Below are 143,053 nucleotides of genomic sequence, written 5' to 3'. Positions count from 1 at the left end.
CCACCCTTATTTCTCCGCTGCTGCTGATGCCGGTGCTGTCTTCAGATCTGGGCAACCAGCCAGCAGCCACTACTCTCTGGCCTCCCAGCTCTGAGGGCAGCGCAGAAGTAAGGGCGGCAATACCACGACCCCCCTTTGCAATCCTCTTTTGGAGACCCCCAGTTTGCAAAACGCTGGATTAGAGTATTATCCTTGGGCTATGTGGGTTCATTTTTCTGCTCCTGGGTGACCTTGGGTAAGTCACTTAAGCCCAGATCCTCCAAGGTATCTAGGTGCCCAACTCTCATGGGTTTCAGGATCTGGGACTTGGCTTCTCTGTGCTTCGTAGGGGGCTGCCGGCACTCCCCAGGCTCACGGGATGTGGCACTGAGGCCATGTTCGTTCCCTACACAGACTGGAGCCTATGTGGTGCTTTTTGCACTTTGGGCATCATTTTAAAACAGCCATAGAGCAAAACCAATCCCCAGCAGAACTCGTTCGGGGGGACTTCCACCACCCATCTCTGTCAATAACTGCCCTGTCGGGCCCCTCCCTCTTCCATCACCTGTGCAGAAAATGGCCCTGCAGCAGGTGGGGAAAGTCAGCAGTCCTGGACTATGCTGAGCCAAGCACAGAGGCTTGATCGACAGCTGAGGGCACCTCACAAAGAATGCTCTGCGGCACAGGTGCCGACATTCAGTGCAAATGCTTGATGATCAGTTTGACCCTAAGCATGTGAGCTAGACTCATTAGCCTGGTATGTAAAGCAAAGGATTCTCTGACCCACTTCAGAGCACTGGTCCATAGGTAAGTATGGTGTTACCAGCAGGGTACCAGTATGCAGAATTGATTAAGAGACCTGGACGGTTTTGACAAAAGGGAAGGAGCCGGGATTTCCATTGGTGGACACCTCTTACCTGACCTCAGATACGCCAATGAGAATGATGTTCTTTGCTGCAACCACCAATGAAATGCAACGAATGTTGGAGACTCTAAAAAATGGTGAGTGAGGAAATGGACTATCCCTGACGGTGGCAAAAATGAAACGCATGCATGTTGACACAAATAACAAAGACAGGATGCAAGCAGACTTCATGATTAACGGGCAAGTTCCGCCCCACCTCTTCCTGCCTCCACTCCGCCCCCAAGCATGCCTGGCCCTCACTCCACCTCTTCCTGCTCCTCCCTGTCCCCCCCAGTGCCTCCTGCCCGCTGCCAAACAGCTGATCGGTAGCAGGTGGCAGGCACTGGGGGGGAAGAGCGAGAGGAGCTGATCGGTAGGGTCCGCTGATCAGCTGTTTGGCGGGTGCCTGCTGGTGGGTGCAGAGCACCCACTATTTATTTCTGTGGGTGCTTCAGCCCCGGAGCACCCACAGAGTCGGCGCCTAGACCTGCAGTACATCCCTCTCTGTTAACTCCAGCACCTCTGCAGTGCAATGAATGTTTGGGTAACCCAGGCTAACAGTTTGTTTCCCTCCGGTGACTAGACCACACAGAGAGATTTCCAAACTCCTGGGCCTGGTCCTTTAGCTCAAGCAGCGTTCATGCTCGTAGGTCCCATGTTCAATCCCAGCAGCTGATCCGTCCAGGAGTGTCATGATGTAACCCACTGCTTAGTGTGCGCTATGCATCCCTCTGTGGCCTACAGAGAGTCTGTAGAGAGAGAGCCTCTCAGCTCAGGAGGTCGTTGGATTAATATCCCTTGGATTGCCCAAGATGGGAGCTGCTGTAATTACATATGGGAAGTGCTTTGAGATTGTTGTTATTTGCACAGTGTCGTAAGTGTGGGTGGTGTCTATAGGCCAAAAAAAAATGTACAGGTCACTCCAGGGGATTTCTATGCTAGATCAGACAAGTGAGGGCAAATAAGGAAAGGGGGCTATGGGAGGAGAAGGATTACAAGGGTGTAAGATCATGAGATGTGTTTAATGTACAAATGCATCAAGTTAACTCCTCTCCGGATATTTTTATGATGATCAATATAACATTGGTTACCTTTGTTTAACATCCTAGGGTTGGAATCCAGAATGAGTGGGTGAAGGTGACAAGGATAAGCTTGCAAAGCCAAATGTAAGTATTAGAATGGTCCACAGTTACAATTAAATATTGTGCTCTTTGGAGCCCCGTGGTTAAAGGAGCTGTGAGGTGTGGGGTCTGTTCCTGGCCTGGCCATTAACTCACTGTGTGGTTTGCACGGTGGTTGACTCAGTTTGTGCATCTGCAAGAATACTGCAGTTCCTCTATACAAAGTCAGGCCGTGGTGGCACCTGTATCTCTGGGATTTCTGCTGCCCTGACTTTGCTGCCAGTAAACGTTTGTTTTTAACGTGCCTTAAGCTAGAGATAATGGCAAACAATTGAGCAAAAGTTCTAGCACCAGTCAATGAGCTCTAATCTGTCAACCTGTGGGCGGACTAGACAATTTAATGGTGGCTGCTAATGCACCACTACGCAGCAGTGAAGGTTGTTTCATCAGATCCGTGGTAGGCTCCCTGATTTTTAAGGAGCTGAGACCCAGAACGTTGCTCGGAGCTGAAACCAATGCGGCTCACGTCGTGGTCTCCTTTACGGGACACGTTTGTGTTCGTGGGCTCTCTGCTGGTGGCTGACATGGACAGCGTTTAGACGAGCGTCCTTCACCCAGGAGCACAAGGCACTTGGCAAACTCTCTTTTTGTTCAAACAGTAGCAGCGGGTGTTATTTGTACAGCACCCAAAAGCGTGCGACGTGTAGCCCACGCGGGGGTCTGGCTCCCACTTTAGTGGCTAGCCTGCATAAAAGGGCTGAGTCTGTTAACTGCTCCCCCTTAACAGCTCAAAGGATAAAGGCTTGTGCTTTCATTGCTAAAGGGCTCAGGTTCCGGCCCTGTTGTTGGCCCACAAGGGCTAGTTACGTAGGCATTTTACTGAAAGAAATAGAAATACCTGGGCCCCGCTTCCCAGAGCTGCCAATCTCCCCCGAGATGTGATGAGTGAGGGTAATAAACGGGAGGGGAGGTTTTGATGATGAGGCAGGTTTGCCCCCTCTTTTGGGCACTTCCCAGGAGCAGTGGCCAAGCTTTGGGCATGGCAGAAGGCCTTGGAGCAACATTCTGGTCACCCCCAGCCTCACACCAGGGCTTTACCCCCACACTGTTGGGCCACCTTTTCCCTCATTCTGAAAGACGTTAGATCAGATATGGAGAGATCCAGTCAAAATCGCCACCTGTCTCTCCCCGCTGGGGTAACCCCTGAAACCAAAACCTGTGGTAGCTGCTGTTGCCTTCCTGCAATCTCAATTGCCTTCCTCACCTTACTCCTCCTCCCCCTTTCCTCTAAGGCCAGGTCTACAGACCTAGATCAGTATAACTACACTGGCTCAGGGGTGTGAAAAATCCACACCCCTGGGAGATGTCGTTATATCGACCTAGCCCCCGGTGCAGACAGTGCTATGTCGACAGGAGAAGCTCTCCCGCCAACACAGCTACCGCCTCTCAGGGAGGTGGGTTAACTACACCGCTGGGAGAAGCTCTCGTGTAGTAGTGCCTTCACTCTAAGCACTACAGCGGGGCAGCGCTGTACCTGAAGACAACAAGCCTTAAAAGTCCAGCTTAACCAGCCAGGACAGATCTAACCTTGAAGCACTTTGCGCTCTCCAGCATGGCAAATTAAAAACAAGTTCCAACAAGCCAGCTCTCGGTTGCAAAACAAGAACTTATCCCTCCCAGACGGGCCCGACAGAAGTCAGAATATTTAAGCCTGGCATTTCCCAGAGAGGGGGTGGGTTAAGTCCAGGGTGGCTAACAAGGTGGCATGTGCTTTTCCAACAACTGCAAGACTCAGACAGAAGCTGTATTTTCTCTTCTCTCTGGATGGAGTGACTTGATTGACATACTGGGGATTGAACCAGGGACTTTGAAGCTTGAACTGCTATAGATTGAGCTAAAGAGCCAACACTCTTTAGCCGGGGTTGGAAATACCTCATACCTCACACCGGTGAGTTACATGTGCATTTGTCTTGAGGAAAAACAGGATCTAACTTTGGCAGCAAAATCTATGACCTAGCACCTGAAACTGACTTTTTCCCCCTGAACAGGGACCTTTAACCCCATTTCAGAGACTGTCAGGCCAGGGGGTGCATGTTCCTTTAAGAGATTATACAGACAGGAATTGTCAGGGTCCGACCTGTGAGCCATCTAGTCCAGTATCCTGTCTCTGACAGTGACTAAGTGCTTGTCTACACTACACAGCTTTTAGCGACAAGGCTGTGTCGATACAGCCTTGTCGCTAAAGTCAGCGTGTGTAAATGCTCTCTAGCGGACAACGCCGCGTTCACGCTGCCACTTGCGTCGGCAAAACTTTTGTCTTTGCAGGGGGGCTTTTTTAAGTACCTGTGAAAGACAAAATTTTGTCGACAACGTCGCATTGTAGACACCAGCTGCTTGGAGGAAGCTGTGGGACACCCTGCAGGGGACAATTACGAGATAACCAGCCCCCAGCAGAAAGCTTTTCCTATAGCTAGAGACGGCGGGAACAAAGGAGTTTGTTTAAACTGAGAGTTTACTTGATTGTGCGAGTCTGAAATGTTTTTCTCTTCAGTTGCCTCCTTGACTTTTTAGGTACATTTCATCAAAGTTTGAAAGCAATCTCCTATTGGCTGCTGAACAATAAACAAAATCAGGAACCCAGATGCAAATTACAGTTAGTGCGGCATTAAAAGTAAGAAACAGAGTAACTTTAACCCTTGCTCCATACTAAAAACCCTGCCAGCTCTTTGCCTCAGGGTAACTCCTAATTCAACAGCCTCATTTCCAGTTTCAGATGCTAGAAGGGTTTAGGCAGAATTACTTTATTCCTTTCATTAACTCCTTTCTAAATTATAACAGTGTGGGTAGCTTTGTGGTTGAGGCACTGGCCTCAGGGAAATGCAGGTTCAATTTCCGGCTCTGCCACTGACTTCCTGGGTGACTTAGGCAAATCACTCAATCTTTCTGTGCCTTAATTATTCATCTGTAAATTGAGAATTAAGGCCCAGATTCCCAAAGGTATTTAGGCACCTGCTTCCCTAGTTAGGCACCTAAATACCTTTGAATATCTGGATCTTATACTTATACCTTTGAATATCTGGGTCTTATACTTATTCTTATACTTACTTTGTCAGTCTAGTCTATGCAGAGCTTCTAGACAAGGGATTGTCTCTTACTACGGATACCTACAACGCCTGGCACAGGCCCCTGATGTCAGTCGGCGCCTGTAGGTGCTACTGGACTACAAATAATAATTACTACACCCTGTCACAAACATACAGCTAAGGGTAGCATAAAATCCCTCTTTACCCTGTAAAGGGTTAATTCCTCTTTTACCTGTAAAGGGCTAAGAAGCTCAGATAACCTGGGTGACACCTGACCAAAAGGACCAATAAGGGGAGAAGATACTTTCAAATCGGTGGGGGAAGGTTTTGGTCTGTCTCTCTCAGAGCCAGCTAAGAAACCAGGCAGGGAAATTCCATCTTCTTAAGTATATCTAGTCTTGCAGAAATAGTAAGTAATAGCAGAAAGAAATGCATTAGATTACCTTTTGTTTTAGCTTGTGAATTTTCCCTGTGCTAAGAGGGAGGTTTATCCCTGTTTTTATACTTTAAGGTTTTGCCTAGAGGGGAAATCCTCTGTGTTCTTGAGTCTTTTGTTATTCTGTAAAGTACTTACCATCCTGATTTTACAGAGGCAATTCTTTTACCTCTTCTTTAATTAAAATTCTTCTTTTAAGAACCTGATTGATTTTTCATTGTTCTTAAGATCTGTGTTCACCTGTACCAATTGGTGAGGATATTATTCTCAAGCCTTCCCCAGGAAAGGGGGTATAGGGGCTTGGGGGGATATTTGGGGAAGGTAGGGCTCCAAGTGGCCCTCCCTAAATGTTTGTTTAAATCACTTGGTGATGGCAGCGATACTAAAGCTAGAAAGGAATTTGTGCCTTGGGGAAGTTTTTAACCTAAGCTGGTAAAAATAAGCTTAGGGAGTCTTTCATGCAGGTCCTCACATCTGTACCCCAGAGTTCAGAGTGGGGAAGGAACCCTGACACACCCCCTCCCCCAACAAGCTTCAATCTCAAAAATTGAAGGACGCTACAACTGTATCCACCTCTCCAAGGGAGCCAGACCTCTGCCAAGCTTCTGATTTAGAATTTGCATTTTACAAGGGCAAATTTCCCTGCCCTGTGCAAATGCCAGGCCTAAATAACATTGAACCCTGTTCTCCACTTGCTTTCAGACCTGTGGCTGTTCAAATCACTTCACTTCAGCAGCAGCTTCTTGTCAGGATGCTCAGGTTCCCTGCTCTTCCTTCTCCCATGGCCAATCTTCTGATCAGGAAAGCTCTTGGGAGAGAAATCAAAGAAGGCCGATGAATTCTGTCTTATTGAAGTGTGGAATGATTTGGATTCGCGTCAGACCGCGTTCTCCATCACACACCCAGCCCCAGAGGGAAAGCTGGGATGACTTGTGTTCCGAATAGGGGCCAGAGACAGCTTGGAAAATGACAACTTATTTTATTTAGAGGGAGAGATTAGTTTGACTGGGACTAATCAAAACTGCAGGAGCAAACTGGAGAAGCAAGAATCCAGTTTTTGTCTGTTGTTTGCATCATGGAAGTGCCTAGACGCTCTAATCAAGGTCAGGGCACCACTCAGATATATTGCTGTAAAATAGTGCTCAGCTTCTCCTTGACTGGGCTGTTAAAGTGACCTCATTGAATGGGAAACTGAGGCAGGCCACAGCAGAGCCACACTCAGCTGCAAGCAGGGTGCTCAGGAGTTGAGAGGCCTTTTAAAGGCTGGTGTAATTTAGGTTCAGGCCAGGCAGCTCCAATTAGGCTGAAAGTTTGGAACTTTGTTAATCTGGCAGGTTGAGTTGCTTGCAATGATTTTGCAGAGACAAAGGATTGTTAAATTGTATCCCAGGTTGAAACTGGCAATGGGCGAATCAGAGATTTGGTCCGGATTATCACCCAAAAGTTTGCATGTTGACTCGACCCATATGAACCTCTGGGGTCTGCAGATCTCTCTCAAACAACATTTTGTGCAGCATTTCTGCTTGCAGTCCCAGCCAGAAACAAGCAGCACAGAAAAGTATACGGTCACATTCAATCCCTGCAGAAGGCCCATCCAGAGATGTGCTTGCTTTTGTCATTGGCAAACTCCATAATTCTGTGCGCCTCTCAGGTAAGGCTTTAAAGTACTGGCATTTTGTAAGTGATGTTGCCATCTAGTGGCCAGCCTACAGAAAGGCTGGGGCATCTATAGTTTTCCTTTTGTGCAATAGCAATCAGCCATTGACCTCAATGTGCTTTAGCTACAGACACTGGGTACGTCTACACTACCTGCCAGATCAGCGGGTAGTGATGGATCTATCAGGGATCGATTTATCGCGTCTAGTGTAAACGCGATAAATCGATCCCTGATCGCTCTGCCGTCAACTCTGGAACTCCACCACGGTGAGAGGCGGAAGCGGAGTCGACGGGGGAGCGGCAGCCACTGATCCTGCGCCGCGAGGACGCGAAGTAAGGGATTCTAAGTTGATCTAAGATACGTCAACTTCAGCTACGCTATTCTCATAGCTGAAGTTGCGTATCTTAGATTGATCTCCCCCCTTGAGGAGCTGACCCTGTGTCCTTAGAGCTGAAGGATTCAGGTTCCAAGCCTAGCTCTGTGTGTGAGACTTTTTTTTCCCTGTTGGTTGCAGCGCAAACGCTTGAGGATCAATTTGACCCTAAGCATGTGAGCTAGACTCATTAGCCCGGTATGTAAGGCAAAGGATTCTCTGACCCACTTCAGAGCACTGGTCCATAGGTAAGTATGGTGTTACCAGCAGGGTACCAGTATGCAGAATTAACTAAGAGACCTGGAAGGTTTTGACAAAAGGGAAGGAGCTGAGATTTCCATTGGTGGACACCTCTTACCTGACCTCAGATACGCTGATGACAACGATGTTCTTTGCTACAACCACCAATGAAATGTAACGAACGTTGGAGACTGTAAAAAATGGTGAGTGAGGAAATGGACTATCCCTGGATGTGGCAAAAATGAAACGCATGCATGTTGACACAGATAACAAAGACAGGATGCAGGCAAACTTCATGATTAACAGGCAAGTTGTAGATGCAGTTGATGAATTCAGTTATCTGAGATCAGACATATCCACCCAAGGAGGCTCTTCCACAGAAACTGGAAGAAGACTAGGAATGGCTCAGTCAGCCACAGACTCCCTTAGGAAAGTCTGGGGAACCTGTGTCATCTCAAAACGTACAAAGGTTTGACTGGTACAAGGGTCATTATTTTTCCACAGTGAGTTATGGATGCGAACTGTGGGAAATCAATGCTGCTGGGGGGGAAATGGAAGCCTTTGAGATGTGGTGCTGGTGGAGACACTTGCATATCTCCTGACAGAAAAGAAGATGTGTGATGGGGTGAGCGCCCCACAAGAGCTGAGTTGGGCCAGATGGGCCCAATCAGCTAATTAGACTAAAAACTGGGGAGCTTTAAGCTGGAGGCAGCTGGTTGGAGAGAGGCTCACCTGTGCAGGAACAGACTGGGCCTATAAAGCCAGGTAGCGGGCTACAGACTGGAGTGTTGCTGAGAAAGGGCAGTCACTCCCTGGGAGGAGTGTTTTGGGCCTGCTTGAAAAGGCTGCAGGAAGGCATGCAGCAGTTACTCCTTGGGAAGAGGGTTCTTGGAGCTGGTGCGAACCAGAGAATAGGAAGCAGTCCAGGGAAGGAGCAGTGAGGGTAGGGAGAGGAAGCCCAGAACTGCTGAGCTGAGGGTCCGTGGACTGGAACCCAGAGTAGAGCGCAGGCCCGGGTTCCCCTACCAGACACTGAGGGAGTGGCACCGGGGCAGCGAATGGGCAGACTGCCTAGGACAGTTGATGGACTGAACCCCGGAAGGGGGAACACTGACTGACCTAGCCAGAGGCTAAGTCACTGTAGCGGGGCAGTTACCACGCTCCTGAGAGAAAAGGCTAGGCTGATTGGGGAAGCAGCCTCTTGGGGCCACGCCCCAATCAGGCCACACCTGGCCCTATTATAAGGACTCAGGGAGGAGCTGGGTCAGTCTCTCTCTAGCTGTGGAGAGAGAGAAGGACTTGGCTGCCTGGAAGAAAAGGGTACCTGGAGCGGAGCAGTGCTGGGGAGGGCCAGAGGAGCTGGGGAGCTCCAGCCTGGCAACTCCCCAGGCTGAGGCCTTGGTAAAGGCCTATGCAGGTACTGGGGCTGGGAGGTGCAACCCAGAGATAGGCAGAGGCAGCTGGTCCGACCCCCTTGCCAACGATGAGTGGTTTACAGACTGCTGTCTGCCCCAGGGAGCAGGGCCTAGATGACGACTGGCAGTAGCCACTGAGGCAAGGTGGGTGAGAGGGTTGGGGTTCCCCTGGGAGGGGAGACCCAGAGCGTAGTGGGGTACTGCGGGGGAAGAACCCTGAGGTGAAGGGCACCGGGGAGAGGGAGGGACATGGGGGCCAGCGGCAGGCAAGTCACCAGCCACCAGGAGGCGCTCTGAGTGCTGGAGAGCTAATTCCCAAGACAACCAGCAGGCGGCACCACGCCAGTGAGTCTCACTTCGCTACAAAGAGGATGCTGTGGGTCCTGGAGCAAGAGGAGCTATGGACCCGAGTCAGAGCGATGGCATGCAAACCATGGACGGGGGCGTTAGCCTGGAAAACTTATCCCAAAGTGACCAGGAGGAGGCGCCAGCGCAGTGGATAGTGGAGCACCCCACAACACTACGTTAGAAATATTTTTGGAGAACCAGACCCTGCTGTCGGAAATCAACAGGCACAAACTTATGTACTTTGGTCACATCAGGCGTGGAGATGGAAATATCCTTGAGAAAGTGAACATGGCAGAAATGGTGTTGGGTCATTGTAGCAGGGGACAAGCAGCAAGGAGACGGATAGATTGTGCAGCAGATCACTGGGAGGTCAGCTGAGGAATGCTTGAAGCTAGCAATGGATCGAGAAGGGTTATGAAAACTATGCTCTGATGTCACCAAAATTCAGACATGAGTAAATGGACTTTACTTACTTACTTGGCCTAAAGGCCAAGGATGGAAATGCTGCAGTGGGAAAGTTGCAGTGAAATGATCTGCCCTTAATAGTTTCTGTGCCCTACAGTGTGACCTTGTCTTGCGTTGGCCATTTGACATTATGAACAGCGCCGTCCCTAGCTATTTTCGTGCCCTACGCAGCCCGCCCACGGGAGGGCTGTGTGGGGCCCCAGGCCTCCACAGGGGGAGGGGGAGACGGAGGGGGCTGGCCCCAGGCCTCCACGGGGGGGAGAGGGAGGGGACTGGCCCCAGGCTTCCATGGGGGACGGGGGGGAGGAGGGGATGGCCACTTCCTGCGGGAAGTGGAGTGACCCGGCACCAGGAAATGTGGTATCCCAAATCTCCTGGTGCCCTACGCAGCTGCGTACTTTGCGTATGCGTAAAGACTATTATGAAACATTTTGATTTATTTTCTAAAATTCTGAGATTTTGGCTTCTAGTCCTGATTTGAGACAAAAACCAAATTTAAGAAATCTCGGAATGTCCCACAGAACAGAATTCTGTTTTTCAGTGAGCTGAAACCTTAAAGTCAATATATCGCTGGTGTCAGGTGCCAGACAGGACAAGTGCAACTCAGACAACGACAGGGCAAACTCTGGCCACATCCCAGCCTGCCTTATCCTAACCTGGATGGATAACCCACTGAGGGCAGTTCGGTCCCCTGGGCTCCCTCCATCCTTGGACTCTCTACTGAGATTGCCAGCAAAGGGGACTAATGAGTATCGGCTGTCCTGAGCCTCTCCCTTCTTCCTAAGTGAAGGCTGGAAGGTGCCCTGTCGTCTTGTAACTAAACAATTCTGAAAGTGCACAGCACTGATTGACTGTATCCATCTCGTTTGTAGTGGGGGACAGGAGAGGATCCATTTTAAAAGCCCATTTTCAGAGGGGCTGGCACAGTCACTGTCCACTAAAATTGACATCTGAGGTATGTCTACATTGCAATTTAAACCCAGGGTTAATAGTACACAAGTAAGCAGATCCTGGGTTTGTTAACCTAGGCTTGAGCATCTACACTTATTTGTAACCCCAGGTTAAGAATTGTTGAACTCTAGGTGCCAGTTTGAGGCTCCAGTGTCTACACTGAGTTATGTAGGCCTGAGTCCAACCGCCTGTATCCCAGACTTCCTAATGCCCTTCCAAAATGTGGCCGCTCTGGCCCTTTATTTCTGGTGCCATGTGGGGAAACTTGGCTGTCCACCAAACCTGACTGTCCAGAGGACAAAAAAGACAGCCCGTGGGATTGTGGAATACTTTTGGCAGACTCCCAGGGCACGAGTCTAGTGGTGCTGGGTCTACACTGCAAAGCAACAGGGCTCACTTTCAGACCCTCCCTTCCCATGAGGTCCTGGGACCCAGCCCTGGGTTAACGTGATTTGTGTGTAGATGAAAGGAGAAGCCACAAACTAACTAATTCCCACAGCATCCTAATTAGGCAGGTGTTATCACTTCTGTAAAATGGAGAAACTGAAGTGCACAGTCCACTAGATTCAATTTGCAGGGCATTTTTTAAGACGTTCACGGGTGCTGGATGTTTACAGGTGCTGGAAGGGAAAACTGGCAGGCAGAAGAACAAGAGGCAGAAAAAGATCTTGGATGTGGTATCCTGGGTGTATCAAAAACTATTCATCCCCAACGAGATTAGCAGACAGCTGTAGAATAGGCTACCATGGTTGCAAATTTCCAGTAATGGAGATACCATGTAGGAAGAAATCTCTGAGTCCTACAATCAGTCCACTAGATGTCATAGAATCATAGATTATTAGGGTTGGAAGGGACCTCAGGAGGTCATCTAGTCCAACCCCACTGCTCAAAGCAGGACCAATCCCCAAATGGCCCCCTCAAGGACTGAACTCATAACCCTGCGTTTAGCAGGCCAATGCTCAAACCACTGAGCTATCCTCCCCTGGACTCCTCAGGCTGGATTTTTAAAGGTATGTAGGTGCCTAAAGATGCAGACAGGCACCTAGGGGGATTTTGGAAAGCATCTCTGTTTCCATCTGTAAAATGGGGTAATAACCCTTTCTTTCCTTCACTCTGTCTTGTCTATTACAACCCTAAGCTCCGTGTTTGTATGTGTGATGTTTGTACAGCACCTAGTGCATTTGGGGGCCCTGATCATAATTGAGGTTTATAGGTACTACTACAATAAATAAAGTAATAGTTATCCTAAGACTATTGCAACTTTAATGACTGGAAATGGCCATAAGATGGCAGCAGAATCAAAGCTTGGGAATTGGGGGGCCTCCACACTGTACAAATTGAGGAAGAGCTTGTCCACCTGTCTCTGGGGTGAGTTGCCGCACGCACTCCGGTGTTGCACTGTAACTGCCCCTTACGGGCCCTGCTAGCTCAAACTAACACGTGCCTAGTTTAAGTTAACATAGTTGCGTTAATGCAAACAAAGTACCTTTTTCGTTTGTGCTAGCAGGGTCTGCGGAGGCCAGTTCCAACCCAACACGTTGGAGCACGCTGCAATTCACCCCGTCATCTGCGCTGTGGGGCCATGTAGACAAGCCCCAAACGGCATGTGGCTGCTGAGAGTCCTTAAGAACTGAGGTCCTCATTGACTTCAGCGGGGGTTGTAGGTGCTCAGCATTTCTGAATATCAGGCCCCAAGCCCGTTTCCACCCTCTTTCTACTGCCCTAACCTGTACAGCTACTTTTCTGTTCTCAGAATCACAGTGTAAAAATCAAGTGTGACTCTGAAAAGTGATTGCATAAAAATGGGACCTTCGTAGCTCTAGTGATCCGCTCCGGTTGTGCAGTTATAGTCCGAGCTGCTGCTGTTTATACAGGCGGCAGCTATGGGACGATCATAGAATAGCCACACATAGGAAGGCAGAGAATAGAGTCGCAATTGTGGTTTAGGTTTAGGGCCCAATCCTGGAAAGTGCTGAGCGCTTCAGAGAGGTGCTGAGTTTCCCCCACTTAGGAATTGAGATTGCTCTGCCTTTTGCGAGAGTGAGCAGTAGAGAGGTAGTGTGGCCTAGTGAATAGCACTCTGGACTGGGACTCAGGCTATATGGGGTTCCGGTTCCAGCTCTGCCACTAGCCTTCTTGAGTAAGTGGTGATGCTGCTCCGTGCCTCAGTTTCCCCATCTGTAAAATGGGGATTATGATACTAAATTTCTTTGTAGAGTGCTTTGACATCTGCTGAGGAAAAGCACTGTGTAAGAGGTAGATATTATGAATCCTTTTTATTAGCATGGCTCCAATGACCTGCCCTCCACTAGACCATGTCATGCCTGAGTCTAACCTCCAGTAGGACTGGGGAGAACTGGTCGAGAAAAATAAATTTCATGGCACATTTCAGAGTAAGAGATTGTCTCTCCCCCTCCCGCCCCCCCATTTTAGTCTAAATAGTCAAGACGACAAAAGCTAGGAGGGGAAAGGAGAGGGCTAGAGAGATGAATCGACTTGTCCAGGTTCATACAGCAGGGGCAGGCGAATAGAATCCAGGTGTCCTGCATTCCAATTCAATAACCTGTCCACTGGACCAGACTTCTTCCTGTGACTTCATCATGCTGTCGGATTAGCCCTATCTCCCTTTATTACAACAGATTTTGGCTGCACCTACAATGCACCTTTTCAAAGTAATTCTCCCACCATTGGTCTTGCACTGGGGGATGGGGTGTGTGAACCCGCACGGGGTAGCAAGGGCGTAAGGAGCAGCTGTGGTCACAGGAGGCCACCCAGAGATGGAGATTCAAAGGGCCTGGCACAGATCACTCAGTGCAAGAGAATAGACTAGCACTGGTAGCTCCTGCAAGAATCCAGTGGGAGTCCCGCTCCGCCTTCAAGCAGGCCCCAACTCAGAGCCACAAGCCACCGCAGATGACTCATGAGCAGGGAAGGGAATCTCCTGAGCCCTTCCAGGGGGATTCATTGCAGCTTATCACACAGTCACTCAGTGCATGGTTATCTGCTGGCTGGGAGCATCCAGGTAGGGAGCTACAGCAGCAGAGCATCTTAAGTGCATCACCCTGCCCCAGAATAGAGCAGCGAGAAGTCCTCCAGGCAGCCTAGAGTGGCTGCCGAGGAGTGGCCAATCAAGAGGGGCTGCTGGAACAACCAATAAGGGGCCAGAAGGGCCAGATAAAAAGCAAGCAGCAGAGCATAGTCTTCAGTTGCTGTGTGGAGCTTAACAAGGCGGATCGGGTGGCTAGATGAGCAGCAGGACTGCGGACGGCTCACTGTAGAGAGCTCATCAGACAGAACCAAAGAAGGCTGCCAAAGACCAGGTGGCTGGCTGGGTAGAATAGCAGCAGGACCATGAAAAGGTCGGTGCGGGTATGCTGAGCCCAGGGGACTGAGCACAGAATCTGGCCAGACTAGACAAGGATGGTGAGATGGGCCCTGCTGGTCTGTTTGCAGACTGAGCTCAGGGAGGGCTGCTCACCTGTGGGTACTGAGATGGGCCCCGGCTGCGTGGTTGAAAAAGGCAGTGCCTCTGGGAAGAAACCTAAGAGCTATAGCCCTATACCAGGACCGTGATACACACTCAAGACTGTATACCCCCGACGCGGGGGCAGTGTGTGCGGCTCGGCTGGATAGCTGAGTCACTGAAGACCTGCCGAGAGAACCATTGGCTGGGGGGCGCTCATGAGAGGCAGGTGCCACCCCATTGAAAGAACTAAAACCAAAAGTAGGCTCACACCCACCCAACCAGGGGGGCCGCCTGCGAGAGATGGGTGCCACCCCATGAAAAAGACACTAATTGCAGGCATATTGGCCAAAGAAAGATGGCTCTCACAAGAGGCAAGTGCCAACCCCCTTACACAAGCAAATAAAAGTGAAAACACCCATCTAAAACTTAATCTGTTAGGGCACAGTCTTTAAGATGTTTTTCCTCACCAATTACTCTTAGTCCAGCATGGCTGACTGTCTCTCAATCAGAACCTCCCACAGAATTATTAGAGACCCGTTTCCCTTATCTTCTTAGGTGAAAGATAATTTTGGGGGTCATTGCCCCTCTCTGGATAGTCCAGTACACCTTTGAAAAGCATCTCTCAAAGTTTGACTGTTTCAAGAAGCAGGAAGGCTTCCTGCAGATGCAGCCTCCCTCCAACATTGATAGTTGAGTCATTACCTCTGCCCATAGTTAGCTTGATGGCTTTGTTTATCTTTTATGTAAACGTACCTTCACTGGCTATGCCTGATGACTGCGCTGATTAGCCAAGTTGTCTGCATGGGTCACAACTGAGAATACCAAATTCAAGACAAACTGCTGCGAAATAGGGCAGACACACCCCAAAACTGGTAGCTATTCTCCCATAGATATACCAGACCAGCAGCAAAAGTAAACTTCTGTTTCACCACACTGGCTAACAAGAAGTCAGAAAAGCAGTCTCCTTAGGTATTCCAGTCCTTGGATCACACCAAAAACAGTAGACTTAATGATGAGTGGTTATTTAAAACCAATTTCATCAAACAAAAGGTTCTTCTGATCCCAAAGGAGCAGCAACGTACCCAGGTCAATATATAACTGAGATCTTACCCAATAATCATGCTGTTGCCAATCCTTTAGTATCTAATATCTAAAGGTTTGTTTACAAAAAGAAAGAAAGGTGAGAGTTAAAATTGGTTAAAGGAATTAAATACAAACAATAAATGCAAGGTTCTTGGATCAGGGTTGTAGCAGTGATGGAATAAACTGCTGGCTTGTTAAGTCTCTGGTTGCTCCCAAATCATTGCAAGGTCCTCAGTCCCTTGGTTAGAATGCTTCCATTAGTACAAGTTCATAGTCCAGAGGTTTGAGCAGGAAAGAAGCCAAATGGAGATGTTTCCAGGGACTTTTATAGCTTCTTCCAGGTGAAGGGAAACCCATTGTTCTAGTTTGTGGAAAATTACAGGTAACAAAGATGGTGTTTGGAGTCACATGGGCAAGTCACATGTCCATGTATGCTTTGCTTAGTCATAGTAGAGGCCATTACCCATACTCTAGTTAGAACATTCACATGAAAGTCCATCAGGTGTGGATAGGCATCTTCCATGGTCCATTGTGAGTTAAGTGTACCCTGATGGGCCATTCAGCTTGAATAGCTGCTTCATGATGAGATGGCTAAATACCCTGTCAGTGTTACCACATGAGCAAACTCATTTGAAATACAGGTACATGGATAATATTCATAATTTCGGATGCCAAAATGATACATGCATACAAACGGGATAATCATATTAAGCAAATCATAACTTTTCCATTGACACCTTACTTGACATACTTTGTACAAGATTTGTTGCGATTATATAACAGTGGTAGCAACAATGATCTACATGGTCATATTTTAACCCGATACCATCACACAAGCAAATACACAGTTCTTTATGATCCACACATGCTAACTCTCCAACCACCTTGTGAGCTTTGAAATATTGTGAGGCTAATGATAAAGTTGTGTGAGAATTGGCTACAATGGGATTGGGCCCTTTGGACGTTCCCCAGTCCACGTACTGACCATGTTTACGAGGGGCGTGGATGCACTGTTGACGCTAAAGCCAGGCAGACTGGTTTAAAGCACTGAGAACCACAGTGGTCTCTCTTTTTAAAAATAAAGTCTGCCTTATTTTTAGAAGTTGATTTTTATCAACATCATCCACAGGATTCCCACCTGAAGTTACTAGATATTTTTAATGGGCCAATAGAAACTTTCTCCCTTTAAACAATTTTTCAATTAAAAATAATTTTTCAAACAAAACAAAACATTGAACTGCACATTTTCAATTTGGTTGAAATTTTGGATGAAAAACAACCAACATTGGGCGCTTTCTGTCTTTTCCCTCCCCTGCATTATATTTCCCCACCACCTCCACCCCTTTTTCAGAGGAAAGAAAGGTTTGTGGGAAAGGGAGGGGGGAAAAACAAAAAAAAATGTTTTAATTTGAATGCAAAGCCAAAAAAATCACCAAAATACCTTGAACAAAATGAAAATGTTCAGATTTTATTTTTTGGCAGAATATATATATAAAATAGCATTTTTTCAATGAGCTCCATTTATTTATCATTTCTGAGCACCAAGTTCTGTGCTAGTCATCTGACAGAAAAGGAAGGACACAGTCCCCACCTTGAAGCAATCACAATCTTGGAATTTATTAATCTAGGCCAGAAGGGACCATAAGAACGGCCATACTGGGTCAGACCAAAGGTCCATCTAGCCCAGTATCCTGTCTTCCGACAGTGGCCAATGCCAGGTGCCCCAGAGGGAATGAACAGAACAAGTGATCATCAAGTGATCCAATCCCCTGTCGCCCATTCCCAGCTTCTGGCAAACAGAGGCTAGGGACACCATCCCTGCCCATCCAGGCCAATAGCCATTGATGGACCTGTCCTCCATGAACTTATCTAGTTCTTTTTTGAACTTTGTTATAGTCTTGGCCTTCACAACATCCTCTGGCAAAGAGTTCTCCAGGCTGACTGTGCGTTGTGTGAAAAAATACTTCCTTTTGTTTCTTTTAAACCTGCTGCCTATTAATTTCATTTGGTGACCCCTAGTTCTTGTGTTATGAGAAGAAGTAACACTTCCTTATTTACATTTTCTACACCAGTCATGGTTTTATAGACCTTTATCATATTCCCCCCTTAGTCATCTCTTTTCCAAGATGAAGAATCCCAGTTTTATTAATCTCTCCTCATATGGCAGATGCTCCATACCCCTAATCATTTTTCTTTCCCTTTTCTGAACCTTTTCCAAGTCCAATATATCTTTTTTGAGATGGCCGACCACATCTGCACACAGTATTCAAGATGTGGGCGTACCATGTATTTATATAGAGGAAATATGATATTTTGTGTCTTATCTATCCCTTTCTTAATGCTTCACAATATTTTGTTTGGTTTTTTGACTGCTGCTGCACATTGAGTGTATTTTTTCAGAGAACTCTCCACATTGACTCCAAGATCTCCTTCTTGAGTGGTAACAGCTAATTTAGACCCCATTATTTTATATGTATAGTTGGATTATATTTTCCAATGTGCATTACTTTGCATTTATAAACACTGAATTTCATCTGCCATTTTGTTGCCCAGTCCCCCAGTTTTGTAAGATCCTTTTGTAGCTCTTCGCAGTCTGCTTGAGACTTAACTATCTTGAGTACTTTTGTATCATCTTCAAATTTTGCCACCTCACTGTTTATCCCTTTTTCCAGATCATTTATGAATATGTTGAATAGGACTGGTCCCAGAACAGACCCCTGGAGGACTATTTACCTCTCTCCATTCTGAAAACTGATCATTTATTCTACCCTTTGTTTCCTATCCTTTAACCAGTTATCAGGCCATGAGAGAACTTTCCCTCATATCCCGTGACTGCTTACTTTGTTTAAGAGCCTTTGGTGAGGGATCTTGTCAAAGGCTTTCTGAAAATCTAAGTACATTATATCCACTGGATCCCCCTTGTCCACATGCTTGTTGACCCCTTCAAAGAATTGTAGTAGATTTCCCGTTACAAAAACCATGTTATGTTAATTTGTGTGTCTGACAATTCTATTCTATACTATAGTTTCAACCAGTTTGCCCAGTACTGAAGTCAGGCTTACTGGCCTGTAAGTGTCAGGATCACGTCTGGAGCCCTTTTTAAAAATTGGCGTCACATTAGCTATCCTCCAGTCATTTGGTACAGAAGCTGATTTAAATGTAAGTTACAAACTACAGATAGTAGTTCTGCAATTTCACATTTGAATTCCTTCAGAACTCTTGGGTGAATACCATCTGGTCCTGGTGACTTATTGCTGTTTAGTTTATCAATTTGTTCCAAAACCTCCTCTAATTACACCTCAAACTGGGACAGTTCCTCAGATTTGTCACCTAAAAAGGATGGCTCAGGTTTGTGAATTTCCTTCGCATCCTCAGCCGTGAAGACCGATGCAAAGAATTCATTTAGCTTCTCCGCAATGGCCTTATCGTCCTTGAGTGCTCCTTTAGCATCTCGATTGTCCAGTGGCCCTACTGCTTATTTAGCAGGCTTCCTGCTTCTGATGTACTTAAAAAAAATTGCTATTACTTTTTGAGTCTTTGGCTAGCTGTTCTTCACATTCTTTTTTGGCCTTCCTAATTATATTATTACACTTCATTTGCTGGAGTTTATGCTCCTTTCTATTTTCCTCAGTAGGATTTAACTTCCACTTTTTAAAGGATGCCTTTTTGCCTCTCACTGCTTCTTTTACTTGGTTGTTTAGCCACGGTGGCTCTTTTTTGGTTCTCTTTGGGATATACATTTACGTTGAGCTTCTGTTATGGTGTCTTTAAAAAGTTTCCACGCAGCTTGCAGGGATTTCACTTTTGGCGCTGTACCTTTTAATTTCTGTTTAAGTAACCTCCTCATTTTTGTGTAGTTCCCCTTTCTGAAATTAAATGCTACAGTGTTGGGCCATTGTGGTGTTTTCCCCACCACAGGGATGTTAAATTTAATTATATTATGGTCTCTATTACCAAGCGGTCCAGCTATATTCACCTCTTGGATCAGATTCTGAGCTCCACTTAGGACTAAATCAAGAATTGTCTCTCCTCTTGTGGGTTCCAGGACTAGCTGCTCCAAGAAGCAGTCATTTAAGGTGTCAAGAAACATTTTCTCTGCATCTCATCCTGAGGTGACATGTACCCAGTCAATATGGGGTTAGTTGAAATCCCCCATTATTATTGAATTTTTTATTTTTATATCCTCTCTAATCTCCCTGAGCATTTCACAGGCCATAAGACTGTTGAATGAACTGGTGTTTGAACTTGAGCAGATCGTTTAGAAAATCATCCACTCTTGATTCAAAGATTTCCAGTAATGGAGAATCCACCACCATCCTTGGTAAGATATTCCCATGGTTAATTACTTTCTCTATTAAAAACGTGCACCTTATTGCTAGTCTGAATTTATCTAGCTTCAGTTTCTGGCCATTGGATCTTGTTTTACCTTTGTCTGCTAGACTGAAGACCCCGCTATTAATACATTTCTCTTCACCATGTAGGTACCTAGACTGTGGTCAAGTCACCGCTTTAACCTTCTCTTTGTTAAACTAAACAGCTTGAACTCCTTGAGCATTTCACTATAATGCAGCGTTTCCAATCCTTTAATCATTCCTGTGGCTCTTCTCTGAACCCCCTCCTATTTATCAACATACTTCTTGAATTGGGGACACCAGAACTAGGCACAGTATTGCCGCAGCGGTTGCACCAGTGTCAAATCCAGAGGTAAAATAACTTCCCTACACCTACTCAAGATTCCCCTTTTTATACACCACAGGATCACATCAGCCATTTTGGGCACAACAGAGGATTATCCACCATAACCCCCAAGTCTTTTTTCAGAGTTGCTTTTTCCCAGGATAGAATCCCCCATCCTATAAATATGGCCTGCATTCTTTATTCCTAGATACATCACTTTACATTTGGCTGTATGAAAGATGCATATTGTTTACTTGTGCCCAGTTTATCAAGCGATCCAAATTGCTTTGTATCGGTGACCTGTCCCCTTCGTTATTTACCTCTCCTCCAATCTCTGTGTCCTCTCCAAACTTTATCAGCGATGATTTTATGTTTTCTTCTAGACATTGGTAAAACTGTGAAATAGCGTAGGGTCAGGCCAGGATCCTGCTAGAAACACACCTGTTCAGGGATGATTCCCCATTTCCAATTACATTTTGAGATCTGTCAGTTAGCCAGTTTTTAATCCGTTTAATATGTGCCATGTTAATTTTATGTCATTCTAGTTTTTTAATCAAAATGTCCAGAGTTACTACTCAGATGATACACAAGAGTCATAAGCAGACAAGGGCACAGGACAGAGGGAGGGCAAGGTGCCCAGGAGATGGTCATAAAGTTACTTAGGAAGGCAGGTGCATAGATCAGTGTTTCTGATAATATTTTCCCCACTGTCTCTGTATGTCATTTTTCAACAGTGTCTGCAGCACCTTTGATGCATTCTACACATGATGCAATATGTTCCAACCATATATTTGCTGTCACATGTCTGCATTATTAATATATCCAGGGAGGCAAGTAGAATATAATTATGCACTGCAATAAGCATTTTCAGTTAAATAGCCAATGACTGGGATTTCAGGGCTATTCTTAGCCTTGGGGTTTAGATAGCTGTGACATAGTACCTCTTCCTTTGCCACTTGCTCTGAATAAGAACAAATTCCTCCTCCTCCTCTAATACATAAGTTATTTAGCCTCTTGTATTCCTGGATGCAAAAGCCATTAATGCATTAAGCCTCACAAATGCTCTATGATGTAAGGAACTGTGGTTATATCCTCCAGATGCTACCTGGGAGAGAGAGTGATCAGTTTCTAGGACCGTGACAGAAGTGCGGACAGGAACTGGTTGAAGGTTTGTCGAAATTTTGCATGAAATTCAGACGATCAAAATTTGTTTCCATTCCAGTTTGGAATGAAAACAGATATTTCTGAAAAGTCCTGGGAAACAAAAATGCCAAGAACTTTTCTTTGTTGTTTCAGAGCTTAGAGCTTGTTTGTATTAGCTGTTATATAACCTCTGCAGGCTGTCACCCTCCAGCTATCCTGCCCCCTCCCACCCCACATACACACACCTCACCCAGTATTTGTTCCTATATAAGTAGAAGGACAGACACATGTTGAACTGCTTTGCTGAATTGGGACCTAAATGAAGTGTAATCAGTGAATCCAAGGGCAAGTTACAACTATCCCCTCCACAGGGATGTAATGATGTGAAAAAGGCTGGGCCAATGTCCTCGAGTGGCTGCAGGATTTATATAAACCCAGATGTCTGGAAGTGAAGTTTGCGTGCAGTGGTATGACACCTAGATGGGTGCCTGCTTGGTGTATTACTCTGACGCTTAGTGACACAGGCATGGGAATAATCAGGGGACATGATGCAGCTGACTAAATACATTTGAATGACCAAAATGAAAATTGTTTTCTAAATGAACCTTTAGACAGTCCTAATGTATTAATGGAGTTTGGTTTGAGCTCCCTTCAGGGCAAAGAATACACACCGAGGCATGCTTTCTGTAACAGGCCAGTCTGTCCCCTTTCAGGGAGTAGTAGAGTTTGGGGCCAGCTGACCCTGTTCCATGTCATGGCCCCTTTAAGGAAATAGGTGTGTAAGAGAGCAGCAGACAAGCTGGGAAAGAGGGGCAGGTGCTAATCAGGGAGCTCTCTCCTGAATAGGATGAACCCCAGCTATTTGCTGACTCCTGGGGAGAGGAGAGAAGTTCCATGGAGTGGGCCTGGAACCTGCATAGTGGTAGGTCAGGAAACCAGCTCGAGTCAGTGCACAGCCCCATGAAGGAGGGTGTGGAATCCCTGCACAAGGGGGAAGAAGTTGTGGGACCAGGGCAGGAGAAGACCTAAGAAAAAGATTCTCCCGAGAGGTCTGGGGCTGTAATGGGACTGGCAGAGCTTCCTGGCTCAGTGAAGGGGAAAACCAGGAACCCAAAGCCCCGTATGGGAAATTGGAAACCCCAAGAGGGAAGGGTTTGGGCCTGAAGGGCCAGCAGAGACTGTATTTTACAGAGACTCAATATATTGAACCCCAGGAAGGGCACTTTACTTAAAGTGCTCTAGGTTTCCAACAAGCTGTTGGGGAAATTAAGAGGGCACTGTGGGTGAGGAGCCATGAGGGGAGTATGCCATGGGATGGGACCCTGCCACTCTCCTTTCCCATCAGTGTCTCCCTCAGGGATTGTTTGTACCCGGTTGCCTTATGGAAGGTGTCATGTTTCAAAACAATCCTAAATCAATACCATTGAAAAGAGCTGTTTCACGGTGCTGCGTTGGTTGAACAGGGACTGTGTGGACTGGATTCCTAGTTTTCCAATTATTAAAAGGGATATTTAGGGCTGACATCAAACATGATAAAAGGTAAAAGAATGAAATAAAAATTGCAGCTGTTTGGATCTGAATTCAGTTTTTCCTCTCACTTTGATTAAAATAGCTGACTTTCTTATCCATAGGCCCAAATCCTGTATTATTTATGCAGGTAGAATGCCCATTAACTTCATCTGACTTCTTTGTCTCTAAGCAGGGTCTGAATGAACTCTCCCCGACAGCTAGTTGGGGAGGGGGAGAGACTTAAGGAGCAAACTGTATTTACATGAACACACCTACTCTGCCTAGCTGTCTAGCAGATAGAGCTGTGTTGCTCAAAGTGATCAACTTTGGCAGGTGTTGGTTACAAATCACGTTAGTACTGAATGCCAGGATAGTGAAATGTTGTTATCAATGTTGGTGTCTTTATTGTCTGAGTAAGGGGGAGCAGAGCTGTGCTTAATTAACCTGTCCCAAATGAGGGGGTCACACTCAGCTGAAAGGACCTCATTAAGCCAGGGGCTCAAATGCCAGACCCCTGTGAAAGTAGAGAAAGGTGGGGACCGGTGTCCCAGCCAAGAGGTGTGGACTCTCCCTACAGGTCCCAGTCTGGTTTAATCTGTTTCTCTCCACTGTTCAAAGATAGAGCTACATAGGTTTCATTAGGAGCCTTTTGTTATTTTAAGGTCTCAGTGAGAGCTGAAATCATTTGTGGTGGAGCAGTATTTCTGCCCAGCATGCTGAGAGCTAAAAATCACTAAGAGACTGACCTACAGAGGTCACAGCAGAAGGTGACTGATGGGTGGAAGAAAGTGGCAAGCAGTTGCCAGCGGGAGCGGCCGGCGAAAGTGATGAGCAGCCGCTGGCGGGGCAGGCCCGGCGGCGAGGAACCGCGGCTGGCGGGGCAGGCCCGGCGGCGAGGAACCGCGGCTGGTGGGGCAGGCCCGGCGGCGAGGAACTGTGGCTGGCGGGGCAAGCAAGGTGCCTTCTTCCCCAGGTGGGAGGTGAATTCACACAGCTACACCTATGACCCCTGGGTCCTCACTGACCAAGGACAACCACTGTGAGTGGGGCATGGTGAGGGAGCAGAGTGGGCACAGAAAAGGAACTTTTGATTGTAGAACTCAAGAACATAAAGCAGAAGACTCTGCCCCTCACACTCTGGGATGGGTGTCCTGCTCACAGTTTTATTTTTATGAATCCTGCTTGTGGCATGTTCCCTAATTAATGTTGGGTGATTTCTCCCCTTTCATTAAAAGTTTCTTTTCTACACTCAGACTCTAAGCTTGCAAGTGGAGAAGTATTGCCTCTCAGAGGTGCCCAGGGGTGGTGTGTAATTGTCCCAGGTTGTTGGGTGGAGGCATGAGCCAGTTCGGTGGTATATTGTTGGAAAGGAACCCCTAGATATTGAATCCGGCCCTGGTTGCTGCTGGCTCCACCTGGCAGAAGAGTTACATGTCTTATTAAGTGAGGACTATAAGTCAATACGATCATCAGGGTGCATAATATAGCTTACCTAGCACATGGTAGCTCTTATATCAATTACATTATTTCCAAAAATATATCATTAAGTTGTAGTCATCTTTACTGTCATATGGGTGTTCCTGGGGATATTCTTCTGTCTCACTGAAGAATTTTGACCTCCTTTATTTGTTAAATAGTAATTTTTCCATAACTGGTGATCAACTTATCCAATAACTTCTGCCGAAACCCATCAAATGTTGATAAATTAGACAGATCTTTGTTAAACAGTGTTTTAATAAAGTGGAAGTCACTGGGATTAGTACATCCACTGCTTTGCATTCGGTACGCAGCCAGGGTGAAATCCTGGCCCAATGGACGTCAATGACAAAACTCCCACTGATGTCCCTGGAGCCAGGATTTCACTCCAATTGGTTTTTTTGAGCATCTCTGATTCTAGAATCAATCTTTTCTAGAGGAACAAGTTGCTCTTTCAGGTGCTGCTTTGCTCTTGGTCCAGTGACGCATGATACACTTTCTGACCACCTACAAGATGACTCCGGCCTTTTTCTTTCGATCCGTCCACTCTTGCATTATTGCCTTGCCACACTCATGGCAGCTGCAAACCTCCATCACTGACTCTTGCTGTCCTGTCACCTGACCACAGAAGTTCTAGGTCAATTTCTATGCCTAGAATTCATGACAGAAGGTTCCTATTTCAGATACTCTTAGTAGTTGTTTCTATTGATTATATCATCTGTTGCTAATCTAAGATCCCATGTTTTAAAAATACATGGTCCTTTTGATATGGCTTAACTCCCATTAAGTCTGAGGTGCTATTACACATATGCCGAGAAAAGATTATCCCCCCTCATGTTATTCTATGTGAAATATTCTTGATAATTTTTAGTATCAGAGAGTTCTCCAAGGATTGACCGGCTCCAAAGATCCTCTCCTTTAAAATATTTAGTCTCTGCTATGGTGGTTCGTGTTCTTCTGGCTGGTCCCATATGCTTTTATTAAGCACATTTTGTTAATTATAATCATTTTTAAAAATTCAGCACAACACGCTAATTAATTTCACATTTCCCTGGCAGATCTTGACAAGATGGGAAGCACCTGCAGAGGTGGAGTGTGAATGTGTGTGTGTATTAAGTGGTGACTGGAGAACCAGGGAATTGGGGTTCTTGTGGCTGTCTCAGGAATCTAATTAAAACAAATCCCAAAGCATTGAATTTTGAGGAGATACAAAAACTAAACATCTAGAAACAGAGGCAGGAAAAAGCCACCATCCATAATTTATTCAAACCCTTCCTAAAATATCCTTGGCCACAATTATGTATTAATTCTATGTTAGTGGCTGTAGTAGTTCCAGGGTGGGGCTCGTCCCTTCCTGGGGTGCCTGGGAGCCAGGCCGCCCCGCTACAAAGCTAATAACAGTTCAGGGCTCAGGCCCTTAGGCAGGGGCTGAGCACACAATTAACAGTTCAGGGCTCGGGCCCTTAGGCAGGGGCTGAGCACACAATTAACAGCCCCGGCCCTGGGTCAGGGAGGGGCAGCAAACCAATAGTCAATCAGCGGCCCAGGCCTTGTAGCAGGGGCTGGGTCAGTTTGGGTTAGCCCAGGCCCTAGGTCCGGGCGGGGCAGCAAACAAATAGTCGGTCAGAGGCCCAGGCCCCTTGGACAAGAAGGAGGAGAGACTGCCACCCGGCGCGGGGTGGCAGGGGGGAACACAGGCCCACCCACTCCACTGTGTTCCAGCCCGGGGCCCTATCCGCAGCAGTCCGTCTGCCGTGCAGTCAGTGGGGCTCCTGACCGCAACACACTGACATGGGTTCGTGGTCTGCTATCCCCGGGCCACTTCCCATCTCCTCCTCCATGGGTACCTGTTCCTCCTGAGTTCCGTCTGCTGTGTCCCAGATCATGGGCTCCTCCAGGCCCCGAGCACCAGGTAGGTTTGTCGCTCCCTCTGGGCCCTCGGCGGGGGGAAGCTCAGACCGCTCCTCTGGATACCGGGCTCTCAGCAGGCTCGGCCAGTCCTCCCTAGGATACCGGGCTCTCGGCAGGCTCGGCCAGTCCTCCTCAGGATACCGGGCTCTCGGTAGGCTCAGGCCCGCGGGAGCTCGGGCACCAGCATCTGTCCTCTCCCGCTGCCGGCCAGATACTGAGCACTGTGGCTTGACCTTTATACTTCCTGTCCCGCCCCTTGACTTCCAGGGGCGGGGACAGGCGGCGGTGGCTCCGCCCACTCTGGCGGCTGTTCTGGCTCGTCCCTTCCTGGGGCGCCTGGGAGCCAGGCCGCCCCGCTACAGTGGCACATAGGCACCCCAATCAAAGATTAGGCCCTCATTGTTGTAGGTGCTGTACAAGCATGTAACAAAGACAACAGCTCCTGCCCCAGAAAGCTCACAATCTGAGTGACAGACAAGATGCAGCAGGAAGCCAAAACAGTCAAATATAGAGGGAAAGAGTGGGCGGATGAGGCAAATGAACAGAGCTAAGCAGAGAGTTGTGTTCATAATAATTCTTTAAAAAAAAAAAAAAAACTCTGAGAAGGGAGTTACTGGATTCCCCAATGCACGCTGGATTCTGTGTGTCTCCTCTAGTTCACAGCTTCTCAAGCCAGGAGAAATGAACAGGTATCCGGAGTTATAATTCCCCTCTCTTTCTTTATGGGCTATAGGGAAAGGAATCTCCTATGGGAGGGGGGTCTTGAACCTTTTCTCGGTTGTAATATGGGGTCGTGGGGAGGGGAACATTGAAACCCACTGCTCGAGATAAGCTCTTGAGAGCAGGGATTGTCTTGACCTTTGTGTCTTGAACAAGAGCAAGGCAGTGTCAGCGCTAAAGAAATAATAAGTGTCTGGCATTTTAGCCACACAACTGCTGTTAAAGTGAGGGAGAAATGCAGACTTGAACCTGGGCATTGCTCTGGAAATGGATGGAAAGCAGCCAGAACCCTGGGGCTGATTGTCTACTGTAGCAAAAAGAACAGGAGTACTTGTGGTACCTTAGAGACTAACAAATTTATTTGACCATAAGCTTTCGTGGGCTACAGCCCACTTCTTCGGATGCATAGTGATAGCTGTAGCAATAGCTCTGTAATGGGGCAGATTCTGAGCTGTTAACTTCCTCAGCACAGAAAGTGCAGCCCCCGGGGCGTTAAGGGCAAAGATGGCTCTAAGCCAACTGGATTATGTGCTGCTGCAAGGGCTGAAACACCCCTGGGAGTCAGAGCGGCCTCTGGGGCCTTAATTTATGGCAGCCTCTTGGAATCCCCATAGTGTGTTCAGCACCATGGACATGGCCACTGCTGCCCTGATCCATCCAACCTCAACACTAGGCTTGCCACAGGGCAGTATTAGGTTGATCAGAGGAATGGAAAACCTGTCGTATGAAAGGAGACTAGAGAAGCTCGGGTTGTTTAGTCTGACAAAGCGAAGGCTGAGGGGGGATATGATTGCTCTCTTTAAATATATCAGAGGGATAAATACAAGGGAGGGAGAGGAATTATTCCAGCTTAGTACTAATGTGGACACGAGAATGAATGGATATAAACTGGCCGTGGGGAAGTTCAGGCTTGAAATTAGACGAAGGTTTCTGACCGTCAGAGGGGTGAAATATTGGAACGGCCTTCCGAGGGAAACGGTGGGGACGAGGGACCTGTCTGGTTTTAAGATTAAGTTAGATAAGTTTATGGAGGGAATGGTTTAATGGTAAAACATATTAGCCAAGGAATACCGAGCAATGGCAGGTAAATAGTATAATGGCTAACAAGGGTCAGGCTGGAGACTCTTGCCTACATGCTCGGGGTCTTACTGATCGCCATATTTGGGGTCGGGAAGGAATTTTCCTCCAGGGTAGATTGGCTGAGGCCCTGGAGGTTTTTCGCCTTCGTCCGCAGCATGGGGCAGGGATCGCTAGCAGGAGGGTTCTCTGCCAATTGAAGTCACTAAAACACAGGATTTGGGGACTTCAACAGCAGAGTCAAGGGAAGGAGTAGGGACGGTTTTGTGGCCTGCAGCATGCAGGGGGTCAGACCAGATGATCATAATGGTCCCTTCTGACCTTAAAATCTATGAGTCTATGAGGTTGTTCACATCAGCCCTATGTTGGGGGAATTCTCTCCCAGGGCCTTGTGGCTCCATTGCAGTGTGGCCTCATCAGCCGGGCCCTATTAGGGCTGGGAGAAGTGGGTGGGAAATTGTTCACAGCATTTTGTTTTTAGTGGTTTGCCACATTGTTTCGGGCAGGGTTTTTTTTTTTTTTTTTTTTTTGTTTGTTTTTTTTTTTGCACCCTTGGAAAAAAAAAGTCACATAAAAATTCATACTTTTCCGCAGCGTAGCTGGCAAAATCCACTTTCAATTGGAAATGTCGGGTGTTGTCTACTTCCTGCCCTGGCCTATACCGAGAAGTCCTGGAAGGCTAAATCAACACACACATCTGTCGTATAGTATCTAGCCAGACGCACGCAGCAAAGGGAGACAGTGATAGAAGCAGCCAGGGACATGCTCCTCACTTCCAGAGCTGGCACAGGGCTCTGTACTGGGTCTCACACCGTCAAGGCCCACCCCACTCTGTGGTCCAGCCAGGCCAGAGGGCAAGTCATGTCCAGCAACGTGTCAGCTAACAAGAATTAAACCTTATTGGGAGTAGGATGGATTTACCCTTGATACCTGACATGCAGCCAAACTTCTCCCATGAGTAAGACTGACTTGCGTGAGTCAGGGTAGGTTGAGTGGGTCCTCAGTCCTTCCCTATCTAATGTAGGTCACTGCAGTAAGTGACATCATGGGGGAACAAAGCCGAGAGGAACAAAGCTATTGTGCTTTTTTTGTATAATTTTATTTCCCTACAACTACCAGTGCACAAGTGATTCCAGTCGTGCTGGAAGGGGTACTCTGGGCACTCTGCAATGACTAACACAGTGGCCACATCGGTGCCAGTGTTGACAAGAACCGTACCATGCACTTCCTATCCAAATGCAATGACCGCCTGACTGCAGAAGACAGGCCAGTAACCGACAAACAAAACTCTCTCTGCCAGGGAAAACCTTTCCCCTTCACTTAGAATGGAGGAAGAGTGAGTGCAGTGAGGGAGGGAAACAATGTGAGGAGCAGAGATGGTTGAAACATTTCCCTCAAAATGTTTGTTTGGTGGCGGGGGGGGAGATTTTGATAAATGACTTTTTGATAAAATGGAACATTTCACATACAAAAACTTGCTGCAAGCTAAGCCTGAAAGTGTCTCAGTTTTTGGCAACTGAAAATGTTGGGGGTTCAGTTTTTTTCCAATAAAAACTTGAAACGTTTGGAAGAAGCTTCTCAATTAAAATGGGAAGGGGGTGGATGGCTTCATTGAAATATTTCATGGTGGAAACGATATTCTCCTGGCCAGCTGAACTTGAGGTTCTGTCTTGCAAATGGTCACAATGGCCTGAAATCAGCTTACATTAAGCCCTGACTCAGGCAAAGCGTCCACTAAGTACAATAGGAGCTTGCTTTAGTAAAGGCTACAGCTGTGTGAAAAAACAATTTTCCAGGTCAGTGGCTGAATCGAAGAAGTCCAAAAAATTTCATTTCAGGTCAAACGCAATGTTTAATTTGCCCCCAAACCTTGTTTAATTGTTGAGGGTTTTTTAATCTTTTTTTTTAAATGAATAAATTGAAGTAACATTCAAAATGAAAAGCCAAATGTTTTGTGTCAAAAAAAAAAAGTAGACTATTTTTTCCCAATTGAAACAATTTGGCAAATTCATCACACATTATTGAACTGTCTCGGTCAACCCACATCTGTATGTTTGTCCAAAAAAAAAAAGCTTTGTTAGCAAAATTTTGCCTGGTTGTATGATGTCTAGTCGCTCTTTAAAAAAAGGATTTAGGAGCAACCTAAATACTCCCACCATTGTTATCTGAATGTCAGATACAAAAGTGAGACTTGCCTCACCTCCTTTCTGCTCTTCACTGCCATGGCAGCTGGTTAGTATGGGAAGGCTTGTGTCAACCGGTGGGGTCTTGCACTAGGTCAAGGTTCCTCAAATGGATGGTGGTTCCTCTGCAGTGCTAGCTAGGGTTCTGCCTCTCTCTCCGTACTTACCCATCTACTTACCTATGGTATCCATCACTGCATTATCTTGGTGCTTGTAGCAAAGAGCCATGGCCACCCTTGGAGATTGACAGTGGGGGACGGACAGACACCGCCTGGTGGACGGAAGGCCACGCTCACCATGCTGGAAGCTGAGGGGCGGGACAGGAACAGGAAGTATAAAAGGCGGGCCTTGTAGCTCAGTTGAGCAGCAGCTGCCAAAGGAGAAGGATGTGTTCTCCCCACTGCTGATGGAGGAGCCCATATAAGACTTCACCCGACCTACCAGAGCAGCCAGACCCGACCAATGCTGAGGAGCTGCTGGGGTTGCCACTGGCGGTGTACTCTGAGGAGACACCAGACGCTCACCGCACCGAGGTACCAAACCTGGGGAGAGTAGGAAGTAGCCCAGGGAAACTAGACAACAGTCTGGTAGAGTGCTGGCCTGATACAAGCTCAGCGTGTTGTGGGCAGATCCCCGCTGACCCAGAGGTGGACCACTCCGCCACTGTTAGGGCCCTGGGCTCGGACACAGTAGAGTCGGGTGGGCCTGTGTCTCCTTACCCTCTGCCACCCCAAATTCGGCCAGGAGGCCGGTGTGAGTCTACCATCCACTGAGCTAGACTATGCTGGACACCCCCACCCCTGCCTGAAGGCCAGGCTCCTAAACTCTTACTTGCTCTACCCTGCTTGAGGGCTGGAGCTCTAGACTGCTGGGTACCCCGCCCTGCCTAAGGGCCTGGCCCCTGAACTGTTCACTGCTCTCCCCCACTTGCAGGTTTGAGCCCTAGAAACAGCTACTATCCCCCTTGCACAGACTGCTGTTCCAGGTGCGTGACAGCAAAGAAGCATGGCCACCCTCAGAGACTGACAGTGAGGGGTGGCCACACACACCTATCTGCCTACAGTACTAATCGGGCAAATTCCTCCGGCATCAAAGTTCATGCTACTTTGATGCTTGAGCTAACTATAATGCAGGTGGAGCTGGTTACTAAGATCCACCCCAAAAGGGACCAGCAGGAGGTGGGACTGTGGCCTATGTCACCTCCAGGGACTTCCCCAACAGGTCACCACACAGCGTAATTCCACCTTGTATCTGGAAGCTCCGGGGCCCATTGTGCTTTCCCACCCCACCCCCCTGCCAGCCAGTGCAGCTGTTACTATTTATTGTATTGCAGGAGGACCTAAAGTCTCCAACCAAGATTGGGGCCCCTTTCTGCTAGGTGCTGTACACAATGAGAGAGTCCTTTCCCCAAGGAGCTCACAATCTAAATAGAGAAGGGAGGCAAAGGGGATCTCTGTGCCACAGAGAGGGGAAGTGACTTGTAAAGGATCACACAGTAGGCCAGTGGCCAAGTAGGGACTAGAACCCACATCTCCTGGCTTCTAGTCCTGTGCCCAAACCACTGGACCATACCACCTCACTTCCACTGCAGCCACATGGTCAGGACTTCCCAAGCGAGGGGTGGCCTTTGGAGTCCCTCTATAAGTGGAGTTTGTAAGTGCAGAGGGGGCTCATACTGGATCCTGAGTGCCTGTTCTGCAGGGCTGGGAATGGGAGTGAGGCGTTTTCCCCATCTGCTCTGACACCTCTGGATCTCCGGGGAGTATCCCTTTTGCCCTCTATACCCCTCATAAAGAACAGGCAAGCATAATATAGCCCTTAATTAACATTGGACTGCATCCTAAAGTCAAGCCCTCCTCCTCTCTCACACACAAACACCCATCCCTATGCAGCTTCCAGTATAATTCTGCTTCAACTTTCGTTCATGATCGCCTCCCCTAGGTAACCAGTCACAGCCGGTCTCTTAGCTGGGCACATAATGCAGGTTTCGCTCCGACACAATGTGAGCAATTTGGCTGTTCGTATCCCATCACTCCTTGAAGTAGCCTTTTCATCTGGAAGCCTCTCTAATTATATAGGCAGCACTCTTTATCACAGCGTATTTTCTATTAGTCATTGCTTAATCTCTATTGCACCTACCCTTTCTTAGCAGACTAAGATAACGGTGGTTACACAAACAGCAGGGTAATCACGCCCCTGAGCCTTTCATGAGAGGGACTATAAAACCGCTCGTCCATCGCCTGGGATGGGCGGGGAGGGGGGAAATAGGCCTGCTGAAAAAATAGAGGCTTGGTAGCATTGCTGTCTTGTGAACACACTGCAGAGGGCCAGAGGCAGAGGTGATATGTTAAAGCAGCCTCGACAAAAAGGAGAAAGGGAACAGGAGGACGTTAAGAAACAAGCTGGGAAACTCAAAGCGAACTCTTCTCTCTATTGGTATTGTTAGGATGTGTAATCCTACGTACGCGGCGTCCATCCTCATTTATCTAGCGGCATTTGTCGGCATGATTGGCAACCTCACTGTTGTCTTTGCTTTTGTCAGTAATGCCGTCCGGCACAGAGCCCTTCTACCCTTGGACAGAATCATCGTCAACATGGCCCTGGTGAACCTCTTACTCTGCTGCTACCAGGTGATCCCTGGGCTCATCTTCTTTGTCAGCGCCAAGGCTTTCGGAAGGCTGAGTTGCAGGATCCTTCTCTACACTTACCACACGCTGAGGCTGATCAGCATCTGGTCCGTGGAGAATTTAAGCTTCCTTCACCTGATCAAGATCCGAAGACCTAACCACCGCTGGTCAAAATTCGTCTACAGGCACCAGGGGCAGTATGTAAATAGCGTCCTTGTGGGATGTTGGATCTTTACCATCGTTTTCCATATCCCTTACCTTCAACACGGCGGAACAGCGGAGAAGAAGACTAACAAGACCATAGAGTATCTGGCAATTACAACCTGCTTAAGCTACACGGGGACTTTCATCATGAAGTTCACCACCTACGCATCGGTCAGTCTGGACCTCATCTTCATTGTCCTTGTGATTGCCTTAAATGGCTTCACCATCGACCTGCTCTGCAAGCACCGGAGAAAAGTCAGGGCCACGTGGACCACCGACAGCAGCTGGAACAAGCACACAGCCCAAGCCACAAAAATCTTGCTCTCGTTGCTGTCCATATATGTGGTTTGCTGGATCGCCAATGACATGGTCTGGATTGCCATCATTTCTGGGTTGATCGAAAGCGATTTTGAAAACAGCGTCCTCAATGGTGTCTATGGAATTCTGTCCTCCATATATTACTCCGCTAGCTCCTACGTTGTGGTGTTTGGCTACAGAAAGGTCAGAGAATACCTGGCTGAAGCCTGCTGGTGCCTGAAATGTGAGAAGCCCACAGTCATTCAGAGCATGGAGCTGTAGCCTGGATGTGGTATGAACCAGCTGCTGGCTCCTGCATCCTCCAGAACATAAACATCATCCTGCAACCATGGCTGTCTTTGGACCTTTACAATAGCCCTCGGACCAGCCTTCTGAAATCTTGCCTTGGATATTGCTTGAAATTCAGAAGGTTCCCATTTGCTTTCCCCGCCCCCCACCTTTATAGCAATCTTCATACTGAAGCAGTGTCAAGCAGGGTAGGGAACTATTCAGATAGCAGGCCTAATAGACACTACACAATGGATACAGCAAGGAGATCTGCCGCAGAAAACACCCAGCAGAAAGCATATTTCAAAAGGCAAGCGGCAGGTAAACATTTGCCTTCAGTCAGCTGAAAGCAAATGGAAATACTCCAATCTTTACCAACCCACAGTGGCATTGATTTTAAACAAAAGACTGAGCACACACATGACCCTGAGCGTTCAGGTGTTTGATGTTCATTATCTTTTACAGCTGCAAAGGCGGCAGGGGGAGAAAGTATTGTTTTTTTAATATTGTCACTGTCACCGAAGCAGTCTCTTTTCTGCAATAGACCATTGAAACAACAAATGCTCGCTAATGTTCCAAGCAGTCTCCGTGTACATGTTTAGCAAATGAAATAATTAAGGAAACTGGGAAAATTAACTGAAGAATTCTCTTCTAAACAGGTTTATACTGTGCATATCAATGTAGTATCTTGAGCGCCTTCTAGTATCGCATTAAGCAACATGACTAACATCTGTTATGCTTGTTCTCTCATCCTCTCCCCAGGTGGAGAAATGTGTGCAGTCGAGTGTCTTGTTTTGGTAGGGGTTTCTTTTTGAACGGGTGGAGAGTTTTGGGGGGTAGATTTTAAGTGGGAGTTGTTTTTATAAAGATACCTGTTGCTCTGTATTTATGTTAGAGAAGGCAGGTGAAAGCAACGCGCCTTGCACTTGGTGGTGAAGTCTATGATGGTCCTTAGTTTCTGGGGGAGTTTGTTCCATGGTCCCAGATTGGCCCCCGGGAAAGCTGTGTCTCCTGCACAGACGAACTTGACTTTTATTGTACTGAGCTTCATTGTGTCAGAGTAGTGGAGCTGTCAACCACGGTCTTCATCCCGGAGCTTTCGGGTATGTCTACACTACAATTACACACCCATGGCTGGCCCATGTCAGCCGACTCGCGCTTGTACGGTCTAGACATTCAGACTCAGCCTGGAGCCCAGGCTCTGTGAACATCCTCCCTCATGGGGTCCCAGAGCCCAGATTCCACTCCGAGCCCAAACATCTACGCTGCAGTTTTACAGTGCCGCAGCACAAGTCCCATTAGCCCAAGTCAGTGACACGGGCCAGTGCAGATGTTTAATTCTAGTGTAGATATACCCTAAGTGCAGGCCATGGAGCACCTTGAAAATAAGTGAACCTGGTATCAGATGATGCTTTACACTTGAGAAAGCTAGTGTGCAAACTAGTACAATTTTTTTATTTCCCCAAAGAGTATAAAATGTGAAATTGAATCAAGTGTATTTTTTGCTTTTCTTCATTTCATGCTCACTACATATGGACTAGAACCTTAAATCCAAACCCTCACTCCCTTTCGTGCTCCAGATCTCATCCTGGCCCTGACGTTTTATATCTGAGATGGATCCCAAACTGGAAGGGGCCTGTTTTCTGTATGTGTTTAGTCATGGTCCAAAATGGCTCAAATCTCCTGAGAAGAGGGGAATGTGTGGGGTTTCCTTCATTCAAATCCTTTCTAAAGACACCCTTCTCCCACGGTGTACCCAAGAAGAGAGTCAATATACAATCACAAAATAAAAATCCACAGCTGAGTGATATTCTCACCTCTGAGATTTGTGGTGCATCCTGTCTGCTCAGGGTCTGTCTAGATTATGTGAGTCTGTGCGATTTTTGTATTTTTGTCTGAACAATTCTCGTCTCTTCATAAATCAAATCATAATGATAATCAGCTGATCTCTCAAGATTTCTACCCATTTGAGGCCAAACTCGAACAGCTCACGAGTTCAGCACCATCAAATCCAAACCTGACTTGTAACCTCGCTTGGTTCTCACACCCAAAACTTGCCCTACACCTCAATCTGGATAAAGTTCTGGATTCAAATTCTGCTGCCCCAAGACCTCTCTCCCATTCTAACCCAGTGGGACAAAATGCCCAAAATTAAGCTCATTGGTGGTTAACAATCTGTTTGTGCCCATGTAAACATACGCTCACAGTTGTCATTAGTCGCGTACAGTCACAGTCTCGCCTTTGAACAGATAAGGTTCTGTCTACATGCCAGTGGGCTTATTTATGTAGCTGACAGTGACTTGTCCTGGGTGAACTACATGCACAATCTAAATTCACCTCTGTGCAGAAGGCTAGCATGAGCCCACGTAAGCCCTCATGCCACTCAAGGAATCTTTTACAAAAGGTCAGGGGGAGGATCCTCTTTTGGAGAGTTAAACCATCTTTAGGACATCTTTCTGCAGTGGGAGTTGTGCCCTAACCCAACCCAGGGTCCAGCCCCATATGTTGATTTCTCTCAGACTTCTTGATTCTGGCCTGTAGATTCAAGATCGTATCAGCATTCACTCCTCCTGCTATATAATTTCTTCTCCACCAATCTTCTCATCTAAGTCAGCCACTGCTCTCTTTAAGGACCAGCATCTTGGAGTGAATAGAAGTTCTGAGTGCCCTGATCACTGCTAGATGCTCTTTTAGATCAGCGTTTGCAGATGGAAGGATTTTTTCCCTTGTTTTGGAGGCCTGGGCTCCATGTTTTCTCCAGTAGGGAGTGGAGACAGAACTTCCTGACCTGTCAGACTGATGTAACAGCTCTTGACTTGGATGGTTTGGTCACTGGATTCTTGTGGGATGATTTTTGAGGATCACATGTTGACATTGGCGGCCCAAGTAGAGGCGAATTCTGCAGCTGCCCACTCAGTGATGGAGGGTCAAACTGCCACTCCCAGCAGTGCCCCCTAGTGGCCTTGTGTGACGTGCTGCCCGTGGGAGCCAGCTGAGGTCACTCAATTAGGATGAACGGCAAACAGAACGGGGCAGACAAACCCCAAAAGCTGGTGGATATTCCAATACTTAGATTTATAAAGCCAGCACAAAAAAGCTTCTATAGTACCTCACTGGTTACTCAGAAATCCAAATAATGCAGTTCCCTTAAAGTATCCAGCCTCCATCCAGACACACATGTCAAACATATGATAAATTCTGAAAATCTTATTTCATCATATAGTAGAAAAGGTTGGCCTGAACCTAAAGGACCAAGCCCCAGACCCAGGTCAAATGATAACTTAGATCTTACCCAAAATACACGCTTATAGTCAATTCTTGTTAACTAAACTAAATTTTATTTAAAAAGAAGAGAGAGAGAGTGTTGGTTAAAAGATCAAGATACATACAGACTTGAATTCAATTCTTGAAGTTTAGATACATAGCAGAGATGAGTTTGTAGTTGCCAAAAGTCCTTTTAGAAATAGTCCATAGGTTATAGTCCAATGTCTATGTTCAGGGTGACTCCAGTCAATGACTGCGGATCTCCATTCTTATGGCTTAGGGTTTCCCCTTCTTGAAACCCAAAGCAAATCTGAGATGAAGAAGGACTGTGGCCCGGGTTGTTATACATTTCCAGCAGCATTTTGGCATGAGAAAACAATAGGCTTAACTTTCCTTCTCCCAAACATCATGGCAATTAGCACAGGGTACTTTATCCATTAAACAGTTCAGATACAGGTTATCACAACCTTCAAAGAGACATATAGACAATAATACTATTTCACTCAAGTGTCTTCCTAAATGTTAATACTCCTTTTTTTGATCTGTGAATCAAAGCTATAGCAATAGACAAGACTTGATTGCTTACATCACAAGACCTGAGCAAACATCAACCCTTTTATCTCTAACAGTGCAGGCTGCATTTCAAAGCTCTATTCATTTACATACCTTCCTAACCAATCTTTAAAGTTGGCCATGGATCAGGTCAGTCTGTGAGTTAATTAACACTTTCTGGCCCTGTGTCCCTTTCAATGAGATATTATATTACACTCATAACGTCACACCTTGTTCTTACTTTTTAATGACTTGATCCACCACTGAAAATGTACAATAAATGTCAGTCACCTGGTTTCAATATTCCACATGCTGTATGAATCTCTCCTAGAAGATGGCTTGAGAAGATTCCCTGTTGCTTGTGAAAGATACCAGATTGACAGCGTTGGAAATGGAAGCAAGACTGTTATGCTGGGGGACGGAATACCCCACATCTCCCTCTTGCAGGGTGCTAACGCTGTCCTTAGAAGCATCAGGTGCTGGCCTCTGTTAGAAAGGATATTGGGCTAGATCAGGGGTTGTCAAACTTCATTGTACCGCGACCCCCTTCTGACAACAAAAATTACTACACGACTCCAGGAGGGGGACTGAAGCCTGAGCCTTCCCCCAAACCCCACTGTCCCAGGTCGGGGGGCCAAAGCCGAATCCTCAAGGCTTCAGCCCCAGGCAGGGGGCCTATAACCTGAAGCCCTCAGGCTTCGGCCCTGAGCAGTGGGCCTTGGGTTGGTCCTCAGCCCTAGTCCCCAGCAAGGCTAACGCCAGCCCTAGCAACCCCACTAAAACAGGGTCATGACCCACAGTTTGAGAACCGTGGGGCTAGATGGATCTTGGGTCTGAGCCAGTTTCGCAACTCCTATGTTCCTCTAGTTTTCCACAGATCAGGTAACACACAGGCAGCTGCTGTGTAAACTTCCGCACAGCGCCGGGTTCCTGTGCCTCACTTTAGGAGTGAGGAGGCGATTCCACCTCACTGGCCAATTCAGTGCTGGCCTTCTCTGCTGAGACATCTAACAAAGGCGCTGGGTAAAGCGTTGGCAACACCGTGTTCTAATTCTAGGGCCTGCTAGAGGTCAGCCCCCTCCAGCTTTTCATTATTTTTTACCGTCTTTTAATCAAAAGAACCCCAAGAGCAAAGCTTCCCCCCACGCCCCTCTTAAAACCAAAATAATGGGTTTGGCTCACATGCAGCCCAATGAAAGCAGCCTTCCTGCTCTCAGATCTATCTGCAAGCCCCGTGCCGTTCAAGCTGAAATGCAAACACACCTCGTGGGTAATGCAGTTTGCTTAGCTGTTGGTAAGTTTAGCCTTCTCAGTGGCAACTATGCACGCAGCAGGCAATGAGGAGGCGCTCTCTAGAAACAGACTGATCGTTTTCTAAAGCCAGTCTTATGGGTGGATCAGCTCGGAGTCCAGCTTGATCTGTCCATAAGATTTTTTTCAGGCTCTTTGCTGACAGTAGTGTAGAGTCCATCTTGTTAACAGGAAAATACCTGGAAGTTGCCCCGACGTTCAGATCAGAGGCTGGATAAGCATATGCAAACCTAGGTGGCTTTTCCATTCATGATGAGGAATCACTTTCTTTCTCCCAGACTCTGACATCTGAGCTGAGGTTGTGCCACAGTCCAAATCTCCACCTCACCCCTAACTTCTGGAGGTCAGAGAAAGTGGGGCCCAGATACAAAGCACACCTGGCTTTGATTCTACAAAGATCATACTTGTGCTTACCTTTTACACAGATTGCAGCTCAGGTTGGCATACCCGCTGTGATGGTTTTCTGGGGACCCATCCAGGACGGAGTCACCTTGTTACTCCCTGCCTTCAGTGTGAGGGAGTCCTTGTGGTAGTGGATGTCCATTCCCTGACGCTGCCAGCCTTTCAGGCACTCAAGCACTCTCCTCAGGGCTATGCCAGCCCTAACTTTGCCTTGCAGGTTAGCAATAGATGCACCCTGTGTCCCTCTGAATTGTTCCCCTTTGATATCGAATCCCTGACACTGGCTAATCTCAGAAATTCCAGATCCTCTACCCCCAAAGGTGCAGTGTGCCCCAGTTTACGAGTTTCACTTTCAACCACCGCTCCTGTCACCCACACAGCACTTGTGAGCACTGATAATAAAACAAAAGAAGGTTTATTTAAGCATAAGGATTTAACTAGCAATTAGGGAGTGGCAGTAACAAATGGTTACAACACAAAACAAAATCATAAAATACGAACCTGAGTCTACACTCACTAACAGTTACCTCCTATCTAATACAGCAGCTTCTCACCCACGAAAGTTCTGTCTGTTGCAGAGCTTGCTGGTTTCCCAAGAACCAAGGTCCAGAGGTTCATGGAAAGCTCCCCACTCTGCCAGGGGTTTTCCCGAGGCCAGGTCTACACTACAGACCTATATCGGTATAACTAGGTTACTCAGGGATGTGAAAAATCCGCACCCCTGACCGACGTAGTTATACCACCTAACCCCCCATGTGGATAGCACTGTGTCGACAGGAGAGCTTCTCCCACCAACATAGCTACTGCCTCTCGGGGAGGTGGATTAACGATGTCGATGGGAGAAGCTCTCCTGATGGTGTAGTTGTCTCTTCACTGAAGTATCACTGGTGCACCTGCACCACTGTAGCGCTGCAGGTGAAGACAAGCCCTCCGTGAATGGATCCAGAGCGCTTTCCCATACATTCTGTTATACGAAAAACAGTCTTTTGTCTCTATTCAGAGCCAGGGCGATCTCCCACCTGCTATCATGTTCCTTATACCAAGTGGTTTTGATCACTGATGGTTTTCCATTGACTGTTCTGGGATATGGCACAGGCAGACAATAGAACCTTGCACTACCTTGCCATTTGACTAGGGAGGCAGCTCAAACAGGACATCACCAAGATGCATTATCCCCGGTGAGGGATTTTGACTACAAGTCCATGAAGCATACTTTCACTATCCATACATTGTTCCTTAAATATTATCCATACCTATATCTTTCAATGATTATGAGTCTTGACAAGTTACAAGCTTTCTGTAGATACCACACACGTTACTGTTTATGGATCAATACCCTTCAAGTCGTGGGTATAGTGTAGTGAGTTTGTCAGGTCTGGGGTGAGATGTTTGCAAAGAACAGGGACCCTTTGCCAGGTGGACTCTGGCACGCCCACACTAGCTTTAATTGAACGAGTGCAGCTAAAAATAGCAGTAAAGATGGGGTGGCCCAGCTTAGCAATGCTAGTACGTACCCACAGTCCCAGGGGGCTTGTACACCCAGTGCCACTGCATCTTCACTATTATTTTTAGCTGCCCTCGCTAGATTAAAGCTAGTGTGGGTATGCCAACCCAGGCAGTAACAATCTCTCTAGTTGCAGTGTAGACATAGCCTCTGAGAGACTGTGCAGCAGCGCATCCAAACCAATACATTCTATTGTGGGAAGGATAGCTCAGTGGTTTGAGCATTGGCCTGCTAAACCCAGGGTTGTGAGTTCAATCCTTGAGGGGGCCACTTAGGGATCTAGGGCAAAATCAGTACTTGGTCCTACTAGTGAAGGCAGGGGACTGGACTTGATGACCTTTCAGGGTCCCTTCCAGTTCTATGAGATAGGTGTATATCTCCATATATTATAAGGATCTGATTCTCTGTCCACTTTCAGTAGGGTAACACAACCAGCTACAAGGGAATTATTCCTGATTTCCATTTGTGTGAATGGAAAATCAGGCCCATCTGTGTCTTAGTTGCTTCTTGCGTGTGTTGTCTGACTCAGACAGCACTGCCCTGATTTATTTCAAATGTAGATGATTGTGCCAAGAACGAGATAACAGCTTTAATTAAGAAGGTTTTAATGGAAGCGAGTGGGTGGGCAGGTGAAATTAAAAGGGGGTTGAAAGTGACAAGGCTCTTGACTAATGCTTTCTAAAATGGGTACAACTCACATTTTGAAAAGATAAAGGAAGCTCATTACCATGCTGTATAAACAGCTCGGAAGGCCTTATTGCTATCAAAGCATGATAATGATAATCATTAATGATACCTCGCTCTTACATAATGCTTTTGATCCTAGAGCTCCAAGCACATTGCAAAGGAGGGTAGTGTCATTATCCCCATTTTACAGATGGGGACACCGAGGCACAAAGAAATGAAGTGATTTGCCCAAGGCTGGTGGCAGCATCTGGAATAGAAACGGGTCTCCTGAGAGACTGATAACTAAGCACTGTGTGGCTGAGCCATTACTGAAGGGCAAACCCCATCTATGGACAAAGGGGATGAAAGCCCCAGAATTTCCAGCTTAGAGATTTCACTTCTGGGCCATTTCTCCTTCACCCCCCACTAGGATAGCCCCATACAGCCCAAAAAATCCCCAAGTAATTCTTAAATTGTGCTCACTGGCAATACAAACTATATGCTTCGTCTCTGTGTCATGGAAAGCTGGCATCAATGTGTTGATACCAGTAGGCCTAGTGAACCAAAGTTCTTCCATGTTTAAACTTTAATCGGCCTCAAAAGCCAAGGGCAGAAATTGGAATATGTAAACAGCCAGTTATCAGTTACAAACCCCTCTCCCCTCATGCCAGGTACCAAGCGATAATAATGAGGTTTGCATGTTTCTAGCTGGAGAAGGGGCAATAAATTAAGGGTAAACAAGACCAGATAACAGTTTAGAAGAGTGTTACTAACAAGCTAGATTTATAGCCCTAGAATGATTTAACGGCTTAAATGTATAAACATGCCTTCGGTAGAGAGGGGAGGGGGAGTAGAGGGAGGGGGTAGTTGTAAAATGTATAAAGAGAGGAAAACTGTTTTTGCTGGTGTGCTTGATCTGAGACTTGCCTGTCTCCTTGCACCACTTTGAGATCTCAGCGCCACCGCCCAGGCACGATCCTACAACACCCCAGCGACCGCTACAGCAAACGCTCAGGTGGAAAAGTCATTTATGGAAATCTGTATACTGAATTGTGCTTTGTCTTTTGTGCAACAGGTTAAGAACAATGGGTTTGATTCTTCGTTGCTGTCGATCACATCGGTGCTACGGGGGTGGGTGAAGCGCCACCAGATCGCAATGGTTGGATTTTATCCCCACTTAGCACTGGGGAGAAGGATTGCACAAGGTACAAGGCAATAGGGAATTAGGCCCAGTGTGTCTTTTTGCTGTTTGTCACAGTTCAGGGTAGCTGCACCTGTATTCCTTCTCGTGGTCCAGCCAGAGCACCCACTCTAGGCTCTCGTCTCCTCAGCCGTCACCTGTCTTGGGCAGAGACCCGCATCTCTCTCCCTCCTGACCGGGGTAGTTGCAGACTGCATGGCTCCCTGCCTACATTATCACCTCCCCAGCAAAGTCAGGCTGCACAAGCCGGCCTGCTTTGCTTTTCTTCTCTCAGACAGCAAACAGTGTAATGCCATAGTTAAGCTACCCCACAGCTCTGTCTAAGTGTAAGCGGGGGAATGGTCCCGCTATTGTGGGGAACTTTCCTGGCTTCTGCCCTACTCTGGTGAAATGGGCTAGCAGAAGGATCTGAGTCCTCGCTCCCACTTCCTTTACCCAGAGACCTCCCTGCTGTCGAGGACTCCCCTTGCACTCTCCTGTCTGGCAGAGTCCACGTAACCCCAACAAGGCTGAGCCCAGGATTCTTGGGGGGCTCGACCCCCAACCTTGCTGTGGTCACCTAGGACAGGGGCTAGGGTGTCCCCACTCCGGGGTACTCTCTCTGCACTGCGCACTTCCCTGACCCACTGATCATTACATACAATTTAAAGCAAATACAATTTAATCAGCAATTAATTTAAAAAAGAATAAGGAAAAATGGGAAAGGTTAAAGGAAAACACATCACCCCACTCTGTGGCCGGGAACATTACAAACAGCGTCTCTGGAACGTCAGAGCAGTTCACAGTCTGTTCCTTGTAGGTCCCCGGCCTCCTTCTCAGGCCCTGGCTGTGCTGCAGGGAGGCTGCGGGTTGAACACTTGCTCTGGAGGTGGGACCCTTCTTCCCAGCGCCAGCCCCCCCATCGGGTTAAGATCTCCCTCCCAGTCTGGCCTGCAAGGATCCTTGGCTGGGGGTGTCTTTCTGTGCTGTGCCCTTTGCCCAGGGTCCCCCCTTGGCTGGCCCCAGTTGCTCACCGCACCCGGCTCCAGACTGCTCCGGCTCCACTCGGCCTCAGCACTGACGCTGCTGCTCTGGCTCCAGCCCCCTGGGCTGCTTGTCTGGCCCCTCTGGCTCTGTGGCTGCGGCCCTGCTCCCAGCACAGGTCTGCTCTCCCTGGGCTGTGTCTCTGGCTCTGTGGCTGCAGCTCTGCTCCCTAGCTCAGCTTGGGCCCCTGCTCTCTCCTTAGCTCGGCCCCACTCTGTCTGACCCAGGCAATTCCAGCTCACACTGAGGATGGGACCCCCCGGCCGCCAGACTCCTTGATTAGCTGCCCGCCCTGTCAATCAGGCTGACCTGGCGCATTGGCCTCTCTCCATTGCCCCTGGGGACTGTCAGTCTCAGGGTCCTGATTTCTCATCGATCCTTCCCCTTTTGGTACTGGGAGCAAGCCAACCAAAACACCCCCACTGAATGTTAGTAAGGGGACAACAGTCCCCTTACATAAGCAAGCGTATGTATTCTTAAGGTAAAAGCACTACAGAGAAAACATATTAAAACAATAAAAGAACCTAGAGCCTGCTAATAAGCTTACCAGAGCTCAACCCCCGACTCCAGCAAGGTCTTTGGCCACTCTCCCAGAGGTTTTCCTGTCATCACAAGTTCATCACAGCTTCAGCTCAGAATAAGCAGCCTCAGTAGGCCTAAGGGTCCGGGACCCCTCTGACCAGAGGTCCTCCTTTTGCTGGATCAGGAAGATAGGATTTAAACCATCTCAGGGCTTTCTTTCTTTGTTGGTCCCTGGAGGATCCAGTCTGAACCAGTACATGCAAGTCTCTCTCTCCAGGAGATGGTACGTCTGGGAGTGTTACAACCTGAGTGAATTTGCCTAACATCCCCCCACTGTTCTTACATGTAATCCCTGGCCCACAATGATACACAAACTCAATTCAGTCAGGTTTGTCCAGGATATTGCAGGAAATTGCCGTCTCTGTCACACTCTTCACTCCCCGATCCTAGCTGTTCTGTTCCCCTCCTCTTGCAGGTGCTTCCTTGGTGCTTGGTCTGTTTATCAATCCCTACAGCTTGGTTCCCTTCTCCTGTGCTTCCTTTGACATACTGCCCAGATATTTGATCCTCATCTCCCATTGTTCCCTTAGTCCCTTCTCCCAAGCATTCCTCTTGGCCTAGTTCCTGGCAGCTCTTACTGCTATTATTCGTCTTCTCATTTATAGATTTAAAGGAATCATCAAGTCTGACGTGCTGCATATCAGGCCATAGAACCTCACCCAGGAATTCCTGCATCAAGACCATAACTTGTGGTAGAACTAGAACATATATTTTATCTGGCTATCATCAATAGCTGTCAAAGAACTTTACAAAGGAAGACAGTATAATTTTACAGATGGGGAAACTGAGGCACGGTGCTGAAGTGACTTACACAAGGTTGCCAGCACGTACAAAGCCAGGAATAGAACCCAGGTCTCTACTCCAGTGCCATATCCCTAGGCCATACTACCTCCTCAGGTCACATTGTCTTGATTTAAAGACATCAAGTGATGGAGAATCTACCACGTCCTTTGCTAATCTGTTCAAAGAATTAGTTGTCCTCACCTTTTGCACCTTATTTCCAGTCTGAAGTTGTCTAGCTTCAGCTTCCAGCAACGGGAGCTTGTTCTGCCATTGTGAGACCTTCTTTCTCCCCGATTGGTGGGAGTAATGGAACTTCAAACAGTGGCATTTTAAAAGGGTTTCTGGTTCGATACAAATATTTCACACGTCTCTTTGGAATTGTCTTAGCAGGGTAAGAATTAATGCCTCTATTCAGAGACAAGTGGTGTGAGATGTGCAGTGATAAATTTGTTAGTCTCTAAGGTGCCACAAGTACTCCTGTTCTTTTTGCGGATACAGACTAACACGGCTGCTACTCTGAAACCAATGACTAGTTAGAACCTCAGTTTTATGTCTCCAACAAAAAACGGCATCTCCAGCTGACCTGTGTGCCTACCCCACTAGGATATTGGCAAAAGGGCCACCTGTCAAATCACTAAAACCTCCTCCTGTAGCCCCTGGGATTTTTCTCGGACATATCCCATCCAAGTATTGCCCCTTACTGATCTTGTTTAACGGGAAGTACCATAGAATGGGGGGAAATCAGGATGATCAAGGGCTTCAGGGTTATGAGTGAGCAGAGGCTAGGAAGATTTGGCTTGCGTTTGTTAGAAGGTAGCGGCGGCTAAGAAATGAGGCAATTGCAGTGTGGTGACCATTCAGTGGAGTTTAAAGAAAGTGGATGCCAAAAACGTGCTGTGAAGGTACCAGACACAAAATCTAGAGAGTATGCATGAAAGCCAAGAAAACACAGGTTGTTGCGGGAGGTCAGGAGAACTTGCTCTACAAAAAGAGTAATTAATGTAGGGAGAATAAGAGCATTCTGGGCTAGCTATTCAAAGGGATTTAGGCACCTAAAGATGCAGATAGGTGCCTCGCAGGATTTGCTAAAATGCCTGAGCAGATTAGGCACCTAACTCCAATGGAGTCTGAAAATCCCACAGGCATCTATCAGCATCCTTAGGCACTTAAATAACTTTGTGTAAATGTGACACTGCGCGCTTATACAGCACCTTCTGCCTGTGGATCTCCTCCTCAGAGGCCCAGTCCCAAGCATTTCCTGGAAGGTGCTGAAGGCCGTAAACTTCTATTGACTCTAATTATGTGGAGGGAACTCCGCTCTTCTAGGACAAGGTCCAAGTGCATCTCTGGACGACAACAGAGTTTTTTAGAAAGACAAACACTTGGAGGGAAGAAACCTGACCAGGTACAAGAGGCAGGTGGACAGCACCGGAGAGGCTGCATGTCCTCCTTTCATCCTGAAATACCACTTCGTTACATTCAGCAACATTGACTAGACTCTGATTGCTGTGTACAGTGTGATCAGTGAGCTATGGTGTTTGTTTTGCAGTTAGAAGGAGGTGCGCTAAGGTGCAAATTGTCAGAGATGGAGTATTGTACATTTACAACATTGATGGCGGGGGGAGTCATTCTCCAACAGAGCCACACGGGGACTGCAGGTAACTATGGCATTAAGCATCAGGGGGTAGCCGTGTTAGTCTGTATCTACAAAAACACCAAGGAGTCTGGTGGCACCTTAAAGACTAACCGATTTATTTGGGCATAAGCTTTCGTGGGTAAAAACCTCACTTCTTCGGATGCATAGAGTGCAAGTTACAGATGCAGGCATTATATACTGACACATGGAGAGCAGGGAGTTACTTCGCAAGTGGAGAACCAGTGTTGACAGGGCCAATTCAATCAGGGTGGATGTAGTCCACTCCCAATAATAGATGAGGAGATGTCAATTCCAGGAGAGGAAAAGCTGCTTCTGTAATGAGCCAGCCAGTATATAATGCCTGCATCTGTAACTTTCACTCTATGCATCTGAAGAAGTGAGGTTTTTACCCATGAAAGCTTATACCCAAATAAATCTGTTAGTCTTTAAGGTGCCACCAGACTCCTTGTTATGGCATTAAGAGGATTATGAGAGTGAATCCTCCCCTACCACCCCAAAAATCCATCAGCACCCTTCATCCCCCATTAAAATCCTCACAAAGGTCCACCAGCAGCCACAAAACACATCTGGTTCCTTGCTGTGAGCTCAACCCCCACCTTCTTTGAAATGTAGTTAGTTAGAAACTACAGACACTTTGGGGGGGTCCAAAGTGGGAAGAGGTTGAGCACCACTGGAATACAGTCCAACAGATCTTAAAATAGCAGGAGACTTGCATCGTGTTTCCAGACAGGAAGAGACGTGCTAGCCAAACTGAACTGGTGCATCCAATGCACCTTTATTTATCTTGTGTAAATTTTATCTTCTCTTTTCCAGTTGTGTTAATGTGGAAGAAGAGTGACACCTAGTGGTACGACTAGACGTTCAAGAGTATACAACCTAGACAGGGTCTGATCCTAGGAATGAATACACACCTGTGTAGTCCCTCCCTGTGCACATGAGTAATCTTATTAACGTCACTGCAGGCTGCGGGGACTGTTCCGGTGGATGCAAATTGCTCATGTGGGTACAGCTTGCAGGGTCAGGCCCAGAATCTGGGCTATCCAAGCGTATTTGTTCTGTTTCCTAAGGGTAATAGTGAATTTGACAGTGGTTCTGCTACCGTACTGTGCCTTCATTGCATAGTAGTCTAAATGGCAAGAGGAAAGTAGAAATGATAAATAATAGGCAACTACAGGATCATAAAAATAATACAAAGTTCTACAAATCTCCTGCCAAACTAAAATTTCTACTTTGATAAAATAATGAGGTAGATTAAAAAAATGTGTGGAGTCCCTTGTATATCTCTCCTATTTAATGTTTAGTATCTTATATCCAGAGCAAACATAATTGACTAAAACTATTTGATGGATGTAGACACCAGGAAAGGAGGGCATTCGTGAGGGGGGAATTCTAGCAGTTACAGGATGACGTTCAGGAAAGGAATTGTTACGCTGAATAAAACGGAAAACATTCTGACAGGGAGATATCTTACTCATGAAATATTCTCCTAAGGAAAGTGGCAGAAGCCGCATTGCATTTGATTCCTTCACATGCCGCACAGTCAACCTGTGGAACTTATTGCCAGGGGATGTTGTGAAGGCCAAAAGTATACCTGGGTTCAAAAAAGAATTAGAGAAGTTCATGGAGGATTGGTCCATTAATGGTTATTAAGCAAGATGATCTGGGATCCAACCCCATGCTCTGAGTGTCCTTAGCCCCTGACTGCCAGATGCTGGGAGTGGACGACGAGATGGATCACTCGACAATTGCCCTGTTCTGTTCGTTCCCGCTGAAGCATGTGGCATTGGCCACGGTCAGAAGACAAGATACTGAACTAGATTGACCATTAGTCTGACCCAGTATGGCTGTCCTAATTTAATTTAAACCTAATTTAAAATTAGGTTGGTTAAGCATTAGCAAATATAGTGCAGGGAAGCAACCTGCATGGGTAAGGCCTTCCAAGGACACACCTCACAAACTCTTCCATAAGGTGGGCATGTAGAAGTCAGACATGCCGTCCACTTCCAGGAGCTGCCTGAGGTAAGCACCGCCTGGCTGGAGCCCGCACCCCATACTCCCTCCCGCACCCCAGCCCTCTGCCCCAGCTCTGAGCCCTCTCCTGCACCTCAAACTCCTCATCCCCAGCCCCCACCCCGTGGCCCACACACCCAGCCAGAGCCCTCATCCCCTCCCGCACCCCAACCCCCTGCCCTAGCCCGGTGAAAGTGAGTGAGGGTGGGGGAGAGTGAGCGATGGAGGGAGGGGGAATGGAGTGAGCAGGGGTGGGGCTTCGGAGAAGGGGCAGGGCAGAGGCGGGACCTCAGGGCAGGGTTGTTCAGTTTTGTGTAATTAGAAAGTTGGCAACCCTAGTTTAGTGTTTGGACTGTATGAAATACTTGGTAGGTTGCTGCATGCATTAATCTCATTTATTATATCTGTATCCTACATTATAAGGTAATAGTATTTGCTCTGTAACTATAGAAGTGTTTGCTATGAAACTGGAAAAGCTCAGAGTCAGGAGAGAGACATTACCAAGTTACTTCTTTATCACAAGAGGTGGTGTCTCCTGCCAAACAAAAGAAGGCCTATAAACATCAGACAAGCCATTGTGGGACATCATAGAACAAAAGACTTTGCTGATGGCTCCCCCCACACCCATGAGGAGGAGACATGCATGAACATTCATCCCAGCAGTTTGAACTCTAGGAGAAGGGACTAAAAATGCCTGACCAGAAGGAACTTTATCTCTATGCTGCTTGAATTCTGTGGGGCAAAGACATCTAAGCATAAGCAAGAGATTCCCCAGCAGGTTAGCCTGGGTTAGCCCTAAAGGAGACATAGGGCTTGCTAACTATAGAAACTTTGAACTATAGAATGTAAGACTGTAACTCATTTGTGTGTGCGTTTACCTGCTTTAACCTTATAAATCTCTCTCACTTCTTTCTTAGCCAATACATTTTTAGCTAGTTTAATATAGGAGTGGCTAGAAGCATTGTCTTTGGTTTGAGATCTACAGTGCAAAGGGGGTAAGTGACTGGTCCTTTGGGACTGGGAGTAACCTGAATATTATTACGATGTTTGGTGTTAGGGACCATCCACCACAAAGGCAAGATAGGTCGGAGTACCCCAGGGGACGGTCTGTGACTGCATGCTGAGGCTGTCAGCATGCCGAAGGAGTTCACACTTGATGCGGGGTTGGTGAAATCAAAGTAGAACTTGGCACAACCAATTTGGGGTTTGTGCCCTGCTGTTTCATGGTCTGCCCTGAGTTTGGGACTCACGCGCGTGAGCCACCCTGGACTGGCGGACAGGAGCCAAGCCCAGAACAGCTAAAGGTTCCCACTAGTGACAAAGGATGAAGGGACTGTCCCCGCTAAGGAGGGGTTTGCCACCCGGAGCGGGACTTTGGGGAAAGTCAAGGAAAGCCGTTGCTGAAGGCGGGTAGGGAACCAGCCTAGGAGACACCCAGGGCAGAGGGAGAACCACCAGAACCCCATTACAGCTGGTATCCAGGCCACCCTCTGCCAGGACCCCACCCAGTCCCACACCCGGCCTGGGGCAGGCGTGGGGCCCTCCAGGCTGTGGTGCCCCTGATGCTGCCTAGGCCCATTGCTGCCCTGGACAGCTGCCCCCCACCCGTTGTCACTGAGGTGGGCACCATTGCAGGCAGCACCTTAGCCACTCCCTGCCCTGCCCTGCCCGCCACGCTATTGGAACAGGCACCGAACGGGCCACCCCTGATTTGGGGCCCTCACTCACAGCCCCCCCCCCTCCACACACACACTTCCGGGATCGGAGGCGGACCGTACCAAGCCTCACTCGCCCGCCCCCGTGAGCTGAGTCGCTGTGGAACCGGCCGCGGCGTTCGGGAAGGAGGCGCGTGGCCTGAGGGGGCGTGGCCGCGCCGGGGGGGGGGGGCAGTCACGTGGGAAGATGGACCCGGTGCTGTACGTGTTGGCCGCGGCGCTGTTGGCCGCCCTCATCGTCTTTGCCACCCGGTTCCGGGGCCAGGCGCAGGCAGGTAAGGGGGGGGGAGAGTTCTCCCCCCGGTCCGCCCCTCATGGGGGCCTGTCCAGACCTCGGTCTGGCTCTCAGTCCGGGGGCTGGGGCAAGCTTGTTACCGGGGGAGCTGGGAGCCCCCCACCCCGGCTGCGTCCTCCGAGGGCCCCGCCACATGCCTGGGGGGAACAGGGACCCGGGGGGGGGGGCAGCCCCCCTGCAGGCAGACGGGAGGGGGTAGCCGGGCCCCTGGGGGGGGGGCAGCCCAGCCCCCTGAGAGGAATAGGTGCCTGTGGGGTGAGGATGGGGGGCCCAGTCCCCGTGCGGGCAGACAGGAGGGGGCAGCCAGGCCCCGGCTCACTGACGGGGGGGGGGGGAACCTGGAGGCACAGGGGGGCAGTTGGGGTGAGCCAGTAGTCAGGTCCCCATGAGGAAGATGTAATGTGGCGTTTCCACAGCCTGCTGCGCCGTGACACTGTTGTGGAGGTGCATTGCCTGGCACCTGGTTTATATCAACCATGGTGATCGGTGAAACGTGACTTTTTTTCTTTTTTATTTTGGGGGGACAGCATTAGTGCTTCACTTCTTCACTCTCCATTTTATTAGTGTCAGTGGTATTGCAGTAGCAGCTGCAGGCCGTGCTCGGGAATAAGGCCCTGTTGCGCCAGGTGCTGTACACACACACAGAACGAAGCAGGTTCCTGCCTCGAAGAGGTTATAGTCAGAGTAACTGCTGACTGTTTTGTGCAAGAATATGCAAAGAAAGAAAAATCCTGGCTGGTCTTCTGCTATCAGGCTGGATGTATTGATTGAAATTGACTCTTGAGGGCATTTCTGCTGCCCCCTCTGTTAGGAACATAGCATTTCCCATGGCAGACACGTTTACTGATCCGTTTCCTCAAATACCCTGCTTTAGCTGTTGATCCGACTGGATGCTCCAGATCCTGAAGAAGGCAGAATCTGTTTTCCCCCAGTGAAGCACTTGGGTCCCAATGGTGAAATGCTCTTTGTGGGTGTTCCTCATGCCCTGGACTGTGAGATTTGGTTATATGTGGAGGGGGGCGATTCCTCAGACTTTGAGAAAGCAATTCCCACCCCAGGTCCTCTCCTAGGAGATCTTGAACACAACCTAGAAAGTCTATAAAGAGAACAGAGTTCAAAGCCTTAAGTCTGGTCTACATTAGAAAATTAGGTTGACCAAGCTGACTCAATCAGGGATGTGAAAAATCCTCCTCTGAGTGGTGTAGTAAAGCCAACCAGTGTAGAGAGCATTAGGTTGACAGAATTCTTCCATCGTTCTAGCTACCGTCTCTCAGGGATGGGGTTTACCTACTCTGATGGGAGAAACGCTTCCATCAGCATAGGTAGTGTCTACACTGAAGCGCTGTAATGGCACAGCTGTGCCACTGTAGCATTTCAAGTGTAGACAGGCCCTTAAGGTTTAACTTCACACACTCCCACACCCAGACTGGCCCCTGCTTTTGACCTTGTCTGTAGCAGGAAGTTTTAACAAAAATTTTCTGCTGTTGCTACCACCAGGTCAGCTTGATTGGTGGTAGCATTAGGGAAGATGAGATGCTGGTAGCTAGCAGTGTTTTAGGCACCATGTTATGCAGCCCTGCTCTGAGAAGGGTTTGGTGACACACCGCCTTACAATGTCATTAGCGAAAGCCAAATGGAGCCATAAACTGTCCAGATCAGTGCATTTTAAAAGTGAAGGGAGAGGCTTCTTAATTATGAAGACCCAAGTTGAGGTCTATACTAGAGACTTTTGCCGGGATAGTAATGTTAGTTCGGGTGTGTAAGTGTCATTTTTCTGTCCGCAAAAGCACTAGTGTAGAGGCAGTTATACCAGCATAAAAGTGCTCTGGCCGGTATAGCTTATGTCACTTCCCAAACTAGTATAAGCTATTCCAGCAAAAGCATTTTTTTGATGGCATAAACTGCATCTACAACAGAAGGGTTTGCTGGTATGGCCGTACCTTTTCTAGTGTAGACCTGGCCTTAGCGTTTCTTCCACAGCAGCTCAGGACCTTGCTGATACCTAAGGCAGAGCAGGCAATTGCCTTGTCCCTACCTTAGATATTGACACATCAGTAACTCTTGCAGGAGAAATACCACTTCCTGAACTCAAGCCTTGCAAGCCAGGGTGAAGCAAGAACTGTATTTTGTCTTGGGTTTTTTTGGGGGGGAAGGAGAGAGGAAGGGGGAACAACTTACTTACGTTGAAGCCCATGCATCTATTTATTAATGATCTGGGATCCCAAATAGCCTTTCTTTAAAAGGCGTTTTGTTTCGAATCAGTTTATATTCAGAATGTTTTAATTGTGTTGAAGCTTTTTTCAATGGCATTTTGTGACACCACCTGACTTGTCTTTGTCCTCAGAAATGTTTTATTATTTAATTATTTTTATTGACTTCTGTAGCCTCAAAGCACTTTACAGAATTGCAAACCTTGGGCTTGATCCTGGCCTCCTTGCGCACCAAAAGGTTGTTTTCAAAACCACTGGGACTCCTGTGCATTTGATGGCAGGATGCAATCTGGCACAGAGGTCATTTCACTGCACTGTCTTCTTGGGTGGAAGGCAGCAGCTGTTACAATTATGTTAGTAATTCTACATCCTGCTGTGAAAGGTGCTTTAGGCCAGGCGTCTTCAGCATGGGGGCTTGCAGATAACCTCACAAAGGGAGTTCTGTATCTCTGAATAGAGGTTCCACAACTTCTCTGATGTGATGAGAGGTCACAGTAAGGAAAAGGTTGAGAAGGTTTAGACCGAGCTGGATGAGCGACCGACTCAAAGGGGCGATTAGGAAAAAACAGAAAGCGTACAAAGAGTGGAAGAGGGGAGGGATCAGTAAGGAAATGTACCAAAGTGAAGTCAGAGAATGTAGAGATAGAGTGAGAAAGGCCAAAGGCCGTGTAGAATTGGACCTAGCGAGGGGAATTAAAAGCAATAGTAAGAGGTTTTACAGCCACATAAACAGGAAGAAAGCAAAGAAAGAAGAAGTGGGACCGCTGAAGACTATTGCCGGAGAGGAGATTAAAGACAATCTAGGCATGGCGCAATATCTCAATGAATATTTTGCGTCGGTGTTTAATGAGGCCAATGAAGGGATTAGGGATACTAGCACCATTACAGAGGGGCGTTCGGGATGGGGGATTACCGTATCAGAGGTAGAAACAAAACTTGAACGCCTTAATGGGGCTAAGTCGGGAGGACCGGACGATCTTCATCCGAGAATATTGAAGGAATTGGCGCGGGAAATAGCGGGCCCGTTAGCGATAATATTTAATGAATCTGTAAACTCGGGGGTGGTCCCGTTAGACTGGAGAATAGCTAATGTGGTTCCTATTTTCAAAAAAGGGAAAAAAAGTGATCCGGGTAACTACAGGCCTGTTAGTTTAACATCTGTAGTGTGCAAGGTGTTAGAGAAAATTTTGAAGGAGAAATTAGTTGAGGACCTGGAGGGTAGTGGCAATTGCGATAATTTACAACATGGTTTTACGAAGGGCAGATCGTGCCAAACGAATCTGATCTCCTTCTTTGAGAAGGTAACGGATTTATTAGATAAGGGAAATGCGGTGGACCTAATATACCTGGATTTCAGTAAAGCGTTTGATACTGTACCCCATGAGGAATTATTGGTTAAACTAAAAAACATGGGGATCGATCTGAAAATCCAGAGATGGATAAGGAATTGGTTAATGGGGAGAATGCAGCGGGTCGTATTGAAGGGTGAACTGTCAGGTTGGAGGGAGGTTACCAGTGGAGTTCCCCAAGGTTCGGTTTTGGGACCCATTTTATTTAATCTATTTATAACTGACCTCGGAACCGATTGCAGGAGTAGGCTGGTAAAGTTTGCGGATGATACGAAGGTGGGAGGCGTTGTAAATTCGGAAGAGGATAGGGATATCCTGCAGGGAGACTTGAATGAGCTTGTGAATTGGAGTGTCAGAAATAGGATGAAATTTAATAGTGAAAAGTGTAAGGTGATGCATTTGGGGATGACCAATAACAATTTTAGTTACAAGATGGGGACGCATTGGTTAGAAGTAACGGAAGAGGAGAAGGACCTAGGGGTCCTTGTAGACCGCAGGATGACTATGAGTCGACAGTGTGACGTGGCGGTGAAAAAAGCCAATGCTGTCTTGGGATGCATTAGGCGAGGTATATCTAGTAGGGATAAGGAGGTCCTGCTTCCGTTGTACAAGGCGCTGGTGAGACCTCATTTGGAGTACTGTGTGCAGTTCTGGTCTCCCATGTTTAAAAAAGATGAACTCAAACTGGAACGGGTGCAGAGAAGGGCCACTAGGATGATCAGAGGAATGGAAAACCTGTCGTATGAAAGGAGACTAGAGGAGCTTGGGTTGTTTAGTCTGACCAAGCGAAGGCTGAGGGGTGATATGATTGCTATCTTTAAATATATTAGAGGGATTAATACAAGGGAGGGAGATGAATTATTCCAGCTTAGTACTAACGTGGATACGAGAACGAATGGATATAAACTGGCCGTGGGGAAGTTCAGGCTTGAAATTAGACGAAGGTTTCTGACCGTTAGAGGGGTGAAATATTGGAACGGCCTTCCGAGGGAAACGGTGGGGGCGAGGGACTTGTCTGGCTTTAAGATTAAGTTAGATAAGTTTATGGAGGGAATGGTTTAATGGTAAAACATAGTTGTCAAGAAAAACCAAGCAATGGTAGGTAAATAGCATAATGGCTAAAAGGGGTCAGGATGGAGACTCTTGCCTATATGCTCGGGGTCTTACTGATCGCCATATTTGGGGTCGGGAAGGAATTTTCCTCCAGGGCAGATTGGCTGAGCCTCTGGAGGTTTTTCGCCTTCCTCCGCAGCATGGGGCAGGGATCTCTAGCAGGAGGGTCTCTGCCGATTGAAGTCACTAATAACAGGATTGGGGACTTCAGCAGCAGAGTCCAGGGAAGGGGCGGGGATGGTTTTATGGCCTGCAGCGTGCAGGGGGTCAGACCAGATGATCATAATGGTCCCTTCTGACCTTAAAGTCTATGAGTCTATGAGTCTATGAGAACTGCTGTTTTAGACAAGTGTGTAGCAAGAACAGGTGCTCAGTGTCACAGTTTCAGGGTAACTGCATCTATATTTCTTACTCTGTGGGTGCCCTTCATGTACTTAAAGGTTCCCAGCACCCAGCCATCACCTCTCATGGAGGGAGACCTGTGTCTCACTTCTTGTGAGTAGGGGTTTTAACGCTGCACAGCTCCCTGATCTACACTGTACTAACCCCAGCAAGCCAATCTGCCATCATCTCTGCTTTGCTTTCTCTCCGAGATCTTGCCAGCAGTCACAAGTTACCACACTGCTCTTTCTAAGCAAGCATGTTTATTCATAAGTAAGGCTAAGGTTTAGTCATGGGCATTTTTAGTAAAAGACATGGACAGGTCACGGGCAATAAACAAAAATTCACGGCCCTGTGACCTGTCAATGACTTGTACTATATACCCCTGACTAAATCTTTGGTGTTCTCGGGGGCTCTAGGGGCGCAGCTGCTGCTCTGGAGGAGGTGCTCTGAGGCACCCAATGGTGGGGGGGGCTGGCTCTGGGGTGCCCACTGATGCTTGGGGTGGGGACTCTGGGGTGCCCACTAGTGCTGGGGGGACGCTCTGGGGTGTCCACTGCTGCTCAGGGGAGGGAGGGTGGCACGGGGCCACCACTGCTGGCGAGGGGACGGCCCCGCCAGCCCAGGACTGCCGCGCTGCTGCTGGTGGGAGGCAGCTCAGGACTGTCGCTGTTACGGAGGTGGGGGGCGGTGCGGCTGGCCTTGGGGCTGCCTGAGATGCTCAAGTGACTCTGGGGTCAACCGCACCTGCCAGCTGCAGAAGTCACGGAATCCCAGAAAGTCATGGAATCAGTGACAGACTCTCAGCCTTATTCATAAGGGAAAAATGTGACAGCGAATGTGTATAAAAACTGTCAAAGAACCTACATACATGCTGAAAAGGTCACTCCCACCCCACACCCCCGCTCCACATAGGTGTCAGTCCTTCAAATCCCACAAGTGGGTTTTCCCTGTGGTTACAAGTTCTCATCAGTCTTTAGATCAGGCACCAGATTGAAGGCCCTGAGTCAGTTTAAGATCAGGCTGTTTATCTAGATGTTCGGTTTTTTAATTTATTTTATTTTTTTTCAATGTTGGTCTCTGACGAATCCAGTCTAAAGCAGACTATGCACTTTCCCAGGAGGTGGTACCTCTCTGGAGGTGTTATAACTTGAATGATTTGCCTACTCATCCCTTTCCGTTTGCACTTCCCGCAAGAGCTGCGATAACCCTCCTGCCATGGACTGCGTACAGTCCTTAGCCCACAATGATCCATGCCCTTAATGCAATATGGTCTCCCAAAGATATTGCAGAAACTTGCCCATCTGTCACAGTCAGGACCTTGACTTGGTGTCTCCTTGGAAGAGCAGTGCCTCCAGCAGCACAGTTTTATCCTGCTGGGACACTAGCGCAGTCCTACTGAGAGTAAAGAATGCTGCCTATTTATGAAAACCAGAAATCGCCCTATATCACTTGCTAGCGTTTGGAAAATTGAAGCTTGGGAATAGGGGACCAAAGATCCCTTCTGGGCTATATCATTCTATCCATCAGAGATGGCGGACAGCGAGAAGCGTCCTGCGGGTTTGCAGGATTTTTTTTTTAAAGGGCATGAAAATTATGGGATATGGATGGCGTTATAGGATGAGGACAGTTGCATGATCGGAACTTGTCTCCTAGCTCCCAGAATTCCCTGCGTGACTCATTTCTACCCCACAACGCATTGGGCAAGCCTCCTAAGAGGCTTTGCACTGGAGAATGGCTTATGGCACACTGGGATACCTGTCTATCCCTGGTGCCCCACACCTGTCATTGACACAGACACTCCTGGTGAGTACGCACAATGCCAGCACAAGAAGCCAAGTATGCGCGTGAATGAGCGATCTACTAACTGCCGCGGCGGCTCTGTGCCAACGTAACTGGTGTTAGACGGTTTGTAGTGCAGACATGTCTTTGTTCTGTATGCCACGACTGCTATGCAGTGTCATACGCCACATTGGTAAAACTATGTGCGCAACGTATGTATGGCTTTTTTTAATGGTACGCCTTCGGCCATGCTAATTTGTGCTACCAGCTCCTTGGATGTCACAAGCTGAGTTAGTTTGTGGATAGGAGAGAGAGGGTCTTGCAGGAAGTGGTGTGGGGATGGCTTATTTGAAACATATACTTCTACCTTGATATAACGTGACCCAATCTAATACGAATTCGGATATAACGCGGTAAAGCAGTGCTCCGGGGGGGGGCGGGGCGGGGATGCGCACTCCGATAGAGCAAAGCAAGTTCGATATAACGCGATTTCACCTATAACACAGTAAGATTTTTTTGGCTCCCAAGGACACTGTTATATCGAGGTAGAGGTGTATTTGTAAGGCAGTTGCTACAGCAGTGCTTATCGCTATGCAAATGTATAAATAAAAGCAGTAGATGGTGCTCTTTCGTCTGAGTCAGTACAAAGCTAGTGAACCAGGATACCAGTAGGGCAGTGTTGCAAAACTGTCACGAAAATCTGCCAGCCCAGGCACAACGTTGACTTGCCGACTTACCAAGCTATTAAAGATGATAATGTTATACGAGGAGAGAACATATTTTACATGCTGATCAAAAAAATAAAAATTCTTTGCGGTGGGCAAGTAAAATTGTGTAAAGTTGTGTTAGGGAGCACTCTTGGAGGTACCTTATTTGAAATTAGATGTAAAACTGCCGCTCTATGTGTTTTGGGACATAAAAGAAACCATGGCGCTCTGGGAATGGGCGCTAGGGAATGGATCACTTGATGATTACCTGTTCTGTTCATTCCCTCTGTGGCACCGGCATTGGCCACTGTCGGAAGACAGGATACTGGGCTAGAAGCACTTTGGTCTTACCCAGTATGGCCGTTCTTATGTACTATAACATAATAACCCCACTGCCTTTGCTAAATTCCAGTTTGGAAAACTGTTCTGCTTTCAGTGGGTGGTTTGTATTCTTCTTTCCTCGTTTAGTTTCGTATAGCGTTGCTTTGCATGTTATTTGCTGTTGAGCCAGGTGAAGTGATCCATATATAAACACTTCTGTTTTTAAACGGCTTTAGGCCCTTTTAGGGTTTCTTGTTTTGCCCATTCCGCTGGTGGTTTTCAGAATCCCAAATGAAGCTGATCTTGCCGCCCACACATAAGAAAATCCAGTTTCCCACTGAACCGAGGTGTCTGCTGGATGTAGAAACACTGAGTCATAAAACTGGAGCTATGGAAAACTTGGATAAAATTTAAACATGCACATCCAGGGTATCTCAGTTTTCCTGTTCTGCTTTTTTGTTTCTTTGTTTTGGTGTTGTCCTTTGATTGATAAGGCCCCATCTGGTCATCTAAATAGACAAGCAATACAGGTCAGTGACTCTGGGCATTTAGTGGCCATGAGAAACATTCGTTTTCTGGGGGTTTTTTTGTTTTTTTGGGTTTTTTTTAATACTGCTTTCTTTGCTGGATTAACACTGATAGATTTGGGGACTAACCATGTGATTTGAGTCAAGGTGATGCGGTCACTGGGTTCACACATTTGTCCTTGTGAGGGCTGCGAGACAGGTTTGAAATGAACACACACTTTATAAATAGATTTATTTCTCATGAAATGTATAACGGTCTCTGCTTCTCAGGAATTGTGTTCTGGGTATTTTTTTTATTACACGAAATAAATGAGCACTAGAATTTCCCAACTGATGCGCTATGCTGGGATGTCTTTAAAATTTGACAGGCATGTTGAATCTGTTTAGAGTAAAGGATACCAAGCCTTGAAGGGTGGGATGTTTTTTAAGAGGCTAAGAAATACCATATATGTATTTTGTATAGTGCCTCCATACGCACTGTATCCCAAAACACTTCTCAGAGTTTTTAATAATAGTTACAAAGCGCCATGATAAATATTTGTAGTATACTGTATTTCATTGAATTATTTTATAGCTCTCAGAAGCATGTAGTCATGTCACAGAAGATAAGACACATTCCCTGCCGTAACGAGCTTACTCTCAAAATTTTAGACATGATACAGTAAACGAGGGTGCCAAACAGAAGGAGATGAATGAGTGAGGAGGATGAGGGTTACTGCCTGAGCATATGTCAGTGACTTCCTCAAGGATGTCGTAGTGAATATTATTCTCCTATGGTGGCACTACAATAGAAGTGAGGTTTTTTTTAGCATGGGTTTCACAGAGGAGGGGGTAGTGACATGGCAGAGCAGTGTGTGGAGGGCATTCTGAGCTCAGTCCTGCAAGCTGCTGGCCACACTGGCCCCAAGCCAACCAAGAACTTATGCACATGCTTAACTTAAGCATGTGAGTAGTCCCCTCACATGCTTAAAGTTAAGACTTCCGCGAGACCATTCGCACGCTAAAGTGAACCATGTTCTTAAGTGCTTTGCTGGCTCAGGTCCAGAGTGCTCCAGAATGCTCCACACGTAAGTGGCAGCATGCAGAAAGTCATGGAGACACTTAGGGGACAAGTGGATGAAGCAGGTCGTGAAGGGTGGCATTGCTGGAGCAGCAGAGGGGATGGGATGAGACGTGTGTCTGGATGAGTAGGTAGGGGTGGAATTACATAGGCGACACAAGTATAAATTTGATGCTGTGGATGTTTGACAAATCAGCCTATAGTCAGGGGACAGGAAGGTTGTGGGGGGACTGGAGAAAGCTACATCACTCTGTTACATACTCTTCATCCGTGATTTGTAACCTTTATGAGTAGGTAGGTGGACTCAAGCATGGTTGTATCCTTGAAACATGATATAGGTAGCTTGTACCTCTTGCTAACTTTGATCCACCGGCACCCACTTCCGTACTTGTCTATTCTGAGGATAACTGCGCTGAAGTCAGCATGGGAAAATGAGGCAACACTGCATGCACAGATTGTGATCTGTAGTCCTTATTTGTCAACAGAGTTTTCCAGGTGCAGCAATAAGTGAAAAATACACGCACGTTCGCAGGTTTGAACAGGCCAGATGACGTCAGGTCTGAATAGCTGAAGTGCAAAAAAACAAAAAGATCTGAATCATCTGAAAGGAAGAAAAACACTTTTGGGTCCCACGTTCAGAAAGGACTGAACTGATTCTCCTACCAGATGCGAGGAGAGAAGAATATATATTTTTTTTAAATCACTTATTGGGCTGAAAAACGGAAATTCAGCACAAAGAGTCCCCTTTTTTTTTTCCTGGAAAGTTCCAAGAGCCATGGGCCCATGATAGAATGATAGAGCCTCCTCATCTAGAGCTAGTTCATGGTCACAACAGTATTTGAAGTGCCTGTCCATAGACCCTTCTTATGCCATCTTCCGCTCTATTAACAGTAGTGCCTAGAGACCACAGTCAACTTGGAGGGGCACTGTGTAAGTCACCCCCTTCCCTCCTCCCCCGGAGACTGTCCCTGCCCCTAAGAGACTAGAGTCTAAATAAACAAGACAGATAAGAATCATCCCTGTTTTACTGGTGGGGACCTGAGACCCAGAAGGCCAGGTTTTTAAAGGCATTTAGGGCCCTGATCCTCCAGGGTATTCTGACTCCTAACTTGCATTGATTTCAATGGACCGTAGGTGCCTAAATACCTAAAGGTGCAGAGAGGTTTCTGTGGGATCAATGGGAGTTAGGAGCCTTAGGTGCTTTTGAAAATCCCACTGGGCACCCAAGTGCCTTTAAAAATCTAACCCAGCAAGTTTAAGGGTGGGGTTTTCCAAATGCTGTGTTTGCCTACCCCCGGTATAGATTAATCATGTTGATTTAGATACAATTTGCCTGTTGTTGTTTCTGCTCCTTTTCTCCCTACTTCTGCCTAATCGTCATATCCTTGGGCCACCCTTCTTGGATGTCGGGGAAGAGCCAGCATGTAGGTGCTACCATACAGAAACATCATCATCATAAGGGGGCGGCGGGAAGGAATCACATTCTCTCTGTGTGAAAGATACCTGATCTAAACATTGCAAACCATCCCAACTGCTAGCGTATCTCTAATTGCCGGCCATCTAGCTCCTTTCACTCTTGCGATGGGCTGACTGCAACAGATCAATATTAAACCTCTGATTTAAAATGTTCCCCTTTTCCAGCTGACGAGGAACACCAGCGAAATGTGGCAGCCGTGGTGGCCAGGCCTCGGCCTCACACTGATGAGCGGGGAGAAGGGATGCCCAGACGCCGAAGGAACATGGGCAGCAGGATGCTGGCCCAGAGGAGAGCACAACAGGCAGAAGATGGGATGGAAGGTAACTTCTGATTCAGCTCCGCTTTTAAAAACGGATTGGGCTAGCAGATGATCTTGGCTTGGGTTAGGTACGAGGTAAGGTTCCCAGAATGTCCTGTCCAGCTGCATAGCCTGAAACTGACCTGACTTAGTGTCCTAATAATCTGAAGGTAAATTTACACACGACTTCCTCCAGTGGGTTAGACCTCATATCACTGGAAGTCATTTGCCCATTGCTGAAATGCAGCTGCTTCTGTGATGGATTGTGGCAGCCGTTCTGTGCCAGCAATGCGACACTGTTTCTAGGAGGAGGATGAAGAATACTGGGTTTTTTTTCTCCCTCAGTTTGAAACTACGAGGGGAAATTAGTAGAAAGGCAGAACATAGGTGACCACTTTCACTGGGGCTAACAGCTCGACCCTATCGAAAGTGCAAAGGGGTCTTAGGGTAAAAACAGAATTGGTACCTTGGTGTTTATACCCTGCCTCAGCAGCACAAAGCATTGGTTTAGTGCTGTCTTAGGGGAAAGAACTCCACCTACTAAATCACCAACTCCACTTCCTGCAGCATCTGGGTTTTCCTTGGTGGGCTCCCATCCAAATACTGATCAGAGCAGACCCTGCTTAGCTTCAGATTGGAACACTGTGAGGTGTGGTTGTAGGTCACTGTGGACAGAGTCCTGTAATTTTGTTTTGCATCTTGAGTTAGTAACCACGTTATCTTAGTGTGGTTATGGTCAGGGAAGTGCCTATAAGTAACACCTTTTTATTCCCTGTAAATGCTGTTTGCTGACTATTCTAGCCAAACTGCCTTTTTGTCACTCCATACCCATTAGCTCTGCAGAGCCATTACAGCTATGAGTGAATGAGTTGGATGCTTCTCCGGCTTGCAACATGAACAGCGTTGTTCACCGAGCTTGACTCTCCGATCCTAGGTTGAGTTTGTAGGGCTCCCATCCAAGTGCTGGTCAGGGTAGACCCTGCTTTGCTTGAGATTGCAGCACCAGATGATACAGTATCGTACTGGGAGGAAGGGGAATCTTGTCATTGATAAACAGATCCTGTTTGATTGGCAGTCAGTGAGAGATAGCATGGCGCGCGCGGCATGATGCTTTGTCTTGGAGAGAATCACACTTTACCAGCTTTTATTTTCCTGCTGTTTTTAGTAGATGTTTGCATTTGCTTTGGCAGGTAAATGTGCCATCTAAGCTAATTATATTTAGCTGTGTCACACATGGGAGATTGACAGGGTCTGAACTTTGCTGTTTCTTTTGATGTGCTGGCACACTTAAAAGACTGAAATCTAAAAGTCTTTTGATGTCTGAAGCCTGGGCCACTCAGACTTTATCCTGAGGAGCCAAATGTGAAGCTATCAAAGCACAGCTGCTTATGTTAGTTTGCACATTAGCAGTGAAAGAATACATGTCATCAGCCCATATAAATTCTTTTGTGGCTCAGTGCACATCAAAGGCAAGTGACTTAGCCCTTATATAAAGTTGTCTTTGTATTGACATCTGTTTACTTGTTTCTACAGTCTATAGCCTATTAAGACAACTCCTTTTTTCCCTGGGTGTCCCTTCTCTCACCTCTATCTTGTGCTGCTGGTACACCCTCTTGAGTACCTGAGCACCGACGCACAGTGCTAATGCCTCATAGGGAGAGCACAGGCACGGGAAACCATACAGCGGCTGGACTTGCAACCGCTTTTTGTGGATTTGCTGCTCTCTTCTGCGGGCTGCCTTTAGATCAGTTGCAGGGCTGTAGGCATCCAGGATTTCAGTTGATGTGTGCTTAAAAATAAGCCGCTCCTCTGTCTCTTTTCTGTTTTGGACTTGTATTATGGTTCAGATGCTTTGGTCCGGCTGAGCTGAGCTTTGTTTTCAGTGGCCTGGGCCTGGGCCTGGTTCTGCGCTGGCCTGGTTCCTGACACAGGTTGAAGCAGACTTAAAACTAGTTACACCAGCTGCCAAAGTTCCCTTTCTCCCCAAATACTCCCTTATGTTGAGAGCTGAGAACGCATTGACGTAGGAGTCGCTCCAGTCACCAGAGGATCCCCCAATGCAGGATGATCCTTCTGGTGGCAATATCGGATTTGTCCTAGGAGACTGGTACGAAGTAACGCCAGCAGACCTGGGCCTTGTGTAGCTTTTGTTCAGACACTGGATGTGGGTCGTGAGGATTTTTTCCATCTTACCATTAAATTTCCTTGCTAGGATAAGACCCCTTGGAGGGAAGAAGGGTGACCCTGTACTTTTGCTGACTCCACTGAATTGCTGTATCACTTCAGGACTGAAGTCTTCTCCTGTAGAATTAACTCAGAAGATTAAATCATCTGGTCTGATCTCCTGTATAACACAGGCTATGGAACTTCCTGAAATAACTCTTGTTTGAACTAGATAATTCTATTTTTTTTTTTAAGATCTTGATTTAAAAATTGCCAATGACAGAGAGTCCACCATGACCCTTGGTAAATCCTTCCAATGACTGATTACCTTCACTGTTAAAAATGTGCACCTTATTTCCAGGCTAGCTTCACCAATCATTGGCTCTTGTTATATCTTTCTCTTCTAGATGGGAAGAGCTAATATCTGTTCCCCAGGTAGGTACTTATAGACTGTAATCAAGTCACCCCGTAACCTTCTGTTTGTTAAGCTAAAGAGATTGGGCTCCCTGGAGTCTCACTATAAGGCATGTTTTCTAATAATTTAATTATTCTTGTGGCTCTTCTCTGAACGGTCTCCAATTTACCGAATGGTGCTAGGAACAGGATTCCTGTTGCTAGCTTCTAGTTGTCATTTCTTGATGTTTGTGTCCAGCCTGTTCAATTTGTATTTTAATCTCTATGGGTGCTTATAACAAGCTATTGAAATAAGTTAGATGAAGGCTTAATTTTATTTACTGGACCTGATAGCTAGATATTGAGGGTGTGCGGGGGAGGAATAGTTAATAGAAAGAGAGATGGAAAATGATTATTTTGGGGGGATGTAAAATACCCATCCTTAGCAAGTAAAGCTAAATCAAGTTGAAATCTCTTTTTGTGGCTGCTTCTTCCTGCAGTTGGGGTGGGTCAGGACATCTGAATAACTAGCAGATTGGCACAGAAAACAGGGCTGAAACGCCTCACGCCAACGGTTTCCCCACAGAGCCTTGACCCCCCGTGTGTAGGCGGGCTCCTTATTCAAGGGTTCCGTGTGGGCTGTGGCAGGTCATGCAGGCAGGCCTGTTAGCCAAGTGTCCCATGCGGGCTCCACCTGCTGAGTAAAATTGTCAGTGGTTAGTTGACTACTTAAAGAAGGTCATCTCTTCTGAGAGTAACCATGTCTATTCATAACCGGCTCGGATCAAAATGGTGGGACAGACTTCTGACAGAGTGGTTCTCAAAATGAGTGAGCCCAGTGAGCTAATTGCTAACCTCCTTATTTCTAAATTGGCTCAGAAAATAGTCTTGGACTGGTAGATGTTGCTGCTCCAGACCACGGTGGTGGTGGTGGTGCTGCTGCTGCTATTAATACTAGTTACATAGATCTACATGGTGCTGGACAAACAGATGACCAAGCTCGTGCTCTGGGGGGCTTTCAGTCTAAGTTAGGCATAACACAGCAAGATGGGCAACTGTTGGGGACCTTCTTGGGGCTGGCATTACAACAGTGAAGATAATGAATAAACTTATGGTTAGGTACTGAATGCTCCATGTTTATGTTTGAAATATTGATAAATTGGGGGGCTTGGTAGAGTAGAGAGGAAGGAGTGTCCTAACCACTGGGCCATAACTTAGGGCTTGGGAGACCTGGATTCAATTCCATGCTCCTCCACAGACCTCCTGTGTGAATTTGGGCCAGTCGCTGAGCCTTTCTGTGCCTCATAAAGAACAAAGCCGGAATTTCAAGTAAGAATGTGAGTTTGCAAGGCTCAGGGTTTGAGAGGGAGACTGCATGGCTCGGGAATGGCATTAGCTGAAACCAGCTTTGAAATCTCTTTAGTTGATTCAGGTGGAGGTGGCCTTTGCTGGCTCTGACTTTCACTGATTCACCAAAGCTCATATCTCTGGTGGAGTCTGGTTGTTTTTAGAGTTTAATGGTTTTGCTGAAAGCTTTTATTCCGACATCAGATTGAGTGGCAGCCCTGTACTCAAGCTCGGTCTGCAAGCCCAGAGTAGTGGCTTGTTGCTGCTAAAATGCTCAGCAGTGAAGTGGTTAACTTTCTGGGCGCTTTAATTTTCTTTGGCAAGTTCAGAAAAATATCTAGCCTCCGATGGGTTTACTCAAACCTTCTGGGGCCTTGATTCTTAGTAAAATGACCAAAATCCCCCAAGAATGCACACAAAACCATACAGCGCCTTGCACACGGGGGATGGGCCCTCTGAGTGTTACAGCAATAAGATAATTCTTATTGTTTATGCCACAGGACCCTCCGCTTATCTGGAGAATAATTGCTGCTGCTTATTAATTGTAAGACAGGCACCTCAAATGAGATTAGAGCCTCATTGTGCTAGATGCTGTACAAACGTGTAGTGAAAGACGCTCCCTTCCCCAATCTAAACAGACAAGCCAGACAAGGGTGAGAGGGAAAACAGGCACAGAGAGGTGAAATGTCTTTTCCAGGGTTCACAGCAGGCCAGTGGCAGAGGTCTCCTGACTCTCACTCCAGTGTCCTAGCCCCAAAACCATGGAAAACATCAGCATTTGGGGAGCTATGGGCTCACCTCTCTGTGCTACTGTTCCTGAGTCTGCAGACAGACAAAGAAAGACAAAACTTAGTTTGCATTGGGTCACATCTGGAAAGTTATCCTTGTGCCTCTCTACCTGTAATCAAATCTGCAGAAACCAGTAGAGCCCCCAGAGAAATGCTGGCACAGCAAGGCGTGCCACTGAGCACCAGGACAATGTAGCTTTTCAAATATAAGGAAATAAAAACCCCAATTTAAACATAGCAGATTAAAAGGTAATAGTTGACATGCAGTTCCTTTACTTACCTCCTGAGACCTGGAGCTCAGCATGGTATGCTTCCCCCAGAAAGTATCAAATGCTTAAAGCTTGCTGGATGATTTAGCTGCTTAGTTGTCAACTGGTGCAGGAAGACCACAGAAACTGCAAGTTGGGGCCCTTACAGTGTTTTTGTTTGTTTTTTAAATCAGTTTGTCTTTTAAAATGCACAGGACTGATTTGTGTAGCATTTAAATCTGCCGCTGTTCATAATTTTGACATCTGAAACAGCGCCGACATAAAATTCATCTTGAATAATGCTGTGCTTTGAATTTACTTTAAATCCTCTTATTGTTTTGTAATGCTCATTAAATAGTGGATCCTATATACACCTTCATGGGATGACTAAATTTATTTTAAGGTGGTAAACTGGGAAGTTGTGCACTATTTTACTTGGAAGGTCAACCTGCAGTGAATCGCTGACCATTTTTAAATCAAGATTGGATGTTTTTCTAAAAGATCTGCGCTAGGAATTATTTTGGGAGGCGGTTCTCTGGCCTGTGTAATGCAGGAGGTCAGACTAGATGACCACTGTCAATGGTCCCTTCTGGCCTAGGAATCGATCAATCTGCCTGACTACTAACTAATAAATACATCTCACAATAGTGCCATGCAGCCACGGATACCTACCTACATTCTGAGGCATCATTAACGTGTTTAGAACAAATAGGGTGACCAGATAGCAAGTGTGAAAAATCGGAACGGGGGTGGAGGGTAATAGGAGCCTATATAAGAAAAAGCCCCCAATATCGGGACTGTCCCTATAAAATCGGGACATCTGGTCACCCTACTCACAAACTCCTGTGAGGCAGGAACTGTTTATTCATAGATGTAGTCATTGGACTGCGCTTTTAGTTTAAGCGAAATAAAACACCGTAAAACCTCTGCGGTGCCCAATTAAACTTTGTACTGTGCTTTCCATGACTACCATATTCTTCATTAGAAAAGCACCTGTAAATAGTGCACCTTTTGACCTGAATTTGTCATCAGGCTGCATTTTTATAGCAATCTAGATTTTCTTGACATCAGTAAAATAAAGTGACGTGGTTTAGCACTGGCCATTTTTGCCCTTGAGACATTTCAAGCCCAGACATGAGCGAAGGAGGTAAGTGTGTGTGGTTTCTCAGTTATATCATATGCGCTTGTTCAGAAAAGGAATTTCAAGTGGTTCGACCCCTTCTCGAAGGAGCCTGTGGCCTTTACGTACTGCACTTGGCTGTCATCAGTGTAGGCTGGTTTTGTGGCTGCAGATTAATAGGCCAGCATCTTGTTTGAGTCCTAAAATGGCTCACTGATAAATCTTTTTATTTATAAAAAAAAAAAAAAGCGGCTTGCATGACTGTCATGTTAGTCATCTTATTGCCCATGCTTTTCCATATGGTGGATTGATTTGTCCCTGTCAGTGGCCACGTGTAACAAAGATTCCGACGTAATCAGGGTTGGATGGATTTCTGAAGGCAATATCTTAGTTGCTTCATGTGTTCATTATCATTTGTATTGCAGTTGTTTCTGGGAGCCCCAGTCATGGATCAGGGTCCCATTGTGCTAGGCACTGTACAAATACATAACAAAAAGATGGCTCCCTACTCTTCACTGATAGTCTAAGTAGTCAGAAGTGAAGCTGTGAGGCTGGATTCTGCTTCAGGATTCACCAATATAAAACAGTTTACTTCAGTGGATTTACCATTTACATTAGTGAAACAGAGCAGAATTTCAGAGTAGCAGCCGTGTTAGTCTGTATCCGCAAAAAAACCAGGAGTACTTGTGGCACTTAGGGACTAACAAATTTATTAGAGCATAAGTTTTCGTGGACTACAGCCCACTTCTTCGGATGCATATGTTAGTCTCTAAGGTGCCACAAGTACTCCTGTTTTTAGAGCAGAATTTGGTTCCTAATCTACAAACCCAGAGCCCAACAGCAAAAGACAGTTGTTAGAGGAATACAAAGAAGTGCTGATGATTCTCTCATTAAGTGCATCTGAATGCTGATGACTGTATTACTAAAAGGCTATTTGAAAAGGGGGCATATCTACAGTGTGTGTAGATTAAATGCAAAAAAAAAAACCAACCCACAACCCCAAACCAAAAATGATCAAGAAACATTCTTAAAATGTTGCCTGTACATCTGGGAAGTTCAAAAATGTGTGACTCCTACATCAGCAATAATCTCTGTCCCCTTTGCGCACAAACACCTTTGTCTGTTGCTGTACATGCCTGAATAGGTGCAGCGTGACTAAGCCGTAGTGCTGTGATGGTAATAGCTGTGTGTAAAATCTCAAACGCGATGCTACATTGAACATCTATTCTACCACTTTAATGATGAAGGCTGTAACTCAGCAAAGTACTTCAGCATGTACTTAAGTCCTATTAAGCACATACTTGGGCACGTTGTTAACTTGAAGCGCTTTGCTGAATCATGGGCCCAACAAAAATGTCTAAAGAGAGACGTGGTGCATTTCTAGCAACTGCATATTCAAAGAAATGTGCTGATGTCTTGAGGAAGTGGGTCTTGTGGGATCTCATCAGACACTTCATACTGGGGGGAGGAAAATGTTAATGGTCAGAGGTCAGGGACTTATTTTGTCAGTCCCCGACAAGTGTTCAAACAGCATCTTCTGTCGTTCATCACTAAACAACTAACGTGAACATAGAAAGCATACTCACAATTAACAATTTTGTATATATTTTACCTCAATACTACTATTCCTCTAGACTCCAAATGAGAATTTCAGTTAGACTTCTTAACCAGAATAAAAATTTATTCTCTTGCTAGACTGAGAGCCAAACCCGGGTACAAATATCCCGTATGCAGACAAGCCCTGAGGAGCCAGTAAGAAATTTAGATCTGATGACACTATGCAAGCCTTTTAGGGCAGGGACTGTGTTTTTTTATTTGCTTCTGGAAAGCAGCAGCCATGCATGTGGTGACTCCTAGAGAATTGTGAATTAGAAGGGTGTAATTCCATCCAGGGCGTCTGGTGATGCGTCGCTGACTTTGATATTGCCACGTGATCCAGAGTCAAATTATTTTCACACTTTGCAGCAGCTTCTGAAATGTTACTATATAAAATATGAGTGGGCCTTGTGCTTTCTGTGTGGGGGAGGGAGGGGGAACCCTTCTGAACATCTGGCTAGTATGATTTCACTCTTACTGAAACCTGGGCTGAGAAGTCTGCCTCGTGTTTATTTCCTTCCAGAGCGAGCGAACAGGGGTATAGTTTGAGAATAATTTGCAGAAAACAAATCCAGTAGAGAAGGCGTCTACTTTCAGTAGTCTATCTATAGTAGTATGTGTTTCAGTTGTGAAACGGGCTGTCTCTAACATGCTGCGGGATACACATTCAAAACCGAATCCTGTCAAAGGAGAAGGGTACCCGATCCCTCAGCCACCCAAACATCCCCTCTAGCAAATGCCTGAGGAAATCTGGGCCTTGCCCCATGCCCTAAAGACCAGCAGACTTCGGCCTTTCAGAGCAGGAAGTAAATTCCATGGGGGGAAAAGGGTCCCTCATTGAAAACACACTGCAATCAAAACCCTTCACGTTTCAGTGTAGTGACTGTCATAATATTGCCAATTCCAAGTATTCAAAAATCTTGAGTTGGGCCCCAAAAGTTATGATTATATATCAAATCCCCTGGGCTTGCTTTTTTTTTTTTTTTTATAAGATGGAAGTGTTCTGGTTTCTGAGCCATCAGGATGCACTTGGGTCATGTTTTGGGGAGCAGTTTTTCCCCTGCAACCATGTAGGCTAGAAACTTTTTAAAATGAAAACTGAGATGACTCTGGGAACTTGGGCTTTGTTTAAAAAAATAAAACATTAAAGCAAATATTGCAAGACTGGAAGCAAAATTACAAGAGTTGACAACACTGGCTCAAGCAGTGTAGATTACTTATGGATAGAAAACCTCTAAATGCCATCTTTAAAATTTACATAATTGTTGCACTAGACTTGAAGGTAACAGGAAAACAAAATCCCTACAGCTAGGTGTTAAATTGTAAAACTAAGTGTGTGTGATACGTGACTTCGTTCATATGTAATGAAAATTACGTTTAACGGTGGAAAGCAGGAAATGTTGATGATAAACAGCCTTTCTTCAAAGGATCCAGTAAAGTTTACCTTTGACTTCACCATATATGTGCCTACCGTGTAAATCTATTCTGTGGTTTGGCAGCCTCTTGTGAATGTCTTTTCCCCCCCTTTTTATTGGCTTTTGTCAGATCTTTGGCTGTCTTCTCATCTGCAGCTCATCTCTCTTCAGAAGCAGGGAATCCAACTTCCTGAGAGCTCTAATTGTTCTTTGTCCCTTTCTAATGCAATGTTGCAGAGGAAGATGATGGAGATGAGGCTGCAGAATTTCAGTCATCTGGGAAAATCGGAGCAAAGAAACAGAGGAAATTAGAAGAGAAACAAGCCAGAAAAGCCCAGAGAGAGGTGAGTGTTTCCTGCTATGTTTAAAGCACAAAGCAAAGGGCAGGTGATAGCTGACCTAGAGAAGGCAGGAGTTGTTCTTTGGTCACAAAAGCTGAGAGTTTTATCGAAAAAATACCCACTTTGTCTCAGAAGCCCAGTCCCCTCCAATCCATCATCTGGAGTTCTGGAAGAGCGGCTGACATCTGTGATTGCACATTTTGTATTGGCCCGTTGACAACAGTGACCATTTTCACTAGTCTGAGTCACACGTCCCCTTACTTAGGCATCCCCAGCCCAAATTATATCAGTTTTGCTGTGCAGAAGTTTCTGTGCCCCAAGCATAGTGCAAAGTGAATTGAAATGTAAGACGACCCTCTCTGTGGTGCCCGTCCGTGCAGCACCACACAAGGAACCTTGCGGGCTGGCAGGCTGTTTCCAAAACCCCCGAAAAGGGAGCATAGGGCTTGCCCTTACTACAGCCTCAAGTCTGTAGTAGCAGTTATGGAATGTCTGTGCAGTGCTCCATGCTCACCTGTAGGGGGAGGGTTCCGCTTCCTACACCAACCACTGCGCTGGTTCTCCATGCACAGCCTTGTCCACTTGTTCCTTGGGGATTGGATGATAATTTGGTGACATAGGCAAGCTGTGTCCTTGCAAAGCCCATTGAAGTGTGTAGGAGCTGAGCATTCAGTCCTTAGGCCAGAATTCAACAGAGAGCAAACAAAAAACCTAGAAACCAGACATCTCTTTGCTATGAATATTCATCCGTTTCCTAAATTCTAGCCGGGGCGGGTTGGGTCACAGAAACTCCCTTGGGATCTGCTACCTATGTGCTGGGACTACCTCTGAGCCCGTTTTCCCTGGCAGCTTGGGACTTCGGTACCTTGCCCTGTTTGAGCCAGACACACTTGCCTGCTGCAAACACAGATCCAAGTCTGAACCACGTCCCCCACAAGCTGCAGGCTTAACTGAAAACTGCTTAAGAAGTGCTCCTGTCTCCAGCACTCAGATACCCAGCTCCCAATAGGGTCCAAACCCCAAATAAATCTGTTTTACTTTATACAGCTTTATACAGAGTAAACTCATAAATTATTCGCCCTCTAACACTGATAGAGAGAGATGCACAACTGTTTGCCCCTCCCCCCACCCCCGGCATTAATACTTACTCTGGGTTAATTAACAAGTAAAAGTGATTTTATTAAATATAAAAGGTAGGATTTAAGTGGTTCCAAGTAAACAGAACAAAATGAATTACCAAGCAAAATAAAACAAAAACACGCAAGTCTAAGCCTAATACAATAAGAAACTAAATGCAGGTAAATCTCGCCCTCAGAGATGTTCCAATAAGCTTTTTTTACAGACTAGCCTCCTTCTAGTCTGGGTCCAGCAAACTCTCACACCTCCATAGTTACTGTCCTTTGTTCAAGTTTCTTTCAGGCATCTCTTTGGGGTGGAGAGGCTATCTCCTGAGCCAGCTGAAGACCAAATGAAGGGGTTCCCCAGGGGCTTGTATAGTCTCTCTCTTGTGGGTGGAGACCCCTCTCTCCCCCTGTGTAGAATCACAGCGACAAGATGGAGTTTTGAAGTCACATGGGCAAGTCACATGTCCATGCATGACTCAGTTCTCTACAGGAAGTTCCCAGGAAAGCTCAGATATGGATTGACGTCTATCAAGGTCCATTGTTAGCCAAGTACTTCCATTTACTTGAATAACCCCTTCACACGATGTTGACCAAATCTTCCGTAGGTGCTTTCTACAGCAAACACTTTAAATACAAGCATAGAGCCAATGCTCATAATTTCAGATATAAAAATGATACATGCATACGAATAGGATGAATACATGCAGAAGAACATAACCTTTGCAAATATGTGTTACATGGCATATCTAGCATAAAACATATTCCAGTTATGTCATATCTACACTCATAAGCATATTTTTATAAAGCATTATGGGGTGCAACGTCACACTAGCTCTGCATATTAAATTACCAGTTGAAACACTCTGGATTTTTCAATTACACTTGTTTAACTGCTGTAAGTCCAGGGGTAACTAATCAGCAACAGCAAACCCTCCTAAAGCACATTAGTATATGACTCAAGTTTTTATACGTTAATTTCTTTTTCCTGTTCTACTTTACTGGCCTGCAATCTCTGTAACCTGGAGTATGGTTTGCAAAAACTTGATGTAACTGCAACAGACTTTTGCGTAACAGAAAAGACGCTCGCCACAGTACAGAGTGAACAAAGTAATAATAGAGTTAAACAAGTCTGTTGAGCTGAAATTGACCTCTGCACAGGATCAACACAAAGCCACTCAAAATCCCACATAAGCCCTGCTTTAAGAAATAAAGTGGTGCCCAGATCTTACACTCAGGGATTAAATTTACCTCAGCTTGCTGTGGTGATAAGTGCTATAGATAGCATATATCGTAGCAAATACTACATGATTCTGTATAGTCTTCCGTTACGATCCTGTCTTCCCTTGCTCATAACTTTAACCATTTTTGGTTTTTACTTTCCAAGCTTGCTCTTTTATGGAAAGTTTGAGCAAAATCAATTAAGTTACTTTGGAATTAGAGCCGTGGTTTTCAACCTGTGGTCCACAGACCCCAGAGGACCCACAGACTAAGATTTCCAAAGGGGTCTGCACCTCCATTTGAAAATTTTTAGGGGTCCGCAAATGAAAAAAGGTTGGAAACCACTGAGTTAAATAAAGGGTGGGGGAGGGCAGAGGAGAAATCCTTTGTTCCATTTTAAAACAAGCTGATTTTCTTTCTTTTTTTTTTTTCCACGCAGATAACTCAAAACACCTGACAGTTAAGCTGAAACGTTCCAGGTGGCACATTGTCAGTGAGGATGAGTCTCCTGGCTATTTAATTTAAAAAACACAGATTAGATCAAGTATTTTCTGGAATGGGGAGAAAGAGAAAATAATAAAGAAATATCAAGATATTTTAAGCAATAGACTAAACCATCCATTTTGAATTTTTTTTTTTTCTCCTTGGAACAATTTGTGTGTATTGGGTATAGTGGCTGGTTATTTTGTGGGGCGGGGTTCTTGTGTTAAGTTAAATTTAATCTTCCTAATAGTAAGATTTCCATTCTTTATCTAGGAGAGCAGTTTTTCTATTTTTAACTAAAATAATTTAAATGTGCTTTCATTGTATGAATCCTTTAAAGGATGCCATTCAGATTAATAAGAACAAAATTCAAGGTACATTGTAAAACATAAAAATTTTACATTTGCAGTTTGGTTGTTTTTGATTTAAAGTGAAGGGAAAAGTCAATGGTTTCATCACAGTATTCAATAGCAAAGCTACAAAAACAAGCTAATACATGCATTCAGTGGAGGTGAAAACTTCGACAAGGAAACTGATATTTTAAATCTCCATAGGGATCATTTATAAACTGAGTGGAAATACTAAAATTCGAAACAAACGGAAAACCCTGATGATGATGACAAACTAAAATAGCTTCTCTTTTTTTAAAAATATCAGTTGTGTATTTCTGGACACAAGAGTCCAGGAAACTGATGAGAGATAACTGATGCTCGTAAATTATGAAACCAAAGATTGAGAGAGAATAATTTATTGCCTTTTTTTTTTTTTTAGGCTGAAGAAGTAGAGCGTGAGGAACGGAAAAAACTCGAGTCAAAGAGAGAGGAGGAAAGGCGGAAAGAAGAGGAGAGATTACGCCTTGAAGAAGAAAGACAGGTGGGACTTGACTGAGTTTGCAGATGGAAATTCTAAAGCAAATTTTGCCCTTTGTTACATCTTTAGTACAAAGAGGGCTGTATGCAACCTTCAACTGAGCTGAAATCCCTGCTAGTGTTAGGCACTATCAGACAAGTTTGTGACTTTTGTTGCGTTATTATTTGTATTATGATAGTGCCTAGAGGTCCCACCAAAATCAGGGCCCTGTTGTATTAAATGCTTGACAGACACAGTCTTTGCTCTCACAGGCTTACCGTCGAAGTAGACAAAACAGACAAAGGGGAAGTGACTAAGCCCCGAGGTCACACAGCCGGTCAGTGGCTAGAACTCTCATCTTCTGATTCCCAGTCCAGTTGTCTGTCCACTACTCCACACCCGCTCCTTTTGTGTTATAACTTTGCCATTAAAGAGTTGTCTGGTCGATTTGCTGTGACAGTGAATGCTGACTTAGACAGCCATCCAAGGGACCGACAGGAAAATGCTTGGCCACGAAGGAGTATACTTAATGAAAGAGATCCTATCAAATTATAATGGGAACTTTGGTGAGGTACTACAGATTGGTCTTTTAGGGGAGGGGGCTGGTTATCAGAAAGGCGTCTTAGCCCAGCATTCACTGTAACTTTAAATCCATGTCGTGTAGGGAGTGACAGACTCACCAAAGCTGGCAGGCTAGACTGCAGCAGCACCTCCTGGGGCATTGCAGTGTGAATACTTATTTTGGAAATCTTTAAAAATGAATATTAGTGGTTGAAGCAAAAGCAATTAGGAAAAGCAGATACTGGGCATACATCAAAGCCTCTGTTAAAGTATCCCTTCAGCTAGGGGGCTGGAAGGCAGACAGTTCTTCTGAGGCTTCTCTGAGCAGCAAGGACCACTCTGGTGACAGCTAGTGGCTAAGAACAAGCTTCATATTCTCTCGGGCACTTGAGCAAGCTGTACAGAGGCTTTAGGGCATGCGTCCAGGGGTGAGTCTCTGTCAGATGTCATGCAGCATCATGCGTTGCATTCGCACCTACCAAAGGGGCCAGAATACCCTCTGAAATAATCGACTGGCATACTGGGACGAGGATGCTGATTTGTGTCTGCCTGCTTGCAGTAAGCCAGTTTATTTTAGTTGCTCAAAATAGGGGTTGTGTATGTTGATATCAGAAAAGATGAGTCACTTTGCCTTTTAACATGCTGGGTTGAATGCACAGAACGTAGCGTGTAGGAAGTCTTATAAAAAAGTGTTTGTTTTCCCAAACTTTACATAAGGAAACTAACAGAGGGCTCCTAAAATGCTCTTTTTTCTGCCTAAACAAAATGTTTCTGCTCTGGTTATCCATTGAAAATTTCCTTCCTCGCTTCCGAGCTACTCTGATGTGCCGGTACATCAGTGGAAAGCTTCTGGGCTGTTAGTTTTTTATGAACGATGAGAGCGTCATCCAGAGTTATTGTAGCAGGGATTAAGAAAGCAAAAAACCAAGTGTTTTGGAAGGGTGCATATATACCCTTGTACTTCAGGGAATAAACAACCTCTAACTCATGGGGCTCAGGAAGAAACATTCTCGGTGAGCAGGTTATCCAATAACCTCCCACTCCACAGTTTCTTGCACCTTCCTTGGAAACAGGTGATACTGGTCACTGACAGAGATGTGACACTGGACTAGACAGAGTATTGGTCTGATTCAAACAAAACCTTCTGATTTCAAAATCCGTCAACAAACGCAACCACCGCAGCAGGTGGATTTCTTACCAGGAAGGCAGTTTGTTCAGTATGTGCAAGCTGTCTGAGAACAAGCTTCCTTAGCGAGGACAGAGGTGGTGGCAACGGGTATATTGCAAAGTGATGTTTTCCTATGGCTTCCTTCGCTCCCAGTGGCAATCCCTTTAACTGGTATTCGCATGAAAGCTGCTTAATAGAGGCCAGTCAACCAGTGTTGAGGAGCTGAGTGGTAGGTATGTGTAGAACTTTACACAATGATCTCTTCACATAGACTTTGCCACATTAAAAGGAAAAGACCAAAGCAGTCTTTGCAAAATTCTACTCCCCCAAAGTGAATCAAATACCATTATTATTATTTTTTTTCATTGTCATTGTTCATGGTTAAGTGAGAGGGAAAAGATTTTTGTGTCTGGACTGGGGTGTTTTTTGTGGCTGGGGGAAAAGAAGATGAATAAAGACTCTCAGGCTCCTGAAAATCCCAGCCTAAACAGAACTACTGTGGTTTAGTCATGTATTATTTAGAACAGTATCTTAATGGATCCTTTCAGCGCTTCCCTTCAATAGTCTTGTAACTTTAGTGGGGACAACAGGTCTACCCACTAGGCTGGCGCGTTAAGGGTATTCTGCTGCCTTATGAAACTCTCGCACAGTTTTTAAGCAAATGAATTCCATTTCGTATGAGAGAGAACAGGAGCCAAATAACCACCAAATGCTCTGGACTCCTCCACAAAGCGAGCTACTCTGGCCATATGTAGCCCATGAGTTGAGCTGGACATCTGTTATAATAGAGGCTCTTCCCATTGGACTCTTCTCTGAATCTTTAACAGGAAGTGGGACCATTCTAGCGCCCCGGCTTTTTACCCAAGAGCTAGGCTTGTTAATCAGAAGCTCCTGCTCCAGTCAGTGGACAGAGCAGCGTTTACAGGGAGGATCACAGTAACAGGAATTTAACCTGTTAGTATAGGAGAGTGTAAGATGCTGGCTTCCTCGCCAGCTTGAGGAATTATCCCCACGCCACGCTAGTCTTCAGCTCTTGGTTCTGGGCTCCACTTATTGTCCAAATGGCCACAGACTCTCAAAAGGCAGCCTTTCTACCTAGCCGTGATGCCCAGGGCTTACCACCTGGGGTCTTCCTCCCTCAGGGACTGCTGCAGGACGCTATTGCTTCCTGAAGTCCCCCCTCAAGGGAGCCGATTGCTAGCCTTTATAGTCACCAACTCCCTTCACAGCTGAGTCTGATAATTGAGCAGGCCAGGCTGGCCCTTAAAGGGGTGGCTCCACCCTTTTACAGCGAGAATAAAAGGGGTTAACAAAGTGGGTAACTATACCCACGTGCACATGTTGTGCTAACAGACAGAGGTGTTCCCTGCACAACACTGTCGCTTTCGAGTCCTTTTACAGACTTGGCCTATGACGTCAAAGGTCAAAATATTAACCTGTTTGACCCCTTTATCTTTCACAAGGGCCAAGGAGAGATGATGCTGTTTGCAGACTGCCTAAGCTAGAATGTGCCTTTCGTACTTCCCTTTTATTTAAAAAAAGGGGGGGAAAAAACCCTTAAATTATTGCTTACCAGAAACTTAATGTCTGAAACCAATTCTTGTGGGCAGCACACACACACACTGTTCCTAGCCACTTACAGCAATTAGAAAATGGAAAGGCCAAATTACTAAAGGTTTATGCAACCAGAGATTGATTAGTCATGAGTTAAAAAAGGGGGAGAGGGCAGTTACGGAGCTTTGTATCTCCAGCCCTGCATTCAGTTTGAGGCAGGTGCTCTTGGTACTGACGCTTCTGTTGCAGAGTCATAATCCCACAAAGCACAGTGAATTCAGAATTAAGAGTTTAGCTAAGAAATTGTACTGAGTCTTCCTGATACCCTGATCCTTGCCTCAGATCCATCCAGTTACTCCTGCAATTCGAGGTAGCTCAACCATCTGCCCCTAGGGGTTTTGTGTTTTTCTTCTCATCGATTTCAGGGAAGATGTTTAGGAGCAGGGATGAAGGCAAGTTGCAGAGTCATGGATGCGAAAAGGGGGGGCGGGGGGTATTTTGTACATAGTGTTAATAGAATTTATATTACATGAAACAGTTAACATATGAACCCACTATTTTTTCCACATGGACCTTGTCCATGCCATAGGAGCACCATGATTTATACATGCAAGAGAAGTTCTTTAAAGACTATTTTCCAAAGGAATTAACAAACGAGCAGTAAAACTCAGTGAGCTAGTTGAGCTACCCTTAGAATTTCTTCCTTTTGTGTGCATCTTATAGAGCGGTACCAAAAGAGATTTCCTTTCCATAAGAATTGACATTCACTTCCTGGAGGGGATGCTGTTCTTTCGGCCTGCCTAGAGAAGTTAGCTACACCCAAACCGAATAGCTAGATTCTCTCCAGTGATCCAGACAGTTTGATGGCCCAGAAAAGTTTGTCAAAAGTTAGGGTGATTCCTGATTGGGTTTCAGTAGTTACAATTTACAAAATCCAGTAACTGGATTTACTTGATTATAGACGCCCTTCATAGTATTCACTTATAATCTCATCTTGTCTATTAACCCATTACTCTGAGTGGACAGGCAGTTTAATGAAAATTGAGAATCTTAAAGACCAGTGAAATCCCAGAATTGCTCCGATTTACCTTTTATAGGCGGATGGATAAATACCGTCCATTTCTTCTGGGTAACTTTTTTCACAGCATTGCATAAAGCTTAGCTGTAAACGGAAACTGCTCTTTAATAGGAGTCCTGGGCACTAAAATCTCAAACTTTGTGAGAAAATGAGCTCACGGGTGCTATTTTAAATGTAATTATTTATATATATAAAAATAAAATGTGGTTGCCCCTTAGCTGCAATGTTGCAAACTAGAGAATATATTTTTAAATTTTAGAAGTTTCCTTTCCGTGTTCTGGTGACCTGATTGGCTCCATCTGTGAAGAAGCTCTTTTATGATTGGTATTGGCTTCAGCAGTGCCTTACCCTGGGGATTTCCCTTTTACTCTTGGAGTTTTTTGGTGGTGAAATGGTTTACCGACCGACACCTTATCAATGAGAACTAACTTCCTCTGATGTTGCAAAACAGCGCCCTTCGTGAGCAATCTGCAAAGCTTTTGTGTAAAGAGCTTGTGTTTCTGTGCACAGGGATTTTGTATGTTTTGCTCCCTACAGCACCAGCAAATCTACAGTCGTTTGAAAAATTGCATACAGCGTGTGTGGCTGAGACAGACATGTAACTTCATGCCTGTCCTGTAACGAAATAATATATTGGAACAGGATGTGCTGCCTGAAAGCAAATTGCCTTTGAAACGTGGCTTGCTGTAATATAAAAAAAACCAAGGTTTGCCCCTCTTCCATTGAGCTAGTTTTAATTGTGTATTTCAAAAAATGCACCACTGCAGGATTGGGATGTTCGAATCAGTGCTGAAAATAATAAACCATGTCCATAGTGCACAGACACGGCTTTGGTCAAAATTTCTGGATGCCTAACGTTAGGCTTCTAATGTCATATTTCAGCACCTATATAAAAATGGCCTGATTTTTTTCCCCAAGTTACAGCTGCTCCCACTGGGGTTTTGGGGCACTCAGTGCTTTTGAAAATTAGGCCATTTAGATTTAGTCTCCTAATTTGATATTGAAGATCCTAATTTTAAGCACCCAGCTTTGAAAATTTTGGCCTGTATTTTTAGCCTGTGTAGGGCTGCTAGTGATATCTGCAAACCACTTAAATGTTGCCCGTCTGCTTTATTTTGTCAGTATAAACTTTAATTTTAAAAAGTGCAGCCTTCTTGTACAATTGTGGCGGGAGGATGTATTAAATTCACATGCATCTACGGCGTTCACTTGGACGCTCACAAGCTAAGACTGCTGTGCGGTTTCAGTCTCTGGCTATTTTCAAGCATTCATAAATTTCTGAAAATTTCCCATGTTTAATGTTGGCAGGAAGGTAAAGTTATTTAGAAAGTTTGAACAAAATTCCTTTTGAGCAGGTCCCATTATTAGAGTTAGGAGAGAGTTCTTAAAAAATTGGTGCTGTGCATAAGCAGTGAAAATGTGAAATACAGAGGAACTCGGTTTGGGTTTCAAAAATATCACCTGACTCCTAACCTGTGCTCCCTGCGGAGCCCCTTCCATCGCCCTGCAAATCCTGTACCATCAGGATGGTAGACTAGATGATAATTAGTAACACCTAGATTTTTTCATCCATAGATCTCAATGCTCTACAAGAGAGATCAGTACCATTATCCCTGTTTTGCAATTGGGGAAACTGAGGCAGAGAGAGAGCGAAATGACTTGTTTGAGATCTCTTAGCAGGCCAGTGGCAGAGCCAGGAATTGAATCTAAGTCTTCCAAGTCCCAGTCCAGTACTCTGCCCACTTGACCATGTTGCCTTGTGGCTTCATTTCAATTTAAATGGTTTGCTGAAGAAGGGCCTAAGTTGAGAGCTCTGTTTTGAAGTCTACTTTACTGGATGATGATCCTCTTGCTGCCTCACTACCCAGTTACCATCATCATCAAACTAATCCTCTTGGGGCCAGGATCCTCCCGGCATGTACAGCATGGGGTGATTCATAGAGCACCGCAGAACTGTGCAGCGCGTCACAGGCCTGTAAGAGGCCAGAGGTCAGATTCTGTTCTCCCTTGTTCGTTATAAATCCAGATGGACCCACTGACTTCAGGGGAGTTCCTCTGGTGTGACACTGGGTATAAGAGCAGGGCCTGGCCCAACATCCCTTACCCCCCGATTAGACTTCTAAAGCAATGGAAACAATAGACCAAAATGGATTTGAAGAGGAGAGAAAGAGGCATGGGTGAGGAGAGAAAGTGAACAACGGGAAGTGAGTAAAGTCAGCTTCTAGGCTGGCAGAATTTGGGTGGAAGAAGAGCATGCAGTGAGCAACAGGGAAGGGCTGTTGTACGTGGTGAACGACGGTCGTGCAGAACAAATCAAGGTAGAAAACAGTGACTGTTTGAGGAAAAAAAACATTGCAAAGCACTCCAGAGATTCAGTGGTAAGGTGCTACACCAGACTGAGACCACAGAGACGCTCCAGAAAAATCCCTGATGCCATTAGCCCCCTCCTAGCAAAGTGTTTAGTGTATCTTGGCAGATATGCAGCATGTGACTCTACGTAGGACTGGTACGACAGGAAGAAAATGTGGATTTTGCCAGGTGTTTAGAAAGGGGGGTGGGTTACAGTCTCTGAGGGAGTGTGAATTTATACCAGGGTCTGAGAGACTTCCGTGGAGGGCGGAGAGGATTGAAATACTTCATAAGAAGGATAGGAATTGATCAGAAGAAATACTTTACATTTGTAGAGAGCCCAAACATGGTGTCATGTTGAGGCAGGAGAGGAGAAAGATGCGACTGCTTCACAGCAAAAAAAACACCACCAAGGTAAGCAGCGGCAGTTACCGAATTTCCTTAGTGCTGGGGTTTCCCCACTCCCCGCCCATCCTTTCAGGGAGGTGGCCCGTCTGTTCTCTCTCCTGCACGCTCCCTGCAGTCTCACTTGAGAGCAATAGATCTGAGATCAGGCCGAAATAAACGACATAACCGTACTTTGCTTTTTTTTCCCAGAGGTTTAATTTCGCTTTCCTCCCACAGGCTCCCTGAAACGTTTTCACTGGTTGCCCTCGTGTTTCTGAAATCAGCAGGCAGCACCATAAATGGCCACTAAACCAAGTAGTTAAGGACTGATCTTAGCGCTATTTCATAACGTGGACCACTTCTACAGGTGGATAGATTGTCCTGTCGACACCTCCCTGTCTAGTCCTGAGTCCACACTTTCCACACAGCAGCTGTAGTACTTGGTGATATAAAAGAAGGATACAAAGACAGTAGTAAGAGAGCCAGGTGAAAATAAATGCGTGTTAATGTAATAGACAAAGCGGCTTTACTATATATTTTTTTCCCCACATGTCCCATCTCTGCTGTTTGTTGCCTCTCTCAGTGAATTTATTGGTATACAAGCTCCTCTCTTATCTCTTTACAGTTTGGGTCTGTCCTCAGGCTTGATCATGGTTGAATTTACACCAAAGAAATTCATGAAACAGCTGAGCAAGGAGTTGTTGGGTTTTTGTTATGTTCAATTTAGTTGTTCCACCAAAGCCTCTGGAAATCCTGAGTGTCCTGCCCTAGGCTAAAACTAACAAGCATTCAGGCTTGAAGGCTGGCGGATGCTTCACTGTTGTTACTGAAGGCGCTGCTCAGGCCTTCTGGAAATGCTCTGCTGATCACAATATGAGAGGTGTAGGTCTGAGAAGTAAGTGTAGGTCAGCTTGTAATGAGTGACCAAGGAAAAAAGACGTGGGACCAAGAATGGCACACATTGTCAATCTCCTCGCACTGAGGCGTTTCCCACAGTGTGCTGGATGTGGAAATACTGACACTAACATTTTGGCAGGTTTTTGCCCTACTGAAATCAAAGGCACAGCTCTGTAGACGTGTGAGAGAGAGACTGGGTTGGTTGGTTTGCTTGTCAGCCTCTTTTAGAAACAGGAAAATGTCTGACAGTTGTAAATGGGCCAGTTATCTTTTGATTTTTGCAGAACAACCACCTGGAAATTTTGAAGGACTCTTCAACTCTTATCACTTCCCTTCGAAAGTGATGTCAGGGTTTTCGTGCTTCAAAATTCTACATCGCGTTTGAGCTACGGGGATGTGGTAGGGACAGAGCTGTGAAGGACTTTGATGTGTCTCGGTGATTCTAGATCAATTTGGCTCAGTTTACAAGCGAAGAAGAGCTCTGAGAGCCAGGCTGTGTTTTTTCAGGCTCATGCGCTGCTAATAATAAAGATTCTGCAACTGGATCTTAGTTAATAACCTGTTTGGTGAGGCAGGACAAAGAAAATAATCCCACTCCCTCTCGAAAGCTGTGTTAAAACTGTAGGAATAAAAAGCAGCAAAATCTTTCCCATTTGACTCTGAATGCACAGAAGGATCAGATCTGGTAAGAAATTAGATGCTTTTTTTTCCCCCAGTCACTTTTTCACCATAATTACTCTCAGGGCCACCGTCCCACAAGTTTCAGAGGGGTAGCCATGTTGGTCTGTATCAGCAAAAGCAACGAGGAGTCCTTGTGGCACCTTAGAGACTAACAGATTTATTTGGGCATAAGCTTTCGTGGATTATAACCCACTTCATCAGATGCATGGAGTGGAAAATACAGTAGGCAGGTCTAAATATACAGCACATGAAAAGATGGAAGTTGCCTTACCAAGTGGGGGGTCAGTGCTAACGAGGCCAATTCAGTTAGGGTGGATGTGTCCCACAAGAGACTCAGCTTGGGAGTCTGATCGGGCAGTGCTGAGACCTATAATAATTTTTTGGCTGTCTCTACTACAGGGCAGATTTTTTCCATGCCGTGTTCTAAGGGCCCGATCCTGCCTCTTGTAGGGTCTGGCTCTGAACAGTGTCCCTTAATACATGTGTTAATGGATTATACCTCACGATCGGACCTCTTTTTTTCTGTGTACATTTTATGGATGCAATTGTTCAATTTTGCTCCGTTTAAGGAAGCACCTGCTATATAATACCAGTGTCAGAGACCTGCTGCATCATTATTTCAGTGTGGAATGGAGAAAACAACTGGCCATTAGAACCAGGCATGGCATAGAATTTTGCTTCAAAAATAGCTTAATATGGTGGTGGTATTTCCTCCTGAGAACACTAAGGAAAAATGCCTGGAAAGCAGCAAAATCGTGTGCTCTGCGCACGAAACCCCTGCAATCCCATCCTGGCTGTGCCCCTGATTTGGCTAGGCAGCCTACAGCGAGTCCCTTAACGTGCGTGCCTCTGTTTTCCTGTCTTGTTAAATGGTTGTGATGCCCCCAGCACAGGGCGGTTAGGAGATTTAATTACTGATTGTACACTGCTTTGAAGATTTAAAATGCTTTATAAGGCACAAGTAGTATTAGCGACTACAAATGATTGAAAGGCACCAGAATGCGTCATTTTTAGCTAACTAGAGTGAACTGGTCACAGAATAACTTTATTTTTCTCTCCTTATGGCCACCTCTTATGTTCTGTTCATAAACCAGGCAGTTAATACAGCTCCTTGTATCTTTTACCTATAACCAGTTGAGAAGTCTGCCATCAAAAAAACATTTTTTTAAAACCTTGTAATCGGCCTGATTCTTCATTCTCACACTGGTGGCAAACAAGTAACTCCACTGACTTCAGTAGTTACTCCTGTTTTACACTGGTGAGAGCAGGATCAGGGTCAGTAACTGAAAATGGATAAGTTGCATCAATGTATGGTTTGGGGGCAGGGACTTCCTGTAGCTTGCACTGCAGAAGAAATGTGCTCATGCAAATTGAGGAAGCCGTTCGCTATATAAAAGTGTGTCTCTCCCCTTCATCAGATCTTTTCTGAGCCAGTCCAGGAACAGCTGAATTGACTGAGACAATTGCTGTATTAAAAGAAGGGCAGAGGCAGAGCTGTTTTTGAAATTAATGATGCGATCAAGGGAGAGTTTCAGAGTTTCAGTTTTCAGAAAGTCCTTCTGTTCCTGGCCTGTCCCAGTGAATCCGATTGGCACCCAAGTGATAAAGTAAGCAGGGTCTCTTTTCAACTAACCTGGTTTGGGGAGGAATGACTTGAGCACTTCGTTTTTCTGCAGGAAGAGGAACAAAAGAAAGCAAAAGAAGAAAAGGAGCAGAGGGAGCACGAAGAGTACCTCAAGCTGAAGGAGTGTTTTGTAGTTGAAGAGGAGGGTGTCGAAGAAGCAATGACCGAGGAAGAGGTATGTTGTGCTGTCACTGCAGCCAGAATTCCTGGCTTCCCATCTAGCTTCCTGAGACTGAATAGATTCAGCTGTTTAAATTGTCCTGATTGCATTTTATCCCCTTATGGTTTCAAAAATCAAAACAGAAAAAACCCACCCAAACCATTCTGAATCAAGTCCTGGGTGAGTTACTTCTAAAAATAACACTTGGATGGGGTGTGCTGAGTGCACATAGGAATTTTTTTTGCCTTTAAATGACAGATCTTGTGTTTAGTAAATGTGAACCGAGAGCATTATAGGAGAACATTCGAATTCTTTATACCAACCTTTAGATTTAGAGAGAAATGCGAAGGGGCAAATTCAGCTCACGTGGAAAGGAGTGCAAACGCCCAGTGGGGTTCCACCTGCTTACAGCGTGGGTGAATTAACCTAGGAGTTCTGTAATCCAAATGCCTTCCTAGGGTTAGAAACCCTGCAGTACAAGCGCAGAAAGTGCTGCTAGAAGGGCAGATAACTGTGGAAGAGAGCAATGCCAAAGGCAGAGTTTGATTCCAAAATAGCTGCCAAGTATGTTTTAAGTCCAGCTTCAATATCTAAGGGGTTGAATTATCACTAAATCAGGGGAATTAAACTGAACTAAAGCTGATTTTAAACGTAATTTCTTAAATGAAGCATTAAAATGCCCATATCTCGGGTGTTTTTGGTTGTGTGGTGTTAGAACTGTACACTCTGTGATGGAAGTGACTTGCTAATTCCTTACCCTCTGCATAGGACTGTAGCACTCTATTATGGCTGCATATAAGCATGTCTTTTGGCTGCTGCTGATAAAATGTGGTATTTCACATCGTGGTACCTGATTTTTTTTCTTAATGCTGCCACTGTGGAAGGCAAGATTCTCCTTCATAACCCATCAGAGACTAAATGGTTTGCTTTGTTTTAATGTTAAGGGCTATAAAATAATGACGGGAATGGAGATTTTGTGCTCCAGATGTTTGCAGCTGAATGCATTTGATATTAGCATAACATTTTTTTAAGTGTGAAAAATTCTTACGCCCAGTTTGTTCAGTGGGGTGGCATCAGTGTAAATCAGATTGATACTGGTGATTTTTTTTTCTCTCCTTCTGTCCAGCCACCCACTCTAAACCAAAGGAGCATTCTTCATCATGGCTCTAAATTAAGACCAATAGAAGTCATGCCGCGTTAGTGAGGGTGGAATAGATTTTCAGAGGTTCAAAGGGCAGTTTGGTGCCAAGCGCCTACTGAAAGTTAGTTTGACTAGGATGCTTAACTTCTATCAGTTCCTTTTAAATCTACCCGTACTGTGCCATTGGCATTTCTGAACTTATGAGTAGTAGTGTCTTACAACAGCAACAAGTGGCTAAAACAGACTTTTTCCATCTGTTTGTAAGTTACACGCAGTGCTAAGCAGCTGTGCCAAGTATACCACAGACGCTCTTGGGAGATCAGTTATGGCTAAGACACAATTGTCCCATGATCAGGAGTATATAACTTGGTCACATTAATTTGTTCGGGGGGGCAAAGGAATCTGTGGTGTATAAGATCCTAGACCAGGATGGCTATTGTATGTAAATGGGAGCAGAGAGGGGCTTTACTTGCTTAAGATGGAGGTGGGGGGCCTTGTTCTCAACTTAATGTTTTTTTAAAAAGTACATATTTCAAATGCCTGTTAAACAAAGACATTCCAAGATACACAGTTCTACAGGGCTGCTGTCAGTGCTAACGTGGCTGGAAGGCTGCAGGCTTTCTGCCTTGTGCTTTACGAGGCATCCAGTATCCTGCTGCAGTCACGTGCTCTGTCACTGGTTATTGGTTACTAGTCAATTATTGGTTACCAACATCCTCAAGCTCGAGTGTCTAGAATTAGGCACCTAAATCTGTAGTTAGGCAACTAATATAAATGACTTAATAATTTCCAGAGGTTCTGAGCACCGGCATCTTCCATTGACTTGAATACAAATTTTGGTTGTGCAGCGCCTTTGACGATCAGGCACCTTTTATTTAGATGCCTAACTATTGATTTAGATGCCTAATTTTAGGCATCCAAGTTTAAAAGAAATTGGCTCCTGTTTCTCTTGTGTGATGAATAGTCCAGGCTAAAATCTGCCCTTGGATGCATCTGAGCAGCCTCCCATTAATATCATCCCACACCCTGCCCTTCACACATCCAGAGGGCAAAGTCTGGTCCTCGGTGTTCGTAACTTACTAGAAGGTACAAAAAGTAACTTGGTCTCAACGTGAATGTGACACGCTACCTATGACATAGACATAAAGAAGCTAGAAATTGGATATTTCCACTCTAGTTGGACAGGTATAAATTTATATATTTTATTTAAATACAGACACCTTGAGCCTTTTTTTGATTTCAGATAAATCAGTGCAAATTCATAGGTGATATTAACTCCAGATTGACACTGGTGCAACGAATGAGAATCTGTCCCCGTGCAGTGCCTTGTACAATTGTCTATTTTACAATCCTTATTTTTCCATCAATTTGCAGACACATTTGATTTGACTTCTGTTCATTTGAATTAATAACTTGTTTTCCTTGCTGTATCCAGTCCCATAGCTTTCTAACGGAATTTATCAACTACATTAAGGTAAGCTACCATTCCTCTTTCTTTATATCCAGTGTGTGTTCCTTTTATTTATTCTTTTATTTATTGTGAAAACGTGTATTGGTGGAGAACAAAAGGAAACCCGTTTGTTAATATCTAGGTGGATATTTAATAAAACAAGTATCCAAGCAATCCATGGACTTAAACTACAATGTGCGTTTGCTCTTGCAGCTCACAAATGTGTGACTAACTGCTGGAGTAGTTCCTCCCTCTCCTTTTATCTCGTAGCCATATTTTGGCACTTATATGCACGTCAGTGGCTATTGTATCCCAGTCACTGAAGTCAACACGTGCACCCAACACGTGCACCCAGGAGTTGAGTTGGTACCTTGGATACTTAAAGTAAAACTCTGGAAATGTTTACATAGAATTTTACTCGCCTGTTTGCTTTGGGATAGTGTTCTAGATAGTCCAGTTTAAGCAGATCACTTTAGGAACATGTAATTTCCTTTTAGAAGTTATCAATAACTGAGCATTTCATTCCACCTTTAAAAGACCTTCCTAGTGTAATCTGGACTTGGCAGCAATGACATCTATCTTAGGGTCTGTCTACCCTGCAGTTGGAGCAAAAGTACACGCACCATAGCAGCATTGATCTAGCTAGCTCAAATACCAGTAGCAGTGAAGCCACAGCAGCAGAGGCTAGTTGCCAAGTAAGTACCCAGCGCGGGCTTGTACAGCCCACGCTGTTGCTGCATCTTCACTGTTCTTTGTACACTGCTAGATCGGAGCTAGCTCGGGTGCTGAATTGCATCTCTGACTGCAGTGTAGACATACCCATAGTCCTTGGAGTAAAATTTCTGAGTCTTGAATAGAAAAGTTACAATATTTTAAAAAAAAAAAAAATTTACCTAGCCAGTTTCTCGGTGCCCAGTCCTGTGAGGTGGTGATTGCCCTCAACTCTCATAGAGGTGAGTGGTAGTTGAGGACACTCCCTACCATGCAAGATTCGGCCCTGAGTTTGTGAATGTTGAACGCACAGTAATGATTTTATTTATTTTTAAAGTTTAATTCACTGGTTCCATTGCCGTTTAGTTCCCCTCCCCCCCACTGCCGAGTGAGAATGAGGATTGCTGAATTTATGTGGTGTCTGTTGTACCACGTGCATTTTTTGATCCTCTTGAAACACAAGCACAGTAAAGGTCACATAAACCTCTCACTTGATTTCCTCTCTAACTTCTCTACCCTTGAGATGCGTGGCAGTGTCTTAACCTTTAGAGAGGTGTTGTAGAAAAGATCACTCGTTAGGCTTCCTTTTAATAGCATTGGGGAGCTTCATTTTTAAAGTTTGGGGTATTTGTGGTGATTCGCGCTCTCCAATTAAAATAGAAGCCTCAACTTACATTTTAATTGGCATTTACATTGTCTGTCTGAAACCGGAGAAACAATAACAGTGTGTGACTCTGAGACCTGAAAGCTAAGATGCTTGGTTCATGTGAAACCATAAACTCAGCAAGTGGGACATAAACACATACAAAAGGCCCTGATTCAGAAAAACATCCCAATTGAGGAAGGCACTTGAGCACATGTGTTGCTGAATAGGGATGGACAGCAGAATTGGGAGCAATATTTTCTTTAACATTTTTAACTTTCTCTTTAGCATGAAAATATACTTGGTTTAGAGAAGACAAGGGCAGCATGCAGTCCCTCCTAGCTGGCTATGTTATTGCTTTTTCAGAAGGAATGACTTCTCTGCTGAAACAGTGCTAATCCGGCAGCATCAGTCTGAAAGCGTCTGTCACGTGGTCTTAAAGAGCAGCCGATGCCTCCAAAAAAAAAAAAAATTGTAATTTAACCTTTCTGTTGAGGAAGCTGTTCTGCTGGTGTCAGTTTGAGAGTGGCGGCAGCTTGCTTCATATTTTATTCTTAGGGACGTTTTACATGAAATGTAGACTCTCTTCGGTTTGTTTTTTGGGGTTGGGTTTTTGTGATTAAGATTGGGTTTTACAACAGACCCAAAGGGAGTGAGGCACCCAGATCCCATTGAAATTAGATGGAGATTGAGCGGCTAATTCCCTCAGGCTCCTTTGAAAATCTCTTGGTTATTAAATTCATCTGCAGCTCCTAAAGTCTCAGGCCTCTGTGATCCTGCGCGCGCGCGTGTGTGTGTGTGTGTGAAATCAGTGCCAAAAGCGTTTCCATTCCCCAGCAACCGATTGTGACGTTACAAACTGGGGTTCTGGCTTTTGAAAGAGATGCAGTAGAGCAACAGAAAAGCTGCTGGGTTTGAACCTGGTGCCAGAGCCGTGCAGGCCACTTCACAAAAAGGAGGACTCTGTGGGCCCAACTGGAACTTTACAAATTAATTGGTGGCAGTTTGCAAGCTGCAGGGAGGCTCGGATCATGGGAAGTAGTCCCACCGGAGAAGGATGAGCAGGCAAAGTGCAGCCTAAAATGCAAAGAGAAACCTACACGTGCACCTCAGACTGTGCCTCGGCCCATTAAACCATTTCCACGTGGACTCCCCGTTTCAAACCTCTGAGCAGCTTCAGTTTGTTTTTAAAAAGAACCTGTTGCAAAAATACCAAAAGAGGCTGGGGGATAAATCCTGAGTGCACGTAAGTGCGCTCGCACGCGCTCTCTCTCTCTCTCTCTCAGAGATAAGGTCAAAATCCTACTCCCCTTATTCACTTGAATCCTCCCCTGGATTACAGTGGGATTCATTGCATAAATAACCGGAGCAGGATTTGGCCGTAATTTAGAGTTTCTGACCCCAGTTCAGCAAAGTACTTAAGCACATGCCGGCCTATTGAAATTAATGGAACTGCAGCGTGTGTTTTTGGAAGTTAAGCACATGCTTAAGTGCTCTGCCATGACTCAGGCCTCAAGCTTCAGTGACTGTATTTCTGCAAAAGAGAGCCTCGATTTCCTAGAATACCAGCCATGAAGCGATTAACCTGGAAAGCTTCCAGTAAACTGTTTCAGTAGTTAGGGGAGGACTGTTTTTAAGGGAAGACTTAAATCCTCTTTTCTCATTTAGTAAGGGGTTGGGGGTGGTTTGGTTTTTGTTTTTTTGCCCCCATCCTTTAAAATGAAGATGTGATGATCCATAGCAGTTCCCAGCTCTGAGAACTGAATTCCATGGACTGGTTTCAGTTCTGTATCTTCAGTCCATGGTAGTCAGTTCTCTAGCTTGGCTGTATCTAACTTCACAACTAGTAAGTCTGTGGGTTTTTTGGTTTTGTTTTCCTTAATGAGAGAGGGCATGACTGTATACAACCTGTTTATTTCCCAGATGTCCATTCAGGTTAGAGTTGCTGTGTCCTTAAATAAGTCCAAATATAAACGTTATCATTCTGAAACTGTTCTGTCCAATGTAAACAGAATACTTGCATCTGAAATTATAAAGCTCCGCAAGATATTGCCGTCCCACCATACTGGAAGGAATAGTGGCCTGGAACTAAGAGAATAATACTTAGCACCTCTATAGCCCTTTATATTTAAAGTTCCTTACAAGCATTAATGCATCTTTACAGTGCATTTAGATAAATGAGATATTAACCCATTTTACTGATAGGGACATCATGGCATGGAATGTTGAATTCCCGTTTCACCAGTGCATTGTACGACTCCGGTCTTCTTCTGTGTAACTCCCTCTGGTTACGTCAGTGTAAGACTAGAGTAAAGTGGTGAATCAGATGCTAAATGACTTGGCTAAAGTCACACACGGAGTCCGTGCTAACGCCAATTAGAAAATTCACGAGTTCTTTTGCTCCCAGTTCTGTCCTCAGTCCACATTGCGCTGCCCCTCGACCGAGCACTAGGAGTACATCTCTAATTATGAGAAACTAGATAAGGGATTTACTTGCTAAAGAAGGTCATTAAGGCAACAACACTAGTGTTGCGGGGGGGGGAAGCAGACAAACCACCCAAGAGCTTAGTACACCAGAAGGTCTGGCCCAGTTCTCCTTTTTTTTAAACGTAATCTGCAACATCCCAAACTGAAGTGAAAAGGAATAGGTTTGTGCAAACTGAAAGCTTACGTTAATACTGGTGGGGAGAGATATAGGTTGCAGGAAGAACAGTCAGGCGCCTTTTATGAATAGCTGCACGTCAATAGTCAAAAATGTTTCTGCTTATCTTGCCTCTCTAAGAGATTGGTCAGTGCTTCATCCGCAGGTGGAAAAGAGCCTCTAATTTCTCCGTAAGCAAAACTGATTTAAATAAATGATTCAATTCCGTTGTTTCCCAAGCAGGAGAGTTGGCTAGGAATTGCGAACTTGAATTCTAGTTTCTCTCCCACTAGATGCCTCCTGCATATTTCTGTGGCCAAACAGATAAAAAGCTAGTCCCCATTCTCATCAGCTGCTTATAACTCTTTGTTTCTGTAGAATGCAAAGGTGGTTCTTCTGGAAGACCTGGCTTCCCATTTGGGGTTAAGAACCCAGGTAAGCATTACAAGTCAGACCTAATACACCAATACCAATAATGGGAGTGTGAGCAAATTGCGTAATTTCCATGTGACTCTTGGTGGTCCTACTGAAAATACTTGGGTTTTGACTGAAGTTCAACAGAAGGGCCACCCTAACGGAATTCATTGGAAGAGCCATCCAGCCAATAACTTCATCAGCCAATGAGTCCTTGCCATGAAGGAGCATGCTGAGAATGTCTTGTACTTCTTGCTGGTCGCTGGAGCTGTAATCCCAGCCTTTCTTTGTATCCAGCACACGCTTGCGTGCTCTCTCCTAGGATACTTTGGGCTACAGAGTCACATAAAATTATAGCTACGAGCATGGTCATTGTTGGATAGGGTGAAAGCTGCCCAGATGAGTGGGGAAAATTACAACATTGGCCATACTGTTTCATGTACAGTAAAAGAACAGATATTAGTTATTTTTGTCCCCAGACTCATTTATTGCTGGCATTTCCCTCCCACACTGCCCCTTTCCCCAATTTATAGCCTGCTTAAATTATTTTTAAATGTTACATGTTTTTAGGATGTGTTTTCTTATTAAAAACAAGCAACCTCACCCCTGCAAAACCTATGAAGAACCTTCCAAGGGAAATCTTGACCTTGCATTGTACCTTTTGGCCTCTGTCCTCCATTTTTCTTTCTTCGCTCCTCCCCGCACCCAACCTCCCCGGTCTACATTTGTCTCTTTTCCTGTTCTGCCTTGGCTCTATCTGCAGTTTGGGGAGGGGCCACGTATTTGATTTGATTCTGACATGCCTAGGACATGTCAGCTGCTCTATAAATAATAAAAACCCTTGGAGTTACCCCACGGATAAATTTGGCATGTTACCTTTGGGGCCAGTGGAGAACACAGCAGACTTTAAGCAGAACAAATATATTTTCATTACTGTATTTGGGCCAGATCCTTAGTTGGTGTACATAGACATGGTTGCATGGTCTGGCCCTTTTGTTTCTGTCCACATACACCCTTCTTTGTTAATGCTCAAGAGGTCTCTATGCAATCCCCTTCCATGAAATATGTTAATCATACCTCTCGCATTCAGATAAGTTTGCAAGAACAGCCTCTTGTGGGGAGGGAGCTATTTGCATACACCGGGTTACAGAGGCTGACCGCATCCTGACTAAGACAAAACCTTGTCCCGATAACAGGCTTATCGGTTGCATTTGTGTAGAAATGCTGATATGCATGTTTCACCTAAATATTCTGCTCTCAAGAATAAGACATGAAGCACAATCTCTCTGATATGCCTGGAAATGTGAGATCTCTCTTCTTTTAACTGGTTCTTTTTCCCACCCCTCCAACAGGATGCATTTGTGTAGAAATGCTGATATGCATGTTTCACCTAAATATTCTGCTCTCAAGAATAAGACATGAAGCACAATCTCTCTGATATGCCTGGAAATGTGAGATCTCTCTTCTTTTAACTGGTTCTTTTTCCCACCCCTCCAACAGGATGCATTTGTGTAGAAATGCTGATATGCATGTTTCACCTAAATATTCTGCTCTCAAGAATAAGACATGAAGCACAATCTCTCTGATATGCCTGGAAATGTGAGATCTCTCTTCTTTTAACTGGTTCTTTTTCCCACCCCTCCAACAGGATGCATTTGTGTAGAAATGCTGATATGCATGTTTCACCTAAATATTCTGCTCTCAAGAATAAGACATGAAGCACAATCTCTCTGATATGCCTGGAAATGTGAGATCTCTCTTCTTTTAACTGGTTCTTTTTCCCACCCCTCCAACAGGATGCATTTGTGTAGAAATGCTGATATGCATGTTTCACCTAAATATTCTGCTCTCAAGAATAAGACATGAAGCACAATCTCTCTGATATGCCTGGAAATGTGAGATCTCTCTTCTTTTAACTGGTTCTTTTTCCCACCCCTCCAACAGGATGCAATTAATAGAGTACAAGACCTGATGGCAGATGGCACTCTAACAGGTGACAGTGGAAATGTTTATGGGTTTCTGTTGAGTTGTTTAGTATGTTAATAGAGGATGCAGAAAATGCATAGGACCCCTAAGCCAGGTAGTAAGAAAATGCTTTCTATTGAATTTATCCTGTAATCACCAAGGACTCCTATTTGACTTGATCAATAGATATGTTAATTACCCTAATTTCAGCTTTGAAACTTGGTGGTTTAAAATGGACTGCCATCCTGGAGAGGTGCTCTAGCATTTTTGTACCTGATTATTGTTGCTGTATAGAATTAAAATTAATGCACCTTCACCCCCCGGCAGAGTCTCCACATCAAGGCCTGTGTATCATTTGAGTTCTGCTGAAGCACTGCATACAGGCATTGCTGGGCTGCACAGGTGTGAATTTCATTCTCTCTGAGAGCGAAATTATTTTTGCAAAGAGAACAGCCTCAGCTGAATCGTGTGGGGGATTTCGGGTAGTTTGCAAACCAGTTTTTAAAAAACATAACACCTAGAGCCTAGAAAAGGGACTGTCACGGGGCACCAGTCCTTTGGGTGCGTACAGGCTATCCCAGTGCACTTGTTACAGCTCTGCGGGCCTTTAAAACCGGGAGTGGTAGTTGTGGATCACATGCCTGCTCTTAGTCATGTGCCCTACAGGAAATTGCATATATTTTGGGCAGGAGAAGCAGACAGGAGAGACTGGGTCAGGGAAGGAAGTGGGCGGTGGCTCTCCACACCTGTCAGAAGGAGGCTAAGAGGGAAACAGCAACAGAGAGCAGGAGCTGGTTTGGGGAAGGCCTCTCCAGGGGTCTGGGAAGCCACGGAGACAAGGACTAGACTGTTAGGGTTGCTTTGAATCTTTTGTTTCTAAGTTAATAAAGAAAAACCTGAAATGCCAAATAACCAAAACAAAACAAACCAAACCCTGGAACTGTGCAGCTGTTTAGATAGGATTTCCCTTTCCTCAGCTGGTGGAGTAGCCTACGAACTCGACTGAGACACTGCTAGCCTGAAATCTAATCCCTTTGTCAAAATTAAGTTAAAATAGTTTCTAGTTCTACAAGTGTCCAGTAGAACTTCGGCCAGTGCTTGTCCTCGTATCCCTATTTTTAAGTTGGTGTCCCCTGAATAGATACAATTACGGTAATAGCAAGTGGTGTTCATTCTTGTCATCATTTGACGGGTAGGGAAACGAATTGTCTATGTTCAAGGGAGCTAAATTATCTGAAGGACTTGAAGAGGGTTTGCTACAGGGGGCTAGATAACACGGGGTTAGAGCACTTGCCTTTTAGTGCTGGCAACTTGGGCTACAGTTGTTAATGTGTTACTGTCTTATTACAATAAATAGTAGCAGTACACTCCTTTGATTTTATTATTTATTATATGTGGTGTTCTGCTGCCTCTCAGCCCAACAGAGAGACTATTCTCCTGCGAGCCCCGGTCATGGGCCAGGACCCCGATGTGCTAGGCGCTGTACAAACAGAGAACAAAATGACAATCCCTGCCGCAAAGAGTTTACAATCAAAGTATAAAACGAGACAATAGGTGGATACAGGCAGATAAGGAGTGCAAGGAAAAAAGGAGACGATATTGATCCAATTGACGGGCTATGGTCTCGGCACATCAGCAGCCTAAATGTTAAGTTCTTTGTAGGATTTGCAGCAAAGGAATTCTACCACCTAAGAAACACTCCCTGCCCCCAAGCCCCAGCAATCAAAATAGACGAGACAGACCAAGTATGAGAAGAAGGCACAGAAGTGTGTTTCCGAAGGTCACCACCAGGCCAACGGCAGAGTTAGGAATAGAAGAACCCAAGTCTCCTTGTTCCTAGACCAGTGCCCCTGTCTGCTGGACCATAGTGCCCTGCTAAATCTGGAATTTAGTTTGTGTACTGTAATTGTAGTCCCTGAATTAACTAACAGTGTGGGGTCATTAATGTCTATTGGGGAAACGTAGTTCGCTTTGAAGTATTGACTCCAGGTCACGTTTGTCTTCTAGGTGTGATTGATGACCGAGGAAAGTTCATCTATATCACTCCAGAGGAGATGACCGCAGTGGCTCAGTTTATCAAACAGAGAGGACGAGTCTCCATTGCAGAACTGGCCGAAGCAAGCAATTCCCTCATCAACCTCCAACCTGAGAGCAGAGCTGTCACTCAGAGCACGGCGTGATAATGCATTTCACAGTGTGGGAAGATACTGCAGTAGAGTAATTTAATAACACGCAGGTCATTAAAAAAAATCCCTGTCTATTCATAACCGTGAAAAAGAGATGTGGTGATTACTTCTAAACATGAACTGCAAGACATTATCCAATGTTTTGCTTCTCAATTGATTAGAGTAAATAATCAGAATAAAATGGAGCCACATCTTCCTCCCCCCCCCCCCCCCCCCCCCCCCCCCCCGAGGACACTAAAAAAGAATCCAGGGCTAAACTACACTCTCTGGTGCATCTATGGCTCCGTGATTTCAGTGACTGCCCTGTGGACGCATTAGAGGGTGGAATTTAGCCCCAAGTGTACATAAAAGCACAGCCAAACTTTTGAGTTTGCTCTGAAAGCTCAGAGCCCTGTGAGCTGGACAAGCATGCTGGGTAATTGTATGCGCCCTACCAATCAGACCATTTTGCTTCCAAATCCCGCGTCCGTGTCACATACAGTTGCTTTTGAAACTGCAGTTGGCATTACCCAGGCTAGCTATGCAACTGTACCGTGTTATATTCCTAGTTTTAAGGTTTTCTTCTGGGCGTGCTGGATACGGGCTGAAACAATAGATCTATGCAGATGACATTTGCAGATTTTACTGTATTATCTACAATTGATGTAGAAGATAAAAAGAAAACTATATTAGAAGTTTCCCTCTGTTCTGGTTGTAATGATAATTCTTTATATAGCACTTCACAGGTTCAAAGAACTTCAAACGTTCTCTTGCTTAAAAGCCTTTGCCAAGGAAATGCCTCTGTTTTCTTGTTTATATAATGCCAAAAGTGTGGCAAGCAGCCAAAGCGCACTCTTGTTGTGTCTGCAACCAGAAAGAGACAAACACACAGAGCAAAATGAACATCTCCAGCTTACTGTACAGATCAGTCCTAATTATGGTCAACCTTGTGTACCCCGTTATATCCTGACATGCCTTCCGTGTGAATGCAGATGCCAAGTCAGTGAGACTGACATGTAACTGCTAAAAGGTTTGGGTGTTCTGGATTGTTTAAAAAAATAACACAAGGAGACTAACTTCCAGGATTTTTGAAGTGCAATTGTTGCACCCAAGAGAATATTTCTAAGAGATTGTTGCATCGTTGTAGCTTTAAATGTTTTATTGGGCGGTGGGGAGATTTATTGCCTATATGAGACTAATTTGCTATATAGTCAGATGGGTGCTCTGCTAATTATCTTTCTTCCGCTATAAACACATTGTACTTGGTGAATCTGACATACAGTAATTAGGCACTGGGTTTTGTCCTTACAAAACTTCTTTTTAGGTCAAGGTAGAACTGAGCTGAATGGAAATCTTGCTGTTCTGATTCATTGTAAATGTGATGATGTAGCAACAACAACACGCAAACGAAATGTTTCTGTTAACAACGCCATTCCTGCCAAACCTACCAGCCATGGGAGGCAACGTTCAGCTGTAATGCTGCCTCATGTACCTGATATGAATGCTGACACGTTTCAGCGTCCGGCAGAGGCAGGCAGGCACCAGCAGATACATTGGATGATTTAAGGCTTTTCAAAGTGTCTGAATTATTCAGAGTTGGGTTGGGGTTTATGCTGCTGCTGTCTCTTTTGTTTTGTCCTCTCCTGATATGGACTGTTTTCCTAGTAAAATAAATACAGTGGGGAGAATTGCAGACTTTTGAGTGTGTGTGTGTTTCTTTTAAACAGCTTGTGAGTTGATTTTAAAGTTAAGAGAGTGAGTAAGAGAGATCAGGTCAGATTTTAATACAGCAAAGTAACTCCATTGAATCCAGTAGTTACTCGAAATGTACATGCAGTTACTCAGGATGCAACAAATCAAAATCACGTCCATTGTTCAGTGCAAGCTTCCTTCTGCGGCTCCGCCTGCGTAACTTGTCTAATGGAAAGAGGCCTGTCTGTCTTGTATGGAATGTCTTTGGAGCAGTGTCTGCCTGTCAGAGTGGTTTTGTGAGGTGCACCATCTTCAAAGCCTTCACAAATATTACCTAATTAATCTCTTAGGGCTTGTCTATACTTACCGCGCTGGTTCGGCGGCAGGCAATCAAACTTCTGGGTTCGATTTATCGCGTCTAGTCTGGACGCGATAAATCGAACTCAGAAGTGATCCCCGTCGACTCCGGTAATCCTGCTCGCCGCGAGGAGTACGCGGAGTCGACGGGGGAGCCTGCCTGCCGGGTCTGGACGGCGGTAAGTTCGAACTAAGGTACGTCGACTTCAGCTACGTTATTCACGTAGCTGAAGTTGCGTACCTTAGTTCGATTTGGGGGTTTAGTGTAGACCAAGCCCAAGATCCCTCATATGTTTGGTATTGTAGTTTCCTTGCACATCTTTACCCAGAGGGGAATGCTCTGAAGGAGTGTTTTGGGGTTGAGAAAGCCATGTCAGTGTGACAGTTGTAGCACACCATGGTCAGCAGGACCAAACGTCTAAGATCATGTCTATTCAAATGCTAAAATTTCTTCTGAGAAGCACAGATCTAAGCAGGGCTTTGGAGCTGTGCTCCGGCTCCGCTCCGGCTCCAGGCAAAAACCTGCAGCTCCACTGCTCCGGAGCTGCTCCGGGCTCCGCTCCAAAGCCCTGGGTCTAAGAGCCAAGAGGTTTATTTGTTTAGGATGAAATGCATTCCACCACGGAGAGTCCTGGCAAGGTTCTCTGTACCAGTTAACCCTCTCTTTAACCTCTTAATGTGGGGCTTACTTGGTGCCTGGGCTTGCCGTGTGAACTTTGCTCTTCACTGTTGTTTCCTAACACATTGAACAAGTGTGTGGTTAGTCCGAGTACTGTGTACTCAACTGTGATGCATGCCACAGGGCCAGGTGCTTCAAACGGCTCTGAAGAGCCACTTTTTTCAGAGCCACTAAATTCATTGCTGTGACTTTGTTCCACATATAGTTTTCACTACTCCCTGCCAGTATTATGGCACTTGCATGGCCAGTGGACATCCTTGTCTGCCTTCAGTGGTACAGAGCATGAACAAGTTTGGCCCTGAAGTAATGAAGAAGTTTAAAGGTCTATCTGTTATGAATTATACTTATTTGATCGAACACCACCCCGTCACAGCCTAGTCTGAGCAAGGCTGTAGACTGCCTTTGCAAGCGGGTTTAGTTTTGGATTGCAGCACCATCAGCTTTGTCAGCTGAAAGAGGTGTGTTGATGACCTACTGACCTAGTTTGCAGGGCTGCCAACCTTCACCAAGATCTACGGGTGAGTCTACAGTCTCCCAACTGAGGCCGTGTCCTGTGCTCCACAGCCTACTTACAGAATGAGAGCAAAAAAACCAAAATGGAGATCGGCACCCTTCTGAGTTCTGTGCCCAGAACACCCCACCCCAGAGAGATTTAGGAGGAATGGGGGTCTTGGGGTTGAGGTGCTGGACTATGACTCAGGAGGCCTAGGTTGGAGGCCTAGCTCCCAGACTTTGAGTGCCTCTTTAAGCTGTGTGGCTCAGTCCCCCATCCATAAGAGATTTTGGCTCTTGGTTAGAGACTGGAAATAATCCTGGCTGCTTTGGTACTAAGGAGCTTCTGAGGAATCTCTCATTCATAATTTCCCTTCTTCAGGGAGAGGCGGAGGCCCTCTGTCAGGGATTCTGGCGGCTACATCCAGAGGAGACAAAGGAAGGGGTGTCTGGGGTAGCTGAGGGGCTGTGAGGAGTGCACAGGAACCCCGCTACCGCTGCACTCCCATCACCCCCCATTTAAATAAAACCCTGATGGAAATTCACAGGGAAGCAGCTTTGTTACCATGGAGTTGAGGCTGAAGGCTCCCAGCGGTGGCCTGCGTGCCTTGTGCCCTTTAAACTCTTGTATACTAAATTAGCAACCCTGGAAAACCAGACAGTCCAGGCAAAGCGACGCTTCCCCCACAAACCTGCATGCCGCTGTAACTGCTCCTGCTGCAGTGCCAAAGAGGAACATCCCAGTAGCCCATCTCCCCCTAATAAAAACTGCCATTTTCTCTGTCTCCACCGCAATTGTAGGCCAGGACGGGCCATGCACCACCGTTACTTTGGGGGTACTTATCGCTGGCTGGCAGTGATTACTCTGAATACAAATGTTTAAGGAAGGGGTAGGGTTCTGTGGCCTCTCTGAGGGATGCCTGAGGGAAAAGATTGAAAGGGGCAGAGTTAAGGTTGCACGGCTGCATTGTGTGGGAAGTATCACCTTAACTGCATTTCCTGATTTTGCAACGTTTTTGAGGATTCAATTCTCACCTTCTGGAAGGTGCTCGAGTCACAGAGGGTGTGCCACGTTACTGAAGTCTGTTGTGTCTGAGTCAGAAACACTGTACAGCTCTTCAGGGCAGCGCGCCTCTCTTTCTCTCCGGGTTTGTCCGGCACCTGGCAACAATGGGACCCCAAGCCTGATGGGATCTTGGAGGTGCTCCTGTAATAATGACCACTGTCGCCTGCTGGACTGGCATTGGCCGGTGAAAGATGCAAGGCTTGGCCGGTAATGGGTAGCGTGTGATACCAGCCTGCCATGAGGTGCACAAGGTAGGGCTGGCAGGGCAAAATTAAGGAAGCAAGAAGGATTTGGAATGGGGAATGGAGTGGGCGGGACTCATCCCCCATCCCTCCACCCCCTTCTCTCTATCTTTCTTCCACTAAATCCACTCTCCACTTCTCTCTAAATCATTTATTTCCTCCCTCTCTAGGCTCTCCCTATTCTCCCCTCCACCATCACCCCCAAGCTATTTTCCCTCCTTTTTCTTCTCCGTTCTATAATATAAAGAGGGGAAAGAGATGGAGGGAGAGAGCATCTCTAAATGGGGGAGAGGTGACCTCTTCCCCTCCCCTGCAATACCCAATGTATTTGCATGAATTAGAATACAAGGTGATGGTGTGGGGGCTTCCAGAATCTCCCCCTTGGTATGGGTGGGGATCCCAATGGTATGTGGCGTTCATGACAGCTCATCGCCACTGGTCAGAGCCCCTGTGCCATCAATAAACTGCCTCATCTCCATTGTATGCAAAGATTCCAAATCTACTGTTTTACAGGTGGAGAATCTGAGGTTTGTCGGAGCAAAGTCCGAAACAGAGATAGGAACAAGTGCCTGGTATCCCTGCTGGTCCTTTCCTCTAATCCTGCCTCCCTGGGAATTCCCCCTCCTAATATTCTCAAGCCGGCCCTACTCCTTCCTGGACATTGCCCTAATTCCACAGGGTAATCTGGGTTTCCCCTTGTCTTCCAACACAGTTTGGAGGATGGTCAGTGAGTCCAGAAATGAGGTGAGGGATGGTAAAGGGAAGGGGATGTGCATGCTCTAGGCAGCAGGCTGTGACACATGCAGGCCTGAGTAGTGTCAACCAGCACAGGTACTTCTACACTGCAAGGAAAGGGGGCGGGGTGGGGGACGGAGGTCAGCAAGTCTCAGAGCCCGGGTCAACTGACTTCAGCTCACGCTGCATGGCTAAAAATAGTAGTATGGATGTTCCTGCTTGATCTGAGCCCAGACCCTGACCCCCACCGGCTTTCAGCGCTCAGGCTCCAACCCGAGCCAGAACGTCTACCATGCCACTGTTAGCCCCATAGCTAGGGTTAGCACCTGGCCAGTATTTGACCAGGCTGGCTGAGTTGAGTTTTTTTTATGGATTTGCCAGTTGCCAGAAAAATAATTTAATCTGCCAGGTTTGGGGGCTATGAATGCTAAAAGTTTCAGTGTCCAGTTAAAGAAGCTGCCGTGTTCCTACTTCCGCAGTGTCAGCGAGAACCGATCAAAACTGGTGAAAATACAGCAGCTGTCTGCCCACCAACACGCAAACAGTGTGTGTGTGTGTGTGTGTGTGTGTGTGTGTGTGTGTGTGTGAGAGAGAGAGAGGGGGGAGGGGGAAGGGTTTGAGCCACTATAAGTGGCTGTTGAAGGGGGGTGTTGTAGTTGCCTTGGGGTTGGGGGTGTGGTGGGGGTTGGGGGAGGAGTTGTTTTTTTGCATTTCAAAGGCCATAACTCTACACATAGCATAAGCCTGAGTCAGTTGACCCAGGCTCTGAAACACACAGCTGGGGGTGGTATTTGGTACAGTGTAGACATAGCCAGATGGCCAGGCATCCTGGGGTGTGCGCGTAGCTAGCCCACGCTCCTAGCTCTGTTACCCTCATCTGCCCTCTTGGTTTGTGACGCCCACGTGTGGCATCTCAACTCAAATAAGACGGTAAGCTCTTGCGGGCTGGGACTGTCTTTTGCCATGTGTCTGTACAGCACCTAGCACCCAGTGGCCTCCAGCCTGGCTGGGGCACTGCTGTGAAGGGTGACCAGATGTCCCGATTTTATAGGGACAGTCCTGATATTTGGAGCTTTTTTTTTTTAATATGGGCTCCTATTGCCCCCCACCCCATCCCAATTTTCCCCACTTGCTATCTGACCACCCTACTGCTGTGAAATAATTAACAAGGAGCGGGCAGGGCCCAGGCCCGCGGGACTGGCTGGTAATGGTCGCTATAAGGACTGGGGAGGGGGCAGCCTGTGATTGGTGTTAGCAGGCCCAGAGGGCGGGGCTGCGGCTGCGAGGGGCGGTGCTAAAGCCACGGCAGCCTCCGCCATTGGTGGGTGGAAGGGGCGTGGCCTGCTGCGGAAGGGACTGATGCAATCGGTTGGGGGCAGAATGTAGCCAGCCTCGCTTTGTAAACCAGCCGGGGACCGGCTCCCCCTGGCAGTGGGTGGCGATGAAGGGGGATTCGTCGGCCGTTAGCGACAACTCAGGACTGTTGGCCCTAGTCGCCCACTTGCCACCCCGCTCCATCCACGAGGAGCTGTGGCAGCTGTCGAGGGCCACGCAGCAGAGCCTGGCCGCAGCCACGTGCCAGTGCCTGGGTGTGGCAGCCCTGAGCATCGCCATCTCCAACCTGGCCTGGATCACGCTGGAGACCAACGTGCCCCTTCATCTGCTGCATAGGTCGGAGTACTGGGCCGTCATCTACGTCTTCGGGGTGCCCACCCGCCTGCAGTCCCAGCAGTGGCTGAACGAAACGCAGAGCACAGGTGAGACAGCTCTAGGGAGAGGGGTTCAAGGGTGCACAGGACCCACCCTCAGGTGGGAAGGAGGGATATGGGGGAGGAGGTTAAAGGGTAAGAGGTAGGCAACCCTGGAGAGAAGGAAAAAAGAGAGGCCTGGTGGCTGGGAGGGGGCAGAGGTCGGGCAGGGGAGGGGTCTGGCACAGAGGATCATATGCGGGCGGGGAGGAGGGACCCCCTCTTTGGTGATCCCAGGAGGAGGCTGGATTTCACAGTTGGGAGGGGGAGGGGCAGTGAGGGAGCCTGGCTGTCTCCAGTGAGTTGTTTGTGGCTGCCGAAGGGTGAACCATAGTCTTGGGGAGGGGGGGAGTGTGGTCTGGGCAGGGGCTAACCTGGCTCTCTTGGGTGAGTTTGTTCGGAGATGGTCTCTGTCCTTTCAGCTGGTCCTTTCCTCGAGTTTCCAGAAGGTGCAGGTACTTAACCTCTTTTGAGATGGCTGCCCTATTAAGGGGTAGAGTATTTGCCAGATTGGATCCATGTCATGCGGTGCCCAATGCATCAGAAGAATGAGTAACAGCCAATATGGATTTGCCAAGAACAAATCATGCCAAACCAATCTCATTTCCTTCTTTGACAGGGAACCTAGCCTGCAGGGGAGAGGGAAATCAATAGAGATGATACATCTGGACTGTAATAAGGCTTTTGATACAGCCCAACATTTTCATAAGAAAAGTAGGGAAATACGGTCGAGATGAAATTACTATAAGTTGGGTGCACAACTGGTTTGAAGACCGTATTCAGAATATGAATGGTTTTCTGTGAAACTGAGAGGGCATATCACATAGGGGTCCTACAGGGGTCTGTCCAGGGTCCAGTACTAGTCAATATTTTCACAAACAACATGGATGATAGAGTGGAGAATGTTTATAAAAACTGCAGATGACCCCACACTGGCAAGCAGTTTGGAGGACAGGATTGGAATTCAGAATGATCTTGATAAATTGGATAATTGGTCTGAAATCAGTAAGATGAAATTCAGTAAAAACAAGTGCAAAATACTACATATAGGAAGGAAAAAGCAAATGCACAAATACAAAGTGGGGAGTAACGATCTTTGAAGCAGTATTGCAGAAAAGTATCAGAGTGGCTATAGTGGATCACAAATTGAATATAAGCCAACAGTATAATGCTGTTGTGAAGAAGGCAAATGTCATTTTAGGATATATTAACAGGACTGTGTATGTAAGACAAGGGAGGTAATTGTTCTGCTCTTGCCTGCACTGGGGAGGCCTCAGCTGGAAGACTGAACAAATTGGTGAGATTTCAGAGGAGAGCAACAAAAAGAAGAGATTTAGAAACCGATGAGGAAAGGCTGAAAGAATTGGGCATGTTTAGTTTAGTGTACAGAAGAGAAGGTGTCGTGGAAGACGAAAACAGTCTGCAAATATGTGAAAGGTTGTTAAAAAAAAAAAAAAAAAAAAGACATTGATCAACTGTTCTCCATGTCCACTGAGGGTAAGACAATAAGCAATCAACGTGGTTTGCAGAAAGGGATATTTAGATTAGATATTAGGAAAAACTTTCAACTATTAGGATCAGTAAGCACTGGAACAGGCTGCTGCTGACTGTGGATCTGAAATCCTGGTGATTGGAGGTTTTGAAGTTAGACAAACACTTGTCAGGGATGATCTAGATATATTTAATCTTGCCTCAGCAGGATTAAATACTCTGGTCTGTTCGGATAAGGCCTCAAACGGCAATTACCTTTGAAAACTCATGGCAATTGAGGGAGGTCCTAGACAACTGGAAAAAGGTAAATATAGTGCCCATCTTTAAAAAAGGGAAGAAGGAGAATCCGGGGAACTACAGACCGGTCAGCCTCACCTCTTGCCCCAGAAAAATCATGGATCAGGTCCTCAAGGAATCCATTTTGAAGCACTTGGAGGAGAGGAAGGTGATCAGGAACACCTTCACCAAGGGCAAGTCATGCCTGACCAACCTGATTGCGTTCTATGATGAGATAACTGGCTCTGTGGATATGGGGAAAGCGGTGGACGTGATATATCTTGACTTTAGCAAAGCTTTTTGTAATACTGACAGACCCCGGTCATCATTGGGAGGGATCAAACCTGGGACTTCTGGAGCTTAGTGCATAAGCCTCAAGCCATATAGCTATTAGCTAAGGTTGTAGAGCAGGCTCCCTAATCGCTCTCTTCAAGTGGTCTCGGTGCCACTAGATGGAACAGAACACCACACCCGGGAGGTGTTTGGGTTAGGTTTCGATATGGTCTCCCACAGTATTCTTGCCAGCAAGTTAAAGAAGTATAGATTGGATGAATGGACTATAAGGTGGCTAGGAAGCTGGCTAGATTGTCAGGCTCAACAGGTAGTGATCAACGGCTCGATGTCTAGTTGGCAGCAGGTATCAAGCAGAGTGCCCCAGGGGTCGGTCCGGGTGCCAGTTTTGTTCAACATCTTCATTAATGATCTGGATTATGGGATGGATTGCACCCTCAGCAAGTTCACTGATAACACTAAGCTGGGGAGAGAGATAGGTAGGGATAGGGCCCAGAGTGACCTATACAAATTGGAGGATTGAGCCAAAAGAAATCTGATGAGGTTCAACAAGGACAAGTGCAGAGTTCTGCACTTAGGATGGAAGAATCCCATGCACTGCTACAGGCTGGGGACCAACTGGCTAAACGGCAGTTCTGCAGAAAAGGACCTGGGGATTACAGTGGATGAGAAGCTGGGTATGAGTCAACAGTGTGCCCTTGTTGCCAAGAAGGCTAACGGCATATTAAGCTGCATTAGTAGGAGCATTGCAGCAGATCGAGGGAAATGATTATTCCCCTCTATTCAGCAGTGGTGAGGCCAGAGGCCATCTGGAGTATTGCATCCAATTTTGGGCCCCCCACTACAGAAAGGATGTGGATAGAGTCCAGTGGAGGGCAACTAAAATGATTAGGGGTCTGGGGAACATGATTTATGAGGAGAGGGTACTGGGTTTATTTAGTCTGCAGAAAAGAAGAGTGAGGGGGATTTAATAGTAGCCTTCAACTACCTGAATGGGGGGGTTCCAAAGAGAATGGAGCTAGGCTGCTCTCGGTGAGGGCAGATGACCGAACAAGAAGCAGTGGTTTCAAGTTGCAGTTGGGGAGGTCTAGGTTGGATATTAGGAAATCCTATTTCACCAGGAGGGTGGTGAAGCACTGGAATGCGTTACCTAGGGAGGTGGTGGAATCTCCTTCCTTAGAGGTTTTTAAGGCCCAGCTTGACAAAGCCCTGGCTGGGATGATTTAGTTGGGGTTGATCCTGCTTTGATCAGGGGGTTGGATTAGATGACCTCCTGAGGTCTCTTCCAACCCTAATCTTCTGTGATTCTATGAATGGAGTTCTGCACGCCACATTTCAGGAAAGATGTGGACAAATTGGAGAAAGTCCCGAGGAAAACAACAAAAATGATTAAAGGTCTAGAAAACATGACCTCTGAGGAAAGATTGAAAAAAAATTGGGTTTGTTTAGTCTGGAGAAGAGAAGGCTGAGGGGAGACATACCAGTTTTCCAGTACATTAAAGGTTGTTAGAAGGAGGAAGGTGAAAAATTGTTCTTTGTGCCTAGGACAAGAAGCAATGAACTTATATTGCAGCAAGGGAGGTTTAGGTTGGACATTAGGGAAAACTTCCTAACTGTCAGGGTGAGTAAGCACTGGAATAAATTGCCTAGGGAGGTTGTGGAATCTCCATCATTAGAGGATTTTAAGAACAGGTTAGACAAACATGTCAGGGATGGTCTGATAATTATTATGTAGTCCTGCCTTGAATGCAGAGGACTGTACTGGATGACCTACTGAGGTCCCTTCCAGCCCTGCATTTCAATTATTTCTGTGATTATGCACCTGTCTAGTTTTGTGGTACTGTGCTTCTGTGACTGCCTGTGGTGGTGAACGCTGCACACAATATGGGCAGAAATATTTCTTTGTGTTTTTTTCCTCTAATATACTTACCATGAATCTACATGAGTTCTTGTGTTGTGTGACACTGTCAAAAAGAAAGAAATGATCAGTTATCTCACTGTTCTCTTCAATCTTTAATTTCTGGTCTTCCATCAAGTCTTCTCAACTCCTCTCTTTTCCAGGCTAAATCATTCTAGTTTTCTGATCTATTTGGTGGCACTAGCAGCAATGAATTTGATTAATGCTGCTACCTGTGAGTAGCTTAATTTTAGTGGGTTTTTAACCTATAAATAGGACCTGGATGCTACAAGTTGCTAATAATAATAAGCACTCTGCAAGCTAATAAGGCCTATACATAAATGACTTGTCTTATGTAAGTCTCAATCATCAACATTAATTTTCTGCTAGGTCCCCTACACCAGGTATTCCCCTTTGCTAGAGTGGTGGATTCTTCCCAGTATTATGTTTTCTAGTGCTTTATCCAGTGTGTAATTGTTCCAAGTGATGGGACTTTCCTTTCCTCTTTATTGCTTTTCTCTGGGCATTTTCACTCTCTGCTATAATTTGACACCATATAATTTGACTACATATGGCTGGGCCAAATTTGAGTGCGTGGCATTGTGACCTGATGTGCAGCGTTGCAGCACCACTCCGATTTGGCTTGGCTGCCCCTCCATCCTGACAAAGGGACGGCCTGGCCAAATCTGCCACCTTAGGCCTATCAGGATGGAGCGTGGCACACTGCTAAAGTGGCCTCGGTGTTTGACATCCAGGAAGGTGTCCTTGGGATTCTGTACAATTTGGAACTTTATCCTGATGGTGAGCCAAAGAAAATCAGATCAAATCAAACAGGGAAGGGCAAAGTTCTGCCTCCAACCCAGAGGAGGAAAGGGTCTAAAGTCTCAGTGGCAAACTGTCAAAGGAAAAATCAGCCTCTGAGAGACACGGTTAGATTCAGTCCCCTCAAGTCTTCAGAAGACAAACAATTCCTGTCTCTGGCGTGTTATGGCAAAGTCCCTGCTTATTTTTAAGGAACCTGTTAGATCTGAGAAGTCCAGACTCACAGGAGTTTTCCTATATACTGCAAAGCAGTGGTTCTCAACCTGTGGCTCGATCAGCACAGAGCTGCAGTCCATGTGACATCCTCAGGGCCATACAGATAGTACTGGATTCGCCCACATAATACATTGTGGGCTGCATATGCAGCCCTCAATGGTAAATGGGTTGAGAACCACTGCTGTAAAGAAAAAACAGATTGACAGAGCCAGACGAGTATCCAGAAGTCACCTCCTACAAGACAGGCCCAACAAAGAAAATAACAGACCACCACTAGCTGTCACCTTCAGCCCCCAACTAAAACCTCTCCAGCGCATCATCAGAGATCTACAACCTATCCTGAAAGATGATCCTTTACTCTCACAGATCTTGGGAGACAGACCTGTCCTCGCTTACAGACAACCCCCCCAACCTAAAGCAAATACTCACTAGCAACCACACATCACTGAACAAAACCACTGACCCAGGAACCTATCCTTGTAACAAAGCCAGATGCCAACTCTGTCCACATATCTATTCAAGTGACATTATTATAGGACCTAATCACATCAGCCATACCATCAGGGGCTCGTTCACCTGCACATCTACCAATGTGATATATGCCATCATGTGCCAGCAATGCCCCTCTGCCATGTACATTGGCCAAACTGGACAGTCTCTACGCAAAAGAATTAATGGACACAAATCTGACATCAGGAATCATAATACTCAAAAACCAGTGGGAGAACACTAACCTGTCTGGCCATTCAATGACAGACCTGCGGGTGGCTATCTTACAACAGAAAAACTTCAAAAACAGACTCCAACGAGAGACTGCTGAGCTGGAATTGATATGCAAACTAGACACAATCAACTCAGGATTGAATAAGGACTGGGAATGGCTGAGCCATTACAAACATTGAATCTATCTCCCCTTGTAAGTATTCTCTCACTTCTTATCAAACTGTCTGTACTGGGCTATCTTGATTATCACTTCAAAAGTTTTTTTTCTCTTACTTAATTGGCCTCTCAGAGTTGGTAAGACAACTCCCACCTGTTCATGCTCTCTGTATGTGTGTGTATATATATCTCCTCAATATTTATTCCACTCTATATGCATCCGAAGAAGTGGGCTGTAGTCCACGAAAGCTTATGCTCTAATAAATTTGTTAGTCTCTAAGGTGCCACAAGTACTCCTGTTCTTCTTACTGCTGTAAAGGTACATGTGAGAGAACCACTTGAAGAGACAAAGGGGCTACTTGTGAGTCTAGGAATCACGGTGTGATTAGTATGTGGTTCCTGTTCTTGCTATAAAAGCACAAACAAGGAACCTTTCTACAAGGCTGTACTTCCCCCTTAGATTTCGACTTCTGAGGAAGGTGTTCCAAAAGCCATCTGCCACGTAAACTCCTCCTCCCACCTGCCTGAGCTCTGTCATACACTACCATATCACGTTTCACCCTGGGAAAGGCTTTTCTTGGAAGAATAACCTGATTCTGGGGTGAGAGATGGAGGGAGAACCCTGGATTTGACAATTGTATAAGTAGGGGCATTGCCAGCAGATTGAGGGATGTGATCATTCCCCTCTATTCGACATTGGTGAGGCCTCATCTGGAGTAATGTGGAAAAAATGGAACAAGTCCAGCGGAGGTCAACAAAAATGATTAGGGGCCTGGAGCACATGACTTATGAGGAGAGGCTGAGGGAACTGGGATTGTTTAGTCTGCAGAAGAGAAGAATGAGGAGGGATTTGATAGCTGCTTTCAACTACCTGAAAGGGGGTTTCAAAGAGGATGGATCTAGACTGTTCCCAGTGGTGGCAGCTGACAGAACAAGCAGTAATGGTCTCAAGTTGCAGTAGGAGAGGTTTAGGTTGGATATTAGGATAAAACTTTTTCACTAGGAGGGTGATGAATCACTGGAATGGGTTACCTAGGGAGGTGGTGGAATCTCCTTCCTTAGAGGTTTTTAAGGTCAGGCTTGGCAAAGTTGAGATGATTTAGTTGGGGATTGGTACTGCTTTGAGCAGGGGGTTGGACTAGATGACCTCCTGAGGTCCCTTCCAACCCTGATATTCTATGATATGATTCTATGAATTATTACTTTTAAAACGAGCCAAATGTCTCCAAAACAACCGAAAGAAAAGTGATTCCCATCATCCTGGAAAGGAAAGAGAATTGTATTCCCATTCCCCTGTGCTAGAGGGGGCTGACCAGTCAGAATGAGAGTTTCCCAGTAAGGTCAGGAAGCTGAATGTGTAATTTATGAAATAGGACCTTTAAAAAAAATCTTCCTGGTGACAAACTAAACAAAGTACCCCACCCATGTTGTTAATAACTGCACCAGTAGGCTGTGAGGCCTCTGCTGATACACTGAAGGCCTCTATCACATTGGCATGCTTTTCTAGACTGATCCTAGACAAGATCCTACAGACAACCAAACTGTAGACTGGTAAAAAAATCATTTCTATAGAAAGTCTCCACAGCAACATTATTTGTAGCTGATATACCTACTGAGACCCAAAAGTTCCTGCCAAAGTCTATTGTGTCTAATCTCTTGTAGAGAAACATACCTGGAAAGTAGCCGTGAATATTAAACATCTGCTGGCCGCACTAAATGGCTAGCCAATATTCAGGATTCTGAGGGTTGTTTCTGTAGGAGGAGAAATTGATAATAGATAATTTATTTGATGCAGACCTGTTCATTTACAAAGAATGTGCCAAGTTGTGTTTCAATGAATGCAGCAGGAATCAAACACAGGGGACAGTGTCTTTGCTCACAATTCCAAGTTCCTCTCAAGCCTGCACTTATCCCAAAAGCTATCTTAGCTGTTTGTCAGGGTCATGCTGGACAATGATCTGGACAAACTGGAGAAATAGTCTGACGTCATTAGGATTGGAGGGGGATAGCTCAGTGGTTTGAGCATTGGCCTGCTAAACCCAGGGTTGTGAGTTCAATCCTTGTGGGGGCCACTTAGGGATCTGGGGCAAAATTAGTACTTGGTTCTGCTAGTGAAGGGTCCCTTCCAGCTCTATGAGATAGGTATATCTCCATATAATAAGGACAAATGCAAAGTACTCCACCTAGGAAGGAACAATTTGTTGCGCACATACAAAATGGGAAATGACGGCCTAGGAAGGAGTACTGCGGAAAGGGATCTGGGGGTCATAGTGGATCACAAGCTAAATATGAGTCAACAGTGTAACGCTGTTGTAAAAAAAGCGAACATCATTCTGGGATGTATTAGCAGGAGTGTTGTAAGCAAGACATGAGAAGTAATTCTTCTGCTCCACTCCGTGCTGATTAGGCCTCAGCTGGAGTGTTGTGCTACATTTCAGGAAAGATATGGGTAAATTGGAGAAAGTCCAGAGAAGAGCAACAAAAATGATTAAACGTCTAGAAAACATGACCTGTGAGGGAAGATTGAAAAAAAAAATGGGTTTGTTTAGTCTGCAGAAGAGAAGACTGAGAGGGGACATGTCAAGGCTGATTCCCCATTCTGACACTTTGAGTGCAGAAGGTGGGGGCCCGCAACTTTAAAAATTAATACTGGCCACTCCAGGCTTATATTAAACTCCCAAGGTTAGAGCTTTTCTCTGACGTTGGATGGGTAGATGCTGCCACCACACAAGTGCAAAAAAACTCTTTTAGAAACCAAGAAGGCACACTTAGGAATTCCTTCCTGTGGGGTACCCTCATGCCCTTTCATCCCCCCTCCAGGGACAAGCTGAGAAAGGAAAACAAAGGAAATCAGCTGTTGCCACCAGCTAATTAAACAACATGTGTACAAACCTCTTAGGACACCAAAAATCCAATCCTGTTCTTAAAAAAGGTAAATTTTATTAAAAACAAAAAGAAAGGAAATACATCTAAAAACTCAGACTATTGCTAGATTTTAAAAAGAACCCCTTATAAGGATTAAGCATCAAAATAACTTTCTTGAGGTCCAGCTTAAAGGTTACAAGCAAAACAAAAGTATCTAGGGTTAGCTCAGAGGAGTCCACAAGCCATAAAGAAATAAGAGATAAACATAATCATGTCTTTCTAGACATTTCCTGATCTACTTACATATCTGGGGTTTCAAATGAGTAGTTTCTAGGTATGATCTGCTGATTTTTCATACCTGGCTCAAAGCTTCTTACAGCATTGCTGCTCTGTCTCTCCTCTCCGGAGAGCAACAGACAGACAAAAGGGGAGTCTTGTTTCAATTTTTAAAAGTTCTAGCCTTCCCATTGGCTCTCCTGGCCAGGTGCCCACTCACTTCCTTTTACCTATGCATGCAGTCAGACTTTTTAACCCTTTACAGCAAGTAGAGAACAGCTACTAAAAGGGATTTTGTAGTTAACTGGCTAGCTGGGTGTCCATAAAAGGTAGATACCCCCAGCCCCTTCATTTATCATAGAACATAGGTTTTCAAGTACATGAAAGATTGTTAAAAGGAGGAGGGAGAAAAATTGTCTCCTTAACCTCTGAGGATAGGACAAGAAACAAGGGGCTTAAATTGCAGCAAGGGTGGTTTAGGTTGGACACTAAGAAAAACTTCCTAACTGTCAGGGTGGCTAAGCACTGGAATAAATTGCCCAGGGAGGTCGTGGAATCTCCATCATTGGAGATTTTTAAGAGCAGGTTATACAAACACCTGTCAGGGATGGTCTAGATAATACTTAATCCTGCCTTGAGTCCAGGGGACTGGATTAGATGACCTCTCGAGTCCCTTCCAGTCCTATGGTTCTATGGTGTGTGTGTGTGTGTGTGTGTGTGTGTTCCTTGTTGTCTTCTCTGTGCCTCTGTCTCTGTGGTGAATGTGTCATACTCACACAGCTCCGCCAATCAATGCCCAAGCCCCTGTGTGTCTAAAAGTACCAAGTACATTTTCATTTGTGTCTTCATAAAACAGGATCTGAATGCAAGTTTTCAGAGCTGAAATCAGGACCCACCGTCTTGTAACAGTGGCTCTGACAACATTTTATCCCCTCTATGTGGCACACAGGCCAAGCTCATGTTAATATCTAGCAAGGTGTGTTGGATCACTTAAGAATGAAAACTAGGGCAGTTGTTTCAAATGTGTTAGCAACCCAATAAGTGTGTATTCTTTGATACGATACTCACCCACTTGTTCTTCTAACAGAACAACTCTTACAGATCTTTTCTTGCATCCATATTGACGCTCTCGGAGTGCTGCTCTCAAATTTACAGAATCTGGTGGCCTTTTGGCTGGTCTCTACGGATACAAGGTGCAATTGATCATCTCCCATTCTTCCCGGAGAATCCAGGGTTTTGTAACTTTATATTTCTATCCTTTCTTTTTTAAGGTCTGTTAAGCCCCCTTTGAAGTCTTTCCATTGGCTTTAGATCAATGGAAATCTGGAGTGTCTATCCCAGGCTCTAGGGTCCCAGCCATAAATCATAAACACAAGCACAATTGAACTATTCACAGAGCACCAAATTCGCCTCACCACCACAAATCTGATTTCCTATTGATTTCTTGGCATTGCCACAGGCCAGCTGGGTGACCTCAGGCAAATAACATTGTTGCTCCCTGCCTCAGTTTCCCCATTTGTAAAATGGGATGATAGTTATCTCCTTTGTAAAGTACTTTAAGGTCTGTTGCCGAGAAATGCTATAAAAGAGCTAGGCATTATTTATTGTTATTCAATGGGACTTAAGCATGGACTTAAGTGTTTTGCTAAAGAGGGATGGACTTGAGAACATGCTTTAAGTTCTTTGCTGAATCAGGGCCTTGGCGAGTTGTTCTCTTTAACCATGTAGCTTTAGTGGGCTAGAGAGTTTAAAATGCAGAGCCAGTTTGAATAACTTGGGTTACCAGGCTTTCCACTGTGGCTTTCTTATTCACTCTGCTCACCAGGCTGAACAGTTTTAGCACCCATGCTTATGGCATCTGCTTAGATGGGATGCAACAGGAGGACTGTCTTCCTTCTCTGGATCGGGGAAGGATATTCTTTCTAGCCTGGAGGGATTCTGAAGATAGAAGTGTCAGGACTCAACGCTCTCTCTTATTCATGTTACTTGCATCATGATAGTGCAGAGAGGCCAGAACTCCATTGTACTGTTGTAAGGGTGCGGACTCACCCCTGCGGCACCTCCTGCTGGTCGCCTGGGGAATCAGCTCAATCCAGCCTCCAAAGCGCCCTCTGCAGGCCAGTGATCCACCCTGTCCTCTATTTCTGGCTCCCGTGTCCCTCCCAGGACCCCGGTGCCCCTTGCTCTGGGTGCTGCCCCCTGGCAGTACCCACACATGCTAGGTCTCCCCTCCCAGGGGAACCCCTACCCACTAACCCCATCTCGCCTCAGTGTAAGACCACTGCCAGTCACCAATTAGCCCCCACTCCCTGGGGCAGACTGCAGTATAGGCCACTCATCACAGGCAAGGGTGGGTTTGGACCTGCTGCCTCAGTCTAGCCGTGGGCTGCCCTCTGCAACCCCCAGTATCCCTTGGCCTTCTCCTAGGCTGCAGCCTGGGGCTTTCCAGGCTGGAGCTCCCCAGCCTTTCCCCAGCCCTGCTCCACTCAGGTACCCTGTCTCTGCTCCCTACAGCCAGGCCCTTCTCCCTCTGAAGGCAGAGAGAGACTTCTGAGCGTCTGGCTCCCAGCCTCTTTATACAGGCCAGCTGGGCTCAGATTGGGGCGTGGCCCAGGTGCAGCAACTGCCCCCAGATCAGATCAGCCTTCCCTGCCCCAGCCTTCTCCCAGGGCTGTTCCAAGCCCCTCAGGGCAGGAGCGGGTGTCCACCCCGCTACAACTGTACATATAAAAAAAGAGATGGCCCCTGCTCTGAAGAGGTTACAATCTAAATACAAGGCAAGAGATGGATACAACAAAGAGATAATGAGTTTGTCACTGAATGTTCTAGGTGCATCCTGCCGCAGATCTACGTGCTCAATGTATGGTGTCGTCAGCCTGAATCCACAGGCTATAGAAGTTCATTAGTTTCAACAACATGTTGATGGCCAATGGCAGCACAGCATGTGGAAAGGGCCCGGGATACAGGGAAAGAGTTATTAAGAGAATTCAGCCACTGTTGTCTTGTACTTATTCATTCAATTGAATTTCACGTTGTCCTGCATTCATTCTGCTTTTTTTGTTTTGATTGAAGAAATTGTTATCCTGTCTTCGGATCAATGGGTCTTCGTAGATTTGATGATGGGAATTTCTTTCCTGAGTGTGTTGGCGGGCTTCATTGCTTTCCTCCTTGACTTCATAGAGATAAAGAAGCTAGGAGTGGCACGTCTGATCATTGCAACAGCCCTACATATTTTGTCAGGTAACTTTGTTTGTTGAACAGATTTTTGTAACCTACATTAAAGAGGTATTTTTCAACTTAATTTAAACCACCAAATGTTCTGTCTTAAAAAAGTATATTGGGTTTTTGTAAAACTTAATCTGAATAGAAGAGTTTTCCTGTTTGAGTTTTTAAAAAGTGTTCATTCATTTTGAGTACCTGTAAGTTTTCCTCAGCAGGCTTGAAATCCTAAACAGCAGCAGCATTGGGCTAGTGCAGGAGAACCAGAAGGTGAACGCAACTAGATTCAAAAGTGAAATTTCCCAGCCCGGTAACACACACAGGTTGCTCACTCCTGGGCCAGTTGAGTTGCGCTGGTTCTGGTATTGTTTTGGAATGCTGCTTCTCGTGGATTTCTATAAAAACATTCATATTAAAAAGTCATTGTCCCAGGGGAATCAAATGCAATAAGTAAACAGCCAGCATGAAAAGCCACGAGCTGATCACAATGGTCCCTGATGGCCTTAAAATCGATGCATCTATAAATCAGCCATTGTACATTTTCAGTTTTAACAGCTTATGGGGATGTTTTTGTTTTGACCGTGCCCTTTTAAGAAAACTGCTCTTAAGCAGAAACTGATTGCAGAATGTAGCCCTTCAACAGAAAGAAAAGAATCCTTTTGTTGACCATGTAATTGGCACAGTATCGGGGCAGGAGCTAACACCGTTGTAAAGAGAGGCCGGGTACTGCAAAAGCTGGAGTGTAAATAGAGGTGTGTTTTGTAGAAGGCTGTGTCTCATTTCTTAAAACACCCCTAGGCAAGATGGGTTCCAGGTCGTTGCAAGTGTATGAGAGATTTCTATTAAATGAAATTAATGCTTCCATGGATATCCTGTTAGATTCTTTCGTCGGGAGAAGAAGGGCTGGTCTTGTGGTGAAGGTACTTGTTTGAGACTCGGAGTTGAGGTTCAGTTCCCAGGATTATTGTACAAATTTAGGCACGTCCCGTAATTGTCCTTTGCTCTTCCCTACCTCACAGTGGTTTAATGAGGATAAACTCATTAAAGTTTGTGACCAGAGCTGATTAAAAAAAAAAATAGAATTTCTGACCTGCAGTATGAAATGTTTTGTTTCAGGTCAGGCTGACTCTCTGTGGCTGCCCCATTGGAGTTCCAGGTTCCTCATGCCCCCATTTCCCCTTATTGGCCCTGCTGTCTGGCCTGAGGACATCTCTCATGATGCCTCATGGTTTCTACCTGTGGATGAGTCACTACCGTGTATCATGGTACTCTTACAATGCACCGGGGGTCTCAGCCACAGCCAGAGACCTCAGTGCATCATGGGAAATGTAGTCCAGGCCGGGAGCAAGGCCCATAGGGGAGAATGGAGGCATTAGGGACTCAAAACTCCAAGACTCATGAGGCACCATAGTGGCCCAGGCAGACCCAGCAATTGGGACCAACACAGCTATAACACCTCATGCAGAAATTAACATTGACTCAACCTGAAGTGAAACATTTCATTTTGACTTTCCCTGACAGACATTTTTGGTGAAATGGATCATTTCCAGCAGAAAATTTCAATTTTGATGAAACTCTCTTGTCCAAATGTTTTCCATCAAACCTGCATGTGAGGCACTCTGACACACTATCAATGGGGATCATATAAGTACCTAGACAGCCGGCGTTGGACACAGTTTGGTTGATGAAATAGGCGGATTTGTGTTTATTAATAATAATAAATCATAGCAATGTTTTTTGGATAGTTATCTACAGAATATTTTTAAACAGGGCATCTGGAGAGCACATCCTTACATTACAGACGGCCATCACATCAACAGCTTGCTGTCCTCCGGGCCTCATGTTGATACATGTGCCATCCATAGGGTGACCAGATGTCCCGATTTTATAGGGATAGTCCCTATTTTGGGGGCTTTTTCTTCTATAGGCGCCTATTACCCTCCACCCCGTCCTGATTTTTTACACTTGCTATCTGGTCACCCTCGCTGTCTACAGCACCCAGAACAAAGAGGAAGTGGGCAGTTTTGTAGACTCCCCTGAAGCTGCATTTCTGGGTCACACTCTTGGTGAAAAGAAGAACAGGAGTACTTGTGGCACCTTAGAGACTAACAAATTTATTAGAGCATAAGCTTTCGTGGACTACAGCCCACTTCTTCGGATGCATATAGAATGGAACATATATTGAGGAGATGTATATGGCCGCAGCTGCTGTCTCAACTTTCTGATTTTTTTTTAAAGGCAATATACTTACAGTGGGACAGCGTACTTAAAGGGGCAATGCGCATCTCTCTCTCTCCCACACACAGGGTGTGTGTGTCTCTGTCTGCCATGCTGTCTCCCCTCCCTCCATTCCTGCTGCCTTGTAGAGTGTGAGGCTACATTAACAACAATGTGTTAAGCCTTGAGGGCTCAGCCAAGTACTAGTTCATCATTTAGCAGCAAGGCATTCCCTGGGAAATATCCCACCCTCTGACTTCACCACCTCAACCAAGCTTCACAATCATCATTGCTGTGTACATTAAATTGTTTAAAACTTATACTGTGTGTGTATGATATCTATCTCTCTATATATAAAATATAGTTTTTGTCTGGTGAAAAAAATGGCCCTGGAACCTAACCCCCCCTCCCCCTTTCCCCCTAAGAATTAATGTAATTGGATTTGCTTAACATCTCCTCAATATATGTTCCATTCTATATGCATCCGAAGAAGTGGGCTGTAGTCCACGAAAGCTTATGCTCTAATAAATTTGTTAGTCTCTAAGGTGCCACAAGTACTCCTGTTCTTCTTTTTGCGGATACAGACTAACACGGCTGTTACTCTGAAACTCTTGGTGAAGAAATTGATCTAGAATACGGTCTTTTCATAGGAGAGCAACTAGGGAGTGCTCCAGGGCAGGGGAAGTGGCAGTCTGCTGACCCCCATTGTCTGGTCAATGACTCACTGAAAGGACCCAGTAACCAGGAGCTGTGATCGCCTTCACCACAACACACACGGTCCTAGTTCTGCCTGTTCCTTTGAATTGTTGCCTGTTAATAGCTATGAGGGTGCAGTTCAGGGTTTGTTCTCTTTGTCTCTCCCACCTGTCTGGCGGGAGACTGGGTGGTGCATAACATTCTTTTCCTAAAAAAGTATACAGTAACTCCTCGCTTAACGTTGTAGTTATGCTCCTGAAAAATGCGACTTTAAGCGAAACGATGTTAAGCAAATCCAATTACATTAATTCTTAGGGGGAAAGGGGAGGGGGGGTTAGGTTCCAGGGCCATTTTTTTCACCCGACAAAAAACTATATTTTATATATATAGAGAGAGATATCATACACACACAGTATAAGTTTTAAACAATTTAATGTACACAGCAATGATGATTGTGAAGCTTGGTTGAGGTGGTGAAGTCAGAGGGTGGGATATTTCCCAGAGAATGCCTTGCTGCTAAATGATGAACTAGTACTTGGCTGAGCCCTCAAGGCTTAACACATTGTTGTTAATGTAGCCTCACACTCTACAAGGCAGCAGGAATGGAGGGAGGGGAGACAGCATGGCAGACAGAGACACACACACCCTGTGTGTGGGAGAGAGAGAGATGCGCATTGCCCCTTTAAGTACGCTGTCCCACTGTAAGTATATTGCCTTTAAAAAAAAACCAGAAAGTTGAGACAGCAGCTGCGGCCACCAAGCTCGCTCAGTCCTGAGCCCTGTCCTGTCCCCACCCTGCTCTATATGGAGAAGGGGTAAGCAGGGGGCAGGAGTAGGGGGGGAGGGGGAGGGGGACACCCTGACTAACCCCCCTCTTTCTCCCTCCCCCCCCTCCTCCAGCAAGCAGGAGGCTCCAGGGAGCAGCTCCAAGGCAGAGGGCCGGAGCAGCACGTGACAGTGGGGGGAGGGACACCTGAACTGCCCAGCAATTGCTAGCCTGCTGGGCAGCTGCTGCACAGGGAACTTAAGGGAGTGGGGAGCTGATGGGGGGGCTGCTGGTCCATTCTGGTTCCAAGCCCCCATCAGCTAGCTGCAATGGGCTGCTCTTTCTGCAAGCAGTGGACAAAGCAGGCGGCTGCCAAACAACATTAGAAGGGAGCATTGCACAACTTTAAATGAGCATGTTCCCTAATTGATCAGCAACGTAACAACAAAACACCATTAACCGGGATGACTTTAAGTGAGGAGTTACTGTAGGTGCCTAACTGCGGTTTTAGGGTCATAAATACCTTTGAAAATCCTTCTCCCCTCCCCCCCAAGGTCTCAAAGACTAGATCTTTGTGCTGGTATTGCTTTTACATTATAGCCCCTTTATGTAAGCCAGGAGCTGTGCTCATCTGGTCCCCTAGCACATTTGTGCCTAATGGCTTCAGAGTGAAAATCCTTCCAGGCATTATAAAATGTGTTAGCAACGTGACAAGGCTCTCATCATGCTCTTATCCTAACCTGAAGCTGGGGTAATGGGGGGAGGCTCATGTCTGCAAACAGAAACAAACTGATCATAGCTTCCAACTCCCAAATCCTCTCAGTCCTGCAGGTCCCTTGCCCCCTACAAGGCCCACCCCACTTAAGCCTCTCCCGAAAAAGAGGAAAGCTCTGTCCTCTTCAAATGGAGGATTATCACAATCCTAGCCCAACCCCGCATTGCGTTGAGTCGGGGGATGGAGAGGCTACATAACCAAACAGTCCTTAACCACCCGTGCACTCCCTGGTCTGCCTTGTAGCTTGGGCTACTCCACGCATGATGCTTTGGAGGATAGAACTGAATGAGAAGCAGGCAATGTGATGGTGCTTTGGGAGTTGGCACACCGGGCCTTCACAGGGGGGGGAGGGATAGCTCAGTGGTTTGAGCATTGGCCTGCTAAACCCAGGGTTGTGAGTTCAATCCTTGAGGGGGCCCACTTGGGGATCTGGGGAAAAATCAGTACTTGGTCCTGCTAGTGAAGGCAGGGGGCTGGACTCGATGACCTTTCAAGGTCCCTTCCAGTTCTAGGAGATGGGATATCTCCATTATTATATTATACTTGAAGGGGGGTTCCAAAGAGCATGCAGCTCGGCTGTTCTCAGTGGTGGCAGATGACAGAACAAATAAATAAATTAATGGAGATATCCTATCTCCTAGAACTGGAAAGGACCTTGTAAAGATCATTGAGTCCAGCCCCCTGCCTTCACTAGCAGGGCCAAGTATGGATTTTGCCCCCGATCCCTAAGTGGCCCCCTCAAGGATTGAACTCACAACCCTGGGTTTAGCAGCCCAATGCTCAAACCACTGAGCTATCCCTCCCCCTCCAGGAGCAATGGACTCAAGTTGCAGTGGGGGAGGTCTAGGTTGGATATTAGGAAACACTATTTCACGAGGAGGGTGGTGAAGCACTGGAATGGGTTACCTAGGGAGGTGGTGGAATCTCCATCCTTAGAGGTTTTTAAGGCCCGGCTTGACAAAGCCCAGGCTGGGATGATTTAGTTGGGGTTGGTCCTGCTTTGAGCAGGGGATAGGACTAGATGACCTCCTGAGGTCTCTTCCAACCCTAATCTTCTATGATTCAAAGTCATGAGGAAGGAAGGGAGGCTGGTGAACTAGCAGCACCGCTACAGGTATCGGCGGTTGCGAATCACAGCCATAAAGTCACTGTTTTTCTTTTCTTTACTCTCTTTTCACAGCCGTTCTTTGTGCATTCGTTCTGGTGCTTTGTTCTTGGATCTTAACAATAATCCAGAAGCCTAGCATCAATCATTTGTTAAATAAGCACTACTACGCAACGTCACTGGGAGAAAGTTTCTACTTAACCATCGCAGCGTTTATTTTCGCAAGCCTCGCATCCATATTTAGCGTCTGGTCAACGAAGGTCTATGGAAAAGATTTACTTCCTTCTGTGAGAGTTGGGGACAGCAAAACCAAAGAAAGCAACCGTTTTGGTTCAGGTGCTAGGCAGCCAGTGTAGCTCTCTTGACATCAATGAACGGCACCAATGTATAGCGCCCGGGGAACTTGCCCCGTGTTTCTAGAATTCTGTTGCAATGCTGTTAGCCACATACGTAACTTTGTCATTGGACAAGCTGCCTACTTAAATCGATACAGTCATTTCCATAAACTGTTTGCAAAATATAGAGAAGAAGAATCGAAGCCAGTGACCCGGCCAACGTTTTCAATGTGTTCCTGCTGAGAAACACCTTGGACATTTTGTACCTTCGGGGATTCATTGTTTGGAAAGAAGGATTTCCATCGATCTGACCACTGCGGCGCCATTTTTTAATAATGCTGAATCTGTTGTCTCCCACTAGGTTTATTTGGTACAGTGTTATGGGACTTAAAAGTGTGTTTGTAGAGAAAAATGGTACATATTCTTTGAGTCAGGATGAGACATTAAACCATTCATTTACTTAAAAGAGCGAATACCTCCCTTTACTACACAGGGCCGGGCCGTAGGGAAAATGGCACCTTGGGCAGATGGGGAGCAGCTCCCCGTACAGTGACCCCTCCCCCTGCGTCTGGGGAGGGGTGCAGAGCTGCCTGCAGCCGGGAGAGGTTCCCAGAGGTGGGTCTGACCCAGCCCCAGGTGTGACCCGTGCAGGGAAAGAGGAAGTCACAGCCCTCCCCTACCCAGCCAGGAGTAGCAGCTGGAGCCCAGCGCACGGTAAGAGCCCCGAGCTGGGGTGCTCCCAGCCCTGCCTCTCCCCAGCGCTGGGCGACTAATGGGGCCTTGGGCTTGTTGGGTGTATGGGGTGGGGGACTGACCATGACACGCTGGGTGGTCACCCACCCATAAGGCTGGCCCTGTTACGACATTATCCCTTGTATTAACCCTCTCTGACCTGGGCAGCTGCAGAATCTTGATGATGCATCATATCTCCCTTCCCTTCCAGCTGCTATTAGACATCATGTCTAATTAATGACCCGCTCCTGCAGATGCTTGCATATTGAGTAACTATTCTCCTGCGAGTAGTTCCACTGAAGTCAACAATGGGTAAAGAATATTTTTCACATGCCTAAGTGTTTGCAGGATCAGGCTCTTAGATTGTAAGTTCCTGAGGGCACGCGTTGTCTCTTTATGTACTTTAGGAGGTGCCGTTAGACACAATCATACGTGATAATAGCACTGGAATGTCTCTTAGCTTGGAACGCAACATTGTTGTTATATGACATTGATACTGTGGTAGCTAGAGGCCAACAGGATTGGGACCCTATTGTGTTAGGCGCTGTACAAACATATAGTCCCTACCCCCAAAGAGTTTTTAATCTAAATAGATGAGACCTAGCAGAGGGAGGAGACAAAGAAGCAGGCCAGAATGGGGAGTGGGGGAGGCACTTAACAAACGAAGGTGGTTTTTAAGGATGTTTGTGGGATAATGTTCATTTGAATTAATAATATTCAAGAGTACACTTTGTTCAGTTTCAAATCAGGGGCTATGGATGGAGTAAGTGGATCAGATTCTATAGTCTGTGTTATTCAGGAGGTCAACGTAGATAATCTAATGGTCCCTTCTGGCATAGCTGAAATGGGCCTGTGATGTATGTGTTAAACAGCTCCAGGTGGCAGACATTTGGACTTTTCCAAAATACCAGGCAATCCACCACTTGCCCAGAAGATGGCAGCCATATATCTCCCATTCTGGCCTACCATCTCTATGGCAACAGGGGACAAGCACAAGGGAGAAATCTTCTAGAGGGTAAATGCAAGGTTACAGAAAGATCTATTGCTTCCCAGCAAACCACTGATTTCACAACACGCTTTTGCTGATGGTAAAAACAAACAAACTTCCATTTCTTTTTTCTTTTTTTTTACTTTAAAAAAAAATATACTAGGCCGTGGCCCGCCTCTGGGTAGTTTGATGACTCTTTAATCATCCAAAGTTACTGATTCACTATTTTGGGGGTGGGAGGTGGGAGCAGGTTGAGGAAAGGGTCCTCTTGACTAGAGCTATTGTAGGCACGGACCCCATACACAATCCTAGGCGGATGAAGCAATGAAAATGGGAGTGGGCATACAACAATTCCAGCCAATCTAATAACCATCTGCAGGCAGCGTCTAAGGCTGCTCAACATCCACGCTGCTCATAAAGGGCTGGTCTGAGGCATTTAGGAACTTGGCTTTTTTCTTTCTGCTTTCCAACGCGCTGCAACCCAAAATAAGCTGCTTAACACGTGTTGCATAAGCCTTCCTCAAGCTTATGGAAGGAGCAGTAGAGGGAGCTAATTAGCACGCACTAATATGCATGTTAACAAAATCTAGTTTCTGTGTGTGAAAAATCATTATGGCTGTTTCCATATATTTGCATGCAGAATTTTTGCAATTAGAAGCCACTAACACTGAGTTGTCATTGGGGGTCTAGTCTGTTGATACACTTTCATCCACGCTATTAACATCAATGGGGAATTATGCACACACGTGCTTCAGAGGGTAGCCCTTTTGGGACCACATTCCAATCTGGTGTAAGTGGTTGCAACTCCATTGAAGTTTACCTGATGTGAACATGCCCCTGTTTCCAACTGTCAGCGCGAGCATAACTCAAACCGTTGTTCAACGAGGGTAGAAGTAATGTTCAGAAATAGATTTTTAGTATTAATATCCTTTCCAACCACTCTGCTATATTCACATTTTACTTTTAGCGCCTTTCATCGGAAGGTCTCACAGCACTTTACAAAGCTTGATTCCTCACACCAGTCTGATGAGGTGAGCAAGCAGTGTTAACCCCCCTATAAAACATGATTGGTATTATTAACGGGTGCCAAAACCTGACCCAGATAGCCGTTAAGTGACTTGCTCAAGGTCAGAGAATGGGAATTAAACCCGGAGGTTCTGCCTTCCTGGCCTGTTCGCTAATCACTAGATCACACGTTCTCCTTTGTGATCGTGATTGCTCCAAGACATACACATCATGACAGCGACTGACACAGACACATGGATGCTTCTCACACTGTACTAGTTCTAATGCCAGTTGATGAATTGTTGGGGTTTGAAATCCCACCTTGTGAACCGCTCCAGCAAACCCATGTCCACAGAAAATGGCCGTTATCTCATCTAAAGCATTGAAGTATCTTAGGCTGGGTCTACACTACCCGCCTGAATCGGCGGGTAGAAATCGACCTCTCGGGGATCGATTTATCGCGTCCCAACGGGACGCGACAATCGATCCCCGAATCGACGCTCTTACTCCACCAGGGGAGGTGGGAGTAAGCGCCGTCGACAGGAAGCCGCAGAGGTCGATTTTGCCGCCGTCCTCACAGCGGGGTAAGTCGGCTGTGATACGTCGAATTCAGCTACGCTATTCACGTAGCTGAATTTGCGTATCTTAAATCGACTCCCCCCTGTAGTGTAGATGTAGCCTTAGTCTTTCAAGGCTAGTGCAGGAAATGGCCATCTCTGTCACACTGAGCACAAGTCAATGGGAGCTGAGGGGGTGCAGTCCCTATGAAAATCAAGGCCGACGTAGCTAAAGCTGGGCTCTGAAAAATGGAAGCATCCAAAATCAGGCCACATTGGAAAAATGTGCCCTTAGGGGCCTCGTACCTCACTTGCCCCCTCTGTGAAATGGGTCTAGCTCCTCCCGCTCTGGAGCATGAGGCTGCAGGGGTAGCGCTGGGTAAAGCCTTTGAGCTGCTGGGCTGGGTTGGAAGATGCTATAGACAGCCAACACGTTACCGTATGATCCCAGGGAGCAGTGGGATTTTCCCAGTAAGGCTCAGCCCAGACACTCTTTGTTCTTCTCTCCAGTAACCGACCAGGGACTGTGTTTGGGTGGAGGAAGAGGAGGGTGCTCGCATTGCACCGTCTGCCCAGCTGCACTGGCTCCTGTCACATAATCTCCTTAGGCTTCCAGGAGACGTGAGCTCACTTGCTTAGATTAGCCAAACAAAACAAGCTGTTTAAGACTATTCCCGGCTTAGCTTTGACATTTGCCAGAGGAGATTTCAGGCTCTCTGGCTGCCTTCTTCCCAGCGTGGCAGGAGAAGCAAATAAGCCCAAGCTGTGGCAGCCCTGTTCCTTCCCATCTCCTGCCCAAGCAATTTGGGGTTTGGGAAGAAGTCGACTCTGTTCTGTTCCCCCCCCACCCCCACCTCGCCCCTTTGTGACACCTGAACCGGCGGCTCGTTGTCATAGTAACATTTTTGCCTGCCTGTCTGCCAGGCTCATGGACTCTGGAATGCCATTGCTGCTGATGCTCCTGGCAACTTTGCTACTTGCAGTTCTAATGGTCTAATGGCTGTGTTTTTCCAGAGAGTCCAGATCAGAGGCATAGGTGCAGCCTGCAGTTTGGTCCCAATTGGTGCTGATTGTAATTAAGAGGAGGGCAAATCAGAACAGCGTGAGTAAAAACCATCTCAACCATGAGCGCAATACCAGGACCACTCTAGTCAAGGGTAAGCCCCGGCCCTTCCGAACCAAAACCAACTGCAGAGCTGGAAGGGGCAGAATAAATACAATCAAAGTGCCCTGATTCACGTTAAGCCGAGGGAGACCCCGTGCGCATCCGGGCATGCGGAGCGGCAGTAGGAAAGTAACTAGACTAGTTACTTTTTTTTTTTGTCTAAATTTTTCACCGGGTCGGAGAAACATTTCCTGACCAGACCTAGAATAAATATAATTTCAAAAGCCGGGATAAACAAGAAGTACCAATAACAATGCTGCACTCATGCGCCACTCTAACGCTCACCCTTCCTCCCCATCATTGGCTGCTATATTCACCTTATGCCACCTCTCAATCTCTGTTGTAAGTTCTTCAGGGCAAGGAACTCAAGCCAGACCCTGGACGGTTGCTGAGAAATATTTGACACAGCATGGGGTTGAGTGTGCAAAGGTGTCATTTTGTCCTCTCCTGATGCTGGAGCTGGCCAGAGCCTGGTTTGCATTTGAGCCACTGGCCTGAAGGCTGCTCTAATTTATACCCAAGGCTAAACTTTTAAAGGGAGTCAGGCACCTAAATCCACCACACAGGCCCTGCTGATCTCTTCCAAGCTGCAGCTCAGGCACTGCATAAGGTGCCTGACTAACCCCGGGCACCTAAGTTTCCACCAGTTGGCATTTTCAAAGCAGGCTGAGTTCTGCAGCCACCCCACAGCTAATGAACTGCTCTGTGCCCTGGCTCAAACTGAAGCCCCCCAGGGAAATGTCTATCTCCTCAGTGGAGCCCGACCCCATAGGCCTGCTTCGAACGCACCGAAACCTGATAACGGTCAGAGCCTGCAGCAGGAGGGCCAATACAGGCCACCCATAGGGGGGAAAGGAGACATGGCACCTGTTAAAAGACAACCGCAGGTCCAGGGTGAGCATGACAGAAGTAGTGTGTGTAAGAGCAGCAGAGAGAGAGAGAGTTTCAGCCAATACAGCTGACCTGGCTTAGGGGCCTATCTCCAGGAGTGGGTTTGTGGCTGAGGAGGGGGAGATGCCTATCTCTGGCCCCTCAGCCAAGCACTCTCCCCCCTCCTCTCCTTGGCATTGCACCCTGGCTCCCTGCTCAGCTGTTAGAGTGACTAGATGTCCCGATTTTATAGGGACAGTCCCGATTTTTGGGTCTTTTTCTTATATAGGCTCCTATTACCCCCCATCCCCTGTCCCGATTTTTCACACTTGCTGTCTGGTCACCCTATCAGCTGTCTGGCTTCTGAAAATCCCTTTCTTAGGTGCTCAACTAGCCCCACACTTGATAGGGAACCGAGGCATCACAGAGTTCCCTAACTCAGGCCTGAACAGGACACTTGCGCCAGGCCGCCTAGCACGTAGGTGTTTTTCCACTCAGCCCAGCAATGCCTAAATCCATGGAAAAATCTGGGCCCCAGTGCCTGAGATTTTCAGCAGGGCATGGAAGAATTAGGTGCCCAAAGACTATTGAATTTCAGTGGGATTTGGGAGCCTTTGAAAAGCCCACCCACTGACGGTGGCTCCAAGGGGGTGTTCTGGCAGCTGGGCATGAGGGAGCCCTGATCATGCCCCCTTCCCCCATCCACAGAGCATCTGCAGCAGCTCTATGCTACCCACACAGAGGGAGCCATTCCTCCAACACAGAGGGAACCATTCAAGAGCTGTCTATGCAGGTTTTAGGACAGGTTGATTTCAAGGCTAGAAGGGACCATTGTGATCATCTAAACAAGCCTCCTTTAGACCACCTTAGTGGAGCAAAGCTACCTCAAGGCCTGTGATGGGGCTTAACCCCACCTCCTGTAAGGCAAGAAAATGAACCTAATTAGTAATGCTCTGCACCTGGGAGGTGATTAATTGCCTACTGACCAGAGGAAGCAGAGCTAGGCTGTATGGGAAGCCGAGGGAGCTCAGGTGGGAGGCAAGACCCAGGATGGAAGAGTTAGGGGGAGTTCCCTCTTCCTGGGATAGGCCTGGAGGGAGGTTTGGTGGTTTTGAATTGGCTGTGGCCAGACAGCAACGCTAATTTCTGTGGCAGGGCCTCAGGATGGGGAGGACCCAGGGAATGAGATAGAAGCTCATGAGTAGTGGAATAGTAGTGCTTGGGCTCCCATCAGGGAAAAGCCTCTGGGGTTAGTACCCTGAGGAGGGGGAGCAATTGAACTCAAGCCCCGGAGGGGTGAAGGACCTTTGGTTTAGAGCTGAACCCCAAAAGGTGTGTGTGACTTTGCTAGAGGGCTCAGCTACAGAAATCCCAGTGAGAGTATCCAGGGAAGAGACCAGCAGGGACTGGCCACCATGGCTGAGAAAGTGGCCACCGGGGCTGTGTGAGAGGCTGCAGTGCTGTGCCCAGGCAGAAGGGGATGCCCTAGAGTTAAGGATGCATCCTCAGAGGGACCTTTGTCTTTTTACTTGTACTGTAAAGGCACAGATTCTCAAAAGTATTAAGCTTCCACGGGCTGCAGTAGAAGTTAGGAGCTTAAATATCTGTGAGCCTCTGGGCATAGAGCCTCACAGATGGCTGGGTGCTGTGAAAAATAATCACAATGGAAACAAGTATTTGAGAACAAAGGCCACAACCAATCCCTGTGCAGTGCAACTATTTATTATTAAGGGGACCAATCAGGGCCCCATTGTGCTAGGGGCTCCACATGTATCTAGCGGAAAGACAGTCCCTGACTAAGTGTGAAATGAAAGACAACATGTGGGCACAACGAACCAGGTGTACAATGGGAAACTGATTGCGTTCTGTCTAGCGTAATAACAGCACTCACCGTATTTATGCTAACACCCGAGAGCGTGGTAGCAAATATGCTGGCAGTGTTGAGTTAATGATGTCATTAATCCTCATCTGAAGGGAGAGGTGCCCGGTCTCGTTCAGAGGGGTTTTAGAGCATCCAGCGAGTGTGTGGAACCACGTTCCTGGGCAACTCCGCGTTGTGCATTTGTGGATATTAAACATTCTAGTGTTTTTATCCCAATAAAAATACCAATCATCGGCATGTTGGGTCTAATTAGGACTTGTGACAAAATGAATCAGCTTCCCCCCACCACCACCACCTCCTTGGAATGATGATTTCATCCCAGGCCAGGTGCTAGTGGATAGATGCCAAGAGCGCACAGACAGAAACAACCCACTGCAATTAGCGTTCGTTAACCCCCTTGTCAACGGGCTCAGCTGAGAGGCAAAGGAGTAAGTGGGCCCTGGAGACGGAACCCCAGGTCAATGCTGGCACCAGTTGGCAGGGTGATGTGTCATAAGCTGGCATGGCTGGTGCCCTGTGCTATACCCATCCTGTGGGTAAACAGATGGCTGCTGTCTCCTGGCACTCTTCAGGAGCCCTACGCTGGAAATACAAGCAATCACCCGGTTCCTTTCCTCCATCCCTCCTGCTAATGGGTGTGAGGTGCCCCCCTCCCGCCCCCGGGAGACATGGGGTAAGCACATGTAACAGCACTTCCAGGAGGTCAGCCTGTAATAGACCATCCCAAGACAGAGGAATCTGGGAGTGGTGTGAGGGGAGCGGGCCAGTCTTCTTGAGCCCACAGGCCTGGTCATCCCACCAAGAGCTCTTGTGAGCTTTTAGGGCAAGAGATTCTAAAGCAGCTAGCAATCTGGGTGCTCATCCTGACACACCTTAAAGGGGCCTGGTTTTCAGAAGGTGGGTGCTCACTGCTCAATGGAAATCAGGCCTGTCCACAGGTCTCAAGTTGGGCCCCCCAGAATCACTAGCGACCTTTCACAATCGTGCACGTGTTGCTTCTAGCAGAACACGAGTGGCTCGGAGGGAGGTTTTGTTGCTCTAGGGGGAGGCAGAGAAGTTTTTGTTTGTGTGATTTTTACACACTTTTACAAGGAAAAATTATTCTTAAAGCCCAACCCCTCCCCAGGCCAAAACAGGTAGAGATGCAATTATTAAAACTGATTTAAAAATAGAAATCAGTCAAGGGAAGAAGGGAGGCAAGGGCAGCGCTAATAAAATATGAAGCCATCACAACAGGCAAGTGGAGCTGTTAGAGCAACCGATGTTACAACAGCAGGGGGCACCTATCAGCTGAAAAGGGACCAACCACCAAGGGAGAATTACTTATGGTCCAGGTCCTTCAAGGAGCCAAGCACCTAACTCACATTGATTTCAAAGGGAGTTAGGTGTATTGCTTTGAGGGGCTGGCCCTACCATCTCCGTGTCTGCAGGAGTGTTGTAGGCATATTGGTTCTAGGACATTGGAGAGACAAGGTGGGTGAGGTAACATGTTCTACTGAACCAGCTTCTGTGGGTGAGAGACACAAGCTGCCCCAGACCTGAGGAAGGGCTCTGTGGGGCTCAAAATCCTGTCCCTCCAGTCTCACCCACAGAAGCTGGTCCAGTAAAAGATGCTACCTCCCGCACCATGTCTCTACCATCTGTATGGTCACTCACCTCATATGCTGAATCCACTCCCCCTCTCCTGGGTCTGTCTCTGCATTTTGATTCCTGTGTGTGGACTGCTGCACCCCCAGGCCTGTTGAAGCCTATCATCATGCAGGATCAATGTCTTAAATTGTAAGCCCTTGGGGGCCTAGACAGTGCCATGGGGCCCTGATTTGGCTTAGACTAATACAAATAACACCAGTATTGCTCCCATCCAATCCTAGCGTTTTCCCACAGCCTCCCTCTTCCTCCTTTTTATAGCTGACAGCTGGGGCCTGTACCTTAAAGGTTCCCCAGCTGCGGCAGCTCCCTGGCTGTTGTATTCCTAATGGTTTGGTTTCCTGCCCCAGCAGAACCGGTGAGAAAATGGCATTGTGTACTGCTCGGTTTCCTATGAGTCAGAAAAGTAAAACGTCCCATCACAGCTGGTGCACCTCTGGGGGCTGGATCTGCCAGTTTTTCCTTTTTCATCTCTCGTGATGGTAGCTGAGTTCAGCATTTCTGGATGTCCTGTCTACCTCTCATAGAAACAGTGAGTAATAACCCTTAATATTTAAATGTCCCTTTCCTTTGAGACGCTCAGAGCTTCCCATGCATTAACAGGTGACATGTCATGATGCAGCGAGGGGGCAGGGCTTAATAGAACTGGTGGGGAAAGAGGCTTCCTGCGGTGGAAAACTTCAAGGATTGTGAGAAAATTATTTAATTTCTATCAACATTTCGCTAGATAAATTTAAACTTTAGGTTGGAAAATCTGAACATTTTCTGGTTTTGTCCAGAAAACTGTGCTCAACTTTTGACCAGCCTTATTTATTCTAGTCTTATTTTACACTTGGGGAAACTGAGGCATAGAGCGGTGACATGCCTTACCTCAGTGTCACACAGACCAAGGTCAGAGCCAGGATTAGAATCCACATGTACTAATTCCCAGTGCCATACTCTAACCACTAGACCATGTTACCTCCTTGTACTCTGACGCTAAATATCTACATTTATATTGACTCTTCCTGAAAGACCTGCAAGCGTTTTACAGCTTGGGGAGTCATTTTTCTGCAACCCATTATCTTGATGGTAATGTCTGCTGATTCCATTCTTGTGAGCCTTAAAAATCCCAGGGCAAACTTACTTCAAGACTAGGAACATTGACCCCTCCCTATCATGGACTCTGTGGGATTGTGCAGGTCTAAATGAGGGTGAAATGGGACTCAGCAGATACAGTGATCACTTAGCAACCCATTGAAATGCAGCTACGCTTGCAGCTCGGTATTAAGACAATTACTATAATCAATAGCAAGTTAAAGTAGTATGGACTGGATGAATGGACTCTAAGGTGGATAGAAAGCTGGCTAGATCGTTGGGCTCAACGGGTAGTGATCAATGGCTCCATGTCTAGTTGGCAGCCGGTTTCAAGCGGAGTGCCCCAAGGGTCGGTCCTGGGGCACTCCGCTTGAAATCTTGTTTAATATCTTTATTAATGATCTGGAAGATGGTGTGGACTGCACTCTCAGCAAGTTTGCAGATGACACTAAACTGGGAGGCGTGGTAGATACACTAGAGGGTAGGGATTGGATACAGAGGGACCTAGACAAATTAGAGGATTGGGCCAAAAAAAATCTGATGAGGTTCAACAAGGACAAGTGCAGAGTCCTGCACTTAGGACGGAAGAATCCCATGCACTGCTACAGACTAGGGACCGAATGGCTAGGTAGCAGTTCTGCAGAAAAGGACCTAGGAGTCACAGTGGACGAGAAGCTGAATATGAGTCAACAGTGTACCCTTGTTGCCAAGAAGGCTAACGGCATTTTGGGCTGTATAAGTAGGGGCATTGCCAGCAGATCGAGGAACGTGATCATTCCCCTTTATTCGACATTGGTGAGGCCTCATCTGGAGTACTGTGTCCAGTTTTGGGCCCCACACTACAAGAAGGATGTGGAAAAATTGGAAAGAGTCCAGTGGAGGGCAACAAAAATGATTAGGGGTCTGGAGCACATGACTTATGAGGAGAGGCTGAGGGAACTGGGATTGTTTAGTCTCCAGAAGAGAAGAATGAGGGGGGATTTGATAGCTGCTTTCAACTACCTGAGGGGGGGTTCCAAAGAGGATGGAGCTCGGTTGTTCTCAGTGGTGGCAGATGACAGAACAAGGAGCAATGGTCTCAAGTTGCAGTGGGGGAGGTCTAGGTTGGATATTAGGAAACACTATTTCACTAGGAGGGTGGTGAAGCACTGGAATGCGTTACCTAGGGAGGTGGTGGAGTCTCCTTCCTTGGAGGTTTTTAAGGCCCGGCTTGACAAAGCCCTGGCTGGGATGATTTAGTTGGGAATTGGTCCTGCTTTGAGCAGGGGGTTGGACTAGATGACCTCCTGAGGTCCCTTCCAACCCTGATATTCTATGATTCTATGATTCTATGAAATGTTAAGCTTCAGGCTTCAGCCTGCAGGGGTCAGGAAGGAATATGTCTGTATAAGCACAAGTTCCAGGAAGCAGCAGCACACACTGGTCTGTGTAGCAAACCTCCCAATGGCTCTAACTCAGTAATTTTGCCATGTGTTGGCTGTGATTGGCTTGTTGCATTTCTCAAGTGCTCTGTGTTTTCTTAGTTTGGCTGGGTGGCTCAGGGCACTGAGCTAGTACTCAGGTGACCGGGTTCTGTTCCCAGCTGTGTGACCTTTGGCAATCACTTCCTCTCTTTGTTTCCTCTCCCACCCATTACACGTCTTCTCTATGGATATGATAAGCTCTTTGGGGCGGGGACTGTGCTTACCACAAATAGGGTCTCATCTCACTTAAAGACAAGTGCAAAATACTACACTTAGGAAGGAAAATCAAATGCACAACTACAAAATGAGGAATAACTGGCTAGGGAGTAGCACTGCTGAAAAGGATCTTGGGGTTATACTGGTCAAACATTGAATGAATCAACAATGTGATGCAGCTGCAAAAAAAAAAAAAAAGAAAAAAAAAAAGGTTAATATCATCCTGAGGTGTAGTAACAGGAATGGCGTTTGTAAGACACAAGAGGTAATTGTCCCACTCTACGTGGCATTGGTGAGGCCTCAGCTGGAGTACTGTGTCCAATTCTGGGCACTGCACTCTAAGAAAGATATGAACAAACTGGAGCAAGTCCAGAGGAAAGCACCAAGTATGACAAGAAGTTTGGAAAACACGACCCATGAGGAAAGGTTGAAAGAGTTGGGTATGTATCTTCTAGAGAAGAGAAGGCTGAGTAGGGACATAACCATCTTCAACTACATATAAAAGGCTGTTATAAAGAGGATGGTGGTCAATTGTTCTCCATTCCATTGAGGGTAGGACCAGATGTAATTGCCTTACTGTGCAGCAAGGGAGATTTAGGTTGGAGATTAGGTGGAACTTTGGCTACCTAGGAGGGTTGTGGAATCCCCATCATTGGAGGTTTGTAAGAACAGGTTGGATAAACACCTGGCAGGGATGATCTAGGTTTATTTGGTCCTGCCTCAGCTCAGGGGGCGGGACTAGATGACCTCTTGAGGTCCCTTCCAGCCCTACATATCTATGATTCCTTGGCTGCTGGTGGCACATCCAGTGGCTCTTTGTGCTGGAGTAAGCTAAGCCGCTCTATGATTCTTTCCCAGTAAATTGTGAGAGAATTTGTTTGGCCTTCTGGGCACAGGAGAGCAGTGCTTAATTTGCAAGAGCTGAGCCCTGGCCCCTCTTTCATTACAAATGAAGCCCAGCCCGGTAGGGACTGTGGGAAGGCAGCAGAGGACTCCGCACTTGAGTGGTTTTAGCCTGTGTCCTCGCTGCAAAGTTGGCAGGTTACCAGCCTGAGTGAAAGCAGCAACCAAGCTTTAGCCTATACCCCCCAGCCCACTAGCTAGCCCTGCTTTAAAGCCAAACTCACTAAACTCAGGTGAGAGGGTTTCGTGTGTGGACAGGATGGCGGTTAGGGGCAACACCAGACTGAGGGTACGTCTACACTTAAAAAAAAATGAACACACACCCCAGAGCAGCAAGTCTCAGAGCCTGAGTCAACTGGTTTGGGCTCATGCTACAGGGCTAAAAATAGCAGTGTAGATGTTCCAGGAATCTGAAACCAGGCCGGGGGTATCACAGAGCCTAGCCTCCATCCTAAGCAGGAATGTCTACACGGCCATATTTAGTCCTGTAGTGTGAACTGGCATCAATTAACCTGGGCTCTGAGATGCGTGGCAGTAGATGTGTTTGGGGTTTTTTAGTGTAGATGTACCCTGAGTGAACTCTGTAGGACAATCCTCAACTGATGTGAATCCTTGTAGTTCCCAGAGCTCTTATCTGCTTTCCTGCCCCTCCATAAACCTGGTGTGACTCAGTGGGAGTCACTAGAGTTGCTCTGGGCTGACCCTGCTGGAACTGAGATCAGAAATTGCCCCAGTGGGTATAACAAGCAGAGGGGATAATATCTATTTAAAGCTAGATTTGCTGCTAGGTTCATGAGTCCGACTTGGTTGTGTGTCTCTCTCTTGTTAAAGTGGGTTGGCAGAAGGGCGGGGGGTGGTCCACCCATCTCCCCCATTGGTAAAAACGATTCTGGGCTGTGTATGGGCAAGGGAGGGTTACGCTGCCAGGTGTTTGATGTCAGGTGCACGGAATGGGGTAGAAGCTGAGGCCGGCGATGAACAGAACTAGAAAACATTTGTCTCTCACTCCCATGCTGTCTCCCACACACAATTGCTGCTCTCCTCCTGTCAGCATTAAATCCTCAGGGCGTGAGGACAACGCCACTTCCTCTGAGATGCAGCTGGGCCAAGATTCCCCTTCTGCTTCCAGCTCCCACCCCGGCTGCTGCCAAGAGACAGAGCTTCTTTCTGCTGGGCAGTGGCTCTGTTGCCTTCTCTGCTCCTCACCCAACCCCCGTTCCAGGCCTGGTTCTCCTTTATAGCTCGGACACCCAGGGCTAAATGCTTGACCCCTATATGGCCTATTTGCACTGCTCTGGCTTAACCGGCTACCTGAGGATTCTGTGCCGGCTCCCCACCACCCTTCTTCCAGTCTCCTGTGCCCCAGGTATCCTCCTTCAGAGCTGTGTGCAGCCAGCACAATTTAGAGCAGCCTTTAGGCTATTCCAAGTGGTATATTGAGGCCAGATTGGTACCCTAAGATCAGGAGCTGTGCCCTGCCCCCCCCCAGCTATGCCAAGTGCGGCAAGCCAGTACCAGATCAAAGCACAGTCAATGGCTCGGCAACCCCACGCTTTGAAGCGTGCCTTGCAACACTCTGTTTTCCAGCCACACATCTCTTCCTAATAAGATGCCCCTGACTGGGTCATCCATGGAGACTGACCCGGGGACCCACGGCTCTAAAAACAGCTGGGCTGCTGTAGCATAGACACTCACTTCAGCAATGGCAGGGGTTTTCCATCACTGTAATAAATCCACCTCTCTGAGATGCAGTAGCTAGGTCAACGGAAGACTTCTTCTCTCGCCCTAGCGGCGTCTACACTGGGGCTTATGTCCGCTTAACTGCGTGGCACCGGATGTGAAATTGTTCACAGCCTGAGCAATGTAGTTTAAACCAGCCCCAACTTGTAGTGTAGACCAGCCCCAAAGGACTCGGAAGACTGTGTAACAGCGCCACCTGGTGACGCCTACCATAACAACAACGCTGCTAGGGCGGAATGGGATCCGAGCTCTCAGAGGAGCTAGAGGCAGTTCCATGGAGGGTCCTATAGAACTGGGTCCTCAGCTGCAGTAGAAGACACCAGTGAGATGGCGGTTTGCTGGTGCTGACGTTGTGATCTTATCATAGCCCTTAAGGGCCCCAGTCATGACCCAGGACCCCTTTGTGCTTGGTGCTGTACAAACACCGACCAAAAAGACGATCCCTACCCCAAAGAACTTACTATCTATAACCTTTGTCCATAAACCTGTTATTACAAATCACTGGAACGGGAGCTAGCTGGGAAAATCAGTTATAACTCACCCCAGTAATACGGGCTCACCGCTCTAGCCTGTCTGAAGGATCCACATCTGGTCACGCAGTGGTAGCCACGAGCCATCGGTGTTAGCGCCTCGTCGTTCCTCTTGTTATGTTAAATGTCTAGGAAGGGATAATTGAATTATGCCCGCATGACTGCATGAATTATTGCATAAAGACATCCTGTGGCAACCCTGTAATTCACGGCTTTGCACCCTCCCTGTGTTGCTTTCCTACTTTATTTACCCTTCAGATTGCGATCACTGTGTAAATTAAAGGGTTGCTAGAACTTCAGGCTCTCCAAATGTCTAAGCAAATGGGGGAACGGGCGATTTATTTAAACTGGGTTTCTGCCCTGATGCCACTAGCATCCACTGCAGAAGATGAAAGGGTCTTTTTTAACAGCAAGCCAATGGTTTATTTATCTCGGATTATTACGATGGAATACGTACTGCTCAGGGTTATGCTGAAGTTAATGTCGCTCCTAGCAAGAGAGACTGTAGTGGTGGTTAGAGATGCCAAAATGACCGGCTGATGGCTTCTGTATGAATCTGATCAAAGACTCTCATTGATTTCAGTGAGATTCATACTGGGTCATTTGTCCATGATACATGTATAGCTGCATCCAGCAGCTGAACAAGTCTTCTGACGCCGCTGCTTCTGGTGCTTCCCTACTGTCAGGGGGAGGCCTCCTCTAGGGGCACTCAGTCACCATGGTTCAGTCCATCCTGGGCCCTTCTGCTGACTCGGCCAATGAGAGAGCCTGTTCGGAAGGTGGCTTTTCAGATATCAATTCCCATCCCCGAGGTGGTTGTCAGCCTGTTTCCTACAGCACTTTGCACAGGCTACCACACAGCACAGACCTCCAGCAGGAGGGCTAATCAAGAGCACCCGTCCCAAACCCTCTCGCACCTGTAGGAGTTCAGATCACAATCCAAACTTCTCCACTTAGGCCCATCTCGAATCAGTGGTAAAATTAGAGTCCGTGTCCTATAGGTGAAAGACTCCGCTGAGCTACAAGAGAGCTGCACCAGTTGGACTGCAGCGCCTGCATTAGGCACTCTTATTTCCCGGGACGGTTTATTTCAGTCTCGCTTAAATCGGTGAACCATTCGGTTTAAGCTAACTCAGGCCAGGTCTACACGACACGCTTACTTCGGTAGAACTACAACGCTTAGGGCTGTGAACTCCCCCTCCCCACCATGTAGCCAGTGCTGTGCCGGCAGGAGAGCATCTCCCATCAGCTGCATTGTTGCCGCTGTGTCGATGCAGTGTTTGTCGTGTAGACCTGCCCTCTGGGAAGCTGCTCTGGTGTGTATTTGTTTGTTTTATGGGTCCTCCTGTGGGCCAATCTCCAGAGCACAGGAGTTATTACAGCTTCCGCCCCCACCCTTCAAGGCTTGGGGCTTTAGTTCAAGTTGGAGCAGCTCATAGCTTTAGCCCCTGAGGTCCTTGGTTCAATTCCTGCTGTATCCGCCCACAGGCAGCCAGCGCGTGTACCCAGGATTTTCCCACCGGTTTAGTTAAATCAGTTTAAAATCACTCCTTTAGTTTACACCAGTGCAAGTTTGTGTAGACCAGGTCTCAGTACCTCACTGCAGATATCCTGGGCCACCCCATCCCTGTAAAGAGCAGGTTTATTGTCCTAGCCAGACTCTTAATTAGCCTATATGCCCCGCCCCCTTCTAATTTTGCACCTGTGACTAATTGTGGCTGTGACTCCATAGGCAGGGGCCATGCCTCCCCTTGTTCCTTGCACAGCGCTAAGATGCACCGGTGCCTAGTGTATTATCCCAGAGCTATAGAATGATATTGCTCTTGCAAGTTGTGTATATATATCGTTACTCCGTATAGGATTTACTCCCTTTCAAGTCATTTCAGGCTGTCTTCTTTTTAACCACAGCGTTTCCCCTTAATCTGTAAACTGTTCATTGACAATTAGTGTAATGTAGTTAGGGGACTGCAGTTTTATTCCAGGGTGGTTGTTTTTGGGGTGCCTAAAACCTGTTCAAACGTTGCATAACTGAAAAGCAGCAGATTGTAAAATCCTGCTTCCGGACTTCTCCAAAGTTTGGCAGTGAGATTTTGTATGACCTACTTCTATTCTAAAGGGAACAGTGTTTGTTAGTTACAATAATTCTTCATAGGAACACAGGAATTGTCAGAGTGGGGCTGACCCAAAGTCCATCTAGTCTAGTAGCTGATCTCCCATGGTGGCCAGCTGCAGAACACAGATGCCTTAGAGGCAGGTGCAAGGAAACTGCAGCGGGCAGTTCTGGGATAGCTTGCCCCCATGGAAAGCTTCGTCCTAGCCCCCGTTAGTTAGAGACTGTCAGGATCCCAGCCATGGGATGTGGGTTGAGGCCAGAAGCCGCCATCTGCGCTGGTGTCACGATGAAGGGGCAAGTCGGAGCTGTAGTCGATGAGCCATGGCGAGTCAGAAACCAAATGGGCCGGCGGAGGTTGGGGTAGTGGAGCAAAGGCAGGTGAAGGGCCAGGAGCAGGGCAAGGGGGCTTGGATCCCAGGCGATGTATCAGGAATGCAACAGGGTCTGTTTACAGCAGTGAGTCAGGGATCCACCTAGTTGCATGGACGGCCTCCAGGTGTTCACCCCCAGGCCTTAAAGAGCATGTCTGAGCCAACTGGGAACTCAGTAGGAACTGCCAATCGGGGCTTCTGTGACGGGGCATCCAGGAAATCCTGAGTCCATAGGACTCCTAAGGCTGTTGTTTCCTGTGCCGATGGAACGGTCACATGGCAGCGTGGACACAGTAGCTGTCCAAGAACCAGCAGGCCCCAGGCCAGAGTGCACTGAAGTATGGAAGTTTAGATCCCTTCCAAAACACTTGGTTTTGTGTCTTAATCCTTACTACTGTAACTGTGCAAGTTCTTATTATCCATATAAATGTCCAGCCCTGTTTAGAACCCTGCGTAGGTCAATGATATCTTGTGGCAATGAGTTCCCCAGGCTATTTGTGCATGATGTGGAAAAATATTTCCTCTTCTGTTTTTAAATTTGCTCCCTTTCAACTCCATCGAATGTCCTTTTGTCCTTGTGTAATGAGAGGGTAAATGGAAGGGCCTGCTCTACCCTCGCTATCGATCACTTTATCCTATAGCCTGTGTATAGGTACAACATACCGAAGCACGTCCAAGAACTGTATTCTTCTCCAGACTTCATAAAAAAAAATCAGCTGTTCCTTTAATTCAGCCCTGTTAGTCTGCAGCTACTGGCATGCCACGGATGGTGGCCGTTTGCCCTTGAAATGCTTCGCTGTTCTTTGGGCTTTCCTTTACCTTTTCCTCCTGTTCACCGGTTGAAGTAGCGTGATGCTTTACCTCCCAGGTTACTTCCCTGCCTGTGCTGCGTCCTCTGGCAAAGGCAGGGTTGAAAGGTTCAGATGGCAAGTGCAGCAGTGAGCAGGAAACATATGCTTCCTGTGCGACTCCCGCTGGGTAGCCGAGCTAAAAATACCAGTCTGTGTGTCTGTGTGTGTTGTTTAGTGGGGTTATGCAATTGAAATTCACAGATGGACTGGGAACACCTCTGGGAGGCTGGGGAGTATCCGAGTAATGTTTTCCCCTACCCCTGTGCCAACAATGTCCTAAATAAACCTATGTCTGTGGGGAATCCTGTCGTACATTCCAGCCTCTCTCAGCCGCCTGGATTGGGAGCGGGATGGGCATTGAATTGGCCTGGACTAGAAGAGGAATTTTCAATGCCTTGATCCGAAACCAGGTCACTTTCCTTGCCCTGTGTTCAATAAAACTGTTGGATGTTCAGCGCTGGACTGCCTTCTGTTGCTTGTAGGCTCTTCCCCTGAGCGTGACTTAAAAGATAAACCGTGCTTGGCGGTTATCCCGTGAGACGGGAGTGCAGGGTTCTCATTATTATGTATAATACGCTAGCGCTTCCAGGCTTCCGCCGAGAGCGAGGCCCCATGGTGCTGGGGGCTGTACAATCGCATAGTGAGAGCCAGCCCCTGCCCTGAAGCATTTACAGCCTTGACAGGTAAAGGGCAGCCACGAGCAGACAGTGTCACAGGAGAAATGATGTTCGAACCTGGAAAATCCCCAGGCTAGCAGGTTCCAGCTCTTCCTCCACGTGCCCAGGATCTAATCTGCTGATATGGGTGGATCTGCCTATTTCTCTTCGGCAGCTCTGCCAACACAACGAGATCTCTGCCTTCCTGGCCCCAGCCCTCGGCTGAGCTACATATGCGTGAAGATTAGAGGGTGTATTCTCTGAAATCAGACCATTGTCCCTCCGCATACCAATTGGCCCTAACCTGAATGGATCAGCAACAAGGGGACTGGGTGGGAGGCAGCGACCCGTCTGTGCCCCCATCAGCTGTCAAAAGGGCTGCTCGCAAGTGCTGTCACTTAAGGTCCCAAATTCAATCCAAAAGAAAGAAAAGCTAGCACGGGTCCAAAAAAGGTTCTCCTAATTGGAAACCCAAACCAGGGCTTTATATGGGGAGGTTTAAACACCCCCCAATAGTGGCAACCCCAAGCATTACAAAATCCGGCGTCAGTAGTCAGAAATCATGAGATTGGCTTTTAAAACCGTGAGGGTTTAAACAACAATAAACGTGGGGCTTGTGTTTTCAAGCTGTTTCTCCACGACCACGGGCTATTTTTTAAAACCAAAGCTAAGGCTAGGTCTACACTAGAAAATTAAGTCAACCCAGTGAAGTCGCTCAGAGGCATGAAAAATCCACACCCCTGTGCAACGTAGTGAGCCAACCTAGGTTCTCGTGTAGACCGTGCTAGATGGGTGGAAGAATTCTTTGTTGACCTCGCTACTGCCTCTCAGGGAGGTGGATTGACTACAGTGCCAGGAGAACCCCTCCCATTGCTGTAGTGTGTGTCTATGGCTGAACCCCCACAGCAGTGTAACTACAAAGCTGCGCTTGTGCTGATGTTGCATTTTAAGTGTAGACTTCGCATAAGTCAAAACAAATAAAACCTTTACCTCTTCTTTCCCCATCAGGGCGTGTTTCAGTCTCCCGCCCCTTCACCAGCAGCAGTTAGCTTCCAGCGTGGCAGGGCACTGTCCCACCTGGAGAATGAAGCCAGCTCCAGCCGCACGCCTTGTCTTGGCGCCGTTGCTCCCAGATGGCGTGCCCATCCGATAACCAAGCGATGGGCTCTTCAGAGGTTTGAGAAAGCCTGGAAGAGTACGAGGCCTTTGCTATCTGGGAGGCATTATAACGCCATTTCTCTGGAGGGGATCTCGTTGTGGGATGAAATGAACATCTCGAGACAAACCGATCAAATAGGCGCCGAGTCCTAAATAAGCCCGTGAGCTGAGAGCATCCGTACGTTTCTTACTGACTAGCTCAAAGATCGCACCTTGCTGTTAGAGCAAATTGCAGGTGCTGCTTAATCCCTCCTTACCATCCCCCTCCCCTCTGTGCAGACCCTTTGCCATACCTCCTCCTCAGCACCAATGACCTCCCACCGTTCTTCCCTTGAATGATTATCCTGAGTCTTGTCTTGGACTGTGGGGGCCAGGAGCAGGTCTTAGCTATGTTCTATGAAGTGTTGTGGACACGTATAGCATTGGGTAAACTACTGGCGAATACAATACAGTGCCACTAGGACGAAAAACTCCTTTGATAGCAACCCGCCTCCAGCCCATAGGAGGGAAATCATATAGTAAAAAGCCTCCGGAAGAGCTGGAGCGCCTGGCTATTCCCCACGGTTGGTTATGGAGAGACATATTGTACACCGACCCCTCACGTGGGTATTGAGGGGCTGGTATGATGGTCTACAAACCACACATATTGGTCTGTGACCTGCCCCCACTTCACAGTGGAGGGAGACCCTTTGGGTGCTCAGATCTTGCACCACTGGAGACCACACGGACAGCCAGTCAAACGACCAGCCTTAGTTAGCACGGACAGTTTCAGATCTGAACTCCCAGCCCATCCTACTTCGTTGCACATGTACCTTTGAGCAAGGGCTAGAAACTGCTCCTTGGCCCAGCTTATTAGCAGTGCAGTCCTGCCGCTGATCATGTCGGACCTTCCCCGGCAGTTACAGCCAAAGGGCAGCAGCAGATTAACACGAGGTGAGCCGCAGTTTGGATTTAGCGCCCAGAAGGGCAGCGTTACCCTAGCGCATATTTCCACCGAAAGGTCCAATCCTGCCTCCCGTACGTGAGTGGTCCCAGTGAAGTCAATGGGACCACTTGTATGGAGGCCCTTTAAGAGATCAAGGCACAGCGACGGAATACCACGGGTGTCTCAGGAGGACAGTCTCATCGGAAATCTGGTTTTCTTTCGGTGGTTCTTCTCGCTGCCCGAAGCTGAACTGGTTGCTCTGCTCAGGAGCCAGGTTCCAGGCCTGCCCAGAGAATTCAGGGGGCCTGGGGTCTTCGGCGACGGGGGTCCTTCCGCTCCAGGTCTTCGGAGCATTTCGGCAGCGGGTCCTTCACTCGCTCCGGGTGTGTTCGGCGGCACTGAAGGACCTGCCGCCGAAGACCCACCGAAAACTCTCGTGGGGGCCCCTGAAAATTCTCGTGGGGGCCCCTGTGGGGCCTGGGGCAAATTGCCCCACTTACCCCCCACCCTCCCCCGGGCAGCCCTGGGGCCCAATTTAAACTCTCTGAAACAACTCTTCCTACCCCACCA

General features: G+C 46.5%; 3 protein-coding genes across 6 annotated transcripts; all 3 read left to right on the top strand.

Moving 5' to 3' along the window:
* The first annotated feature begins 32,721 nt into the window (after positions 1-32,721).
* On the top strand, positions 32,722-33,627 carry LOC101945093 (vomeronasal type-1 receptor A14-like). Its single transcript, XM_005291513.1, has one exon. The coding sequence runs from the start codon at positions 32,722-32,724 to the stop codon at positions 33,625-33,627; it is 906 nt and encodes a 301-aa protein (XP_005291570.1).
* A 16,708-nt stretch (positions 33,628-50,335) lies between these two features.
* Positions 50,336-98,190, top strand: DDRGK1 (DDRGK domain containing 1). Of its 2 annotated transcripts, XM_065598365.1 has the most exons (9): positions 50,336-50,578; positions 61,690-61,845; positions 71,131-71,237; positions 74,831-74,932; positions 85,260-85,382; positions 87,944-87,982; positions 92,332-92,388; positions 94,312-94,360; positions 96,340-98,190. In XM_065598365.1, exons 1-9 carry the CDS (start codon positions 50,491-50,493, stop codon positions 96,510-96,512), a joined length of 894 nt encoding a protein of 297 aa, XP_065454437.1. In that variant the 5' UTR covers positions 50,336-50,490; the 3' UTR covers positions 96,513-98,190. The 2 variants fall into 2 exon arrangements, with proteins under 2 accessions (XP_065454437.1, XP_065454438.1); XM_065598366.1 differs by lacking the exon at positions 87,944-87,982 and having other exon boundaries at positions 50,369-50,578.
* A 4,860-nt stretch (positions 98,191-103,050) lies between these two features.
* Positions 103,051-122,100, top strand: LOC122174210 (uncharacterized). 3 transcript variants are annotated; one of them, XR_010601960.1, is made up of 5 exons: positions 103,051-103,517; positions 113,378-113,497; positions 113,609-113,714; positions 115,594-115,761; positions 121,375-122,100. XR_010601960.1 is itself a non-coding variant. In XM_065598363.1 (3 exons), exons 1-3 carry the CDS (start codon positions 103,202-103,204, stop codon positions 121,653-121,655), a joined length of 765 nt encoding a protein of 254 aa, XP_065454435.1. In that variant the 5' UTR covers positions 103,051-103,201; the 3' UTR covers positions 121,656-122,100. The 3 variants fall into 3 exon arrangements, 2 of the variants coding, with proteins under 2 accessions (XP_065454435.1, XP_065454436.1); XM_065598363.1 differs by lacking the exons at positions 113,378-113,497; positions 113,609-113,714; XM_065598364.1 differs by lacking the exons at positions 113,609-113,714; positions 115,594-115,761; positions 121,375-122,100 and having other exon boundaries at positions 113,378-113,545.
* Positions 122,101-143,053: the final 20,953 nt, after the last annotated feature.

Source organism: Chrysemys picta, chromosome 5, assembly GCF_011386835.1.
Source record: "Chrysemys picta bellii isolate R12L10 chromosome 5, ASM1138683v2, whole genome shotgun sequence".
Taxonomy (NCBI): Eukaryota; Metazoa; Chordata; order Testudines; family Emydidae; genus Chrysemys; species Chrysemys picta.
This window is presented reverse-complemented; position numbering and strand designations above follow the sequence as displayed.

What these genes read in the sequence shown, in the direction of transcription:
- LOC101945093 (XM_005291513.1), top strand. Translation starts at nt 32,722, where the DNA reads ATGATTGGCAACCTCACTGTTGTCTTTGCTTTTGTCAGTAATGCCGTC.
- DDRGK1 (XM_065598365.1), top strand. Translation starts at nt 50,491, where the DNA reads ATGGACCCGGTGCTGTACGTGTTGGCCGCGGCGCTGTTGGCCGCCCTC. An exon ending in GCCTTGAAGAAGAAAGACAG is followed by an intron (nt 74,933 to 85,259) that starts GTGGGACTTGAC and finishes GTTTTTCTGCAG; the next exon opens with GAAGAGGAACAAAAGAAAGC. An exon ending in ATTTGGGGTTAAGAACCCAG is followed by an intron (nt 92,389 to 94,311) that starts GTAAGCATTACA and finishes CCCCTCCAACAG; the next exon opens with GATGCAATTAATAGAGTACA.
- LOC122174210 (XM_065598363.1), top strand. Translation starts at nt 103,202, where the DNA reads ATGAAGGGGGATTCGTCGGCCGTTAGCGACAACTCAGGACTGTTGGCC. An exon ending in GAACGAAACGCAGAGCACAG is followed by an intron (nt 103,518 to 115,593) that starts GTGAGACAGCTC and finishes TTTTGATTGAAG; the next exon opens with AAATTGTTATCCTGTCTTCG. An exon ending in AGCCCTACATATTTTGTCAG is followed by an intron (nt 115,762 to 121,374) that starts GTAACTTTGTTT and finishes CTCTTTTCACAG; the next exon opens with CCGTTCTTTGTGCATTCGTT.